Source organism: Corvus moneduloides, chromosome 28 (assembly GCF_009650955.1).
Source record: "Corvus moneduloides isolate bCorMon1 chromosome 28, bCorMon1.pri, whole genome shotgun sequence".
NCBI classification, from domain to species: Eukaryota; Metazoa; Chordata; class Aves; order Passeriformes; family Corvidae; genus Corvus; species Corvus moneduloides.
The window spans coordinates 4,037,102-4,168,952 of record NC_045503.1 but is presented as its reverse complement, the minus strand read 5'-3'; the positions used below and the strand labels follow the sequence as shown (position 1 = coordinate 4,168,952).

Sequence of the window (131,851 nt, the reverse complement as noted above, 5' to 3'; positions counted from 1 at the left end):
TACCTTGCTGGATGTCTCCATCACCTGCATTTGCTCCTAAATGCAAATTGCTTTTAACACCTCGGATTTGGATCGACAAAGAGCCATTATTGGCACATCAAAAGGAACGGGATCTCCTCCCCACAACACAAACACCAGGATCATTTCCAGGGACAGCAGGATAATTAGCTCCAGGAAAACATTCTCCAAAAAAAAAAAAAAAAGGTGATTAAATATACAATAGGCTTTGATCTTTTCCATTGAGTGAAAGGCTGAACTTAATTACATCTACTCCAAATACCCCAGCCCCAGTTCCCACACACCCACCAATATTCGGGACAGTTCTTCTGAGCATTCCTGTCTTTGGCAGACAAAGTTCCTGACACGATGCTGGTCACCAGCTGCTCGATTGTGTCCACAACTTTCCTGTCAGCTCGTTGTGGGGCTGCGGGGAGAAATAAAAACCAGTCAAACCCACTCGTTGTTTTATTCTCATCAGCAGAGTGACAAGATACAAGATGCTGTAATTTTTATTTTTTCACAGGTTGATATTTGCAATTTTTCAAGGTATTAAGAGGCAACAGAATCCCAGGAGAGCTGGGGTGGGAAGGGGCATCTGGAGATCCCAAATCCAACTGGTGGGGTTGGGATGTCCCCAAAGGAGGCTCCAGGTTCCCTCCCTGGGCAGCTGCTCCAGAGCTCTGCCACTTCCATGGAAAGAAATTCTTCCTCATGGGGAGGTGGAACTCGTTGTGCTTTAGTTTGTGGCCATTACCCCTTGTCCTGTCACTGGGAAGAGCCTGGCACCATCCTCTGGACACTCTTTGGGGATATTTGTATGGATTTTGGGATCCCCTCTCAGCCTACCCTTCTCCAGGCCCAGCCCCACAGTCTCTCCTCAAGCTCCAGACCCCAAATAATTTCTGGAGCCTCTCCTGGTCTTCCTGGAACAGTGGAGCCCAGAATTGGGCACTCCAGAGGGAGCAGAGGGGCAGGATCCCCTCCCTGACCTGCTGGAAATGCTCTTCCCAAGGCACCCACACTTTTCCAGTGCATCCTTCCCAAACTAAAATAAATTAAGGAAAACTCTAAACTTTAACTGAGATTCTGCACCTGTTCATTATTATTAAAAACACCACGGTTTAAAAAAATCATTTTTGGCTCTCCTAGGTAAGTGAAATCATCCTTAAAAAGGCAATTTCTTCATGGAGCAAAAGGATTTTGTGGAAAATCCGTTTATTTGAACGCTGCTCCAAAGGGCTGAGTGACAAATTTTCAACCATTCGGTGTCAGCACTGCAAGGCCTCCCTGAGAAAGGATCTGAAGCTCAGGAAAAACCAGGATGAGCAGGAATGTTTTAGGCAGGAAGAATCACTGGCATAACCCAGGGATGGGGTATGAACATCTCCAGAGGAATGCACCTGGATCTGATTAAAGTGGTGATGGTGACATCTCCAGATTTGCATATATGCAAATATTCACTGTAGTAAAGGCAGTTCCAGGTTGGTCCTGGCCTCCCTACCTTGAGGTGGTGAAACCGGGATGAAAATCCTGGATTTAAGGTCTAAACAGGTGCCAGAAAGGGGAGGAAGGACATGATTTCACCACAAAAATGCCAACAGAGAGCATTCACTCCCTGCCCCAGCCCTGATTTGGGATTTACCTGGAATTCCCAGAGTCAGGAATTCCTGACCTGATGAAACCATAAAAATCAAACACATCCTGCAAAGCATCTCCCAGCAGCGCCCTCCCTTTTTTACCTTTGGTGTCAGGGGAGGGTGCTTTGAGCTGCTCCGTGGATTCTGGCTCTGGTTTTTTCATCTGGATCGGGTATCCGCTCTTCTCCAACCAAGCCTTCAAGTTCTCAATGTACTCCCTCCCAAACAGCGTCGAATCATCAAAATTTGGGAATAATGTCGGTGCTGGAGCCATCTCCTGGAGCCCCACAGCCTCCAGGATTTTCTCCTGCCTGAAAACAGAGGCCAGAGCAAAGGTCTGCCCCAGCAGGGCCAGGGATTTACGACAGAGGGACACAGTGGTCTCGAAAGCATTGGCCATTTCTCTGGGATTGCCAAACCCATTGGTTTTAATGCTCAGCTCATAGGCATTGCAGGCCATCAGCAGCGGGGTGACCCCCTTGAGGAGGCGGTCCTGGAGCCTCATGATGTATTTATCAAAAGGTTTGATGATCTCAAAGAAACAATTCTTGGTTTTCACCGCCCCCTTGTCCAGCAGCATGTTCAAGAACTCGTTGTCCACCTTGGGGGTTTTCAGGGCGGCGTGCTGTAAACTCTTGATGGTGAAGAAACAATAATCTCTGTGCTCTGGCCTCAGGGAGCACTTGAAGGAGGCCAACATTTTGGCACAGGTCTCAGTCTCCAGCTCGAAGAGGGCCCCGAAGAGCCGCGAGAACTCGGCGTCGTTTTTGATGGCGTGGAACCCGGCCCACTTGATGATTTCGATGCCGAAGGTGGAAAAAATGTCAGATTTATCCACCAGGTCAAAATTGAGGTTCCTGAACACGTGGGCAGGCTTCGGCAGCCTCAGGATGGGTCTCTGGGCTGCCAGAGGGCGTGGGGGCAGCTTGGGGTTGGGGCGCTGCTGGAGGGGCACCGGCCTCTGGCTGGGGTGTTCAGCAGCTTCCAGAGGCTGATCCAGCGGTTTGGGATCGAGGCCTGGCTGTGGCTTTTTCATGTTCCACTTCTTGAGGGGAGCTTTGATGTCTCCTTTGAACACTTTTGCCTTCACCACCCCCCTGGTGAGGCGCTTGCCCCTCAGGATCCTCCCCCTGCCCACGCCTCCCCTCCGCAGCGGGGGCCGGAATTCGCTGTCCGGCGCCCCGAACTCCACCTCGTATTCCTGGTTCTCCACGCTGCCATATTCCTCTTCCATGAGCCCTGGCGACCTGAAATCCCCTAAAATATCCGAGGAGCTAAAATCAGGTTCGTGTGGCCCGCTGGCTTCCCAGGAATCCGAGGGGCCGTAGTCCTGCTCGTGAGGTGCCAGGCCCCCATAGTCCCTCTCCCGCCCATATTCCCGGTTTTGGTGTCCATACTCCCGGTTGTGGGGAGCAGGGTGCCCATATTCCCTGGTTTGGGCAGCTGCACGCCCGTATTCCCGGTTTTGGGAAGCGGGACGCCCATAATCCCGGCCGAATTCCCGCTCCCGGGGCGTGGGGCGGCCGAATTGTTCGTGGAAATAATTTTCCTTGCGGAGCAGAGGGCTGGCGGGTCTGTAGGAAGGGCCAGGATAGTCTTCCCTGGGATAATCTTCCCTGGGATCCTCGCTCCAGTCCTCGTGCTGGGAGTTGTCGTGAGGGAACCTCCCGTCGTCGTGGAAGCTCTGGTTGTAGCGGGGCCGGGGCAGCGGCCTGGAGTGAGCTGGGGAAAATAAAACCAGGAAGAATTTAGGGGTTGAAAAGAGTCAAAATACCGAAATTTCTGAAGGAAATCCACATATCTAACTTCAGGATATTCCCATATTCCAATCCCTACAGAGACTGAGGAGAGCAAGTTCTCCTCTAAACCCCAGTTTGTCTTTGCTCATCACTTTCTCAGATTTTCATCTTCTACTGGGGTTCCTCAGACATAAAACCCATCAAAACCCTGAACTTTCAGTTTCCCAGAATTAAAACTGTCAAAGACCTCCAAGATCATCAACTCCAAGCTTTGACCAATCCCCACCTTGTCACCCAAACCAGATTTCCCAGGAGGAATCTCACAGTTGGACAGAAGCTCCTATCTCCTGCAAACTCAACCACAATTATCTAATTATTGCAGGAAATTCTAGGATTTCTCATTATCCAAGATCCCCGTTCCTCAATCCCAGAAGTTCGATTCCAAAAGTAAAGAATACTTGAAAAAAAATTGAAGTATTTAATATAAATTATTTCTCCAGGGCTTATACAAGTCTAAAAACAACAAATTTCATTTTAAAGCTCTCCTATGAATGCCCATCCCTGTGAATGTGATCCAAGTGTTTTGCTGGACATTTTATATCTCAAATTTAGGAGGTAAAATAAATTTGGGGATCACGTTTTGTGTTATGTTCATGAGGTCAATGTCCTGCTTTGAGCTATTTCTCCTAAAATAACACCAAACACAAAGACCCAAAGGCTTCCAGTGCACTCCTACGTTTATTTAACTTATCAGCCATCAACAGAATTCCATCCTGCAGCAACGTCCCTGGAGACCTCGCTGAAATTGGACCCACTCTCTGATGCTGCCTGAACAGAATTCCTTTGTCTGAATTTCCATTTTTTTCCCCCCCGCCTTAGAATTTGCACGGTGTCAGTCCTGCCCAGCTGTTCGCCTCTTCCATAAAAATGGATGTGGAAAAACACCAGCACAAGGCAAATAAATGGCAGGCGATGGAAGGCTGCTCCCGGAACAGCCGGCACATCCCCCGGCGCGTCCGTCATCCCGCTCTTCCCTACCTTTGAAATGATGGATGGTGTCCCCCGCGGCATCGCTCCGCTCCATGCGGTACCGTTTAACTTTGTCCTGCACCACGGCCTCGAACGTCTCCCGGGTGATCCTCCGAGAGGCCATTTTCCCCCTGGAGCCGCCCCGCACAACGCGGCCGCCGCCCGGGGCACGGCCTGGCGCGGGCCCGGGGTCCCGCGGGGCGCCGAGCTCCCGCCGCGGCCTGAGGGGAGGCGCAGCCTGAGGGGAGCCTCACGGTTCCCCGCCGCCCCCCGCGCAGCGCCGGGAGGAGGAGCGGAGCCGGAGCCGGAGCCGGAGCCGGAGCGGAGCCCGAGCCCGCCCCGCCCTCACCGAGGCGGCCCCGCCCGCCCCGGCCCCGCCGCCGCCGCCGCTGCCGCCGCCTCCCGCCACACCGGGACCTCCCAGCGGCCCGCGCGGGGTGCCGCCGGCCCCGCCCCCTCCGCCGGTAGCCACGCCCCTCCCGCCGGCCCCGGGACTCCCGGAGACCGCTGCTGGTCACGCCCCCTTCTAGGCCGCGCCCCCGAGCCGGTCTAACCGCGCCCCCGCCCTCACACCGGCCGCGCCCCCTCGGCCATTCCACCCCGCCCTCAAACCGCGGTTGGCCGCGCCCCCGGACAGGCGGATCCCGCCCCCTCCCGCCGCGCCTGCGCCGCGCGGAGCCGCCTCATCCGCTGCAGGCGGGCGGTGGTGGCGCGGCGCTGCGGGCTCGGGGCGGTGCTAACGGTGCGGGCGCGCTGCCGGTAAGTGGAACGGGAGCGAGGGGAGCGGCCCGCGGCCTCCCGCTCCAGGGGCGGGGCGCTGGGGCAGCGCGGGCGCGCCTCGACGCGCTCCGCACACTGCGCGTGCGTGGGGGCGGCCGGGCGTGGGGTGTTGCGCATGCGCGCTGCGCCGCCCCGCGCTCTTTTTCGCTCGCCGTGAGGGCGAACGGCGTGAGATTAGGCAGCGGCGCATGCGCGGAGCGGGCGGGGCCTGCGTACGGCGGCCGAGTGGGGCCGTCCCGCCCTCGCCTTTTGTCCGGCGGGGGCGGCCGGCGGGAGCCCAGGTGGGTTGTGAGGGGAAGCGCGGCCGCGGGTGCGCCCCGGAGCTACCTCAGCACTGCCGCCTTCCTTCAGGGTCTTCTCCGCGTCGCTGGGAGCAGCGGGGTGGGATCCTGCAGGCTTGCGGGGCCTGCTGAGGGGGTGTGGGATGCGCCGGGGCCCGGGAGGAGCGGGGTAGGGGCGGGCTGAAGGGCCGGGACCGTGACCGGGCACGGTGCCCTCTGTGCCGCAGCGAGAGCCGTGTCACGGTAACAAATCCCGAAACCCCATCAAAATCCTGGAATGCTGCTGAAATATGTCCTTATCTCTCTTAATTGCCATATTTTTCCCTTTAAATAAAAATCCGGCCATGCGTCTGTATATTTTTCGCTTAGAGTTCTGAGCTTTTGTTTTGAGGAAGAAGAACCCTCTTGCTTTGTTTCTGGTTGGCATTAGAAGGTTTTGCAGTAAAATTAGCTGCGGCCTCTCTCGACAGCAGGACACGGAGGTGCTTTCATCCCTTCCCAGGAAAATGGGGTCCAAACAGATCGCCCAAGAAACGTTTGATGATGCAGTGCAGGAGAACATCACCGAGTTTGAGATGGATCCAGAGGAGGCTGTGAGAGAAGCTGTGCAGCAGTTTGAGTCCCAAGGTATTGTACATGCAGCTGCTTTTGCAGCTCGGGTTGTTACAGGCTGAGGTTCTACAAATCCGAAGGTTTAAGAGAAAGCTGTAGGCAAAGATGGATCATCCAGCATTGGAAAGGAGCCTTTGTGAAGTGGAACAGAGGCACCATTAATGCTGACCTGGTTTTGTGGATTAATTATGACTGGAAAACTGCTTAGAGGGAAACTGGAGGGTGAAATTTGGTCAGTGAAATGAAATTCTTTCTTTTTTCCCCTCAACTGACACCTAGCTTTGTTCCAGGATGAATTTGACCTTACAGTCAGAATTTAACATCTCAGCATCTTTACAACAAGTTCATCTTTGTTCTCCGTGAACTTGGCAGATTTTCCCTAGAGGTGGAACTAATACTGTTTATTTGACTCTAGTTATCTTGGAACCAATATTAATCTTTGTTTTATTTCCCGTTTTAGGTGTGGACCTGAGCAATATTGTGAAAGCTGTGCGACCTCCTGCCTCTGAGAACGGGCAGAGGCAAAAGCATCAAATCCTGCTGGTAGGAGCACAAATTGATGATGTCTCCTAAGGATCAGGGTTATATAATAATATAAGTACTAGGCCAACTTCTGCCTCTGCCCCATTTCTCTGGGAGCTCTTCAGGCAGTTAATCCCATCTATTCTTCAAACTGGGAACGAGATAAAAATTCCAAGAGCTTCTTGCACTTTTCAGGGGAGGATCTGTGTAAGTGAGGTGGGGGTCAGGCTCTGCTCCAGGGACAGGACAACAGGGAACGGCCTCAAGCTGTGCCAGGGGAGGCTCAGGTGGGACATCAGGAGGAATTTCCTCATGGAAAGAGTGGTCAGGCATTGGAAGGGGCTGCCTGGGGAGGTTTGGAGGTGTGCAAGGAATAATGACAGGATGTGGCTCTGGGCTGGTGACAAAGTGGGCAATCAGTTCCCCTATCCCACATCGCTCCAAGCCCCATCCAACCTGGCCTTGGACACTTCTGGGGCTGGAATGTGCTGGTGGGACCCAATTCACCTGCTGCTGGTCAGACTGGTGCCCAGTGGAGGTGTGACAGTGGTGGCAGAGGGAAGTCCCTGTCCTTCCAAGGGTTCTGTGCACAAAGCCCAAATGCTGCTCTTTAAGACAACCATTGCTCCCATAACATCAAACTGATTTAAACTTAAAACTATCACTAAAAATAAACAAGTTGCTCTTCTTCCTGCACAGTTCAGGTGCAGAACTAACCCTTGGTGTCTCCCTCAGACCCTGGATGCCCTGGGGAGCACCGTGGCCGAGTCGGACGTGGCGGAGCTGCCCGAGCAGCTCTCGGCCTTCGCGGCGCAGTGCAAGGAGCAGCTGGCGTTCCGCTACCTGGCCGGCCAGAACGGGGCCTACCCCGTGGTGTTCTCTGCCTGCCAGCTGGCTTCAGGAGACAGGGATTTACTGCTCCAAGCCTTCTCCACCCTGTCTGCCTTGCTGGATGGGCAGCCAGACCTGCTGGACGCCGCCGGGCAGGAGCTGCTGCTGCAGACCCTGCGGGAGCAGCGGGAGGACGCAGAGATGACGCTGGCGGGGATCCGCTGTGTCCGGCACGCCTGCCTCAAACACGAGCAGAACAGGCAGGACTTTGTCAAGGGTGGGATCCTCCCTCTCCTCACTGGAGCCATTATCCAGCACGGGAACAGCGCTGACGTGGTCAGAACGGCGGCCTCGGCCCTCAGGATCATGACCTTTGACGATGACATCCGTGTGCCCTTTGGTCACGCCCACGACCATGCCAAGATGATCGTTTTGGAAAACGATGGGTTGAGAGTCCTCATTGAAGCTGCAAAAGGTAAAATTAGCCCCGGGGCTGTTGATCCTAATCGGGAATCACCCAGGATTTCCTCCTTTACTGTCTTGGGAATCAGCTGTGATTTCTTCTTTCGCTGTCTAACTTGAAGCTCCTCAGAGGTGATTCAGGAATTTGTCACTGAAACGGGGTTTAATTCTGTTGATGAAATGTGCCCTGAGAGAGCCAAAAAGTGCCACTGGTGCTGCTGATAACCTCTGGAGCAGTCAAATGTCAGAGCTGTTTGTTGCTGTATTTAGGAAGTATTTTACAGGTTTAGGGGCAGTTACCTCTGCTGAGGTGCTTCTTGCCAAGAAGACACGTTCTGGCTCTGCCTAGAAACAGGTGTCATCTCTTGTTTTAATGTAAAATGTTAAATATATTGTTTAAATTAAACAAATTAATTCTGCAGGACCCTCCCTGCCTGTAGTTACTCCATCCCTCCTCTCTCCTCTGCAGCGTTCATGGATAACTCCGGGGTTCTCAGTGAGCTCTGTGCCACCCTCTCTCGCCTCTCAGTCAGGAATGAATTCTGCCAAGAAATTGTGGACCTTGGGGGCTTAAATTTTATGGTGACTCTCCTGGCTGACTGTATGGATCACCCGGTGAGCAATGGGAAGTGCTTTGGGAATGGGTTGGAGGGAACATCTCATTCTAAGGAATGAGGTTCATTTTAGTGAGTGAGCCGTAGCCTGTGCAATATTTTAGGTGCAATTAGGGTTGGAACCCCTCTGGTACCCATTTACAGCCATATATATGGAATTAACTGCTCTGCAGGTAAGATCTGTGAGCTCATAGTTAAGTTACTCCTGTGTCTTCCACCCTCCAAGAGCAGAACTCTGCCTGCTCCCAGAAAAGCTGAATGCTTGGTTTTCCACCATTCCAACTAGAAGAGATCCAGGAGGATTTAGATGCTCGAGTCCCAGAGGTTGATGTTTGATTCTTTGATCTTCACTGATGGCTTGGCAAGAAATTTTCAAGGTCCCTTATGTGGCAAGAAAGTGACTGAGGGTAGAGTTACTCCTTGTAACTGATAATTACCACAACCATTGGCATGGAGTTGCTGGGGGATGTTCTGGTTGGCTTTCCAAAGTCTCAGACTCTCTCTGCTGTTTTTTGCCCTGTTTTTTCTCCATGGAGCAGGACGTGGTGAAGCAGGTGCTCAGTGCCATCCGTGCCGTGGCCGGGAACGACGACGTCAAAGACGCCATCGTGGATGCCGGGGGCACCGACCTCATCGTGCTGGCCATCAGCCACCACCTGGGCAACCCTCAGGTACCACCCTCCAGGGGCTTGGGAATTCCCTCTGGGATGGGGATGGAGCTCAGCTTGAGCTGCAGGATGTGTGTTTGCAGCTGAGCAACGTATAAACCTTGAATACTCAGTTGTAGAGAGCATGCCTGGCAAATACTTGTGTGAATTTAAAGGTTTTTACACCGTATATTGTTTTATTTTTTCTCATTCCTGAATCACAGCTAGTGGAGACGGTGTTCTACACCTCTGGCATGCAAAACACAGACTCATGAAGGTTGGAAATACCTCTAAGATCATTATTCCAACCCTCCCTTTGGCTTACTTGCCAGAGCAGCAGGATGCCGCAGTGGGAGAAACTTCAAAACAATAAAAGTAAATCAAAAACTCCCAGAAAAGGAAACAAACCTCAGTTCTAGTTTCCTTCAAGCCACGTTTCCAGGCAGTGAGCGTGCTCCCCTCTGTGTTGCAGATCTGTGAGCAGGGCTGTGCAGCCCTGTGCATGTTGGCCCTGCGCAAGCCCGAGAACTGCAGCGTCATCATGGAGGGCGGTGGGGCCTTGGCAGCCCTGCAGGCCATGAAGGCTCACCCACAAGAGGTGGCTGTCCAGGTACGTCCCTCACAGCACTTGGAGAGTCAGTCAGGACTGCTCTTGGCTCTCTTACCTGTTTCTGTGGGATTTTTCCCTTTACTCATCAAATTCCAACAGGTTTTGAGGGTGTTGGGAAGGCAGTGACTCAATGCAGCCCCCCTGCATTTGTCACCCTGATCTGCTCAGAGCAAAACTTAATTTAGGTTTCACATCCATCTGGCTGCGGGTTCCTAAAGCTGTGGAATGCCACACTCCTCTTCCAGGCATTCCTTTTCCTCCTGGGAAGAGCAGAATGGGGATGGGCTCCTTCCAACCCAGCCTGTGCCATCTTTCTCCAGGATCAAATAAACCACCTGCATGGCAAGAAGTTTGCCCCTGGTTTCTCCTGCAGGTTTCAGCAGGTTCTGTGTTCGCTTTTCTGCTTTCCAGAGTACTAAAATACCCTAGAAAATATTTTCTGAAGGAGTAGTTTTGAGTTAAGTGCCTGGAACAGCATAGGAGGGGTGGGAAGGTGGGGCTGCTGCACTGGAGAATTCTCTCTTAGCGTTACTTAAAAATGAATTGATATTGGCTGATGTTGGATATTTGTACAGAGATTCAACACAAACTTCAACAGGGAATAACATCCATGGATTTTATTCTTCCAGGGAACAGTTTGTTGCTCTCTGCAACATCTCACATTTGCGTTTCTCAAGAAATACTCTTTAGCTGGAGTCAGATCTGCTTTGTGCGTGCCACAATCTCCCATGGCTGTGTTTCCCTGTGGACCCCACTGACCCCTGTGCTTGCCCTGTGTCCCCAGAAACAGGCCTGCATGCTGATCCGCAACCTGGTGTCCCGGAGCCGGGACTTTTCCCAGCCCATCCTGGAGATGGGAGCCGAGAACCTGATCACGGAGGCTCGCGCGGCACACAGGGACTGCGACGACGTGGCCAGGGCTGCCCTCAGGGACCTGGGCTGCAAAGTGGAGCTGCGGGAGCTGTGGACGGGCCAGAAGGGGAGCCTGGCTCAGTGAATCCTCATTCCACCGAGCAGGGAAGCTCCAAGGCGTCTCTGTCCCTGAAGTCTTGTGGGAAAAGCGACGGGCATGGATCGTTCGGCGCCGACGCCCAGCTGGAGTATCCAAAGCAAATGCCTGGCTTGGGAGGCTGCAGGGAACTTTTTTCTTGGGAGCTACGGCTGAAATGGCTTTCTGCATTCACAGGCTGCAAAATCAACTCTGTGTAGTGATCATTCCCTGGATCATCTAATGCCTGAAGATGATCTGCTCCCCGCTGTCACCCCTCGTGTGCAGGACAGGGCTGTTCCCGCTGCTCTGATCCCCGCGGTGACAGCAGGAGTGGCTCTTTCCTGCCCAGAGTTTGGCACCGTGGCTGCTGGTTTCCATTTGTCCCTCTGCCCATGGAGCTGGTCACGGGCTGGATGAGGAGGAATCCCAGCATTTGTGAATGTGCTCTGTTCTGTTCCCTTGTTCTTTTACTGCTGACCCTACTCTGTGTTGCTGCTTTGTTTGGGATTTTTTCCGCCAGCGTAACGTTTTAAACAAAAAAATGCAAAGTAAGGATTTGGGATAATACGGCCCAAAGGAACCATTGGCATCCAGGAGGAAAGTTCATGTTCTCCCTCAGTGAGAGGAGCAGGGCAGGGACTGGGAGTGGGGGTGGGAATTCTAAAGTGGGGCCAAGCTGGCAGTGGTTCCATGCAGCGGGAAGCACTGGGAAGCCCAGGCTTTGTCACCTCTTAGCACTTCCCTGGATCCAGGAATGCTTTATTTGTAGTGAAGAGGCCAAGAACCTCATGGACTGAGGCAAAACTGTGGACTTGTGGGCAAAGCAGGCCCCGGAAGGGCTCTGAAGTCTCAGCTGAAGGTTTTTGCTGGGCCATGTTACCAGCCCTGCTCTGGTGCTGAGCATTCCTCCTGCGCTGCTGCCGCCGCTGTTTTTTGTGAGTGGATGTTTTTAATGTGATATTCTCTGTAGAAATGGTGACCTTATAAAACATACAAACGTTCCAGGGGTGCTCGGCTCTTTGTGGAGCCTTTCTGTGGCAGGAAAAGCAAGGTGCTGGAAATGCCTCAGTGCTGAGTTTGTGAGTAAAAACCTGCAGCCCTGCTGCTGTGTGCCAGCAGATTGCAAAGGTCAGTGTGTTCTTCAAAGCTTCCTACCCCCGTGGGGGAGGAGAGGCTGCCTGGCTCCTCTCTGCCTGCAGGGGGAAGAGCTGGAGGGGTTTGTGCACTGCTCTGACCCCTGGCTGGGTGAAAGGGCCTCGTTCCTTCACGGCAAAGTGGACGAGAGCTGATGAAGAGATGCAGAGCTCCTACATTTTGGGGAGAACCTGATTGCTGGGGGCAGCGTGTTTGGTGCAGCCTGTGGCTCCCAGGCTTGGCCTTTCTGGGGAGTTTGGGATGGGGGAAAAGCAGCCCCAAATCTGGGGGAGAATCAAACAGAGGGCTCCCCGCGGGATTTAATTTCCTTCCCCTTTTACCAAGAGTTGCTGGAGCTGAGCTCCCGCCTCCAGCCCTGAGGGGCCGCGGGGACCGGGCAGAGCCGCAGCCTGGAGGACAGCGGGGGCGTGCTGGACAGCGGAGCCGGGCGGAATCTCTGGGCGCTCCCGGTTCGGGATCCCCGGGCAGCCCCGGCCGCTCCCCGCCCCTGCACCGAGCGCTCCGCCCCGCGCCGCTGCGAAGCTCCGCCCCTCTCTCTTGCCCCGCCCCTTGCCGATTCCGATTGGTCGTCTCCGCCGTCAATCCTAACCGCGCAGCCAATCTCCGCGCGCGGTCCTGCCCCCGCCGTGCCGATTGGCCGCGCCCCGGGACGGGCCCCGCCTCCCGCGGCGCAGCGGGGGCGGCCTGGCGGCGGCGGACGCGGCCGGGGCGGACGCGGAGCGGAGCCGGTGAGTGCGCGGCACCGACCCGGACCGGCCCCGCCGCGGGCGCTGACGCGGCTCCATCGCCGTGGCGAGGCCCGGGCGGCGTTGCGTCGCTGTGGCGGCGTGAGGCGCCAGGTGACATTGCCGCGGCCTCCCGTGGGGTCACCCCGTGCCGGCCCGGCCCGGTCCGCGGGGCTCTGACGCGGCCGCCCGCGTGTCGCGGTCGGTCCGGTTAGCCCGGGAGTTCGGTGCAGCGGCGGGACCCGCCGGGGGCCTGGCTGAGCTGCGGGGGAGCGGCGCCGGCCTTGGCCGCGCTCGCCGCGGGCTGCGGCACCGCGCGGGAGGCCCGGCCCGCACTGCCCGGGCTGGGTGCGGGAGGCTGCGGGCTGCGCTCCCTGCCTGCGCTGCCTTCTTCCCTGTCTGCTCTGCCTTCCCTGTCTGCTTTCCTTACCTGTTTTCCCTGTTTCCTTGTGTTCGCTGCCTGTTTTCCCTGCCTTTCCAGCCCCTGTTTACCCCACTTTTCCTGCCTGCCCTGCTCGCACCTTGCCACCCCCCTCTGACCCTACCCTGCCACCTTTCCAGCCTGTCCCACTGCCCCCTTTCCTGCCCTGCCAACCCCGGTGTCTCCCGGTGGCTGTGCCGGGCGCGTCAGGCTCCTGCTCCCTTCCCGATCCAAATGTGCGGCTCCTAACGCGAGATGTGATTTTTGTCTTGTTTGTTCCAATCGGTGAGAAGCTGAAAATAAGGCAGAGTGGTGTTTTTGTGCTGAGGGACAGATCCCAGGGGGCACAGAAGGTGTTGAACACAGATCTCTCTGTGTCTCCTGCCTCTCCCACCTCAGCAGAAGCAAAAACTTGCAGAGCAGGGGTGAACTCCCTGCTTTGCCCTCAAAGGTGGGAATGGAAGGAGCCTCTTGGCTTGGCTTTGAGTTATAATGTGAAAAGACAGATGGAAACTGCTGGAAATGCCTGTGCAGGGTCAATAAAGGCTGTTCCACCTTCCCTGCCGTGTGTGAACATGGAACTGGCTGTTCCAGCCGAGCAGTCGGTGCTGCTGACCTTAAACCTGGGCTCCCCTCGAGGCTGGAGGCGTCAGGGTTGTGTTTGTGTGTGTTGATGGTGTTTTTTCCCTGCTGGCTGATGATTTGGAGTGGGTTTGGAAGCTGCTGTCGCTTTGCTTTGGGTTCTCCTGCATCACATTTAGTGCTGTGTGTGGAGGTTTGGCTGCTCTTCCTGTGTTTTTCTGTGGTTTAGGTGGATTTTGGAGTGTTTTGGAAACATCCTGGGTTTTAAGCGACTCCAGGTTGGAGCAGAGGAGAAAAAACAGCTGAGAAAGGAGAGGCTGCAGTGAGGGTTGGTTTAATCACACCAACAACTTGTGGGTGAAGGAATTTAAAAATAATTGTGGCACTGAGTGGGTGAAACACCAGGGCTGGATTCCAGGCCCCTCTGAGCATCTTTACAGAGCTCTGGATACTCAACGTTTATTTTTGTGTCCCCCTGCAAGTCCAAATGATTGTTTAGGACCACAGATGCTGAGGAAAGGGGGCGACTGGGGCTGTCCTGGGTGTTGGATTTTGGCAGGAGTCCTCTGGCCCCGGTGGCTGCTCCAGACAAGGGAATTTGGGCCCTTGGCAACCCCGGGAGCTGCAAGAATTTCACTTTGCTTGACCTGCAGCCTCTGCCCTGCCTTGCACAGGTTCCAGGTGTGTTTGGTGTGTCAAACTTGCCTTCAGGAGGTTGCTGAAAACTCAAACCACAGCCCTGAGTGTGTGATGGGCTTGGTACAGGTCAGACAGGTTTGCTATTAGGAAAAAAAAAAAACCTCAAGAACCAGGAATAATTTGGTTTTGAGTCACTTTGCTGCTACTTGGAGGAAGATTCATTTGGGTTTGTCCCTTTTCTGTGTGAAAATGATACCAATTCTTCACTCTGCAGTGCTGCCTGGGTTTTCCAGGGGATGCAGAAGGATTCCTGGTGAAGGAAATCCTTGGGAAAGGATGTTCTGTTTAGCCTTGAGTGGAAAGGTGAACTGCAATGCAAACAACTCCCTCAAGGTCGCCAAATAAATGAGGCTTGGAGGAGTTCTGTGCTTTAGTTGTGCTTTAAATCCACTTCTCCTTGTTGCTGCACAGTCAGAGATGAAGCTCTGGGTGCTGTGTTGGTGCTGTAAGGCCTGGCTTACCAGCAAATAATCAAATTTAGTGGAAATCTGCAGCATTCTGGCCAAGCAGAGGCGATGGTTAACTGTGAACCCTACCAAAATGAATGCAGAGGGAGCAGTGGGGTGGGCAAGGCTCCAGGCAGGGTGGAAAGCATTTCCCTGAGGAAATGGCACTTCCTTGGCACACTTGTGGCTCGTTCTGCTTCACCATGGAAGGTTTGAATTCTTCCTTTTCCTTTTTTTCTTTTGTTTTTAGAGGCAATTTAAACTGCTGGGGGTGGGGGGGTGGAGGTTTAGAGCAGTTATTGTAATTACTCATTATGTGCTGAAGTAGTTCCTGGCAAAGTTGTATTGACTGAGGGCTGCTTCTATTCCAGATAATCCCATGGAAAAAAAAAAATAAAAAATCCCTCTGTGCTGGGATTTGTCTCTTTGGGGACCTCCTGTGTGGCTTTGGTGACATCCAGGCCAGTGCATGCAGGACCTGCTGATGGGGAAAGCATGAGTTTAGAATATTTTATTGCCATTTCTTAGGATATTTCCTCGGAGAAACAACTTTTGAGCTCGTGGAGGGGTTTTGGGGTTGCTTTTCCTTCTGAAGGACGGGAATTGTTCCCTGGTGCGTGGAGAGGCCCCTGCTCGAGGAGCTGTGCCCTCCCTGAGATAAAGCTGCTTTCTGTCTTGCAGATAAGAGCTGGTCTTCGGTTTGTGGCCGTGGCCAACACAGCTGAGGTGTTCCCAGCAAAGCAGCTGAAGAATGGAGCTCTGTTTTCCCTTGCCAAGATTCCCTCTGTTCCTTCCCAGCTCCCTCCAGCGCACTTGGAATAATCAGCTGCCTCTGGGAGCTGAGCTGTGGGCTTTAACCATTTCCCAGTGGCCCTAATTCAGGGCAGAGCCTCTAAAACCACGCCAGAAGTTGGGATTTTTAGCCTCAGTTTTATTGGGGGGCCTGAGTTCCATCAGGGAGGGAGGCAGGAACAGCTTTTATTTGTATTCGACAGCAAAGGGAGCACATAAAAAACTTAAACTCTTCCAGATATTGTAATTTAGGGATTCTTTTAGGCAATGATTCCTTCAAATAGTCCTAACACTTCCTGGCCAGGCCTTGGAGGGAGAAAGAGCCCTGGACTGTTCCCAGCTCATGCTTTGGGGTGGGATTTGTGCGCAGCGAGGTGGAAGTGACTGGGGAGAGCTGGGGCCGCAGGGTTGATTTTTAACAGCCTAATCAAACTGGAAGGCAGAGAGGGACCTCAAGGGGAGAGTTCATCCCGTTCTGAGCATTCCAGCCCTTTTTTTCCCCGTGATTTCCAGTGATTTTCCGGGCTGCTTTTGCTCCGAGGCTGCAGTGATCGCAGCTCTTAGCACATCTCCCCCTCTGTCAGCCTCGAGTGCTCAGCTGAGCAATGATTGAAGGGAACCGAACAGGAGCAACTTCCCCGGCTGCTGGGGCACCTCAGCCTGTCCGGGAGAGGGGTGAAAATTCCTGCAGGAGCTTCCCTGGGTTTTGTTCCTTCCTAATTTCATCCCGTGCTTTCATCAGCGCCGTTAATGGCATCATAAAGGCAAAGGAGGGAGGAGAACTGAGGGGAGCTGGTGAGTGTGAGTGGAGCTGTAAAAGGGATTTTACCCGAGTTAAATTGGAATTGTGGCTTCATCCACATCTGTGTCAGTGGAATTTTCTTGTTGTAATTCCCAGTTACGGAATTAAAAAGTCCTTTACGTTTCTCTCTCCATCTCTTCTCTCCTCAGACTAAATTCCTTCTGTTCATCTTTGAATACACTGAATTTTGTGGGCGTCAAGTCCCAGCTTTGCCATTCCCTGTCTGGGCCGTTCCTGTGCTCCTCCAAACTATTTTTCATAATTCCTGCTGGGGTTGTCCAGGGAAAAAAGCAAATATTTCTCAGCAAATAGGGGCTGTTTGCTTTGCAGCTTGTCTGTCCCTGCTGGGGGCAGGAGAATGGGAATTCTTTCAGAACTCCCAGGGGTTTGGGACAGGTCTGAATTCCACAGAACATCCCTGATTCCTGAAAAACATGATTTTTTCAGGTGGGAAAAGACCTTTAGGATCAAGTCCATGTCACCAAGTGCCACATCCCCACTGCTGTTAAATCCCTCCAGGAATGGGGACTCCACCACTGCCCTGCCAACCTTTTCCATGAAGAAATTTTCCCTAAAATCCAACCTAAACCTCCCCTGGCACAAGCTGAGGCTGTTCCCTCTTGTCCTGTCCCCTGTGGCCTGGGAGCAGGGCCCGACCCCCACCTGGCTCCAGCCTCCTTTCCTGGAATCCTGGAATGGTTTGGGTTGGAAAGGCCTTAAAAATCCTCCAATTCTGCCCTTTCCCCCACATTTTGGATCTCTTCTTCCTGCTGGAATTTGCTGATGATCTGCCCTGGGAAAGCAGAGCTGGCAAAATACAGAAAAGAGGAATTGCAGGCAGGTTGTGAAGCCAAACTTTTCCATTAAAATTTAATTTGGAATTATAGAATTGCTGGATAATCCCCCAAACCTTCAGCATCATTTTGAGTTCTTTTAATTTTGCTTTGTTTTTAATTACTCCCATCCCAATTTGTGTTTATTTCTTATTTGAGATGCTGCTCCCTGGAACTCATTGGCCCTTCTGCTGAACAATTAATGATTTTAATTAATTTCAGCTATGCCAGAGAAGGAGCTTCCCTATTTTCCCATCTTGGGGAATAATCTTTAATCCGTGGCCGAGTTCCACGTTACTCATCAACCCTTAACTCCCAAACTCGCCTTTTCCAGCGATTTTCCCTCTTTATTCCTCAGGGAATGCTTTGCTCTGCAACCCTGAGGAGTTCAGGATCCAGATGTGTGACAGGGACTTGTGTAACTCCTATAAAAATAACCCAGGAGTGGGTTAGGAAAAAAACACATTTAATCCCCAGCTTGGTTTTGGGTTTGGGTTTTTTTTCTGGCTTTGTAAACACAAGGAATGACCGTGTGGGGAGAGATCCAAAATACAGGGATTTAACACAAATATCCAGCTGTTCCTCGTGGCTTTTACTGGGTTACTTAATAAGCGAGTCAGGTTGATGGAGATGCAAAATAATGGCTGGTTTTTAATGGCCAAACTGGAAATTTGTGCTAAATTTTAAGATAATCTTTGTTGTCTGTGGCTCCAGTGTGAATTATTGGTCAAAATAACCCCCTGACATCAGAATCCAGCCCGAGTCCAAAATAAAATCCAGCTTTGAGGCGAGCAAAGGGGAATATAAATAATAAATAAATGCTATTTTTACATTTGAGCCTCAGCGTGTTCAGGGCAGATTTGATGTGTAAAACTGAGGATATAAACAGGTGTTTGTAGGCTCAGGGCAGTGGCCACTAAAAATAAAAAAGGGATGTGTCTGGGTAGGATAAAAGGGAATATTGTGGAGTAAATGAATCTCATCTTTATGCAGAAATAAGTCCAGCCTTAATAAAATCACTTTAATTTGACAAATTTCCTTCCAGGCTTCTCTTTCTCAATAGTCTTTCAAAATTATATTTTGAAAGAAAGTTGCATTTTGCATTGCCAAGCCCTTTAGCACAATTTCTATTTTTGGGGGGGAAGGAGGGTTATTTTTGGCAGAGATAAATCTGATATTGTGACCTACATTCCTTTATTCCAGGCAGGGGAGGGATAATATCTCCACCTGTGATTTCCTTCATGCTTTGACTGAAAGGGAATTTTACAATGCATTTTTCCAGGCCTGTGAGATAAGGGGGAATGAGAAGGGAAGGAAATGACTGCAGGTAGTAATTAGAAATAATTAACTGTGTTCTTCAAGTGCAAAATAATTATGGATCATCTCTGCTCTTGATCCTTGTGGGAGTTTCTGTTCGCTTGCTCTGACGTGAGGGAACTTTTCTGGTGGTGCTGTTCAGGTCATGTCAGGTGTTCTGTCCCATGAAAACCTGGAGTTATCCCTCCCTGAGTTTCCAAAACACCCTCAGGAGTTGGGAATCCGTGGATTTGTGTCTTCCCAAAGCTCTGGGAAGTGAGGAGAAGTTTTGGGGTGACTGAATTGGGGCCTTGAGGGCCTGAAGGGGGCAACAAAAAAGATGGAGAGAGGCGATTTCCAAGGGCCTGGAGTGCCAGGACAAGGGGGGATGGCTTCAAACTGACACAGGGCAGGGATAGGTGGGATACTGGGAAGGAATTTGGGATGGAATTCCCAGAGAAGCTGTGGCCTCCCCATCCCTGGAAGTGCCCAAGGCCGGGTTGGAGCAACCTGAGGATGGTGGAAGGTGTGGGGTGGGATGAGATGATCCTAAAAGTTCTTCCCAACCCAAACCATCCCAGAATTCTGTGATGATTAAAGATCCCCAGGTGTGTTTGTCCCCCTCTGGAGCGAGGATGAGGCTCCTCCATCCCAAATTGGTCACGCCCGAGTTCAGCCAAGGCTGAGCCGTCTCCGCTTTGTGTTCAAAATCTGCTGCAAGCCAGGCCTGGGAAATGAGGGCTGGCACTAATTTATGAGGGGAAAAAAAATAGGTCAGCAAGTCTGAAAGGTGCTGACAGGCATAAAGTACCTGAGATTGTTAAAAAAAGGGGGGAAAAGAGGCTGGGAATGAGGCTTTTTTTTCCAAGTAAAGCGAAATGTTGTACCCAAGGTTTCACAGGCATCAGAGGGAGCAGGAGGGAAGGAACTGCTGGAGGCAAGAGCTGCCCGAATTCAGGAATTCTCTTTTCCTAAGGGCACGTTCCTTGAGAGGAACCTTCCAAAATGGGGCTGTTGGAGCAGCTTTGTGGCTTGGAAAAGCGATTTCTGTCGTTGCACAGCCCCTTTGTGAGCAGCTCCAGGGCCACCTCCCGGTGCCACCTCGGGGTTTTCACGGCAGCGATTCCAGTTCTGAATCTTCCAGGCTGAAAAAGCTGCAGCATAAAAGGCTCAAAAAAGTGAATTATTCTGTTTAAGTAGAATTATTCCTTCATCCACATGCTGCAGCCAAGGTCAGGCTGACCTTTCGTCTCGTGGGGTGGGTTTGGGACATCTCAGAGCAGGAAAAACCTGTGCAAGCCACCCCCTTCCACCACTCTGGGAGGAAAGGGAGTCCTGAAACCACCAGATCAAATCCCAGAATGGCCTTTGTGGCACGTGTGAGGCACTGGATCCCTCTCTTCCCAAAAATAACTTCCACTTGCTCATGGCAGGCTTCGGGGACTCGCTCCTGGGACTATTTTTTCCCCCTTTTCCAGAGGGTTTTAAATTTTCACCTTCCTTCTCCAGTATCTCGTTGCTCAGCAGTCCCAAGGAGCCATCAAAATTCTCTTTGGGAAAGGGCAAGGCAGGATCTGCTGCTTTTCCCTGGAAATTACGGATATTTTGGTGTTTTATTGCAGCTGAGTTCCTTGTGGGGTGAGAAGCGTGGATATGAATGGTACAGTTTTTATCTGGCACCAAAGTACCTCCCCCCTCCCCCCAAAAAAATACATTTACTCCTTAAAGGAAGGAAATGGCACCAGGATCCTGGAAATGCCCCTTTTCTGGGAATTGGGAGAGGGTTTTCCTACTGAAAATGGCCCCCTCCCTGTGCTTTATCACCTGGATATTTCCACCTTTTGACACTTTTTCCTTTGGTTTTGGGTTCCATTTAGGAGCTGTAGCTCTTCTGCCCCCGTGGAAGCGTGACTGGTATGGGTAATGGTGTGAGAGAAGGTCCAGTGGAATTCCAGAGGGATGTGGAGCCCGTCACGGCCCGAATTCCGGCAGAGGTGAGAGCAGGAGCTGGGCTGGGAATCCAAAGCAGCTCCAGGGAGGGAATTCTGCTCCGCTCAGGTGAGATCCCACCTGGAATTCTGCATCCAGAAGGATGTGAAGCTGTTGGAGCGAGTCCAGAGGAAGGCACCAGGATGCTCAGAGGGATGGAGCAGCTCTGCTGTGGGGAAAGCCTGGGAAAATCGGGATTGTCCAGCCTGGAAAAGCTCCAGGGTGACCTAATTGTGACCTTGCAGTGCCTGAAGGAGCCACGAGAAACGTGGAGAGAGACTTTGGACAAGGGATGGAGGGACAGGACACAGGGAATGGATTCAAACTGGCAGAGGGGGCAGGGTTGGATGGGATATTGGGAAGGGATTCCTCCCTGTGAGGGTGTGGAGGGGCTGGGATGGAATTCCCAGAGAAGCCGTGGCTGCCTCATCCCCTGGAAGTGTCCCAGGCCAGGTTGGAGCAACCTGGGATGGTGGAAGGTGTCCCTGCCCATGGAATGGGATGAGTTTTAAGTCCTTCCAACCCAAACCAGTCTGGGATTTGAGCTCTGGACCCCTAAAAGCCGCAGTGCTTGTGTAATCCATGGAATGTGCCCCTCTGAGCGGATCCAAGCATTCCCATCCCCTTGGGAAGAGGTTGGGCATTCCCAGCTGACAGGCAGGGCGCTTCTGTGCCCAGGGTTAAGTGGCAGAGCTGCACCAGGGCCACCAATCCATGTTTCCCTGCTCCCAGGCTCGTTGGAATCTCTGGAAAAGGAGGTGATGCCGAACCTTGCTCTGGTTTCGCCTAAATCTGGGGCTGAAGTTCACCTTTGCTTGGCTGCCCTTGCACCAAGGCACAGCTTGGGAGGGGGAATTGAGCTGATCCAGGGGTTTTGGCCATAAACATTAACTTTGGAGTTGGGAAACCACCTGAAAACAAGGGAAATGTTAACTCCTCTTGTCCACAAAGTGTCAAAAGTTCACACATCAAGCCTGGACTTGTCCTCACTCCAGAACCTCCACGGGGTTGGATTTTGTGGCATTTATTTGCTCTCTGTGGGAGAAAAATGCTGATTTTGTAAATCTGAGCTGTGGCAGGAATGCCAAGAATAAAATCCCTCCCATTTCACCCATCAGAGGGGGAAAACTGCCTGGTTTTATCCTCAGGAGCTTGGAAATGATGTGGGAATAGGGCTTGGGTGCTTCTCTTCCAGAAACTTCCCTTCTGTCCGTGGGGAGGGAGAAAAAAGAGAAATAATAGGGAGAAAACAGCACATGCATGAGGCATTCTTGGAATTTTTCCTCGTGATCCAAGCGGGAATTCACTGTGCTAGAAACCTAGTGAAACATTTTAACCCAAATCCTGGCCACGGGGTGAAAGCTGCAGCAAAGGTGAACTATTATTCCTTGTGGGGTTGCCTTTGTCCCACTTATCCCATGCTTTTTCCAGGATAACCAGGAGAAGAAGAAAGTGCTGAACTCCCTGATGTCTGGGGCTCTGGCTGGGGCTGTGGCTAAAACTGCAGTGGCTCCTCTGGACAGGACAAAAATCATGTTCCAAGGTGAGTCCCGTGGGCTTTTCCCGAATTGTTTTTACTTTGAGCTTCTGATCTGCTCATCCAGCTCATTTTCCAGGAGTGTGAGGAGATGTGGAGACACTGAGAAGAGAGAATTGGGCTGTGGGAGTTCCCTGCTGAAGGCTGGATGCCCAAATTGTGTCAACTCTCCCCAAAATCGGGAGGCAAAAGGCACTGGAGCTGCTGCCTCCCTGGGTGTGTGTCCTCTGGAACCCCTAAATTATTGCAGAAAAGGAAATTCCTCTGACTGGAATAGAGAATTTCCATGTGTTTAGCAGGATTTGGGGATTTTGGGATCTTTTGCAGTGCAGGGACTGTCAGCTCCACCAGTTATCCCAAAGGGAGCAGCACAGGCCTTTAATTCATTGGACGTTGGGGAAAGCCAAGAATTTTAAATCTGGTGACGTCCTGGATTAACTGAATGGGGCTCCATCTAATCCCTGGCTGACATTTAATTTAGAATTGATTTTCACTCACGTGATTTTCATTCCGGGCAGAGCAAGGAGCTCTGGAATTGCTGGGATATGGATCAGGGAGCCAAATAAATCCTGCGCTGGGATTGCCACTTGGACCAGAATTTTTGGGTTTTCCCACCAAAAACACAAACCCAGGTTCATCTCAGGCTGGAAATATCAGGAGCAAGGATGAGAGGGAAGCCACAGAGTTGGGGTGAGCCAGCAGCTGACCGAGGGAATCGCCTGGAGTTTGGACAGGCCACATTCCTAAAAATCCCTGTTTGCTTTGGCCCATCCAAGTGGCTGGAAAGGATGGGATTAAAATGTTCCAATTGGAGCAATTTCTTGGGATCTGATGGATTTTTTGGGTTCTTGCTGTCTTAAAGGGTTTTATTCCCTGTCTTGTGAAGAAGGAAAGCACCTCTGGATCATCAAAGTGATCCCTTGAATTAAAAACTGGGGAATGGGGCTTGGAGCAGCCTGAGATAGTGGAAAATATCCATGGCAGAGGGATGGAACTGGATGAGTTTTCCCAACCCAAACCATCCCACAATAAATTTTGCTGTGGCAGAGGGAGAAAACCTTTTAAAGGAATAAAACCACCTCAATAACCAGCGGCAGTGGTTTTATTCCTTAAAAAAAAAAAAAAAATCCAAATAAAAGTGTTGAGTTGCACAGAGGAGCAGCAGTGGGGAAAATGGATTTGCATGGGATTGTTGGATACACTCGAGAGGCTCCCAGGTCTCAGATGAGCGAGGAGGAAGCTGCAGCAGCCCCTTAATTGGAGCCACATTTCATTAGAGGTTTCCAGGCAGGGTTTTCCTTTCCCTGCTGCAAAGCAGAGCTGCCAAACAAATCCTGCTTCCCGAGGCCTCGTGGATTCCACGGATAAGGAGGTGCTGTCACTTTGGATAGATGCAAGGGAAGGAAAAAAACAGGGAGTTCATTTGAGTTTTGCTCGGATGGAGCTGCTCTTGCGTGGAGCTTCGCCTGCTCCTCGCTGGATTCTGGAATTAGGCTGGGATCTGGGCATGGAAATGCTCTGAAAAATAAGTGAACGGTGCAGTTTTGATGTTTTTCCTTAATTAAATTTTTTTTTTATTTATTCATTTATTCCACACAAACTGAATTTTCCTAACAGGCAGTGGGGAAAAAAAATGGGCTTTTGTGCTAAATTATGGGAGCATTTACCAGTGGAAAGTGTTTATAATAAAGAATCTCTGTTTCCTCTTGCATTCATTCTTTTCCTTCTATTTTTATCCCTTCAGCCAAAACACCTGTGTAGTTTATTTAGGGATTCATGGATCAAATATTTATTTTTACGTCTTGCAAGCCCTAATGTTCTTTTTTTTTTTTTCTTTTTAGTGTCTTCAAAAAGATTTTCTGCCAAGGTGAGGTGATGTCTGTCTGCTGTTGCCCTGAAGTGTTTGATTAATCTTTTGTTGGCCTTTATTTCACTTTTTTGGGGATTTATCAGCAGCATTCTGTGAAGACACAGAGGGAAAGACTGGGAATGGTGTTGTTAATTATAGGATTAATTAGGACAGTGGTTATTGGGGGGGTTCAAACTCCAGGTTGTACCTGTGACATGACAAGAAATGTGACATCACTCAGGGCTTTGGTTTTTAGGACCTTTCCTGGTGATTTTGGGACCATTTCTAGTGCTTGTTTTCTTCTCCCAACCACACAGGAGTCATTCCAGCCTTTACAGGGAATTAAATCTGGGAGCTGATCCCTCTCTTGGCTTTCTGAGTGGTTTTTCCCCGTGAATTCCAGCTTTTCCCCATGTGCCATGCCCATGTGTGTGCAATCTAAATGTTCCTGCCCAGCCCTGAGGAGATGAATTTGGGTTTGGGAAGGGGTTTTGTGCAAACTGTGCCTTCCCTCAGAGGGAAAACAAGGCAGGCTGGGATCTAAACCTTCTCCCTGCCTTTGGCTTTAACATGGATGCGATGGAGCCTCCCCAGAGGATCCGGGATTGCCACATCAGCTCCCTGGGAACGGGGGACTGGGAGAGGTTAAGCTGTGGGGTCACCTCCTTCCCCTGCATTCCCGTTATCCCTGTGTCCCTGCCTGACCCTTGCCCTGTTCCCCGCAGGAAGCTCACGGGCTGATTTATCCCTGCAGGAAGCGTACAGGCTGATTTATCACACCTACCTCAACGAGGGCTTCTGGAGCCTCTGGAGAGGGAATTCTGCCACCATGGTCCGGGTGATCCCCTACGCCGCCATCCAGTTCTGCGCCCACGAGGAGTACAAGCAGATCCTGGGGAATTACTACGGATTCCAGGGAAAGTAAGAGGCGGCAGGGCTCGGGATGCTGCTGGGATCCTTGGATCCTGGAGGGTGGAGCAGAGGCTGGAGGGGGGAAGCTCTGAGGGGGAGGCTCCAAGATGGAAGCTGTGAGGGGAAGCTGTGAGGTGGAAGCTCCAAGATGGAAGCTGTGAGGGGAAGCTGTGAGGTGAAAGCTCCAAGATGAAAGCTGTGAGGGGAAGCTCTGAGGTGGAAGCTGTGAGGGGAAGCTGTGAGATGGAAGCTCCACGGGGAAGCTCTGAGGTGAAAGCTCCAAGATGGAAGCTGTGAGGGGGAAGCTCTGAGGTGGAAGCTCTGAGGTGGAAGCTCCAAGATGGAAGCTGTGAGGGGGAAGCTCCAAGATGGAAGCTGTGAGGGGGAAGCTCCAAGATGGAAGCTGTGAGGTGGAAGCTCCAAGATGGAAGCTGTGAGGGGAAGCTGTGAGGGGAAGCTGTGAGGTGGAAGCTGTGAGGTGGAAGCTGTGAGGTGGAAGCTCGAGGGGGAAGCTCTGAGGTGGAAGCTCTGAGGTGAAAGCTCCAAGATGGAAGCTGTGAGGGGGAAGCTGTGAGGGGGAAGCTGTGAGGGGGAAGCTGTGAGGTGGAAGCTCCAAGATGGAAGCTGTGAGGGGAAGCTCCACGGGGAAGCTGTGAGATGGAGGCTCCACGGGGAAGCTTTGAGGGGGAAGCTTTGAGGTGGAAGCTTTGAGGTGGAAGCTTTGAGGTGGAAGCTGTGAGGGGAAGCTCCGAGGGGGAAGCTCTGATGGGGAAGCTTCAAGATGGAAGCTCCAAGGTGGAAGCTCTGGGGGGGCAGCTCCGAGTGCCAGCCCCTCTTGGGATGGGGTTTTAGGGGCCAAGGGAAGGGCAGATTTTGTGAGGACACAACCCTGTTGTGTCCAGGCGTGAGCAAGAAGTGGCCTGGATGTGGAACGAGCAATTCCCAGCACCAGCAATGGACAGGCAAAACAAAGAGCAGGAGAAGCAGCAGGCTCCAGCCTTGCCCGGAGCCTCTTCTCCCCATGGATTTTCCCTGTGGGATGGCTGGGAAAGCCCAGCAGGCAGGGCAGGGAGTGGGGAGCAGGCAGGGCAGGGAGTGGGGAGCAGGCAGAGCAGAGCCATTCCCAGCAGCCGGGTGGGATTTGCAGCTGCAGGTGACGTTTGGTCTCTTCCCTCACTTCAGGGCGCTGACGCCTTTCCCTCGCTTCATTGCCGGCTCCCTGGCTGGCACCACGGCTGCCATGGTCACCTACCCCCTGGACATGGTCCGTGCCCGCATGGCTGTCACACCCAAGGAGATGTAAGTGCCTCATGCACAACTTTTTTAGGGTTTTAATAAGGTCACGTGGCTTTATTCCCATTTTCTGGGTCACTTCTTGCTGGGAGCCTTTGGTGGAATAAAGCCCTGGGGTCTGAGCAGTGATTCAGTGAGCAGAGGCGTGAATGTGGGAGGAGATGGATACTGGGAGACCAGTTTAGGAGGCCAGCTGGATCCGGGAAGATCCAAGAGACAGCACAGGAGGGCTGTGGGAGAGCTGCTCCCTCGGGTGAAATCCCCTCTGAGCTGCCTGATGAGCTCAGAGCCGAATTAATTAACAGTTAATCCATCAGGAAGCCCTGCTGGGAATATCCCAGCCGCTCACCAGCGCAGGTCTGCTTTCCCCGTTGTCCCCACGCCAGGTACAGCAGCATTGTCCACGTCTTCATCCGGATATCCCGGGAGGAGGGGCTGAAAACCTTGTACAGGGGCTTCACACCGACCATCCTGGGGGTCATCCCCTACGCCGGCCTCAGCTTCTTCACCTACGAGACGCTGAAGAAAGTCCACGCAGGTAAATCGGGGCAAATGCTGCAGGTTTTGGGGCCAGCTCCAGGGGTTTGGATGGAGGGGTCAGAGTGCTTTTCCTTGGGAAAAGCAACGCTCTGGAGTCTGTCCAGCTCTGGATGATGAGCAGGGAAAGCTACAGGAAGGCTGTGCCTGTCCTGTGGAGGAACAAGGTGGGATTCCCAGGTGGAGAAGGAGTTGGTCCATGCACCAGGTTGGGAGCAAAACCCCGGGAGCTGTACCTGTGATGTGTCAGTAAATGGGACATCTTTCAGGGCTTTGTTTCTGGGGACCTTTTCTAGTGATTTTGGGGACCATTTCTAGTGATTTGGGGACCATATCTAGTGATTTTGGGACATTTCCTTGTGATTTGGGGGCCTTTTCTAGTGATTTTGGGGACCTTTTCTAGTGATTTTGGGGACCTTTTCTAGTGATTTGGGGACCTTCAGTGATTTTGGGATATTTCCTTGTGATTTGGGGACCGTTTCTAACGATTTTACTTGGGAGTGCAACCTGGGGAGCAAAGCTTGGGCAGCAAAACCTCAGGAATAAAACTCAGGCAACAAAACCTCGCGAGCTCCAACTCGGGCAGCGCAACCTGTGGAACAAAACTTCCGGCTCTACACCCGCTCACCCTTAATTACGTGTTAATTCCAAGGAGTTCCCACCTCTGTGCCCCTCTCTGTCCCCCAGAGCACAGCGGGAAGGCGCAGCCCTCGCCCCCGGAGCGGCTGCTGTTCGGGGCGTGCGCCGGCCTCATCGGGCAGTCGGCCTCGTACCCGCTGGACGTGGTGCGGCGCCGCATGCAGACGGCCGGCGTGCTGGGCCACACCTACAGCTCCATCCTGCTCACCATGCAGGAGATCGTCAGGGAGGAGGGACTCATCAGGGGCCTGTACAAAGGGCTCAGCATGAACTGGGTCAAGGGCCCCATCGCCGTGGGGATCAGCTTCACCACCTTCGACCTGACACAGATCCTGCTCCGGAAACTGCAGCACGGCCCCGGCCTGGAGAGGTAGTGGCTTCATCCCCACATGTAGAAAGAGCAATTAATTCCCTGGCCTCTCACGTGCTCCTGCAGCTGAGAACTCGCCCATCTTGTTGGGTTTGGTGGGTTTTTTTTCCTGTTGTTCCTGGATTTTTTTTTTTTTTTCCCCCCTTTCTAATTTGGAAGCCTTGACCTGAAGCTAACTGTTCCCTAAGCAAAAATTCCCGATCCTGCAGAGCTGAGTCCTCCAAAGCAGCTGCCTCACCCTTCTGATGGACTCTGCCCCCAGGAGTGGAGCCTCCCCACCCCACCTGTGCTGCTCCTGGCTCCTCACCTGGCTCTCGGCGGGCAGATGGAAGCGGTGGATGGTGACAGAGGGGGCTCGGAGCTGCTGGCAGTGAACCCCTGGATCTGGGAAGTGGCAGTTCTGTAGCTCCGTGGGGTAGCTGGAGGCAGTCTGCCAAGTGCAATATTCCAGTGTAGTCTGTAGGGAATTCCAGATTCCTCTGGCCTGTGAAGGCAGGGCAGGGCAGGCCCAGGACACTGCGCTTGTTCCGAAAGCTGAATGTTCTCTCTGGCTGGGAATGCTGCCTTTTTTTTCCATTTATTTTCTCATTTTTGTGTTGAGCTGCGTCACTGTCCCTCGTTCGTGGTGTCCCTCTGAGATTACCAAAGACTGGAGGCAGCAGGGGAGGGGAGTCCTGAGCCCTTTATAAACGAAATTCTCCTGCGTGTGTTGTCAGTGTCGCCGAGCAAGGGCTGTGCCTGGATTCCCAACCTGGCTCTGCCCCAGCTACGTTTGTGTTTTCCTTCTGTGCTGTCCTACCCTGGAGAGGCAGCGTTTTCCAGGGGTGGTGTGGATGCACTGAGGAAGGAGGTGTTACAGCCTTCACATCCCATTTGTTTTATTCAGTATTATCGCTGCTCTATGCACCGTGTGAGAACAAATCCTGCTGCAGCCTGGGCTGTCCCAAAAACCAGCTGTCCCTGGGAGCTGATCCCAGCTCCTGGCCCTGCTCCTGGACATCCTGGTTGTCCTTTTTGGTACCTGCTGTGTAGGTTGTGTCACCTCTGTTCGTTAACTCATCCCCTCAGCTTTTTAATCCCTAAAATTCCTCTTGGGATTTAACCCTTCCTTGGGCACCATGGCATTGACCCTACTGTGCCAATCACTTCCAGCTGGAATTTGACAACGAGAAGAACCTCTTGGTGTTTCTGTTTCAGATCAGTTTTCAGGGAAATGGATATTTTTGGCGGGGGGGGTTGGGGATGATCCATCCCTGTGTTAAATTTGGAGTGCAGAGCAGACTTCTGACTCCTCTGATGATCACATGACACAAACCAAGGTGAAAAATCCCTTTCCCAGAGAGTCCATAATGTATAAAAAGATAAAAAGATTTAATTTAAATCCTGTCCTTTCCTGGTTGTTTCATATTTTGGCTGTTGTAGCCGGATGGGATTAATGGGAATGGAGGGAATTGCACAAGGGGTAGGAGCAGCTTTCTCCTTTCTTTTGTCTTTGCACTCGTTCTTTGGAGCACAAACCTGCTCCTGATGCCAAATATTTCCTTAGGAATCAATCCCAGGGAATGTGGGAATGGCACAGAGCCAGCACTGAAGTGTTGACACACAAATTATTCCCAGAGCTGGGATGGGGCAGCCTGGAACTGGGATTAACCTCGGGAATTCTGCCCCCGAGCCCAGCAGGGGTGGTTTCCACTGGGACACACTCCCTGATTTACCTGGGAATTAAAGATCTGTGGGGTTTGGGAAGGTGATGGCCATGAATTCTGTGGGGGTTTTTTGGCTGCTGGAAAAGGCTCAGCTCTGCTTTCCCTTTGTTCAGCCCCGTGCGAGAGCCCTGATTTCTTTCTCCAATGGAGAAGCCGATTATCCTGCTCTTGTCCTGATCCAGAGGAATTCCCTGGCAGTTCCAGGAGCGCCAGCAGGTCCTGTGTGTTCACCCTGCCATTCCCACCTTGCCAGGCTAAGAGAAGTTGTTCCCTAATTAGCAGCTGCACCTGATTTAAATTCAGTGGAGTTTCAGCCAATTTTCCCCCAAGTTTTGCAGGCTGGGTGTTTGTGCAGAGGCAGATCTTTGAATTCAGCCTGTGATGGTTTTGGTGCTTTTGTTTCTCAGAGTGTGTTGCTGCTTTGGGTTGGTTGAAAAAGCTTTTTTTTCCCCTTTTTTTCTTTTTTTTTTTCCTTCTGATTTGAATGTAGAAAAGGGGAAATGGAGTGTTCCCTTCCCTTCTCTCCTTCCCCCCATGGATTCAGACACGTTCCAGATCTTTTTCTGAGGTGTGCTGGCCAGGAAGAGCTCTGAGAAAGGAAACAAAACAGGAACGTTCTCCTTTTTTTTCCTTCCCTGCAATTCCCTCATTTTGCATTTTATTCCTCTCTAATTTGATTTCCCACTCACCTTCCTCACAGATCCTTAACGCATCACCACCAAATTTGTGCTTTTTCTTTTCTTTTCCTCTCCCTCCCCCTGCTTCTTCCTGCACCTTGAGCCCCGCACTGGCACTTCGAGAAAACCAGGTCCAAAAAAAACGCACCCAAAATGTCAAAATTGCAGCTTTTTAGCGACACCCAAACAGCCCAAACCACGTTTTCCCCTCACAGCCTGGATGCTCCAGGAATTTCAGGCACCATGGGATGGTTTGAGGAAGTTTCCTGAGCTCCTTGTCTGGTTTGGCATCTTCACTTTGTACCTTGTAGGGGTTGATTCCTCCCTCTTTTCTTTCTCCCTCTTTTCTTTCTCCCTCTTTTCTCCCCAAAAATGCCATGAGCTGCAGGGTGTCCCAGCACTGGTCACTGCCTGTGTGGTCTATGCATTTATTAATTAGCACAAACACTGTTGATTGCCTTTTTGTGTCCTCACCATCGATGCGTGTGCGTGTGTCGATTTTGACGGCTTTTCTTGGATCTGGAGTTCTATTTTATTGCAGTGAAGACACTTTGTTATATAATGTTTATATATTTTAAGATTTGTGCCAAGAGAGGATGTATATTTAATAAAAAATATGATTGACTTTGCGGCTCGCCACGGGTGGCTCCTGTTCTGAGGCCTGGAACACCCTGGGGGGGATTTTTGAGGGGTTTTTGAAGGTTTGTGAGGAAATTTTTGAGGGGTTTTGAGGGTTATTTTGGGGGTTGTGAGGGGTTTTTTGGGTGGTTATGAGGTGTTTTTTGAGGGGTTATGAGCTGATTTTTGAGGGGGTTTTTGAGGGGTTGTGAGGGGTTTTTTGAGGGGTTATGAGCTGATTTTTGGAGGGGGTTTTTGAGGGGTTGTGAGGGGTTTTTTGAGGGGTTGTGAGGAGATTTTTGGAGGGGATTTTGAGGGTTTTTTGGGGGGTTATGAGGGGTTTTTTTGGGGGGTTGTGAGGGGGTTTTTTGGGGGCTTAGGGGTTTTTTTGAGGGTTTTGAGCGGGTTTTTTTGGTGGTTATGAGGAGTTTCTTAGGGCATTGTGCCCTCTTGACCATACCAATCTCCTGTCCTGCGGCTCAGGGCTTTGCTGGGAAGTCGGGAGAATCCCAAAGGAAGGGAAGGAACTCTGGGGACGGTTCCAGGGCTGAGCTGTCCCTGTCCCTGTCCCCAGCCTGGGTGTGCGGTGGCAGCAGGTGGCACTGTCGGCTTAGGCACGGCCTGGTGCCTTCCCCCAGCTTGGGGACCCCCGGTTTTGGGGGGATTCCAGCCGCATTCCAGGCGCGGGGTGGGGGTGACAGGGAGGTCACAGCAGGGACAGGTCCCAAAGTCACCTCCCTGCATCCCATGGCTGTTCCCGGTTGTATCCGGAGGGAAATCAAGACCCGGAGGCTCAGACTTGGTTTAAACCTGGCTGGAATCCTGGGGCAGAACTGGTCCCTGTCCCTGTTCCCTGGACCAGGTCAGCCTGCTGGATGAGGGAATTCCCTGGGTTTGGGAATTGCTTTTGGTCCAAAATTCCTTCTGCTCCAAGCAGGAACAGCTCCGGGGGATCTCACTTGGGATGGAAGCGGAGTGGGAAAGGATTCCTTGCTTCCCTCCCTGCCAGGGACGAAGGAAAAGCTCCAGGGACACCCTTGGGTTCTTCCAAGGGACCAGATCCCACCAGGATCTGGAGCAACAAAACCTCTCGGTCCCCCTCTCCCAGCCCGCCCCATCCTCGGCAGAAAACCGAACTCCAGAGTGAAAACCATCCCGGAAAACGGGCTGGGAATGGTTCCCTCGCTGCCTGCGGCGGTGTCTGCCGCTGCCGGCTGCTCGATCTGTCATTGTCCCCGCCGGGGAGGGTCACCCGTCTGGGCAGCTCCCCGGGGAGGCTCCGTCTGCGTGTCTGACTCCGGCCTTAGCAACCGGCCCGCCGCCCCCGGCGGCCTCCTCCGGGAAAATCAGATAAATGAGCCATCAAGGCGGCGGGACCGGCTCTTAATGGGATGGCCCCGGCTGCTGGGACGGGTCCCTCCGCATCCCAATCCTGCGGGAATCGCTCCCTCCCGCCGCCTTCCCGCCCTTCTCTCGCGGCAGCACCGCTGGACCCGGGCTGAGCTTTGGAGTCCCCCGTCACAAAATGGGAATTTCTCCCCCCCCTCCTTTTTTTTTTTTTCCGCAAATGTCCACGGCGAGGATTCCCGGGAAGCAGCAGCAGCAGCAGCAGGAGGAGGAGGCTGGATTAGCCCAGTTAACCCCGGGCCCAGGGCTCCTGCCTCCTCCCGGCCCTCGGCGAGAGGGAATTAAGACCATTACAAGGCTATCAAATAGGATCAGAGCCCCTCTCCCTTTCTCCGAGCAGCCCAGACCTGCTAATCCTGTTTCATGCACCCACCACGTGGAACAGCTCGGCTCAGAGGGACGAGGGGCCCCGTCCCCGTCCCCCCCCGCAGCCACCGCCGGTGTCACCAGCCCCGGGGTGACCCCAGGGACAGGCACCAGTGAGGTGAGCTGAGGTCTCCTCTTCCTCCAGGGTGATGCTTAAAGCAGCTGCTCGGGGGGAGGGGGCTTTGGGGACACCGAGTGCAGCTTTTGGGTGACAAGGACTCTGGTGTCACTTCTTTATTGTGAAGCAGCCACCCTCGGGGCTGCTGGGCCTGAGGAGTCACACGGAGCACGGGTGGGGTGAAGCCCAGGTGCAGAGACCCTACAAAAACCCCCTCAGCCTCAGCTGAGAACACCCCGAAGTCTGTGCTGGCGAGTCCAGGTGCCACTGCCGGATGTCCCCACCGTGTCCCCAGCGCACCAGGAGCTGCTGCCCTCCAGGAAAAAGCAGCACTGGAGTGTCCCCATGAGGGGCTGGAAGGACAAGAGCAGGCACAGTGGTGACAGACCCGGCCACAAAAACCAGCCTGGTGGCACCAATGTCCCCACGAGTGTCCTCAAAGCGGGACAACCAGCTGAGGCAGCAGCGAGGGACCAGCAGCCGGGCTCTGACCAGCACATCCCAGTCCCTCCCAGTCAGGACGCTGCCAGGTACTGGTGGAAGTAGAGGCCGAAAAGGCTGGTGACCACCTGGCAGGCGGCCACCCACCAGGTGAGGAAGGAGAAGAGTCCTCGGAAGAAGGGGGGGGTGAAGATGCAGCCCAGGACCCCCGAGATCTCCTGCACCACCGCGTGCACGTCCTCGCCGGCGTCACCCTCGGGGCGTGGCGGGGCCACCGGCGCTGCCGGGGACATGGGGGGGGACTCGGGGTACAGCCCCCAGGAGTGGTGACCTGTGGGACAGAGGGGACAGGTCTGGGGGGTCTCTGTGCCCCAGCCCTGCTGGTGGCAGAGTCCCATGGAACAGAATCATGGAACAGAACCATGGAATGTCCTGAGCTGGAGGGGACCCAAAGGGTCATGGAATGCAGCTCCTGGCCCTGCACAGACACCCCAACAATCCCACCCTGTCCCTGAGGGTGTTGTCCCCATGCTCCTGGAGCTCTGGCAGCCTCGGAGCTGTGCCCATTCCTTGGGCAGTGCCCAGCACCCTCTGGGGGAAGAACCTTTCCCTGCTCTCCATCCCAAATCCCTGACACAGCTCTAGCTGCTCCCTGGACCCTGTCCCTGCTCCCAGAGATCGGAGCTGCCCCTCGAGAGGAGCTGCAGGCATCTCTGAGTCCGTGACAGGTGGGGACAATTTGGGTGCTGGTGGCTTCCCGGTGACCTCCAGGCTCATCCTGCCCTTCCCAAACCCCCCCAAATTGCCGACCCCCTTCCTCACCCAGTGTTTTCAGCAGCAGGACGCAGTGCAGGGTGAGGATGATGGGCCCCAGGTACTGCAGGCTCACCACAGACACGTAGCAGTAGATCCTAGTGATCTGTGGGAATTCCAGGAATGCTCAGCAGGAGCCCTGCAGGATGGGGGGAGCCACGCCCCGATCCCAGCCCCAATCCCGACCTTCTGCTGGATCTCCAGCGCCGGGATGCGCCCGGCTTCCTTCCTCATCCGCTGCACCCAGCGCTCGGCCAGCCCCAGGTAGGCCTGGAGGTGGTGGCGTGTCCCCAGTAGGCGCAGCAGGGACAGCACCACGATGGCCCAGAGCCGGGCAGTGTCGAAGGAGGAGTCGGAAAGGCTGGGACAGAGCAGGGGCTGGGACAGGGCTGGGGGACAGGAACCCCCCCTGCTCCAGAGGGGACACGGGGGACAGGGGGAGTGGGGAGTGTGGGGGTCATTGGGGGGGTTATTAGGGGACATTGGGGGGGCATTGAGTGCCACAGGGGTCACTGAAGGTCATGGAGGGTCACAGGGGTCATTGGGGGGGTCATTACAAGGGGATGTGGGGGGTCATTGGGGGTTATTGTGGGGACATTGTCACAGGGGTTACTGGGGAGGACACAGGGGGTCACAGGGGGTCACTGGGGGATGGGAGACCCCGTGCCCCAGTGTCCCCCCAGATGTCCCACTCACATCTGCACCGTCCGCTTGCCCAGCGGGGCCTGGAGCAGGAAATCCCGGGAGAGGGGTCTGACCCACATCACCACCACCAGCACGGGCGCCACGAACCCCACGTGCAGCAGGACCCTGCGGGGGGACCATCAGAGACCTCACAGCCCCCGCTGCCCCTTTCCCTCCCACCCCAAACCTCCCCCACAGCCGGGGGGTCCCCGCTGTCCCCCAGTGGCACCCAACTGGGTCAGGGGCTTGTCCGCTGCCATCCTGAGGGCGTCCAGGTGGGTCTGGGCCAGGCGCAGCCCCGGGAAGGTCAGGAGGGCTCCCAGGAAGGAGCACAGGGCCACCAGCCCCAGCTTGAAGCCCAGCTTAGCCAGGGGCAGCCTGTGGACACAGAGGAGGGACAGTGGGGGATGGTTCCCACCCCAAACTTCCCAAAAACCTCCCCAAAAAGGGGTTTTTCCCCCCATTTCCCTCCCTGCCCAGTTGCCAACTCACGTCCACTCCCAGCCCCGTGGCTTCAGGATGGTCTCCAGGTTATGGGTGACTCCGGCCAGCCCTGCGGGGAGTGACTGCTGTGAGTGGGGAGTGACCAATGAGGGGAGTGACCTCTGGAAGTGGGGAGTGACCCCTGGGAGTGGGGGGTGACCAATGAGGGGAATGACCCCTGGGAGTGCAGAATGACCCCTGGGAGTGGGGGGTGACCAATGAGGGGAATGACCCCTGGGAGTGCAGAATGACCCCTGGGAGTGGGGACTGACCCATGAGTGGGCAATGACCCCTGGGAGTGGGGACTGACCCCTGGGAGTAGGGGGTGACCAATGAGTAGGGAGTGACCCCCATGATTGGGTCACCTCCCTGCTCCCTGTCTCCGTCCCTGTCACCCACCAGCCTCGAGGCCGAACTCCAGGTAGTCTTCACGGACCACCAGGGCCACCATGGCGAGGAGGAGGAAGAAGAAGGCGAAGGTGAGGCACACGGAGCGCTCCCCGCCCTCCTCCGAGCGGAAATAATGCCGCATCACCATGAAGAAAACCTTGCTGGGGTTTGGGGGAGGCTGTCAAGGAAATTTGGGACACACCAGGGGACACCCCAACCCCGGTGAGGCCCCTAAACATCTCCACCATGAAGCCACCACCAGCTCCTCTTCGGGACACCTTCAGAACTCGTCATAAATAATCCATAAAATTCAGTTTTATGCCTCAGCGCGGAAGAAAAATAAGGGGGGGGGGGTTCCCTCTTCGGCCTGGCCCCCTGAAAATCAGGATACACGGAGAAGACGATGGTCAGCAGGCACCAGAGCACGCCGAGGTTGGTCTCCCTGGCGGGGCTGACCAGGCAGAAGTAGCCCTCGCTGAAGACGTACACGGCGCCGGCGTAGACGGCGAAATCCACGAACCACTGGTACTCCAGGAAATAGCGCAGCACTGGGGGGGCGTGGGGACACGTCACCGCCCTGGGGACACCACCTGGGTGGCGTCCTGGGGGAACAGGGCATTACCCAGAGCGTCCACGGCGGTGATGGGGCTGGTGTCCAGCTGGAGGTTGATGTCCCGGGGCACGGACAGGGGTTTGTCCTCCATCATCCCATTCATCTTCCTGCGGTGAAAACCAGAGCTGGCTTGTCCCTTGTGTCACCCCGTGGTGGGGTGACACCCCTGGTGCACCCCTCAGCACTCTGGGGTGACTCCCACTGTCCCCAACCTCAAATATTTCCCACTCCCAGCCCCTCCCACCCCCCGGGACCGCGGGGGTGACCCAGGCTGACCTGTCCCTCTTGCTCTTGGGGCGCTGCTTCCCGGCCAGGGCACAGAGCTCCTCGTCCGAGGGGTGCTTGTAGCGGTACAGGCTGCGGGGAGAGGGGGGTCAGAGGTGCTGGGGGTCCCCGAGCCCTGCTGGGGACAGGGACAGAGCCGTACCTGCCATTGCAGAGCAGCCAGCGGGCAAAGGAGCAGTGCGGGGCCATCTTCTGCATAAGGCTGGCGGCCAGCAGAGTGACCACCACCTGCACCCCCATCACCGCCTGTGTGTGGACATCGCGGGGTCACCCCAGGGCCCGGGGATGGGGGGCATGGGGACTGTTCCCAGCCCTGCCCCTGCTGGGGATCCCCTGGGTGAGGACACCCCGGATGCGAATCCCCCGGGCAGGGACCCTCCGGCCGGGCACAGCCCCGGGCAGTGACCCCCTGGCCATGGTCACCGTGGGATCCCCGGGCAGGGACCCCCAAGGTTGGCACTTCCCGGACAGCAACCTCCCGACCATGCGCACCCCAGAGACGCCCCGGGATGGGACCCCCGGGCAGTGACCCCTCGGCCATGGTCACCACGGGACCCCCCGGCCGTGCCGAACTCTGGGACCCTCCGGGCTGGGACCCCCTAGACCCGCACCCCCCGGGCAGCCTGGACATGCACCCCCCGCTCAGAGCCCTCTCCGGGGCCGGCCCCTCGCATCCCCCCGGTCAGAACCCCCCGGTGAGAAGCCCCCGGCCCGGCCCGGCCCCGGCCCGCGCCCACCATGCCGGGGGTCAGCGCAAAGGCGGCCGCAGGAAGCCCGCCCGCGGCCACGCCCCCGAGGCCACGCCCCGTCCAGACAACCAATCCGCGTCCGCTTTCGCTTTGATTGGCAGCTAATTGACCAATGGAGAGCGGGATGCGGGCGGGGGGGCGGGCTCTGCGCGGCGCGCGGTTCCGCGGGCGCGGCCTCCCGGGAGCGTCTGGGCGCGGGTTCGAGTCCCGGCTGCGCCCTGCACGGGATATCGATCTCGATGATATCGATAATAAATCATATCTGCGTGTCTTCCCTTCGTGGGCTGACCCCGGAGAAACGCCAGGGACCCACCAAAGCAGCTCCAGCACTCCCCCTCCTCAGCTGACCCACACAGACAAACCAGACCCGACTCGAGGAAATTAATTTAATTTATTACCAATCAAAGCAGAGCAGGAAAATGCGGAATGAAGCGAAATCTTAAAACCAGCTTCCCCCCCACCCCTCCCTTCTTCCGGAGCTTAACTTCATTCCCAAATTCTCTCATTCCTTTCCCTCAGTGGCACAAGGGGACAGGGAATGGGGTCAGTCCATGGTGCTGTCCCTGCTGCCCCTTCCTGCTCACGCTCCTGCCCTGCTCCAGGACAGGCTCCTCTCTCCACAGAGCCCAGATTCTGCCACCAACCCGTGTCCCCAGGTGCCACATCACGGATCTTTTCTGTGCCTCCATTGCTGGTGACACCACGGGACCAGCTGCACCCACCCCACCCGCCGCGTCCTTCTCCTCGTGTTTTCCTTGGGGGATAAATGGGATAAATGGGATCGTTTCCTGGCTTTATCCCGCTGTTCTGCCCGGCCGAGCCCTGGTTCAGCGCCCACCACGATGCCACATCCCAGTGCCAGGCCCCAAATCCTGGCGCCAGGCCCCAAATCCCGGTGCCACCACCCACATCCTGGTGCCAGGACCCAAATCCCGGTGCCAGCACCGACATCCCGCCGGGATCTGCGAGCATTCCAGCCGATCCCGGGGTCCCCGCGGGCGCCGCTGGGTGCCCCTGGTCCAGGCGGGCGCGCTGTTCCCGAGGGGTTGCCATGGATATCGATCTCCCTGGCGACGGGATGCGCTTCCCACTAGATGTCGCTTCCGCCCGTGCCCGGAGCATCCCCCGAGGCCTTGGGGTACCCGGCTTTGGTGGAGCGGCACCCCAGAACACCTCCCCGCGCACCCCCGGGGCAGCCCCCGGTGTGCCCCCCACACCAGGAGCGAGCAGCCCCTCGGCCGATGGCATGCGACACCAAAAATCCCCCAAATTCCCCCAAAATGACCCAGTCCTGGCTGCCAGAGTCCAGGGAAGCAGCCTGCTCCATCACCTTCGCTGTCTCCATGCCCTGGGCCGCCCAAAATCCCCGCGGGACCCCCAGTTTTTGCACCGGGGCTGCCCAAAGCGGCACCTCGGCCCCTCTTGGAACGAATGCGGAGCCCCAGGACCCTCTCAGCCCCCACAGCGCCGCTTTCAGCTCGGCTGGGCCACAAAAAAAGAAAAAAAACCCGAGGGAAAGGTGGAAGAAGATGGATGCTCGGAGCACCCCCAGCCCCGCCGGCCTCCCCCGGGGGACACAAAAGCCGCTTTGAGGGCTGATTTTACACCGCTCCCAATTAGCATCAGCAAAGGGAGCGGCCGCCGCGGGACACCGCGGCCAAATTCACGGGGTCCGCATTCCCCACCCCGCTCGCGGCGTCCCCAAATGTCCCCAAAACGGGACATTTCCTCCCAGGTGACTTCGCAACCACCGAGCCGCGGCCCATCCTGGCATAACCCAGCTCATCCTGGGGACACCGCGAGGCGCTCAGGGGACTTCCCACCTCCACCTCCCTTTCGGCGGCCGTTTCTTCTCTCCCCACCGCCCCAAAAACATAAAATAAAAGTTTCCCGTGGCGCACAAAGGCGGCGGCCGGGCATTGTCCCGGAGCTGCATCGCATTACCCGGGGCCGGCGGAGAAATCACTCGTATTTCACGCTCCATTGAGCAGCTGCCTGTATATATTTTCTGTGTTGCACTTTTAGCATGACAAAAGGAGAGGGCCTGTGAACTCCTTGCTCTTCAGACCTCTCCGACTTGTCCCCCGAGCGGAGCCCCCCTCGGTTAGCATAACAAACTGCCACGCTTCCCCTCCGACGTGCTCGCCTTTCCCTCCCGGACCTTTTTAATTTTATTTATTGATTGATTCCTTGATTTATTTATTTATTTTCCCCTTGCTAATTTAATGTAGAGCTCAATATTTGGGCGGCGGCGGCGGCGGCGAGCGTGTGGTGGGAGGGATTGGGAGGTTGGGAATTTCGGGATGTCCTTCCCGAGGTTTGTCCCGGCTCATCGCTGATCCCTGGAAAGGTTTGGTGGGATTTTAGAGCTGTCACCCTGTGGAGAGGACAGAGCTGGAGTCACCGAACTTTGCTGTGCTCCATCCCCAGCTGCTGCTGGAGCTCTGGGTTTGCCTTGAAATCCGGGTAAAAGACGGAAAAAACCGGGAATTTTGAAGCTGGAATGAGGCTTGCAACCAGCAGGACCAGTTGGAGCTGGAGCAACCTGGCCTTGTCCCCCAGCCTGTCCCACCTGTCCCCATCAGGGTCACCCCAGGGAGTCGGGAAAGAGGGATCAGAGCCAGTTCCCAGGTCCTGGGTGGAAATGAGGAGAGGAAAAGGGAGCGAGGGTGAGGGGGAACATCCCTGTCCCCACAGGGAATTGGACAGGAATTGTCCCCTCTGGGCTGCCGGGACCCCTCACCTCCCTCTGCAGGGAAGGAGAGGGCTGGGAGAGGAAAACCCAATTTTTTGGGGGGAAGGAAACACCCCCTGGACACGGAGTTTTGCAGGGATTGGGGGATCCTGCAGGGAAAAGGGACAAAATTCCACTCAAACACCAGGCTGGGACAGGCTGGGAGCTTCCAACACTTTTAATGCACTGGAATTTTTTCCCTTCCCCTCGTCCTCCCGGTGCCTTGGGCTTGGCGGCACCGGCTCCGTGTCCTTGCGGCGTCCTGGGATGTCCCCTCGCTGTCACCTGGCCCAGAGGCTTGGGGGACACTCAGGTGGGACCTTCTGGCTTGGGAGCTGCTTTTTTTGGGAGAGGAGGGATCAATCCCTTACCCTGGGGTGGGAATTCCACGGCTCCAGCCCAGCCTTGCCTTTTGTCCGGCCTTTCTCGGTCACCTGGACCCCCACGACGTCCACTCTTGTCACCTGTGAATGGGACAAACTGGTGTGAGCCCAGCGCCAGCCCAGTGAGAACCAGGGATGAGGAGGTGACGGTGTCCCCACCATCCCAAATCCCTTCCCAAATCATTCCCTCTGTCCCCACAGCCCCCGCGGGGCACTTGGGGACATTCCAGCAAAGGGACAGGCGGGAATTTGGCATCAGCGTGCGTTTAAGGGGCTGGTGACACCTTGGGACACCTGGAAGGAGGGCAGGTGACAATTCCACTTCCCACCCCATTCCCAGGAATTCCTCACCACGCGCCGTCCTCTGGGCGGGGTCTCTTGGGGACAGGGTGACCTCGGGGACAGGCGGTGGCACCTCTTCCCTCGTGTCCTTGTCACTGTGGGTGGCTCGAGGGGGTCCCAATGTCCTGGCCAGGGGGTGTGGTCAGCCAAGGGCCTGGGCAGTGTCCTGTGGATGGACAGGGATGGACGGGGAGGGACGGGGATGGACGGGGATGGATGGGGATGGACGGGGATGGACGGGGAGGGACAGAGAGGGACGGGGATGGACAGAGATGGACGGGGATGGACAGGGATGGACGGGGATGGACGGGGATGGACAGAGAGGGACGGGGATGGATGGGGATGGACAGGGATGGACGGGGAGGGACGGGGATGGACGGGGATGGACAGAGAGGGACGGGGATGGACAGGGAGGGACGGGGATGGACGGGGATGGACGGGGATGGACGGGGATGGACGGGGAGGGACGGGGAGGGACAGGGAGGGACGGGGATGGATGGGGATGGACAGGGATGGACGGGGAGGGACGGGGATGGATGGGGATGGACAGGGATGGACGGGGAGGGACGGGGATGGATGGGGATGGACGGGGATGGACAGGGATGGACGGGGATGGACAGGGATGGACGGGGATGGACAGGGAGGGACGGGGATGGACAGGGATGGACGGGGATGGACAGGGAGGGACGGGGATGGATGGGGATGGACGGGGATGGACGGGGAGGGACGGGGATGGACAGAGAGGGACGGGGATGGACAGGGGATGGACCGGCGATGGACAGGGATGGACGGGGAGGGACGGGGATGGATGGGGATGGACGGGGATGGACGGGGATGGACAGAGAGGGACGGGGATGGACAGGGATGGACGGGGATGGACGGGGATGGACAGGGAGGGACGGGGATGGACAGGGAGGGACGGGGATGGACGGGGATGGACGGGGATGGACGGGGAGGGACAGGGAGGGACGGGGATGGACGGGGATGGACAGAGAGGGACGGGGATGGACGGGGATGGACAGGGATGGACGGGGATGGACAGGGATGGACAGGGAGGGACGGGGATGGACAGGGAGGGACGGGGATGGACGGGGATGGACGGGGAGGGACGGGGATGGACGGGGATGGACGGGGAGGGACGGGGATGGACGGGGATGGACGGGGATGGACGGGGATGGATGGGGATGGACGGGGATGGACGGGGATGGACAGGGATGGACGGGGATGGACAGAGATGGACAGGGAGGGATGGGGATGGACAGGGATGGACGGGGATGGACGGGGATGGACAGGGATGGACGGGGATGGACAGAGAGGGACGGGGATGGACGGGGATGGACAGGGATGGACGGGGATGGACGGGGATGGACGGGGATGGACAGAGAGGGACGGGGATGGACGGGGATGGACAGGGATGGACGGGGATGGACAGGGAGGGACGGGGATGGACAGGGATGGACGGGGATGGACAGGGATGGACGGGGATGGACAGAGAGGGACGGGGATGGACAGGGATGGACAGGGATGGACACATCCAGTGTCACTTGCTGTCCCCAGGAATGTCCCTGCTCCCAATTCCCATCTCCCGCGTTATCCCACGTTATTCCATCCTCTCCTCACACAGCCCTGCATTGCCTGAGCCCAAATTCCCTCTCTAATTAATTGCTTGGGATAATTAATTGGGGTGGCCCTGTGCTCCCCCTGCACGTTCAGCCCCTGGCGTTGTTTATGGGGTGCAGCATCCCAGAAATCCCTGGAAATGCCTCTCCCTGCTGGCTCTCCCAGCCCTGATTCCCAGGATCTTTGGAATTCTGGTCCACGTGAAGTTCCCGACCCCCTCCAGCCCCAAGGATGGCCCCAGGGATTCCCAGGAATTCCCTGAATCCACCCACGCAGGGATGGTGGGAGTGTGTCCAATGCTCCAGTGGGAATATTGCTCTTGGAAAAGTTCTTTATCCCGGGATTTTGCCACAGCCTGGCCGGCCTCTCCCTCCAGGATGCTCCAAAGGGGATGGGAATCCTGCCAGAGGTGTTCCCTCTCAATCCCGACTTTTCCCACTTCAATTCCAGGTCAAACCCCATTCCCGGATCTCCCTCGCCCTTTCCTGGCACTGACAGTCCCAAAGGAGCCTCGTCCCAGGGATTCGGATGTCCTGGATCCCCCTTTCCAGAGGCTTTATGGGATCGGGGGGCCCACGGGGGCTGCCCAGAATTCCCGGGGTTTTGGGGTCACTGTGGGGTTCACTCTGTCCCCACGAACCCAAAGGAATCTCCCTGGGCTGCATCCCAACAGGAACGGGAAGAGCCGGATCTGCTTAATCTGGGATCTATTTCAGGGCCATTTTCACGAATAAACCAAGGAATTTCGGGCAGGAAAACCCGGATTTCTCATTTCTGGGAATGCTCCATTTTCCCCTTGTGGAATAACCGAGGCTCGAGGTTTTTTGGGGCAAAACCAACGCAAAAAAACAAAACAAAACAAACAAACAAAAAAAACCACAAAAACAAAAACCAAAAAAACCAGCGTTTTCCAAGGCACAACGAGAGCCACTGGAATCTTCTCCCTGCTCCCCAAGACACCCCTTGGGAAAAATCATGGATTCAAACCTGGATTTGGGGCTCAACTCCGCACTTCCAGGAGGGAATAATCCCAGGAAATGTGGCTGTAAGGGGGGCAATCGGGGTTCCCGGGAGTCTCCACTCCCTCCCCCCCTCGCCAGGCTGGGAACAGCTTGAGTGTCCAGGCGGGAATTCATTTAAATAAATTTCCATAGGGATTAATTTCACCTCTTCCCAGCAGCGTGTGGGAGCTGAGCCTGGACTGGGGGAGATGGGAAAACGAGGAAGGTGGGGGGCTCCATCCTCCCCCCCCCTCCATCCCTCCTTCCCAGCTTCGGGAATGTTTGGAGCCCATCCCGAGCCTCCCAAAATCCCTGTTCCCAAGGTTAGCAATCCAAACCCCACAAAAATTCCCGAACTTTCCAAGCAGTGATCCGACAATCGCCCAAAAAACACCACTAAGGGGAGAAATTTGGGATGCGCGAATTGGGGAATCGACGGGATTTTCCATGATGGAAAACCCATGGATGCGCCCACCTCGCCCAGGTTTTCCCTGTGGATGTTTGACCTGCGCCAAAAATCCACGTTTTGCTTTTCAGCACTCCCTGGGCACAAAAAGAGAGATTTTGGGAAGGATTCTCCATCCCCATGGATCAGCTCTGGCACAGACAGAGGGGGGACACAGCGATGTCCCCGAATTCTGCTCACCCCCAGCCCTGCCATCCCATTTCCAGCAAAACAGGAATATCCAGGCTGGGGAAAAACCCCTCTTGGAGCAGCCCCACGATCCCACGACTCGGAAATCCCAGGAACTGCCGAGGCCACGAGGTTTTCCAGCTTTTCCAGCCCTCCCCAGGCCTCCCTTGGAACGGAGGAAAAATTATAATCCCCCCTATTAAACGGCACAAGAGCATTGAAATGACGGATTCGGGGTTTTTTTTCCCCCATTCTGTTCGGGATTTGGGATTCAAAGAGTGAGCTGGGATTCAAATTCCCGGGGTAAAAAAATCCGGGATAGGGAACACTTGGAAACAAGCGGAGCAACAGATTTTTTATGGCAAAGTCGGGAGATTTGAGGGCTCCTTCAGGGCTGCGAGGATTCGCTTCCACTGCAGCAAAAAAAAAAAAAAAAAGAAGGAATTTCCTTTATTTTCCTGGAGAGGTGGAGATGGGAAAACCCAGCACCACCCACCCACACAAAAAAAAAAAAAAAAAAACCAAACCAAAACAAAACAAAAAACGAAGCCGATTTGGGGTGGAAAACGGGAAATTGGGGTGGAAAAACGGGGATTCGGGGTGGTTTCTGCCGGGAATGTCTCCGTGGAGGGGCTGTCCCTGATCCTGCCACGGTTCTCGTGTGGAATTTTATCCACTGAGGACGAGAAAAAGGAGAATTGAACCCAATTCTCGGACAACGCCAAGCGGGGCGCAGAAATTCTGGGATTTCAAAATTTATTTGTTTTTTGAACTAAAAAAATATCCTTTCCGTTGGGATTTTCTGCGGGAATCCTGATTTTTGAGCATTCAGGCGCATTCCCAGCCCCCAGCGCTGTCCCAGTGCCCTGCGCCTCCTTTCCTGGTGTCTGGTAAACCTTGGAAAAGTGGGGAAAAACAGGAAAAGCGGCTCATTTGCATAAATTTGGAGCCCTTTAAAACCTTTGGAGCTCCCGAGCTGGGCTTGCAGGGATGGGGAGGAGCATTTTTTGGTGGGGATATCCCAAAAAATCATCTCCTCTTTTCCAGGAGAAGCTCTGCCGGCTGCTCACCTGTTCCCAGGTCAAGCCGGGCTGCGAGGCTCAGGATGGCCTCAAAACATTCCCCAAAAAACCCCAAAACTGGAGCTGGATTCTCCTGGAAGATTCTCCCGGAGGTTCCCGGCTCTTTGCCATGGAAACCGAGCGTTGCCAAGGGATGGAGAGCCCGAAAATTCCAAGTTTTTGGGGCAGCAGCGTTGAACCCCAAGCTCCGGTTTTCCATCCGCGTGGAAAAACCGCTGGAATGGGGGGATCCGGGCGCGGGGTGCGGAGGTTTGGGGTGGGCACACAGCAGAGCCCACCACGCCTTAATCTGAATTTATTTGGCATTAAACAGACCCCAAAAAGCTCTTCCGGAGCCAACCCCCGTGCCTCAGTTTCCCCTCCCAGGCGGAGCTTTCTTAAATTTTCCGTGCTTGAGGAAAAGGGGTTTTGATGAGGAAAAAGGGGGAAAAACCCAGGCAGGAGCCACCTCTGACCTTGACCCCCGCCCGTCCCGGCTCCCCGCGGCAGCTGGGCCGGAGCTCAATGGGCGCTTTGTCCCCTCCCGCCGGCCCCGGGCGGCCCCGTCGCTCCCAATAATATTTATGGAGCCGGCAGTCACCTTGTCCCCTGCTCCCTGCATCTCAATCACCGCCGGCCTGCGAGATCCAGCGGGATTTACGGCCGCTTTTTAGTCCTGTGGGGTGGGAGAGGATTTTTTTTTTTCCCCTCATCCCGGTTTTTTTTTTTCTTTTTTTTTTTTTTTCCGAAAAAAAATAAAAAAGCGCGATTTAAAAGCAAACAGGTGGAGGGGTTTTCCCGCTTTTGCCAAGTTTTCCAAAGCCTCTCTGCTCCCAAAGCATGGGAAAGGTGGTGAAAAGGCGGCGCTGATTTGTTTTAATTCTGTTTCTTCTGTTTCTCGCCGGCCAATTCCTTTTAGAACCTCGAAATCCTGAATCTCCGGCAGGGAATATTTAAAAATCCTTCTCCCAGAGGTGGCCGCAGCCCCAACACCCCCAAAAATGGGGTATTTGGGGTCTGCCCTGAACCCATGGAAGTCCCCGGGAAGCTCCTCAGCATTCCCTGCTCCGAAGGAGATGATTTGGGCATATTTGGGAAGGGCTCAGCCAGGGAAAAACTCAATATTTGGGGAAGAAAGAGGAGGATCAGCGCAGGCTCATGGCGTGGAAACGACCCCGATTTGCTGGGATTTGGAAAATCCTAAAAAAAGGCAAATTTTCCTTGAATAAGGGCAAGAAGGGCTTGGAGGGGAGTGAATCCAAGTTCCTGCCGAGTTATTCCAAACTCTCCCAAAAAAAGGAGTTGCGGATCTCTGTGGGTGGGAAATGGGGCCAATGTGGGATCTTTCGGGGCTCCAGCCGCACAGAAATTCCCGCATGGATATAAGGGTCGGGAATTCTTTGTGCGGATCAGATGCCGAGCGATGGGGAATTGCCAAGGATCGGATCCTTCCCCGCTTCCCGGAGGGAAAATCCAGCCCGGAAAGGATCCAATGGCTCTTCCAACAGCCGGGCAGGATCTTCAGGGACACCGAATCCCCCTCCAAGGCGTGGGATTTCTCCCCAGGGGCATTTGCTGCCCCATCCTGGAGAAATGTGGGATTTTGGGGCTGTTTTCCTGGATTTTGGGAGATGCCTCAATGATCCAAACCGCTCCTTTCCCACCTTTTCCATCATTTCCTGACGAATCCCCTGGTTTTTGTGCTGGTTTGGTGCTTCCTGCTGTTCATGGAGCTGGGAGGGGACTGGGAATGGATTCTGGGATGTCCCCAAACCTCCCTGCCTGGAAAATCCTCTTTTTTTTGAGCTGTCCCAGAGCTGTGGAATTCCGGCATTTTCCTCGGGGCTGGGTGGGAATTGCTTCTCCTGACCCCAAACACCACACGGGGGAGAGGAGGAGGAGGAAGAGGAGGAGGAAGGATGGAAGCAGAGCCGCGATTCCCACCCGTCCCGAGCTCCTTGAGCTGATCCACCCGGGAACAGCTCCAAGCTCGGTCCCCACCTCACCGGGGCACCCCAAGGGAAGCAGCTCCCACCGACCCACAGCCGCTCCCAGCCTTTTTCCAAGAGGAAAACACTGGATTTTCCTCCTCCTGCTGGGCTGCACGCAGGTCGGAAGGTGCTTGGGGCATCCCGAGGCGGGGGCTGGTCCCGAAAATCTCCCGCAGCTCCCGCCGGCTCCTTCCCGGTGCCCTTCCCGGTGCCCTTTCCGCAGGGCCCCTCCCGGGAAATGCTGCCTGACACCGGCCCCGGAGCGCTGGCAGCCGCCGATGGATCCGGAGTGTCACCTCCCGCCACCGCCCGCCTTTCCCAGGGATCCGAGGGGATAAGGCACCCCTGGAAAAGGCGGGGGAGGACGGCGAGGGGCCGGGAGGCAAAAATAAAGGGATTTTTGGGAAGCCGAAGCTCCCTTTACGGAGGGTTTGTGTTGTTGTCCACGCAGGACAGGGACAGCGGGATGGGATGAGGATGGTTCTGGAAGAACCTTGGATAAATCCGGGTGGGAAATGCGGATTTAAGCCCAGGATCGAGATGCGGGAAGGAGCTCGGGGCTCACCTCGAGCCGTGCGACGCCCAAGCTGCCACCAGCAAGCCACAACCCAGCTTGGAAAACGGATTGGAAAAGGGCATCGGGATGGGGTGAGACCCTCGCCAACCTCCCAAAAGACCCTCGGGAAGGACCGGGACCGGCTCAACCCTCCCGGGAGCGATCTCCCGGTGGGCGACGGAGGGTGGCTGGAACGAGCCTCATCTCCAGCTTGCTGAGCTCGGCATAATTGTTGGGAAAAGCGCTGCGCACATGCTGAGCTCCATAATTATCAGCCTTGTCTGCCAGGCTCGCCCTGCCCCCAGCACCTCGGCACACTTGATTATGATTATGGTGGCTAATTTTGTCTGGTGCATCTCGGGCATATGGGCCCCCACCTGCTCTGAATATGCAAACGCCGCTGATTTGCTCCTCGGGGCCGGGGGGCAGGCGGGGAGGGGGGGAACCTGAACAAAGAAACCCCACAAAGAAGCGCCGGAGCTGCCCCAATGCCCGCGGCCCGGATGGAGCATCCATGGGGCGGCCGGGATTGGGAGAGCTCGGCCCTAAAACCAAGCGTGCCAAACTTGCCCGCTTTCCCCTCCGTTCCCACATCCCTCCAGGAGCGCCCTTGTGCTGTTCGGGGAGGGAACGGGCTCCTGAAGGGCTGGGGAAGGGCGGCCGAGGTGGGCTCGCGTCTGCCCTGTCAGGGGGGCTTTGCCATGCTCCCGGATAATTGGACAGGCAGCCGGACTGACAGGGATCCAGATGGATGCGGGGATGGATGCCACGAGGATCTGGTGACAGATAAATAGGCAGATGCTAATGGGCAGCGCAAACAACGGCTCAGACTCCTGCTAATTCCCACTGTAATTTTTAAGCTCTCGCCATCCTCCCCCCTCCTTTCCTCCCCCCTCTTTCCCGTCTCTCCCCCAATCCCGAGCGCTTCCCGGCGCATCGCTTGGATTTATTTTATTATTTTATTCTTATTATTTTTTTATCCATAGAAATCATTCAGAGGCCGCGCTGAGGTGGCATCACGGGGGGCTCGGGGAGTGAAACCCTTGGGGTCACCCTGGGACCAGCTCGGCCTTCTCCATCCCTTCCTTCCTTCCTCCATCCCTCCCTTCCTCCTCTCCTCTCCTCTCCTCTCCTCTCCTCTCCTCTCCTCTCCTCTCCTCTCCTCTCCTCTCCTCTCCTCTCCTCTCCTCTCCTCTCCTCTCCTCTCCTCTCCTCTCCTCTCCTCTCCTCTCCTCTCCTCTCCTCTCCTCTCCTCTCCTCTCCTCTCCTCTCCTCTCCTCTCCTCTCCTCTCCTCTCCTCTCCTCTCCTCTCCTCTCCTCTCCTCTCCTCTCCTCTCCTCTCCTCTCCTCTCCTCCCTTGTTTCCTCCCTTCCTCCCTTCCTTCCTTCCTTCCTTCCTTCCTTCCTTCCTTCCTTCCTTCCTTCCTTCCTTCCTTCCTTCCTTCCTTCCTTCCTTCCTTCCTTCCTTCCTTCCTTCCTTCCTTCCTTCCTTCCTTCCTTCCTTCCTTCCTTCCTTCCTTCCTTCCTTCCTTCCTTCCTTCCTTCCTTCCTTCCTTCCTTCCTTCCTTCCTTCCTTCCTTCCTTCCTTCCTTCCTTCCTTCCTTCCTTCCTTCCTTCCTTCCTTCCTTCCTTCCTTCCTTCCTTCCTTCCTTCCTTCCTTCCTTCCTTCCTTCCTTCCTTCCTTCCTTCCTTCCTTCCTTCCTTCCTTCCTTCCTTCCTTCCTTCCTTCCTTCCTTCCTTCCTTCCTTCCTTCCTTCCTTCCTTCCTTCCTTCCTTCCTTCCTTCCTTCCTTCCTTCCTTCCTTCCTTCCTTCCTTCCTTCCTTCCTCCCTCCCTCCCTCCCTCCCTCCCTCCCTCCCTCCCTCCCTCCCTCCCTCCCTCCCTTTATTTTTCAATGAAACAAAACAAAAATTAAAATACAAAATATAAAAATTTTTTCCCATTTTTTTCCCCTTTTTCTTTTGCCCCCCTCCCCAGCTACGGAAGGAAATTGTGAATGGAAGGGAGGAGGCCGGGCTGGATTCGAGCCGCGGCCGAGGCGAGACAAAAGGAAAAAAAAAGCATCCTCGCCTTGTTTTCCTTTGCCGCGGGGAATCCACGTGGCGGCCGCGGGAAGGCGGGGAAAGGGGGAAAAAAAAAAGAAAAGAAAAAGAAAAAGTGGGAAGAGGAGAGAGAAATCCTGCCTGGAAAAGCTTTGCCGGAGATTTACAGCCCTGCCCTTCCCTCCGTGGCCACCTGCCCGCCGTGGGTGCTGCCCACCTGCAGGGCGTGGGTGGAAAACAGGGATACAGGGATGCTCAGGGATGCTCAGGGAATTCTTTGGGATGCCAAATAATCGACTTTTGCCCCTTTTCTCCACGTTTTTTTAGGATTTCTCCTCTGTTTTTCTCTCCCTCTCCGGTTTATTTCCTCTCCCTCTCTGCGGATCCTCCTCCTCTTTCTCCCCCTTTTCCTTCTCCTGCTCCTTTTCCTTCCCCCCGCTGGATTTCCCCTCCCTGGCACCGGGAATTTGGGTGGCATTTCCCAATCCTGCTTCAGGCTGAGCTGGGAATTCCAGCCCGGGAGATGCCACCGGCGTCCTGAATGTCAGGATGAGGCAAAACCCGGGAATTCATCCCGAAAATCACCCGGATTTGAGGATCAAAATCCCTGCTCCCACACACTGCCCACAGAGGAGCCAGGATTAAAAAAATCCCAATTCTCCTTGATTTCCACCCAAACTGGTGCCAAAGGGAAGCTCCGTGGCCGTCATCGTGTCCTATGTAGGTCAGAGTCAGGAATCCGGGATTCCAGCTGGGATTAAACCCCGGGAGCCTCTTCCCAGCGCCGGATAAAGAAATATATTCCATATAAAAAGAAATATCCACGCCTCACCACCATAAATCTATATAATAAACAGCCCATAAATTGATATATTGATACATTTTATATAAATATACAAATATATAAATATACAAATATATAAATATATAAATATATAAATATATGAATATACAAATAGATTTGTAATTATGATTTCAGCCTATTTCTTGTTGCAGGTGGATTTTAGAGTTTCCCTGGAATTTATCCCCTTGCAAATATCCTCAATTTTAAACAAAGCAATCCCAACAACTCTCCCAGAAAACACCCGGGGGCTTTTCTGCCGAGCTCCTGCAGGGTATTCCCAAATTTCCTTCGTTTGTTTTATGAGGCGAGTGGGGAAAAAAGGGAAATGTTTTCCTGATAAATATAGATGTCTATAAAATATCCCAATGAGATTTATTTTGCCCTGTGCAGATCCCTTTTTTTTCCAGGGGTTTTTGAGGCTCTGCACATCCCCAGGCTCAGGTGGATAAATCCCAGGTTTGGGTGAGCGGATGGACACTGAAGAAATGTGGGAATGGGAAAAGCTTTAATTCCCAGTTTAAAAAATAATAATAAAATACTTTTTTGGACGTAGAATCTCCTTCAATCCTCAATTCTTTCCCTTCCCATCCCACAGCACCTCAGCAGAAATCCCAAAAGGAGTTTCCCCCATCCCTGCCCATCCAAGGGCAGCACCAGGCCGGGGGGGAAAAAAAGGGAATATTGGGAATTTGAGGATCAGAGAGGCTCAAAACACGACTTTTTTGGGGGAGGGAATTAATTTTGGATCCGTTTCCTGCTTTCGATTTGGATGGAGATCCCCGATTCTCCTTTTGGGGTGGCGGCTGTGATCGCTGCGGATGCTTTTGTGAGGGGGGGATGGAGGGGCACGGCCACAAGCGTTGGCCAAGGATGGAAACAGTGGGAAAAGGGCCGGGAAAAGGGCTGGGATGGCACTGCCAGCCCCGGGAATTTAATTAGGATTCAGGAGCAGCTCTTTTGGGGGCAAAGAGCCGAGGGCAAAGAGGGGGAAAAGGAGGGAAGGGGGAGAGAGGGGGTGAGGAGAAAGCCCGGGAGAAAAAAGGGAACCTCGTGATGAGCACCCGGCTGGGGAGGGGGGGGTGTGGGGGTCGGGGGGGGGAGGGGTTGATGGCTTAATTACCATATTCAAATCTAATTAATTCCTCTTTGCATAAAAAGGCCACGGCCCGGGCGTGGGACCAGCCTTGCAGATGGCGTCTCATGCTCAGCACCATTTTGGGGCCGCCGGCCATCTTAGAGCCAGGAGGAGGAGGAGGAGGAGGAGGAAAAGGAGGAAAAGGAGGATGAGGATGAGGATGAGGAGGATGAGGATGAGGAGGATGAGGATGAGGGTGGCTCTGCCCACGGTGGCACCGAGCAGCTGCTGGGGGCACCCAGCGGGCACCACCCGGCCCCATGGAGGCCTTGGAGGTTTTCAAAGCAGGGAGTGAGGGGGAAAAAGTGGGAAAGGTTCAGGATTTGGGGCTTTCGAGGCCTCTCAGGCTCACTTGGGGATCCCAAATCCGGCCCCATCACTGGAATGAAGGGGAATATGTGGGAAAGGTTCAGGATTTGGGGGTTTCGAGGCCTCTCAAGCTCACTTGGGGATCCCAAATCCGGCCCCATCACAGGAATGAAGGGAAAAAAGTGGGAAAGGTTCAGGATTTGGGGCTTTCGAGGCCTCTCAGCCTGGATTGGGGGTCCCAAATCTGGCTCCAGCGTGGCCGTGGTGGGGTCTGGAGGAAGGAGAGGGGGATTGAAAGCAGGGAATGAAGGGGAAAATGTGGGAAAGGTTCAGGATTTGGGCGTTTCGAGGCCTCTCAGCCTGGTTGGGGATCCCAAATCCGGCCCCATCACGGGAATGAAGGGGAAAAAGTGGGAAAGGTTCAGGATTTGGGGCTTTCGAGGTCTCTCAGGCTCAGCTGGGGATCCCAAATCCAGCCCCATCAAGGCCTTGGAGGAAGAGGAGGAGGATTGAGAGCAGGGAATGAAGGGGGAAAATGTAGGAAAGGATTTGGGGGTTTTGAGGGCTCTCAGCGTCGATTGAGTCTCCCAAATCCAGCCCCATGGTGGCCTTGGAGGAAGGAGAGGAGGTTTTAAGAGCAGGGAATGAGGTGAAAATGTGGGAAATGTGGGGATTTGGGGGTTTTGAGGCCTCTCAGGCTCAGCTGGGGCTCCCAAATCTGGCTCCATCACGGCCCTGGTGGGGCCTGGAGGAAGAAGGGGTTTGAAAGAAAAGAATGAAGAGAAAAATGCGGGAAATGTTCAGAATTTGGGGGTTTTGAGGCCTCTCAACCTGAACTGGGGCTCCCAAATCCGGCCTCACCCTGATGGGACAGAGCTGATCCCGGTCCCGAGGGTGGATGAGGGGATTGGTGTCCCCCAGGAACATTCCAGCCCCATCTCCCAGGGGTGACCCCGCATCTCCACCGGGAAAATCCAACCTCCACCAGCAGACACCCAACCCCCTCCTGCATTTGGGGTGGGGGGAAAACAATTGGGATCGTATCCCTCACCCCCTCGCTGCGCATTTGGGATGAAGCAAATCCCTGCTGGAAAATGCACCCGGGAGAGCAGCGCCGGCTGCCAGGCTCACCCCGGGAAAGGTGGAAGTTATTTTTCCTAATGTTTTGGACAGCTTGGCTGTCACGTGGAAAAAAAAACTTGGAGGAGGGAGGACCGCAGGGGATGTGGATTTTCTCCCTTGACTGATTCCCAAGGATGGGATGAGCTGCGGCTGCTGCTGCTGCTGCAGGGTTCTGCTTGTCCCCACCCCCTTCCCTGTTCCAAGAGAAGGCTGGGATGAAGCTGGAACCCCAAAACAGCTCCCAGGAGCAGCTGGAAGTAGTGAAATCCCAGGAAAAGCGGGTTTGGATGGAGCAGCACGGAGGGGTGGGGGATGCACGTGCAGGTGGGGGGGAAACGAGAGGAAATTCCCTTTTAAAGGATTAAAGGATGGGTTTGGGTCATGGGGGGAAGATTTTGGGGTGTCAGTTAAAAGGGAAAGGGGGGGAAAAATCGATTATTTGGCATCCCAAATAGGCCAGTTTTCCACCAGCTCCGGGAGGGGCTGGAATCTGAACATTTCCAAAGAGGAGTATAAATAAAATGGGGATCAAATGGAGATTTCCCCTCAAAACAAGGGGAAAAGAACCAGGATGGGGTGAGCTGCTCCCTGATCCCCCCAAATCCCTGCTGGAGAGAGCGCAGGGGAAAATTCCACATGGAAAAGCCAGTTCTGGGCCTGCAGGGAAGGAGAGAAAAGCAAGGAAAATCCCAAACTTACCCCATCCAGGAGAGGGGAGTGAAGGGGCATCGAGGATCCTTGGGAAAGCGAAGCCGACATCCCGATTATCCCACAGGGATGGATCGGACCAGCCTGGCCCCTACAAACCCAGGAAAATCCTTTTCCCAGCTCCCAGGGGCAGGAAACTCCAGTCCATGGCAGCTCCTGGGGCTGCTGCATCCGTGGATTTCCAGGGTGAGGGCGCTGCGGGATGCGGGGTCTTCCCAAGGCTCTGGATCTTCCGTCCCATCCCTGTTCCCGGTGAGGGATGGGGCTGGATCGGGGTGGTCAGGGTGAGGTGGGGGTTCTGCTCTGCAAAAAAAATGGAATGAGGGGTTCTGTCAGCTCCAGGAGCACAGTGGTCACTACAAACCCTCGTGGATCAGCTCCAAACCCCATTGATCAACCCCAAACCTTCACTGATCACTCCGAACTCTCACTGGTCACCTCCAAACCTTCATGGATCATCTCCAAAACCACATTGATCACTCCAAATCTTCATTTATCGCCTCCAAACCCTCATTGATCAGCTCCAAACCCTCACAGATCACCCCGAACCCTCACAGATCACCCCAAACATTCATTGATCACCTCCAAACCTTCAAGGATCAACTCCAAATTCTCATCGGTCACTCCCAAACCCTCACAGATCAACTCCAAACCACACCGATCACCCCAAACCCTCACCGATCACCCCAAACCACGCCAATCCCAGGCCCCAGTTTGGGGCCAGTTTCTGTTTGACCCCTTCAGTGGGATCTGGAGAGGCTCCAGCAGCTCCATCACCCCACGGATCCCACATCCCACATTTTGCAGCCGGGATGACCCTGGCAGGGAGAGGATCCAGGAGCCGGTGGGGAGGGAAATCCCTCCATGCTGAACGATGGGGACAAACCTCAGCCATGTCCCCTGTCCCCAGCACCCACTGCCAGCACGGAGCCACCCCAAATCAGCCTTTTTATCCCCCAAAACCACAGCAGGGGGAGGCGACAGCTCCAACCCTCACTGACCACAGCACCCCCGTTCACCCCAAAACATTCCCAACGGGAACAGAGACCCCCAAACTGCCCGGATTCGGGGTGGTGGGGGGGACAAACACCCCGAGGGGACGCTGGGGGGGCTCAGCCACAATGGGGCCATTGAGGGGCCGCGCCGGGGGTCCGGCCCTCGCTGCCCAGACACAATAGGGGCGGCCACTCGTGCGCGTTGTGCGGCCGCCCCCGGCCCCTCCTCTGCGGCCCCCCTCGGATAATGGAGCCGCTTTGTGTGCTTGGCCGGCCAAGGACTTTGTGGCCGGCAAAGAGCCGGGGTTTGTCCGGCAGGACAGAGCCCAGCAAGGGCCGGGGAGGAGCGGTCAGGGCAGCGGGCAGGGCCTGGGCTGGCATTGGCCTTGCTCGGCCCCGCGCGGCCAGCGGCGATCCCAGGGTTGGGAATGGGGTTTTGGCAGCCTCGCTGGGAGGTTGGAGCGGAGCAGCCACTGCTGGTGCCAGGCCTCAAAGCTCGTCCTTGCTCCTGGGGAGTGTCCTGGGGAATATCCCGCTGAGAATGTCACTGAACGCCGCAAATCTGTGGTGGCAGAGGGTCCTGTCCCCCTCCTGGCTCTGTCCCTTCTGGTCCCCTCCTGGTGCTGTGTCCTTCCTGACTGTCCCTATCCTGGCCCTGTCCCCATCCCGGCCCTGTCCTCCTCCTGGCCCTGTCCCCATCCTGGCCCTGTCCCCCAGCCCCTCCTGGCCCTGTTCCCCTTCTGGCCCTGTCCCCATCCTGGCCCTGTCCCCCTCCTGTCCCTGTCCCCCAGCCCCTCCTGTCCCTGTCCCCATCCCGGCCCTGTCCTCCTCCTGTCCCTGACCCCATCCTGGCCCTGTCCCCCAGCCCCTCCCGGCCCTGTCCCACTCCTGTCCCTGTCCCCCAGCCCCTCCTGTCCCTGACCCCATCCCGGCCCTGTCCCCATCCCGGCCCTGTTCCCATCCCGGCCCTGTCCCCATCCTGGCTCTGTCCCTCAGCCCCTCCTGGCCCTGTCCCTCTCCTGTCCCTGTCCCCCAGCCCCTCTCGTCCCTGTCCCCCTCCTGTCCCTGTCCCCATCCTGTCCCTGTCCCCCTCCTGTCCCTGTCCCCCAGCCCCTCCTGTCCCTGTCCCCATCCCGGCCCTGTCCTCCTCCTGTCCCTGACCCCATCCTGGCCCTGTCCCCCAGCCCCTCCCGGCCCTGTCCCACTCCTGTCCCTGTCCCCCAGCCCCTCCTGTCCCTGTCCCCATCCCGGCCCTGTCCCCATCCTGGCCCTGTCCCTCAGCCCCTCCCGGCCCTGTTCCCTTCCTTGCTCTGTCCCCATCCCGGCCCTGTCCCCATCCCGGCCCTGTCCCCATCCCGGCCCTGTCCCTCTCCTGTCCCTGTCCCCCAGCCCCTCCCGTCCCTGTCCCCCTCCTGTCTCTGTCCTCATCCTGGCCCTGTCCCCCTCCTGTCTCTGTCCCCCTCCTGTCTCTGTCCCCCAGCCCCTCCAATCCCCCCCAGCCCCATTCCTGAGGGAATGGGATCAGCAGAACCTACAGGAGATTAATTCCCGGCTGCCTGGCTCGTGCTGTCCCGGCGTGCGGGGAGGCGGTCGGGATAATCCCCGACTTTGGCAGAGCCAGAGCCGCAAAGACCGGGATTAGTAAGAACCAGGCTTTAATTTCAGCAGGTCCCTTTTCCTGCAGCATTCCCAATCCCACATCAGGAGCTCTCTGCAGCTTGATGGCCACGGCTGCTGCTCCAGGAATTGGGAAAACCAGCCCTGGAATCATCCAGCTGGGAAAACCACCAAATTCCAGCCCAGCCGAGCATCCAGGGATGGGTGGGTACACACGTGATTCCATGGGAGCGAGCACAGGGTCCCTGTGGCAGCAAATCCTGAGCAAAATGGAGCCAGAAATTGGGATTATTCCCCAAAAACCTATTCTGGGAATTGCACGTTTATCCTGGAGTTTGGGACAGGGGTTTAAATTGATGAAATTTGGGGTTTTGGACTCAAGGCCAACTTGCACCTGGGATTCGGGGATTCTGAGATTCTGGGATATTTAAGGAAAACACGGAATTCTGCTTCCCCAGATTTTAACCTGGCAAACAGGTTCTGACAGGGCCGTGCTCACTGCCGGGCACTCGAGGGACATCTGCCAGCCCAGACCCTTCCCGAGGGGTCAAGGCCGGGTTGGAACTTCGGGAAAAACCCAAATCCCATCGCACGGCGAGGAGATTCATCCCAGCCCTGCTCCATCAGCATGCGGGGATTCCCACCCACACCCCGCACAACGAGGGACATTCTGAGGTGAGCCTGTAGGTGACCCCTCAGGAGCACATCCCTCTTTTCCACAACGCTTCCCTGCCGCTTTTTAGGGCCCTGTAGGATGAGCCCCTGCAGCGGGTTCCACCCCCGACCCCACATCCCGGGCGGCTCCCGGGCGAAGCGGAGGGGATGATTAGGGTGGCCTGCGGAGTAATTATCTCATTGGGCAACTAATACCCTTTCAGCCGGAGCGGGGTGGGGAAGTATTGTTCGGGCTTAGGGATTACATCAACCCGCCGGAGCAGACAATGTGCTCCCCCTGGGAAGAGGCAGCTCAGCCCCAGGGGGAGAGGAGGGAGGCAGCGGCCGGAGCTGTCTCAATTAGCGACTGTCCCGCCGAGGAACAGGGTGGCGGGGGCTCCTCGGGGCTCCTGGGGGGACGTTCAGCATCCTTAACCCTTCCAGGGGACTTCTCCCCCGCGCTCAGCCCTGCGGGGACAGCGAGATGCCAGCAGGGCTGGATGTGTCCCCTCCTCCCCTCCGTGGCGGGGAAAGCAAAGCCCGGCCTTGTTTTCTCCTTTTTCTGCCTTTTTTTCCTTCCTGACAGCCCAATGCCAGCCCCTTCCATCCTCCCCGCACGGCAGCAGCGCCTCGGCCGCGTTGTCCTCGCGTCCTTGTCCCCAAAGCCAAAAAAGCAGCGCGGGGGAAGGATGACAACAACCCCACAGCCAGCACTGGGGACACGGCAGCTCCTCAGCATCCCCTGTGGCCCCAGCAGGGTCTGGGGGCAGTTTTGGTTGGGTCCGTGGTCACTGAGGCGTGAGGCCACCGCGCCAGGTTAGCGGCGGAGCGAGGGGCCGGCTCCACCTGGCCCTCGCCATCCGTGGGGTGATTAAACACGGGGCTCCCAGCTGCCATACATTTTTAAATAAATGAATAATACATAGCGGGGTGATAAATAAATAACGGCCGTACATTTGAACTTAGCCTCTGAGAAAATCCTTTTAGTTCAAAAGGACCGGGGCGCTCGGAAAGGGGAGCCCATGCATTTTGAATGGGCTGCCATCAAGTGTCAGGGCTTGGCAAGGGAGACGAGGGGGGCAGGGAGAGAGCAAGAGAAGGAGGGAAAGAGGAACCCGGCCCCGACACAGCTCGGGGAGGAGCGGGATGAGGGTCCCCGAGCTGTGGTTTTGGTGGGGACTGGCAGCGGTGGCACTGAGAGGTTGTGAGCGCTGAATCGTCGTGGAGGAGGAGGAGGAGGATGGGGAGGCTGAGAGAGGGACTTGGATCCCTCCAAGCCAAGGAGCACCCGGTTGGCAGAGGTTCCTCGGCCCCAGAAAGAGGTGGGGGGCCCTGGAAGGTGGCCCCGGACAAATCCAAGGGGATTAAGGTGTGAGGGAAGGGGTGAAACTCCCGGAAAGCTGAGCCAGGACGGAGTGGACGGAGAGGGGAGGGGACATCCAGGCAGAGGCAGGTGGGAGATGGAGGTGAGGAACCCATTTTTTGGGGAACCCAGTGCCAGAGGAGCTGGAGAGGGGATTAGGATTGGCTCCGAGGCTGCCCCAAATCCCTGCATGGGGTGGTTGGTGTCAGACACCTGCCCTGGCACATGTCACCGGTGCCATGCAGAGCCGTGACACGGATGTCCCTGCCGTGAACCCACAAACCCTGACCGTCCTCATGGATTTCCAGGCCGTGAACCCACAAACCCTGACCGTCCCCACGCATTTCGGGGCCATCCCCCGCACAACACGTGTCCCTCAGACATGCCACACCTGTCCTGGCCGTGCCCAGGTGTGTCCTAGCCACGTCCCAACCAGCCACGTCCACATCCCGGCTCCTCCCAGCGATGCCCACACCTATCCCAGGCTGGGATCCTGCTGGGATTCGCTCTCTCACCCTTCCCAAACCCCGGCAGCCACGGAAGGAACTTTAATTCCTTGGGCAAACCGCGGCCGCTGGCTCGCCCGGCTAAGTGGGTATTGATTTATTAGGCTGTAATTTAGGGCAGAACGTTTTAAAATGAACTCACACACCAAGCCCAGGCACGAGAATAAACAAGAGCTGATTTATTTGCCGCTTGCCCAGCGGCAGATGCCAGCGAGGGGGCATGGGGTGAGCCCTGGAACGGGGGATTGGGAAGGGAGCAGCTCTCTCACCCTCTGTGGGGGCTGCAGGGTGTCCCTGAACCCCCACACCAGCAGCAACCACCCCCAGAGCCCCCCCAGGGCTGGGTGGAGGGGATGGGGACGGTGGCAGCAAGGGCAGGGTCGGGCCATCACATGTGCCCTGTGTTGGTGGCATTGGGACCGGTGAGACCCCACTTGGAGCACCAAAACCACCCCAAAACGCCTCCTTTGGGATCTGAACCTTTCCCAGTACTGGGGTGCAGGGCACTGGGAGGGTGGCAGCAAGGCCATCACATGTGCCCTGTGTTGGTGGCATTGGGACCGGTGAGACCTCACCAGCAGCACCAAAACCACCCCAAAACTCCTCATTTGGGGTCTGAACCCCTCCCCAGAGCTGGGCTGCAGGGGATGGTGACACCAAGGGCAGGCTCTGGCTATCACACGTGCCTTGTGTTCCCATCACATTGGCACCACTGAGACGCTGCCGGCAGCCCCCAAACCCACCCCAAAACTCCCCATTTAGGGTCAGAAAACCACAAACCAGGCAGGGCCGAACCCACCCTCCCCTCGCCACCAGCAAAACCCCCCAACCCCACCCTCCCACCGCATCGATCAGCCACGCTCCAAGGATGCCCACAGCCGGCACGGGGGCAGGGGGGGGAATTTCCATCCTCTCCCCCCAGCCCAGCATCCCCCACCCTCCTCCACCAGCTGAGTCCCGGGTGTCAGACCCCCGCCAGGTCCCATCTGCGGGGCCCGGCGCATTCCTGCGAGCCGGCCCCGGCGCAGCAGCTGCCGGCCACAACCGCGATCATCGCCGCCGCCGGGGCTCGGGCAACTCGTCTTGACCTTGTCGGTCAGGTGTTGGGAGGGCCGAGGGGGAGGGACGGCCAATCAAAAAAAAAAAAAAAAAAAAGCCCACCCAAAAAAAAAAAAAACCCAAAAAAACAAAACCCCACCCCAAACCCACTCCCCTGGGTGCCGCCAGCCGTCGCCGGGGCGCACGGGGAGGGTTTAATGCAGCGGGGACCATAATGGGGCCGGCTGGGGGAGCGAGGGCGAGGAGAAATTAGTGTCAGTGTGTGTGTGTGCCTTAAACAAACCTGCGCCGGGGTGACGTGAATGAGGGCACAGCCTGTGTCTGTATTAGCGATGGGATCTGACCTCGCTGGGAGGGCTCCTTCCCTCGCTCCGCTCCTCTGGGCGTGGGAAAAAGGCCTGGGCTCTTTTCACAGCTGTTCTCGCTGCTGCACTGAGCTAATGGAGGGGCTGCCCGGCTCCCCTCCCTCCTCTCCTCCCCTCCCTTCTCCCCCCCAACCCCGGCTGCCTTTTCAGGCCTTGAGCGCAGAGAGGAAAAAAAAAAAAAAAAAAAACCAACAACAAAAAAAACCCACCCTTTTCACAGTCCCTTAAAAACACACCTCATTGTTCGCGCCGGGCTCGCATTGAAATGCCACTCGCACCCCGAGCAGCGGCTCCGGCCCGGCTGCACACGCGTGTGCAAGGCCGGGGGTGCACGCGTGTGGCCCCTCCGGGCTTTGGGAAGTGCAGGTGCTGTGGGGTTTTTAGCCCTAAAGTGCGTTCTGGGCGCAATGGGGAGTTTGGCGGTGCTGCTGCTGCGGGTTTGGGCTCCCCCCGTGTCCAAAATGTTTCGTTTTGAGGTTAAAAATGGGGTTTGAAAAGGAGCAGTGCCCGGTGTTGGTTTGAAAACTCAGAGGAGAGGGGATGCAGGGCTGGTGGCCCTAACCCCCGTCCAGGACACAACCTTGGGGACCCCAAAAACCCCCATCCTTTACTGCAGGGCACACCCCAGCTGTGGGGACCCCAAAAACACCCGTCATTCCACACTGCAGCTATGGGGATCCCAAAAATCCCTGTAATTCCACACTGCAGCTATGGGGACCCCAAAAATCCCTGTAATTCCACACTGCAGCTATGGCGACCCCAAAAACCCCTGTCACTCCACACTGCAGCTATGGGGACCCCAAAAACCCCTGTAATTCCACACTGCAGCCATGGGGACCCCAAAAACACCCATCATTCCACACCACAGCCATAGAGACCCCAAAAAACCCCCATCCTCCACTCCACTCCACACCCCGGCTATGGGGACCCCAAAAAGCTCCCTCACTCCACCCCACTCCACACCGCAGCCATGGGGACCCCAAAAACCCCCGTCCCTCCACCCCACTCCACACCGCAGCCCTCCTCATGTTCCACACGCAGCATTTGATGCTCCAGGAGCAGATATTCCACATCAAATCCCTGCCTGGCACACGACGCGAAGGAATTCCCGAGGGACGGGGCATCACACCTCGATCCCCCCTACCCTCGACCCCATAGGTTGCCCCAAAACCTTCTCCAAGCCGTGTAGAAACCCAAGATTTCTGGAAAACAACAACCAGCAGCGCCAGGATCAGCCCTCGCCTGGCTTCCCAGGGAATTAGGGCAGAGAAACTCCGGGCTCAGCCTCGCGGGGCCGACAGAGCCGAGGGGTGGCGGCGCAGCCCCGTTATTCCCATTCCCATTCCCAACATCTTCCCTTGTTTGCCAAGGCCCGGCCCCAGAGCTCGTGCTTTTCATTAAAAATAAATAAATACATTCCTGGTGGCGGCGAGGAAGCCTCGCAAACGCCATCCCCGAAGGCTCCGCCAGCAGAACCCTCCGGTATTTTCTTCTTTTTTTATTTTTCTGAAGCGCTCGGGGTTTTGTTTTTTACGCCTCTCCCCTCGGTGGGGACGAGCGGTGAGGACGGCGGGACGGACACACGGACATCCTCGGGTGCTTTTCCCCGCTGACCTTTCCCCGCTGCTCTGATCAGATCCTTTCTGACAAAAGCGGGGCCGCCGCACACCTTCCGCGGGGACATCGCCACGAGCGAGTCCCTGTCACCGGCGATTAGGGCGAGAAGGTCTCCGCCGCCACCGCGCTCTTTCCGCATGAGCACCGGCGCTGGTGCCAGGCAGGGGGGTGCCCCCGGCCCCCCCAGTGCCCTGCGCTCGCCCCCCGTTTCCCAAGGATGGGAGAGGCGCGGATGAGCCCCGGCTCCGAGCCCCGACAAGGGACGGGACGTGCGTGACCTACATTCGGGGCTGCGGGCGGGCGATGCCAGGCCTGGTGTGCCCAAGGCTCCTCCGGCTCCCTGAGGGGTTTTCCTGGGAGGATTCCTGGTGTGGGGAAGGTGAAGGGATGCTCCATCCATGCATCCTTTGGCTTGGATTTGGATTTGCGGGAGAGCCACCCCAAAGCCACGTCGGGAGTGTCACCGAAGCCCGGATCGTGTCCCCACCCCAGGCCAAGCTCCTGCTCCGATATTCCCATCACCCTGAGTGTTCCCAGCGGCTTCCTCAACATCCAGGCCCTGCTCCCTGTCCAAGCACCCACCTGCTTCCCGATATTCCCATTTTCCCGGCCGGTTTGGACTTCCCCGCCTGGCACAGCCCTGGAGTTTCCATAGAAACATGAAGATATTAAACTGTAAATAATAATTTCTCCATTTAAAAATAAATAAATAAATAAAATAGGGAGAGAACGCACGGCTCCAGCGTGTGGGGCTGGTGGGTTGGGAATAAATATGCTAGGAACAGATCCTAACATCCTTGGGAATAGATCCTGGCATTCTGGAAGCAGATCCCGATGTCCTGGGCATCTGTCCTTGCACTTGGGGTCTCATTTCACCCAGGTCCCATCCCTCCAGCACTGCCAGAGAGTTTCCCACCTCTCCCTCCTCCTCCTCCTCCTCCTCTTCCTCCTCCTCCTTCTCCCCTTCCAGCCCCTGATTTATCCAGGCTGGGATCTCCATCCATAAAAATTAGCAGCTAAAGAGCCGGCCCGGGGTAAATAACCGGGAGCTTCTCCGACACGGACCTGATGGGAAGGAATTCTGATTTCTAAGCGGCCTAAACTTAAACCCATCCCTGCATTTTCCATTCCCTCCACCCCGGGGAAATGGTTTTGTCTGGGGTTTCCACCCTTCGTGGGACTTTAAGTGGGACTTTCGATCAGAAATGACTTTTATTTTCCTCCCTCGGCGCCATCAGGTTGGAAAATCATCGGTTTGGGGTGGGAAATGTCAGGGCTGGAGGATGGCACAGGCAGCTCCTCGCCCGGGGATGGGGAGATTTGGGATTTAAGGTCGAAATCAGGTGCCAAGACCTTTGGGAATGATGCCAGTGGGCTGGGCAGCTCCAAACTCAATTCCCACCACTCATTCCCAATTAAAACCTGGATGTTGTCCTGCTGGGGTGGGAGGAACGGTTATTTTTGGGGGTTTTGGCTGATCCCCACCACGAGACCGGGTTGGAGCTGCCCCTGGCTCCTCTCACCACCCCAAATCCCGGCAGCCCACGGCTCCTTTTATCCCAACAGCAATCCCGAGGCTGGATCCAACACCATCCCAGCATCCCGAAAACGGAGCCATCATGAACTATTCCAATCCACACGGGATTTTGAGAGCATCCCATTGCCCCCTCCTCGCTCTGCTGTGCCCATTTTGGGATGCTCATCCCAGGTCCTCTCCCAGTGCTGGGAATCAGGGATGGAGATTCCCAGATTGTCCCAAATCCATCACCAGCCCAGGCCTGGAGATTCCCAGCTCATCCCAAATCCATCGGCAGCCCAGGGATGTAAACCAGGACTGGAGATTCCCGGCTCATCCCAAATCCATCGGCAGCCCAGGGATGTAAACCAGGACTGGAGATTCCCAGCTCATTCCTGACCCATCAACAACGCAGCACTGGAGATTCCCGGCTCATTCCCAATCCATCGGCAGCCCAGGGCTGGGAACCACCCCCCTGCCCCAAAAGTAGCCGTGCAGGGCACCCCCAAGATTATCCCTGCGGAACATCCCCCGAGAACAAGATTGCAGCTTAGGGCCTAATGGAAAAGAGGAGAGAGATGGGATTAAAAGGGAAATAATGACAATTCCTTTAGCCAGGCCGGGGAAATGAGACGGGGATTAACGGCCTCGCTTTTCCAGCAAACCCCAAATCCCGCCGGGCGGTCCTGGATCCAGCCGGGGTGGCCGGAGAAGCGGAGCTGAGCCACGCCGAGGGCGACGTTGGCAGTGCCACCCCTGGAGGGACCCGGCTGTCCCAAAGAGGATCCATCCCTCCTGTCCCTGCACACAAACACCACAAACCCACAGCGATTTCCACCCCCCCCCCCCAATATTTTGCTTTTTGCGGGGAGAAATTCGGGATTATTCCGCCAGGGGAATAAAACACTGGAAATTAAAAAACTTCGCTGGCAAAAACGGCACCAAGGCCTGGAATAAACCTGAAAGGCTCCTTTTCTCTCGCCTTGGGTTGCACACCCTGCAATTGGCTGCTTCCCTGGAATAGATTCCGTTGCTATGAGACCAAGTTTGCTTTTAACGAACCCCAGAAAATTAATGGCATTCAGCAGATAAGTCCTTAAAGTGGAACCTATTTTAAGAAATTCCTGCTAAATGGTTTACAAGTAGTCAGGAGGGAGGAGAAGGATTCTGGAGCGCGGCGGAGCCTGCGCCGATCCCCCCCTGCCCCCCGCCGGTCCCAGCTGGGATATGGGGGGGGCGTGGTGGGGTTTTTTGGGATTGGGGGTGGGAGAGGTGAAGGCAGGATGGGTTCCCAGCCGTGCTGGGTGCTGGGCGTCCCTCCTGGTGTGGCACAGCCACCTCTGGGCACCCCCCTGGCTGTCCCCAGCTGTCCCCACCATCCAGAGGCTCCTTCCAGCTTCAGAAACTCGGGAATTCTCTGCCCAAACCCTGCCCAAACTCACACAGGGAGCCATGGGATCCAGGGCTGGGTCGGGTCTGGGGATGGGAGAAGGGATGGGAGCGGGTGGAGCATGGAAAAGCTGCTCCGACAGCATCCCAACATCCTTTGGAGCAGCGCAGGGAAGAGCTGAGGAGCCAGGGAAGGTTTTCCCTGCCCGTCCAGCCCCTCAGGGTGGCATCAGCCCGTGGACAGGGCACATTTCCCTTGGGGTCAGGGTCTCCACGGAGGACACAATCCGGGGTGTCTCCGGACGCCTCGGCAGCTCCGTGTCTGCACCACCACGGCCAAAGCACCAGCATTCCCAGCCTCAATCCATGTGGAATATCTCCTTGCGGCCCAGGGCGGACAGGGAACCGCTTCCTCTTCATCCCACACCACATTTTGGGGTGCCCAGGGGGCTGTCCCTGCTTTATGCCATGCCAGGTCCTCCCTGTCCAGGGAAAGGCCCCAAATTGGGTGAGCCCAGGGTGTCCTGGGGGGGCAGGATCAGTGCCAGGGATCCCAGGGATCCCAGGGATCCAGGACAGGGAATCTGCTCCTCTCCTACCTGAACCTGTTGATTGGCCCCCAAATCCCTCCTCTGCTGCAGCCTCCAGGTGGAAGAGGAGACACAATCCCGCAGGGAAAGCAGGGAGAGGAGGATGGAGAGAGGGACTGGGGCCTTGAGCTTTTTCATTCCTCCCCTTCCCGTTTCTCAGCTCCAGCCTGGGAATTGCTGCTCCAAAGACCCCACAGTGAGGGGGGAGTGAAGCTGCCCTGGTGCCACCGCCCTGCCCCGGCTGCCCTCACGCTGTTCCTGCACCCCAACGGGTGGTCCTGATCCTAAAATGTTCTCAGCACAGGGATTTCTCTGTGGATCATCCCCACTTCCCTCTCCCCAATGTCCGAGAGGGCACTGAGGGCCCTCCCTCAAGGCTGCACCCCAAAACACCACCTGGAAACACCTTCCTGGGATTCCCAGGAATCACTGGGCACGGATCCACCTTTGGGGTCACCACTTCGAGCCTTCCCTTATCCCAGCACCATCCAGAGCCCCCACAGCGCAGCCCAGGCTCAGCCCTCGCTCTGGACACTCTCCCTGGAGATGGAGAGGAGCTGAAGGGAAGGAGAGAGCAGGATCCCAAATCCACGGGGGATCCTGGAGGGATCTGTGTGAGGCTGAGCCCGGAGCACCCTCAGATGCTCCCAAATCCCTCTCTCGGAAGAACAAAGCTGCGATCTCTCCGCAGATGCAGAGGAAGCGACAAGCGGCGATGATTTATTTCCCTTCCCCGGCAGATAAATCGGCCTCGGGAACGGGGTTTGTGCTAAATTACAATTTGCATGCGGTAATATATTTAAGCAACTTTCCTTGCACTTCGTTATAAACAGCGTTTCTCAGGGGGTTATTTCGGAGCTGGCCTCGTTTCATTTATCTCCGGCGCGAGGCAGCGTTAATTGTCGGGGTGGAAATTAAAACCACAGCGGCAAAAAAAGAAAAAAAAAAAAAAAAAGAAGAAAAATTAATAAAATAAAAGCGCCGGGGTTGGTGGTTGGAAGAGAAATCATCCCCCAAGCACAGGCACCAGCTCTGGGCCTCGGTAAAAAATGATGAAAGGCAAAATTCCCGCTCCGTTTGGCTTGCCAGCGCTGTCCCCTGGCGAAGGCAGCGGGGCCGGTGGCTCGGGGAGCCCGGTGGGCAGCGAGCCCCTCTCTCCCGGAGGATAGCGAGAAGGTTTTTACATTCGGTTCTCTAGCTTTATGATATCACATACACTCATACAGCTAGATAACCAAAGAGAAAAACCCACCCAGGTCTCGACCAAACGGGGCCTCGGCCGCTGCCGCGCGCCCGGGGGACACCGGAGCCCCCGCGGTGGCCGCGAGTTTTGTCCCCTCAGCGCCAAAAACGATGGAAGCCCCAAGGTGGGCGAGCAGGGATCGGCTCCGGTGCCTTGGAATGCGACACAACGACCCCCGGTGCCCAGCCCAGAGCCCCAAGGCCACGTCGCACCCCCCAAAAGGAGCCGGACCCTAAAGCGGGCTCGGCACCCGCGCAGTCCACGCGGCCTGGGGGATGTCGCCGGGCAGGGTGTCCCCCCCAGGGTCCAGCCCCGGAGACAGGCCCAGGGAGCTGCGTCCTTGCCAGCCCCAAATTCACCCCCAGACCCAGCCCGGAGCCCACTCCCGCTTGATAATTACTGGAAATTACTGGCACGGAACTGCTGAGTCAGGAAAGTGGTTGGGCAAGGGACGGGCCCAGCCGAAAGGGCCCCCCCGGGGGTTCCCACCGCGCCCCCGCGCCGTGCCCCTCTTCCTCCCCTTCCTCCCGCATCTGCTCCTGGCAGCCGGGCCCTGCAAACCCGGCAGGGATCCCGCACCTCCTGCGGGTCCGGGCCGTGAATTTCCCTGGGGGGGTCACCCTGAAGTCCCCGGGATGGCCCGGTCCCCACCGGGACTCTGCGCCCCGGCCGGGAGGCTCCGGACAGCGGCCCCGGACAGCGGCCCCGGACAGCGGCGGGGGCTGTTCCCAGGGAGATCCGGCTGCTCGGAGGGAAACTCGGCGGAGCGGCTGCTCCAGTGCCCAACGGGAGCCGGGGAGAGGACGAGAGACTCCCGAAGGGGTCCCGGGGAGGGCTCCCGGAGCGGGGGGTACCTGCTCATCCCGCTGGGGCCGCTGCTGCCCGCGGTCGCCGTCACCTCCGGGTCGCCGCATCCTTCCCAGGCTGGTGGGGAGCGCAGGAGGCTCAGCCCGGGGATGGGGATGGACATCCCCGCCCGGTGCCGGTGCCGCTGCCTGTCCCTCTCCCGCTGCCCGGCGCCTCCGGGACCTGCCTCTAAAGTTGAGGCAGAGTCGGCGGCGCAGGGCTGGCTGGAGGGCGGGGGAGGGCGGGAGGAGGGACGGGGCGGCCGGCGGGGACAAAGCCCGAGTGGCGGGGCTGGGACAGCCCGGGCGTGGGGCCGGGGCAGGGGTCACCCCCCCGGGGGGGGCAGCGCCATTCGCCACGGCCGCCGCTGTCCCCGGGGGCCGCTCCGTCTGCTCGGCCCGGGCCCACCCCCCGGTCGCAGCCTCCCGCCGCAGCCGGCCCGCCCCGTCGGGGAGGCGGCGGTGCCCCGGGGGTAACCCCGCTCGGGCAGGGCGCTGCCGGAGCCGCCCACCCGGGCCGAGGCTGGGGTTAAAGCCCCCGTGCCCGGGGAGGAGGAGCGGCCGCGGGGGTGGGGGGCGGCCGGGCTGGTCCCTCCCGTCGGGGCTGCGCTCACGGGCGCCGCTGCAAAGGGGAAATTGGGAAGATGCTCAAGAGTCAAGCGCGGCTCGAACCACCCCTTATCCCGGGTCTAACGGGGTCCCCCGACGGGCCCGGCCTCGGCTGTGCCTCCCGACCGGGGAGAGACCCCCCTGGCCCGGGACAAAGCGCGGCCGCGGCTCGGAGGGGCGGCGGGGCAGAGCCCGGGGCGCGGGGCCGAGGTCCGGCTCCACGTCCCCCCCGTGCGGCCACCCGGGGCCGGTCCCCGCCGGCACTGCCCGGTGCGGGGGCCCCGCTCCGCTCTCCCGGGGCAGCACCGGGGGGACAGCGGCCTTTCCTGGGCACCCACCCGCCGCCTCACCGGGAGCGCACCGGGGGGGTACAGCCGTGGGTTCGAACCACGCAGGGGTGCCCGGGCACACCGGAGCCCCCGCAGCGCTCATCTCACCCCCGGTGCGCGGCTCACACCGATGGCCACACTCGCCCCGATGTCCGGACGGCTCCGCACACGCACCCGGGCGCACCCACAGCCACGCAGGACCCCCGAATGTCCCCCCTGGTTGTTCCCAGTCTCCTCATGCCCCCGGTACCCCGGCCTGGCCCTGGCCTGGCGGGCTCCGCAGCCCTCCCGGAGCCGCCGCATCGCACCTCGCTCCGGTGAAACGGCGGAAAACGAAACCAACAGGCGGCCCTGGCACAGCCCCGGCCGCGGCCCCGGGCACAGCGGCGGCCCGGTGCCCCGGCCATGGGCAGAGCCGGGCCGGCCCCGCTTCCTGCGGGCACCGGGAGCAGCGGGTCGGGGTGGGCGGCGGGGCCCGGCTCCCGCTCCCGGCGCTCCGATTTCGGGAAGGAGGCACAGATCCGAGCTGGCCGCCTCTGCCCACACCCGCCCTTTTACATATCCTCACCTATAGAGAGAGAACATACAGAATATACGGAATATCCGCGCTGGAAGGCACGGCGGCGCCTGCGGAGATGCCAACCCGCCAGCACCGGGGGCTCCCCGGGAGCAGCGGGGCTCTCTGCCCCGCACCGGGCATCCCCAGGGCTGGCAGCCCTTGGTTGGAGCCCCCCAAACTGCCAGCGGCGGCCGTAGCATCGCGGGGAGCGAGCGGAGCCTCCTCCCGCCGCCACCGGGCACCGGGGACCGGGCACCGGCCCCGCCGCTCTCCGTGGTGCTGAACGGCGGCCGCGCCGCGCCCCGGGGCCGTGCGGGGTCGTGCCTCCTCCGGCCTTCTCTCACCGAGCTGCCGCTAATTGATTATTATTATTACGGCTATTAATTATTATCGTTACCGTCCCAGCGGCTCCGGTGCTCCGCGGCACTGCCGAGCCCGGAGAGCGGGGAGATGGTGCCAGCGCGGCCACCGGCTGCCAAATTACCGGATCGTCCTCCAGCACAGCCCCGGTGCTGCTGCCCGCCATCCTCCCCATGCCCCGAACCACGCGTGGGCCGAGCCGCCGCCGTTACCTCCGAACCCGGGCTCCGAAATTCCTCCCTGCCCGGCCCCGGGCGGCCGCGGCGGCCCCGGCGGGCTCGGCCCTGCTGCCGCCCACACCGCCAGGGCACCGCCGGTGCCGGCCCCGCTCCGCCGTCCCCGTGGGTCCCGCTGACCACGGCTCTGGCCCGGCTGGCCCGGCCGCGGTGTTTGCCCGAAGGGTAAAACCCCAACAACGAGCGCGGCCCCGCAGCTCCGCCGAGGGAACGAAGGAGACCGCCGGAGCTTCGCCGCCGCCTCGGGAGCCCGCTCCGGCCCGGGCCCGGCTCCAGGAGGGGCCGCTTCGGGCACGGGGGGGCGGCTTGCAGCATCCCCGCCGGTTCCGCTCCCACCGCCCAGGGGCCCGGTGACACCGCGCAGGGCCCTGGCGGGCCGCGGCGGCCCGGTTCGCCCCCGCCGATCGCCGGTGCCCGCTGCCCACGGCTCGCCGTCCCCGAGAGGCGCGGGGGGAGCTTGGCATCGCCGACACGGGGGAGCCGGCCGCCCCACGCGTGTCCGCGGCGGGGGCTGCACGGGGCCCGCCCGGGCCCGTTCCTCCCGGCACTTACCGACTCGTCGCCCGCCTGTACCCATCGCCCCGGCGGCTGCGGGCGCTGGAACGGCCCCGGCGCCTCTGGTCTCCCCTTTTCCCCTCGCCTACACCCCCGTGTGCATCAAATACCTTCACTACAGCAGCCATGTTGGGCTCCGGTGCGAGCACGGCGCTCGCCGCAGGAACCGGCGGCCGCCTCGGCGGGAGGCAGCGCGGCGGGGCTCGGCGCGGGGTCCCCGCTTCTCCCCGGAGCCCCGGAGCCCGAGCAGCCCGGCCGGCCGCGGAGCCCCGTCCCACCGCACCGAGCGATGCCGCCGGGGCCCGCTCCCCGGGAAGTTGCCACCGTTCCCGGTAACGCCACCAACTGCGGGTCCCGCACCTGCCCCGCATCTCTCCGGTGCTACCGGCCGCGTCCCGGGGCTGCCGCTGGGGAAGAGGTGGGGGAGAGCCGCGGTTACCTCCGCCTCGCCCGCTGTCCGGTGCCCGCGACGCCGCTCGGCCGAGCCCACCTGGGGAGGGAAAGAGAGAAGATGCGTCAGGAGGAGCCGCCGCCATCGCTCCAACTTGGAGCAACTTTCCCGGCGAGGCCGGCGGCGGGGGCGGGGGGTGGGCGGCGCTGGAGCCCCTGCCCGGCCAGCCGGGGCCGGTCCCGCCGGCGAGCAGGGCGTGGAGTGCCCCACAGCCGGTTCCGTCCACGCGCGGGGTGGGGACACCTGCCCGGAGCCCAGGGCCACGCCGGGACACGGCCTCTGCTGCCGGGGACACCCTCGATTTGGGGCAGCCCCACACCTGGTGCCTGTCCATCTGTCCGGCTGTCTGTCCGTCTGTACCAGCTCCCCCCTGCCGTGGGCACCGCAGCCTCCCTGGGCACCGCAGCCTCGCACCGGGCAGCCCCCGCCGCTCCCCGGGCACCGGAGCCGCTCTCCCGCCCGGCCCGGCTCCCCTCGAAAGTGCATTTTTCTGCTGTTTATTTCCCTCCCCTCTTTTTCTCCCACCGAGATTTTTTCCCCGGTCTTTTTCCTTTCCTTTTCCCGCCCCAGTTTCTTTTTTTTCCCCTCTAATTTACTCCCCCCCCCCCCCCCCCCTCGTTTGACTCCAACGTCGCTGGGAATTATTTGCATTTAAAACACAACGACTCGTTTCCCTCCACGTCGCTTCGCAGCTCGATTCAACCAGCACGGCAGAGGCGGGGGAGCGATCCCAAGGAAAAGGGGTCCCCAAACCCCAGCCAAATTCCCCCGAATTCCTGCCCAGCTGAAAATATCGATGTGGGGGGAAACTAAAGATTTAACAGATTTTCTTAATTTTATTCTCGCAGCCGCTGTCACCCAAAGGTGTTGCGGCAACAAAGAGCGGGATGGCATTTGACGCTCGTATTTTTGGCCTGCTCCCGTGCAAAAATATTCCCCGAAAGCCCCGAACGCTTTGCGAAAGATTGATGTGCCTCAAAACCACCACATCCTGCCCTGCAAAGTGCTCCCGAGGAAAATCTGATTTTCCATTTATCCCCCCGCCGCTGCTGATCCCGCCGGAGAACGCACACGCGCGGCGCCCGCCGAAACTGCGAGCGAGGAGAGGGACTGGGAATCCAACAACTATTCCCAGTCCAAACTGGGAGCCGAACGGTTTTCCCCCGTCCCCGCGCACGGCAGAGATTTCCCAGCTCGGGGAACAACGGCGTGGAATTCCCCGCCGTGCCCGCTCGGGCAGAGCCGGGCACAGCAGCACCCCCCCAGTTACTTTTTTTTTTTGAAGGGGGAAAATAGCAATAAACCAAGAGAATTAATTATTTTTTCTTCCTTTCCCCAGAAATGCCCAATTCAGCCCCGGCCTTTTGCTTGGGGATTTTATTTTTCCCCCCTTGGATTCTTTTTTTGGTTTTTTTCTTGGTTTTTTCTTTTTCTTTCTTTTTTTTTTTTTTTTTTTACAACCTCGCACCAACGCAGAGCTGGGAGGGGACGGCAGGGGATGCCCACACAACACCCCAACCCCACACAACATCCCCCACGCCCCTTTCTCCCTGCTCTCCTTTTTTTTTTTTTTTTTTTTTTTAAACCCCAAATCCTTCCCCCGCGAAATAAAAAATAGCTGCACACACCGAAACTTCGCTCCGGCAGCCCCTTACCTCGGGCACCGGGCAGGGCAGGGCAGTCGGTCCGACCGGCCCCGGGGCTATAAACCCCGGGGGTGGCTTTTGTGAGTTTGCCGGAGTTTCCCCGGGCTGTCCCCTTTTGTGTCCCATTGCCATCTAGAGGCCCCGATTAATTAATTTCACACCGAAGCTCGGGAGAAAATTTTCCCACAAAACAAGTGACCGAGGAGATGTGAAACTCCAAAGAAAAGGAGTCAACATCAAGTTCAACAGCATGCGGGGAAAGGCCTATTTCCATCACAATCGCGTCTGAGCGGGGGCCGGGCGGGGGGCGGCGGGCGGCGGCCCCCGCGCCCCCTCCGCGCGTTCCCAGGCTCCGAACAATCGCTCTCTGTTTGCCTCGCACATGCCGGCGTTTGGGCACGGAGGCTGCCTTGGGATAACAGGAATAATGAGGGGAGGGGGGTTCGGGGGGAGAGCGGGGCGCTGGGAGAGTGCTGGAGGGGTGGGAAAGGGCGGCGGGGCGGGGGGAGCGCAGCCGAGCGCACCTGGGCGCTGCCCGGTACCGACCTGTTGAGCCCCGGCCGGCGGCACCCGCTGGAGTTTGCGGGAAGAGCCGCGATGGGCGACACGGACAAGCCGGGCTCGACGGGGCCGGGAGGGGGACCCCAAAGCCGCGAGGGGACAGTGCCGAGCCCCGGAGCGGCGTGGGGACACTTTTCCCTAAGTTTGGTGTCGCCCCTTGTCTCCCTGCCGGCGCCGGCCACGCGTTTTCCCACAGCCCCGGGGGAACGGGGGGTGCCTGTCCCGGGGGAACGGGGGGTGCGGGCCCCGGGGGAGCGGGGGGCCGGGGCCCGGGGTGGCCGAGGCGGTGGTGGACGTGTCCTGCAACCCAAGCAGCTCGGCTCCGCCGGGCATTGTCCCCACGGAGCCCGTGGCCATTGTTCCCGGCGCTGCGGGAGCCGGAGGGAGGGCAGCTTTCCACGCCTCGTCCCCCCCCCCCCCGCCATCTCACCCCCACCCCGACACTCACACCGGGGCTGCCGGGACCCTAATCCGGGATGGGGGGTGGGGAGGGGGAGGGAGGGCAAAGAACACCCCACCCACCCCCCGAAAAAAAATAAAAAATATCAGGCGAGGGAAGGGGAGGCGCGGGGTCCCCCCTCGCAGACTTCCTCCAAGTTGGGAGAAGCGGGAGGGGGAGCGGCGCGGCCGCCGGTGCCCGCCCAGCCCTGCCCCTCCGGCACCGGCAGCACCGGCGGCTGCCCCGGCGGGCGCGGGGAGTTCAGTGCGGGGCAGGGAGAGGGGAGGATAAAAACGGCGGTGAAAAAAAGGGGAGCGGGGGGGTGGGGGTGGGATTATTTACCTCCCTCCGCACCTCTGCGTCCATTAATGACTTAGCGGCAGCGGGAGCCGGGAGCCGCCGGGACACCGGCAGCCTCCGGGGCGTGGGGCTGGGGGAGAACCGGCCCCGGCAGCGGGCAGGACGCGGAGCCCGGGGCCATCCAGGCGCTGCGGAGCCGGGGCTGCGGCTCCCGGAGAGCACCGGCCGGGCTGTGGGAAGCGGAGCCCCCCGCGATCACGTTGCCTTTACGTGGGGTTAAACAGGGAACGTCTGCCCGGGGCTTGAACGCCGCGAACCCCCCGAGCGCACCGGGCAGCCCCGGCCCGCCGCCACCGGGGCCTCGGGATGGGGCGGGTATGGGAGGGGGGGAGGATTCCGCCCAAACATCCATTTTGTCCCTTTTGGAAATGGAGATGGGAGAGAGGAGGGAAAAATGCGTCTTTTTTTTTTTTTTTTTTTTTTCTTTTTTTTTTTTCTTTTTTTTTTTCCCCTTGCTTTCTCCATATTTTACTACGTAAGGAATGACGTCCTCGCGTCAGGAGCGGGATAGGTTAGCCCGGAGCTTGGAGAGGGACGGGGGGGGGAAAACCAGGCTGGGGGGAGCGCGGGGGCGGCTCTGGCAGCAGAACCTAAAAATAACGAGGATTTTATTATTTGGAAAAAAAAAAAAAAGATATAATAATAATAATAACAATAATAATAATAATAACGGTAAGCCCGGTGACCCCGCCGATGCGGCCCTGCAAGGGCAGCCGGTGGCACCGGCCACTCCGGGGACCCCACCTCGCCTTCCCTCGGGATTTGGGGCGCCCCATGGGGTGCAGAGGGAGGGTTGGGGGGGCTCTCCTGTCCTTTCCCCCCCGCCCGGGGCTGCGGCAGGGGCTGGGGAAGGCGCTCGCCGTTCCCCGGCCGTTGCGGGATGATTGCGTGGAAATGAAGCAGAAATTGGCGATTTTTTATTTAATTCAACCCCAAATCCCCCGCTGCTCCTCGGGTTAACAACTCCGAGCCCCCGGGAAGCGGCCGGGAATGGATTCCCACCTCCCCCCCCTCCTCCGGGCGCACCGGGAATTTGGGAGCGCTAAAAAATCGGGGGCTTCGCGCAACGCCTGGGGGGGTTTGCACCCCAAATTCGGCCCCGGCGAGGGGGGGACACCCAGGGACACCCAGCTCCCCGCAGACTCTGAGCCACCGAGCGGGGCCGGGGAGGGCCGGGCCTGGCTGCAGCCCCTGGAGCCTCCGGGATGCGCGGCCGCTGCCGCCGAACCGGGACCGCGCCGGTGCCGCTGCCGGTGCCGCCCCGGGGCCCTCCCAAGCCCTGCCCGCCCCGGGGACGGACAGCCCCCGGCCCGGTGCTGCCAGGGAGGCCTCGAGCTCCGCGCTCTCCCCTAATGAGCTCCGTTTATGCATTTCCTCATTAACGAATATTTCTCGCGGCCGAGCTGGGGGGCACCGGGACGCGCGGCCCCGGCCACCCGCCGCCCGTCCCGTCCAAGCGGGGCTTCCCGGGGGCTCGGCCGGTCCCTGCCAGCCCCGGGAGAAGCAGGAGGCAGGGCCTGTGCGTCGGGCACCCCAAATCTTACTGCCAGCCTCGGAATTACCGTGCCCGGCGCTGGGGTGCGACCCCCGCCCTCGGTGGCCGTGAGACCCCCGGGTTGCCGAGGGGCTTCCCCCGGTAAAAGGCGTTCGGGCCGGGCCCGGCTCCTCCAGCCGCCCGGTACCGGCGGGCCCGCTGCCCCCCACCCCCGACGGCGCGGATTTAGGGGAGTGGGTGGCGTATTTTGGCTCCCTGATGGAGTTTTGATCAAAAATTCATTAACAGGCGCTGGGCGCAGCGCCATGAATATTTCAGGGCTTTCGCTAAACAACAAAGTGGGTGTTTGGGGGAGGATGCACCGGGGGGAGGCAGCCCCCGGTGCCCGTTTCGGCCCCGCTTTGAGGCGGCGGGGACGCCAGGAGGGACCGGTCACCTCCGTTCCGTCGGGACCGCGGAGGCGACCGCTGGTCCGCAGCCCCGGGGCTCTTTGCGGCCCCGTTATAAGGGCGTGAAACGGCCCCGGTGACTCGGAGACCGGTCCCTGTTGGAGCGGGCGGCCCTGCGGGGACACGCAGCTCCCGGCCCCGGGGCCACCGCCGCAGCCCGGAGTGTGCCCGGCCCTGTCCGCGGTCACGCGCGGCCGTGGGGCTCCGAGGGACCGCACCGGCCCCGGGTGCCGCAGAGCGGGAGAGGGGTGGGGACAGCGGGGGGACCCCACGGCCACCCGGGATGTCCCCTCGGAAGGGGGACATCACCGCCCCAAGGGATCCGGGGACACGGGCTGCTCCCCCACAGCTCTGGGCAGGGAATAATCCCCCCAACACCGCCCCATGGCAGCGAGGGAACACCCCGACGGAAAGGTCCCCGGCCCCCAAATTGGGGTGCGGAGCCCCCCAGCACATCCCGCCCGCAGCACAGGGGGAGGCGCCGGCTCCGAGCAGAGACAAAGCCCCGGCGGCTCCGCTGGAGCCCAGCACCCCCCGGAGCAGCGCAGCCCCCGGGCTGGGCCTGCAGGTAACTGGGCTTTACTGGAGCACCTCCCGGGCCAGCTGGGAAGGGGACACGGAGCGCCAGAGGTGGCCACGGTGGGCCGTGGTGGGAGACACAGCAGCTCTGTCGCCTCCCAGTGTCACCCCGAGCACCCCGAGGCAGCTGGGGGGCCCTGGGTGCCACCTTCGGGGCAGTGCCATGGGGCACGCCGCCCTCTCCCCCGCGCTGGGGACACCCGGCAGGAAGGCAGGGGACAGAGGGACAGAGGGGCCTCTCTGCGGGACCAAAGCGGGGCTTGGGGACACCCCAGGGCACCTCCCGAGCCCAGTTTGGGACGTGTCGCAATGGGCGTTACTGGACCTGCAGGCAGGGGTCGGATGCGCGGCTCCAGCAGCTCCCGGCGCTCCCGCCGCTGCCCTCCGGGTCCCGCCGGCCGTTCCCGTGTCCCGGTGCTGGGATGCGACGAATCCCCCCCCGCCACCACCACCCCACCCCGGCAGCCCCCAGCCCCTCCCCGGGGCTCACCTCGCCCTGACATTTCCTGGCGCTCCTTCCATGCCAGCGGGTTGCCATAGCAAATCTAAATCTTACAAACAAAACGAGGGGAGAAAAGCCTGATTAGCATATATTCAAATGAGCCATGCAATAATGCAAACCATAAATCATGCAGTCATTGCTATTCAATCAGTGTCTCTTACCCCAGCCCCCACTCCTTGCACCCGGTGTCTCGCCTCCTCTTGCCAGGCAGAAACCCTTTCCCGGTTCCAAAGGCGGCCCTGGAGGGGACCTGCCACCCTTTTGGGGGGGTGGCCCTGGGCCCAGCCCGGCTCCGGGGCTCGGCACAGCCCCTAATCCCGCCTGGTATTTATGGCGCTCTATTAAACGGGGCAAACTCTTCCCAGGATTAATCTCCCGCCCAGGTTTTAATCTCGGGGCTCGTAATGCCCCCCCCCCCCCCGCCTCCGAGGGAAGGGGCCCAGCTCAGCGCTGGAGGGTGTGGGGGGACCCCTAGCCCTGCCTGATCCCGACCTGGGGATGCCCAGGTGGTGCTGGGGGGGACCCAAAGCCCCCAAAAATGTCCCTGTGGGGTGATGGTGCTGCAGGACCTTGGTGCCCACTCCTTGGTCACCTCCCAGCAGCGTGGCTGTGGCTGTGGCCATACCCAGCATGCCACAGGCCCCAGGGGATGCACCCCAAAAAGCAGCAGAACCCCCAGGCCCAGCCCAGCCCTGAGCTAAAACAGGCTCAGCTCAGCTGGGCCAGGCCCACCCCCTGTAACCCCCGCCTCGCCCCCCAAATCCCCATTTTAAGGGGTTTTTCCTTCTCCCACCTGCTCTGACACCCCCTAAGAGGCTTTTTGGGGTCACTGAGGAGTGGGAGCAGCACGGCTGAGCCCCAACGACCTGACCAGAGTGGGGGTAACCCGGCTGTCACCCACCCTGAGAGGTGGCTCTGAGCCTGGGGGACACGGGGGGCACAGCGACGCTGAGAGCAAGGGCGTGTGGGCATGTGCCACCTCTCCCTTTGGCGACGTCAATGCGGCGCCACCCCAAACTGGGCTGCCTGACCCCAAGAAGCTCACACCAGACACCCCGAGACCCCCAGCTCTTTATTGGTGAGAAGATAATAAATAGAAAAGAGTCCCTGGCTGGGGGAGCGGCACCCCCCACCCCGCCTGTCCCCTGTCCCCTGTGCCCTGTGCCCCTCCCGCGTCCCCCTGGGCTCGGAATTGGGCCGGTGGCTGCAGGGCTGGAGCCGCTGCCGGTGCTCTCAGTCCTGCTGCCACCGCGTGGCACTTCCCAGCCACTCCCGCTCGCCGGGGACACGCTGCTGGCGCGGGGACAGGCGCAAGGACGGGGATGGCCGGTGTCCAACACCACCGGACAGGACACCGGGACGGCGCTGGGCTCCTGGCCTCGCAGGGGGTGGCGGGCAGAGCTGAAAGGAGGGGACTTGGTGGCATTTGGGGGCTCCAGGGAGGGGGGGTCTCGAGGAGCTGCAGCCCCAGGGTTGGGCGACAGTGACCCTGCAGGGAGCCCGGTGTCACCGCTGGTCGCCACCACCGCACTGCCACGGGCACGGGGGGCTTCCCGAGGGTCTGAGGGTGGGGAAGAAGCGGGGGGGCTGCTCCCCCAAGCTGGGTTTTCCCCCTCCCTGCACCCCGGCGGCCTCGCTATCTCTGCCAAACGTCCACGGGCTGTCCCCGCCGCGCGGGGACAGGGACCCTCTGCTCGTCCGGCAGTGGCCGCGGTGGCCCCAGCGCGTAGGGAGGGTAGCCCTTGGCGAGGTCATCCCGGGGCTGGAGGTCTCCGGGGGCTCGGGAGGCTTCGCTGAGGGACGCCAGGCTGGTCAGGGAGGGCTGGGGGGTGCACGGGGGACAGCCCAGCCCCGGCGACACCCGCTCCGACTTGATGCTGATGGCCTGGTGCTGCGGGGACGCGCCGGGGGCAGGCGCGGGCTCCTCCGCGGGGACGATCCGGCTGCTGGCCCTGCGGCGAGAGGGGACGGGGATGAGGGCGTCTCCCTGTATCCCCTGCCAGGTATCCCCTTTCCCACCTAGAGAGGCTGAGACCACCCCCAAATTCCTGTCCTGGACTGGTTCTGGCCCAGTCGGGCACTGGGCCGGTGCCCGCATGGCTGCTGGGAGCCTGGAGTGTGACTGGGGGGGGGGACATGGGGACAAGATCCGTGGGGGAATCCCGCTGGAAATAAGCTCTGGAGAGGCTTTGGGGTGACCCCCAAGACCACCCTGGTGGGTGGGGGGCTGCCCCTCGGTGCCTGCAGTGCCCACGGCTGGGAGGTGACACCCGTGGGTGCGGCGGAATGGGCTCATCCCTGCCCTGTCCCCCCTGTGCCCCCCGTCCTTACCCCAGCGCTGCCATATCCCGCGGGTGCTGCCACGCCGGGGGCTGCAGGAAGCCGGGGGGCGGCGGGACCTCGCCAGCCCCAAAATCTGCGGGGTGGGAGGACAACAGTGAGCAGGGGAGGGTCACAAATGTGGGGACAGCGCTGTCCCAAAGCTGAGCGACCGCGACTCACCTGCTTGGGCCGGGCTGAGGAAGGGGAAGCCGGCGAGGCCGTGGCTCGGAAGGCCGGAGCTGCCCGGGCTGAGCACGGGGCTGAGGGTCTGCAGGGCAGGGTACAGCGGCCGCTGCGGGAAATGGGGTGACCCCAATAGGTTTTGTGCCCCAAAGCCTCGGGCGACCCCTCCGCACCACTCCCTGTGCCCCCCAGCAAAGCCCCGGAGGAAGGGGCAGATCGGAGCAGAGGGATTTGGGGAGGGGACACCCGTGTGGCCGTGGGGACAGCTGACTCACCACTGCGCTGCCGCCGCTCCGGCCACTCGCCAGGCTGCCCTGGGCCTCGCCACGCCGGCCCTCGGCCCCCAGGAACAGCGGTGGTGGCGTCTTGGTGGCCAAGGCGCGGCTCAGGCTGGCGGCAGGGAACAGGGGGTAGCTGAGACCTGGGGGACAGAGGGACAGGAGGATGCACGGATGATCCTCGGGGGATCCCCGTGGCGGTGGCCGCGGTGGCCGCAGTGGCCCCGGGGCCGTGGGCAGCCATGTGTGCCTGCACGGTGCCGCGCTCCGGCAAAGCCACTTCCTCCATGGGCCACCTGGGCTGTGGCCACGGGCTGTGACAAGAGGCGACACACGAAGGCAGTGGCTGGATCCAGCAGGCTGCAAACCCCCCTGGCCGGACCCTGCTGAGGGGAGCAGCAGCTGCCCATGGAGCGGCCGGAACCTCCCGTGGGAATGTCCAGCGTGCCCGTGTCCCCATCCAAGCATTTGGGATGCTGCCTGTCCCCATCCTGCGCCACCTCCCACCCCCCTGGGTCAAGCCCCAGGTTTTGTGGGGTTTGCCGCTGCTTTTCTGTCACCCTGCCACCGCCCCGTCCCAGCGGGCAGGATGAGCCCCCCATGCCGAGCTGTGCCACACGGGAGGGACCTGCGGGCACAGGGTGAGGGGACAGCTGGGTGCCGGCTGCTGGCAGGGCACAGGAAGCAGCTGGAGGGAGGTTGGGGCCGGTGTTTCCACAGCTGCGGCACCGCTCCTGCCCACGCAGCCGCCCCGGCCCCGTTCCCGGTAAGTCCCCGGGAGAGGAGCTTTGCATGCGGGGCCTGGCAGGGCCTGGCTGGGAAAATCCCCACGGGGCCGTGGGGTTTGGGTGCTCGTGGTGGGGAGGGGGTGGCCATGGTGGGGATGGGGTGGCCATGGAAGGGGCAGGGTGCCCGTGTTGGGTATGGGGTGCCCGTGTTGGGAATGGGGTGTCCATGGTGGGAACGGGGTGTCCATGGCAGGAATGGGGTGTCCAGGGTGGTGTTGGGGTGTCCACGGCAGGGATGGAATTTCCGTGTTGGGAATGGGGTGTCCACGGCAGGGTCGGGGTGTCCAGGGTCATGATGGGGTGCCCACGGTGGGGACAGGACACCCATGGCAGGGCCCTTCTCCCCTGCACCCACCCCCTCACAGTGTGCCTGGCTGATGGCCCCGAGCCTACCTGGGGGCAGTGGCCCTGGGGACCGTCCCGGTGGCTTCGAGGCAGCCGGTTTGAAGGCAGGAGAGCGGCCCTGGCCCTGCGGGGAGCTGCTGGCGCTGCCCAGGGAGGTGTCGGTGGCCGGAGGGGAGCTGCCATAGGCTGCCTCAGGCAGTGGCACCGGGCTCTGCGGGGACACACAGGGGTCAGGGACAGGGACCCACGGGACCTTTGGGGACCCTCGGGGCACTGCAGAGAGAGGCAAAGGTCGAGGGAGGGAATGGGGACCTGCAGAGTGGAGCAGAAGTCAGGGACAGGGAAGGGACAGGGACCCTTGGGGACTCCTGGGGACTCCTGGGGACCCCTGGGGTTCTGCAGAGCAAAGCAGAGGTCAGGGACAGGGAGGGGATAGGAACCCCTGGGGACACTTGGGGCTCTGCAGGACAAACCAGAAATCAAGGACAAGGAGTGGACAGGGACCCTCAGGACCCTTCAGGACAAACCAGAGCTCAAGGAGGGGCTGGGGACTCTGGGGACCCTGCAGGACAAACCAGAAACCAAGGGCAGGGATGGGACGGGACCCTCAGGGACCCTCAAGACCTTGCAGGGCAAATCAGAGATCAAGGACAGGGAGGAAATGGGGACAGGGACCCTGAGGACCTTGCAGGGCAAATGAGATGTCAAGGGAGGGGACAAGGACCCTTGGGGACCCTCGGGACCCTTCAGAACAAAGCAGAAATCAAAGCCAGGGATGGGACAGGACCCTCGGAGACCCTCACCCCCACCAGCGACTCACATAAAACCTGGGCCGTGCCAGCGCCAGATCCACTCCATCCCCGAGCCTTCTCCCCCTGTCCCCGGGCGGCTCCGGGCCCTCCTCCAGCTCCAGCTCGTGGCTCTCCAGCCCCAGCCCTTTGCGCTTCAGCGTCTGCGGGGAGGCCACAATGAGCGGGTCCCTGTGGCCACCCCGGGGCCCCGGGGGCCGCCCCCGGCCGCTACCTCGAGGATGTCGGAGTTGGTGCGGCTCTCGTGGGGCTCGCTGTACTCGGTGTACTTGAGCAGCACCTTGTCCATGTCGGTGCTGGCGTACTGGAAGAGGCGGTTGGTGCTGTTGAAGATGATCAGGGCGATCTCGCAGTCGCACAGCACGCTCAGCTCGTACGCCTTCTTCATCAGCCCGAATTTCCGCTTGGTGAAGGTCACCTGCCCCATAAAACAGCCCGGATTCTCCTAAAAACGCTCCCAACGGGGTGGTGGCGGCAGCAGGGCGGCTTTGCCTCCCATCACCCCGGTCCCCACCTCAGCCCCACCTTGGCTCTGAGTGGCTCCTACCTGCCGGTTCCGCTGATCCAAAATCCGGCTGATCTGGATTTTTTTCCGGCCCATTTTTGCCTCCTCTGCTGGGTTTGGGGCTGGAAGAGAGCGAGAAACCCCTGAGCCCCACAGCCCTCGGGGCTGTCCCCAGCGCCGCCAAAAATAAGTTTGGCTGCCCCAAAAAAAATCAGTTTTCAGAGGAAGTTCGGTCATTTCTTCTTCCGCAAAGATGGTGGCCAAGCGGAAAATGGGGGAAAAATGGGAAATTCTGCTGGGTTAGAGGGGAAAAAATCCCCTTGGCCCTGCCCAGCAGCCCAAATCCATCACCCCCACGGCAGCCCCAAGCACCTTTGGGTGTTGGCTGGGAAGCGGCGGTGCCGTGATCCCAAATCCTTCAGCGGGAGTTTGGGATCAGAGTTTTCATCCCAAACCCAAGGGGCCGCTCCGAGGCTGCTCCTGAAGCTGCTCACGGCGGCTCCGTGGGATGCGGAGGGCGTTTAAAAGGGGGCCGGGCTGGCGGCGGGGAGGGTCCCTCGAACAAAAGGGTTGGCTTTAGGTTCAAATTTGGGTTTTTTTTTTTTTAATCTTTTTTTTTTTTTTTTTTTTTCAACCTCCACCAGACTAAATTTGACCTCCACCGCTCGCAGGCCAGGAAGTGGCTGCACGAGGAGACAGCAAAGTGAAACCACCCACCCACTCCTGCGGCCACGTGAGCCAGCCCTGGGCAGGGATACGGGGCTGGCGACCCCCCGTGCCACCCTGGCTGTGGGGTGCCAGCACCCTCCGAGCCTGTCACAGCGTTGGGACACCCCGCTGCTGTCACACCCCCCCAATTCTTGCTCCTCTGCCACCCCCACCCAGCAAGAGCCACCCCAAAATCCCTCCGGGACACCCCGGTGCCACCAACGGAACCGCGGGTGGCTCCCAACGGGACCCTCGCGCCCATCCCGGTTTGGGGGTGGCTCTGTCCCTGCTGTCCCCAAACCCCAAGCCCGGGGCGAGAGCGGAGCTGGGAAGGCAGCGGGGCGGCAGCTCCGTGTCGGGGACGATTTCGGGACCCCCCAGTTGGGCCAGCAGCCCCCCCCCTTCCTCCCAGTGCCAGGCTGGATGCCAGGGGTGCAGTTGGGGACCCTCCGGTTCCCCGATGCCCCCGGCGTCCCGCTTCCCCCTCTCGAGCACGTTGCCATTTTACCATCGTGCTCGGCCGCTATTTTTAGCTGATCAAAACTAATTTTAATTTATGGAAGGAAATTGCGCTGCCGTTCCCACGGCCCCGCTGCCACCCTGCGTCCCCGGGCCCACGCACGACCCCCCCCGTGCCCCCCTCCCGAGGTCCAGGGGGGTGCCCAGACCACCCTGGCCCCGCCGGAAAGGGCCGAGAATTCCCTGGTGGAAAGGCGGAGGTTTTCCCATTCCCAACCATCCCTGGGGTGTTTTCCTCGCTCCTCCCGGCTCCGACACCTGCGGCGTTCCTTGAGGACATCCAGAGGGTCCCCACTCCACAGTGTTTCATGTGGGGGTGGCAATTTGGGGCTGATCCTTGGGTTTGGACCCGTTTGGGGCCGGGGGTGCTCGCCCGGCTGTGACCCCCCTGTGTCCTGGCACAGCCTCATCCCGGCAGGAATTTTTGAGGCTCCAGAGTGTTGGGAATGGATGGAGGGATGGAGAGATGGCTGCATGGAGGGATGGATGGATCCATGGAGGGATGGATGGATGGATCCATGGATGGATCCATGGATGGAGGAAACCTCCACCTGCAGCAGGGACATGAAATAATTCCAAGGATTTGCCTGGGCACAATCCACCTCAGCTCCTTGGATGCTCAGTGCCCCGCAGGGCAATGCTGAGCGGGTCCTGGAAGGTTCCAGCACCCACGGAATGACGCTGAGAAGGTCCTGGAAGGCGCAAACACCCACAGGGTGATGCTGAGAGGATCCTGGAAGGTGTGGGAGGGAGTCCAGAGGAAGCAGAGCCACAGCCCCATCGATCCAGGGCATCCAGGGACCCTCTGGGTCGGGACTCTCGGCACCGGGAGAAGCGGCCGAGGCCTCGCGCAGCCGCCGGGGCCGTTCCATCAGCGGCTGCTCCTCACGGCTCTGCCCGTCCCGGGAGCCCCGGGGGCACGGCCGGGTGAGATGTCCCCGGGAACGCGGCGCTCGGTGTCACCTCGGCCACCTCAGCGCGTCCCCGGAACCCCCCGGGCAGGTGTGAAGGGCTGGGAGGGGAGCGGGGATTTTCCCATCGGGATTTTCATCGGGATAAGGTGAGCGAGGGCACAACGGGGCGGCTCCGCCCGGCATCGTCACCTCCAGCCAGGTGGCACCTCCAGGGCAGGATGGAACCTGATTCCAGGGAGGGCTCATGGGAGGGGAGAAGCCCTGGAGGGACCCCAGAGCCCCTCCTGGCCTTGTCCCCGCCACGGGGACGCGCTAAATATCCCCAGAGCACCGGCATTCCAAGAAATCCCGACGCTCTGGAGCTCTCCAAACCTTCCAGACAGGAGATTCCCCCCTGTCCCCTGTCCGGGAGAGGCTCCGGCGCTCCTGGCACCCGTCCGGCTCCGCTGCCTCCCACGGGTGCTTATCTTTAGCCCGGGCTCGCACGCACCGGGATCGGAATCGCTCCCACCTCATCCCAACCATTCCCGCTGGGATCCAGCGCGGTCTCCCGGCGAGCCCCGGGCTGGGATCGGGTTTATAATGAACCCCCCGGATCCTCTGCGCCTTTAGGGGGCATTTGCACGGCGCCAGGGGGATGCAGATTCCCTTCTCCAGCTCCTGACTGGGGACACCAAACGGATCCCTGGAGAGCCGCGTGGTTTTCCGTGAGCCCGTGCGGGATTCCCGGCACCACGACGGGGCCTCCCAGCACTGCCTTCAACACCTTTACAGCCCTGGATGATCCCAGAAGCGTTAAATCCACCGGATTCATCCTAAAATCCAAGCAGGTGGGGTATTGTGGGAAAAGCTGCTCCAGGGTCCGAGCGCTCCCCTAAAACACCCCCAGGTTTGGGTCCCTGAGCTCCCCAGCGATTTATCCTCCCACGGGACACAGAAAGTGAGGGGGAAAAGCTGTTTTCACCAAATTCTGGGGGGGTTGTTGCGAATCTGAGAGCTGGGGGTGATTGGGCAGGAGCAGGAGGGGAGTGGTTATCGAGGACCCGCATTTGGCAGCTCCCAAAAAGCGTTTTGTTGGAGGAAAACAACGATTAAAGCGGGAGAAAGAGTTTCCATCCCATCCCCTACAGGGAGGGAGGGGAAAATCTGAGCCACGAGCAGCGAAATCCCACAGGAGGGCGGGGATGATGCAGGGACCGGCAGGAAAACGGGGATTGAAATGGGGATTTAAGGCCCGACGCACCGGGATGGACACGGAGCGCTGGGACCAGAGGGACACATCCAGCCCCGGGCGTGGCCCGGGATCCCGGCGATCCCCAGGGAATGGCTGAGCTGGTGTGAGCAGCATCCCGAGCCCCGGCACGGGGAAAAGTCAAAGTTGAGCGTGGAGTTTCTGCCGGGCCCTTCTGCTTTTTATAGGTTGTTTAAACAAGCGACCAGTACAAACCAGCGCGGGGCTGGCAGCGCTGGGTGGGGACTGGGAAGGCAGGAGGAGCCAGCTGGGAAGTAGGGGAAAGGTGGGGATGGGATGCTGAGGGATTTTTGGGACCACCACGACCTCCAAAAAGCCCTGTCTCCCACCTCCCAAACATCACCCAGCCACCCCAAAGCCCCTAAGGGGGATTATAATTAATTTATCCGTGCCCTGGGACAATCCAGAGCCACATCCAGGCTCGGGGTGACACTGCCACCCTCCAACCCCACTGTCACCTCGCTCGGGGGTGACACAGAGCGAAAGTCCCAGGCGCTGCCACGGCCCGGTGCCGATGGGTGGAGGCTTTTCGGTTCCAAAATGAGTGTGTGGAAGGAGGAAGGATTGAAAGGGCCCCCAAAAACGAGGTGGCTCGTGGCCCTCGGGAGGATGAACGGACACGGGGACCCCCCCTCCATGCCCAGAGAGCGTTTGTGGCTCGGTGGATGCCACGTCCATGGGAAGGAACGCCCAATTCCCATGGGATTGGGCTGCCCCACGCCACAGTTGGGAATTAATTTGGGAAGCGACGCTCGGTTGGTGCTGGAGGCTTTGCTGGGTGCACTCAGGGCTGATCTCAGCCTGGCCCCGTGGCTTTAGGGCTGCCTGGCTCACGGGCCTGGTTTGCTCCTGACAATCCTGCTGGGATTCTCGGGAAGACGAGGGAAATTGGAGGGTCTCAAATGCACCAATTCCCCCCCAAATCCTTCTGGGTCTCCCCACAGCAGCGTGCCAGGATTTCCATCCCTCTCACTGCTGGGATGACCCAGCAGGATCCCTGGCCCCTTGCACCAAAGTTTCCCAAAGTTTCCCAAACCCGCTTTTTTTCCCCAGATATCATCAGTGCTCTGGGCATGGAGGTGACCGGGAACATTTCACACCCTAAAAGAAACCTGAGACCTGCACCCCTCTCCCGAATCCCCCCTCCTTCCTGACCCCCAGATCTCCCCACGCGTCACCCTGACGTGACCAGCTGGAAGACGGGGACATGGAAAAGGGCCAGGATCGGGATGTCCGGATGGGTCACCCACGGTCCCTTTCCCAACCGGTGCCCGATGCCCCGAGGGATGCCCGTAGAGGTGAGGTCGCCTGGGGGCACAGCCCATGGTCCCATCCCTGCTTTCCGCTCATCCCGAGCTTCCAGGTTAATTCATTCCCTGTGAAACCCAAGAGCCGGCAGCGCTGGGAGAGTTTCTCTCATCAGAAGAAGAAAAACCCTGAGGATGGGGACAGGGACAGGGACACGCTGGGAACGGGTTGTGGTGGGCAGCAGGATCTGGCAGAGGATCCACCTCGCTCTCCATAGGTGACGGGGGGACCCAGGTGGACTGGGACACCCTGGAGGTGCCACCACCCTGGAGGTGCCACCATCCTGGAGGTGCCACCACCCTGGAGGTGCCACCATCCTGGAGATGCCGCTGTCTGGAGCCGTGGCCGTGTCCCATCCCCACCTGGGAGTGGGAAGGAACCGGGCTGCCACCAGCACATGCCAGGAACAGCCAGGCCGCCGTGACACCCCAGCAAAGTGCCAGCGCCATCGGGGCTGCCCGGGCGCGGTGTCACCGCTGTCACTACAACCACGTCCAGCCAACAGCCCGGCCGTGCCGTGCCTCAGTTTCCCCCCGCGCCGTGAGCTCAGCCCCAACCCCCAAAGGCCCCGGTGGGCCCAGGGGTGGCGGGGAGGTGGCGGCGGGGCCGGGGCAGGGCGGCTGCCACCCAGGCTGCACTTTTGGGTTAAACCCGGGCGTTCCTCCCTGCGCAGACACGAGTAAAAATAACCGCCCCGAGCGCGGCGCAAACCACAGGCTTTTTATAGCCCGCCATCCCGAGACGGCGGGGCGGGGGCCGGGGCTCCGCCGTGCCCAGACCAGCCCGCCGGGCGCCGGCCCGGCCGCACCGGCCCCTCCCCGGGCCGGCCCCGCTCCCCCTGCCCGTGCGCCCCGACGGCGCGGCCGCCGGCATGCGGAGGGAGCCCGGTCGGAGTAGAACGGGGAGCGGTGCTGTCATGTGCCATTGTCATCCCCCCTGCTCGGCCCCGGTCACGCCGGAGCGCGGCCGCGTCGCGGGGCGCCCGGGACCCCCCGTGCCCGCCGCGGGACACGCACCTGGACAGCGGCGCTTCCTCCTCGGCAGCTCCGCGCCCGCTCGGCCGCGGGTGCCCGGCGCTGCAGCGGAGCCGGGGCGGCCCCGGTGCTGATCCCGGTGCTGATCCCGGTGCTGATCCCGGTGTCGATCCCGGTCCCGGGGTCGGTCCCGTTCGTGTCCCCGGAGCGCGCGCGGCCGCCGCCTGCCCGAGCAGCGCCGGTGATATTTGCATAACCCCGCCCACCCCGCCGGAAGATTTGCATAGAGCAGCCGGGCTGTCCTGCCATTGGCTAACGGTGAGGATTGGTTTGCATAGACACGCCCCCGGCGGGGAGAGGGGCGGGGCGAAGGCGAAGGGGGCGTGGTCAGGGAGATCGGGGGGCTGCGGAGAGGGGGAGCCTGGGGAATTTTGGGGGGTGGGATTGGGGGGATTCCGGGGGAATATGGGGGGAATTGGGATGGGGGTGACGCTGGGGGGGTCTGGGGGGTGGATGGGATTTGGCAGGGAAGGGCGTGGATGAGTTTGTGGGAATGTGGGAGGCTGGAATGGGGGTGAGGCTGGGGGGCCCGGGGAAATTGGGGTGGGGGATTTAGAAGGGGAGGACGTGGATGAGTTTGTGGGAATGTGGGGATCTGGAATAGGGGTGAGGCTGGGGAGATTGGGGGGCTGGGATAGGGGATTTGGAAGGGGAGGACATGGTGGGTTTGTGGGAATTTGGGGCACTGGGGCGGGGTGAAGTTTGGGGGGTCCCAGGGGACGTTGTGCCCTCACTGCGGGGTTCAGGCCGGGCTGGGATGGAGGTTTTGGGGCGCAGTTTCAGGAGCAGGCTCTGGGTTTGGCTCATGGCATATCCCCAGGGTCCCCCATTGTGGTTTCAGGGGACTCCCCAGCACCGCCAGCCCCATCAGCCACAGGGTTTGGGGGTGTCACTCCCCTGGTCCCCAATATCACCGAGGGCTCAACAAAACCACGGTGAAAGAAACCTCCTCAGCTCCAAAACCCTCCTTCTTTTCATTTCTTTTTTATATTTTTATAAAGGCAGTGACTGCCCTGGGGGGTGGGGGGGAGTGGGGCACCCCCTCCTCCTGTCGCAGCCTGTCCCCGTGTCACCACCGAGCCACGCCGCAGGGAGGCTGTGGGACAGCCCTGGGGACAAACCCCAACACCTCCGTGTCACCCTCCCGGCCCTGGCAGCACCCGGCACATTCGGTGCTGTGAGTCCCTGTCCCTGTCCCCAATGCCAGCCCCGGGAAGGTGACAGGAACCTGAGGACGAGGAGCAGGGAGCAGAGGATGTCGCTGGCTCTGCGTCCCGTGGCTCAAAGGCTGTGAAGACGCCCCAAAATTACTTTGTAGGGCAAAAGGGGGCAGATGCTGCTGGTGACAGAGCCTGGGGCTGGGGGGAGGGAATAGCGGAGCTGGAAGTCGGCGTTCCCGGCTGGAAGGTGCAGAGGAGCCAGGCTGAGAAGTTGGGCTCTGATCCCAAACCTGATCCCAAAATCAGCCCAGGGCAGGCACTGCCCAACCCACACCCCCCCTCGTGTCCTCTGCCCTGACGGGGACAAAGCCGTGGTGGAGCCACAGGGATGACCAGGACACCGGGTGGGTGCCATGGGGGGGATCCTGACCCCTCCAGCGCCTCGGGAAGCTGCAGGGCTCCCCGGGATCCCAAAGGGAACCCCCGTGTTTAGGGCAGCAATTCCCAACTTGGGACCCAATTCCCAAGTTCCCACTCCAGCTGGCGGGCAGCAGGTGGGAAAAACGGGATATCAGGGAAATCAGGGCCCACTCAGCCCCACAGCAGGGACATCTTTGCACCCTGGCCATCCCGGGGGGTCCAGTCCTGCTCCCAGTCCCAGGAAGATTGGGAAAAGGGACTGGGAAAATGAGGAATTTCTGGATGAGGCTTTCAGGCCGCGCTGGCGTTAAGGACGCAACGTCTTCCTTAGAGCTGCTTTTAAAGCTCATGATTTATAGAGTGCTATTAGCAGAGTGTTAATTAGCCGCGCTCGTAATCTTAATTGATCCTGAAGAGGGGGTGGGAGGGAGAGCAGAAGCGCCAGGGCTTCGGTAGAGCCACGTCCCGGCAGAGCCTGAGGTGACACATCCAGGTGTCCCAGCCTGCCCTAGGACAGAGTTTGGGGACACACGGGGTGGCTCCTTGCCCAGGGCTGTGGGACATCCCTGCCCTGCCCCGTCCTTCCTTCACCTCGGACTTCCCAGGGCTCGGCCCCGCTCACAGCCACTCCCAGCCCTGCCAGGCAAAGCCATTTTGGGGCACAGGGACCCCCCGGTCCCCCCGGGTCAGGGGGTGCCCAGGCTGGGCTGTGCCCGGCTGCTTCTTCCCAGCTCCGGGGTGGCAGCTTGAAAGCTTTGAGCTCCCTCTTGAGGCTCTTGCTGCCCCAAAATCCTGGGAATTTGGGGAGCCTGAGGTGCTGGATGCCCTGGGATGAGAGCTGCACCCCAAGTGACAGCGGTGGAGGACACGGCTGAGCCCCGTCACTTTCCAGGACACGGGAAAGGGACGGAGATGCCGTCACCGGGAGCTGGTTTGGGGACTTTGGGCCAAGTGCCAGTGACTGCCATCCCCCCCCTTCCCCCTCCGCAGCCAAAAATGCTGGAAACGAGCCTGGAGCCAAACTCCTGCTGCTGCCAAGGCCAACACGCCAAGATTTCAAAATAGCCCCGTGTCCCGCGCGGCTCCGGCCGGAGCCGAGGGTGCCAGCGGGAACCACCCACGCGGGCCGGGCCGGGAAGGGACAGGAGAGGACGGGAAGGGACAGAAAGGGACAGAAAGGGCACTGCTCCTCCAGCAGACGGAAAGGTCAGTCCCATCCGGATCCCACAGCCAGGCCTGGGCACGGCCCCAGCATGGAGGAGGCTGCGTGGCACCCGCTGTCCTGGCACTGCTGGCGCGGTGCCCAGGGCGGGCACGGAAAGGCCAGACCCCAGTGTCCCCTTGTGCCGTCCCCAGGGGGAATTCCCGTGCCAGGGGCTGCTCCCTTGCTCTTTCCCGAGGTGACAGGTGAGCTGTGGGGTGAATTTTCCGGAGTTAATGCTGCTTGAAACCTCCACGATTCCCAGGGGAAGCCGCTGGCGGGGCAGACCCCAGAGGAAAAGGCGATTCCGCTTCCCAGGATATTTATAAGACATGGGAAACTCGTGGGGGTCCCAAGGGCCTGGTCGAGGGTCCTTTCTCAGCCTGGCCGGACTGGGAACGTTCCGGGCGCTCCCTCCGGGGTTGGAGGGGACAATCCCGGCGCAGGTGGAGGCCAAAGGCGCCTGTCCCTGGGGATTCGGGATTAGGGAATCGCGGCGGCCTCTTCCCACCAGCCTGGGCTTACATCGGGGAGGTCAATCCCGGGGTTTTCCCAGCAGCAGGAAAAGCAGGGCTGGGAATGGGGAGAGCGGGGAGAGCGGCCCAGTGTCCGTCTGTCCCTCTGCCCGCCCGTCCTCCTCGGTCCCCACCCCCTCCCACCGCCCCGAGGAGGCTCCCGGGGCCCCACCGGGGGCGGGCACGGGGCGGAGCCGGCCCGGGGGACCGGGGAGGTCCCGGCCCGGAGGCAGGACCGGCCCATCCCGGCGGGCAGCAGCGCGGGAACGCAGGCGGACACCGGCGAACGGAGGCGCTCCCGGCCCGGTGCCGCTTCCCGGTGCCAGTTCCCGGTTCCCATTCCACGTCCGAGTTCCCGCAGCGGCAGCACCGAGGAGTCGGGGAGCGCACGCACCTTCGGCACCCCCGCGGTGCCCGGTTCCCCCCGGTTCTCCCCGGTTCTCCCCGGCTCCCGGTGCCGGTCCCGCCATGCCCTCCGCGTACCCGCGGCGAGCCCTGACGGTGCTGCTGCTCTTCGGCACCTTGTCCGCTGCCATGGCCCTGCTCTCCTCCAGCCTCATCTTCCAGCTGCCGTCGGGCCGCGCCAGTCCCGCCGGAGGTGCCGGTGCCGGTGGCGGCCGCGGGGCGCTCCCGGAGCCGGTGGCCGCCGCTGTGCTGCCGGTGTCGGCCGTGCTGGCCGCGCTCTGCCTGGTGCTCAACGTGAGCTGCCTCCTGCTCTGCCTCCTCCACGGCTACTTCAGCACCGAGCTGTGCCGGGGGCAGCCCGGGCCCGACCGGTGAGAGCCGCGGGGCGACCGGGGCAACCGGGGCTGGAGGGGCCGGGGGGGCTCGGGAGAGGCGGGGATGCTCGGAGGGGTCCGGGGGATGGACAGGAGGGAAGGGGCTGGAGGATGCGGAGGGATCGGGGAATGAGGGGTGCGGGGTGGCAGCGGGATTGTCACAGGACACCGGGACAGGGTCCCCTGGGCATGGGGAGCTGCCAACCCCTCCTGCGCCCCAAAATCCGCGTGAGGATTTGCCGGGCCCCCCAAAAAAGAGGGGTTGTGGGGAGCAAACGGTGGGAAATTCCCTAAATTCCCCTCCGTGGTGCTTTCCATGAACCCCAAGGCTGGAATTGTGCCCTTTAATTTGGGCTGAGCTTAGCGGCTGCACGGACTGGGAGCAGCGAGTTTAGACCGGGCTGCACAATCCAGGTGATTTCATTTCCCGGATTTCAGATTCCCACCGCGTTTTGGGGGGGTTACAAGAGCTCCTGGCGTCACCCCAGCCCCCAGGGACGGCCCAGGACCCCCCCAAAATGTTGTCGCTGAGGTCACTGCTGCGGTGACCGCCGGGGCCACCAGCACAGCACCAAAATGACCCCAGGGCTGGGCTCATTAATCACGGCCACGTGTTGATTTAATCATTACCGGCACTTTTACACCTGCACTGTTATTCCCGAAATAATTCCTCTCTTTTTTTCATGGATCTGGAATGGGCTAGGGGCTCCTCGCCCAGCTCCTGGGTTAAAATTAAAACCAGCTCGTGAATAACCAGATTTTAAAGTATTTTTGGGGACAACTGGATATTGTGGAGGACCCTCAGCGTGGCTCACGCAATTTTTGGGACCGTTTTGACTTCAGTCAAAACTCATTTCAAGGGAATGACGATGTTGCAACAGCTTTTTGTCCCTAATTAGAGAATCCAATCAGTCCCTGGGCTGGAGAAATTCCAGCAGCGCCTCCTCAGCCTCTTCCAACGCTTCATTAACGGAGGAGAGCAAAAATATTTCTCCAAAACACAAAAACTCCCACAACGAACTCGGCTTTTTGTGGGAGCCGATTTTCCGCTGGGAAATTAACGACAAAAAACTCCCCCCCGAGTCGTGGATTTTCCTGGGATCCCGGCTTGGATTCGGGCTCCGTTTGGGAGCTGTGAGGTCCGAATTTTGGGAATTCCGGGGGCCAAAGGGGAGCAGCGGGATGCGAGGTCACAGGTGGGGACAAGGGACGTGCCAGCCCCTGCTCCAAGGGAGCGACATTCCCAAGGAATTCCCATCGCCGCAGGGAAGGCTCTTCCCCCCCCCCCCCCAAAAAAAAAAAAATCTGAATTTAAGGCGGATTTCTGTGTGCGGGTGACACGAGGCTTCGGGAATTCCTTTCCCTGGGATTCGCCAGCAGATCCCTCAATCCGTGCCCCAGTTTCCCCAGGTGCGACTTGAGAGTTCCGCTCACATTTGGGAGGAAAAGCGGGATTTTTGGGCCACGGGGCCACGGCCAGGAGGTGCTGGCGATGTCCCCGTGCCGTGGCGGCATTAAGGGAGCCGCTCACGTCGCGGGGACCTTTCCCACGTTGGCGCTGTCACCCCGAATTAGCTCAGGCCGCGCTCCCCGCTCCAAACAAATCCCAACGCTCCCGCTAATCCCTCCCGGCTCAGGTAATTAGGGAAGAAAGCGGCCGCTCTTCCCTCTTGGAGCTGGGAGCGGATCCAGCGGCTCCCGGCGGGACACGGGGACAGCGGAGGGGACCCGGGCAGAGCATCCTCGGATGTGGAATTCCCTCCTTGGCTCTGGAATTCTCTCCTCGGATGCGGGATTCACCTCCCTGGGTGTGGAATTCGTCCTCTGGATGTGGGATTCACCCCTTGGATCGGAATTCCCTCCTTGGATGTGGGATTCTCCCCTCGGATGCTCCGTGGAGCGACACGAGGGGTCCCACAGGACGGTTGCGCTCCCTTTCATCCTTTCCAAACAATTCCCTGGGATTTTTGGACGTGGCCAGCAGGGATCGGGTTTTTAAGGGACAATTCCCTGGGATTTTTGGACGTGGCCAAGCAGGATCGGGTTTTTAAGGGACAATTCCCCGGGATTTTTGGAGGTGGCCAAGCAGGATCGGGTTTTTAAGGGACAATTCCCCGGGATTTTTGGAGGTGGCCAAGCAGGATCGGGTTTTTTAAGGGACAATTCCCCGGGATTTTTGGAGGTGGCCAAGCAGGATCGGGTTTTTAAGGGACAATTCCCTGGGATTTTTGGACGTGGCCAAGCAGGATCGGGTTTTTAAGGGACAATTCCCCGGGATTTTTGGAGGTGGCCAAGCAGGATCGGGTTTTTAAGGGACAATTCCCTGGGATTTTTGGACGTGGCCAAGCAGGATCGGGTTTTTAAGGGACAATTCCCTGGGATTTTTGGACGTGGCCAAGCAGGATCGGGTTTTTAAGGGACAATTCCCCGGGATTTTTGGAGGTGGCCAAGCAGGATCGGGTTTTTTAAGGGACAATTCCCTGGGATTTTTGGACGTGGCCAAGCAGGATCGGGTTTTTAAGGGACAATTCCCCGGGATTTTTGGACGTGGCCAAGCAGGATCGGGTTTTTAAGGGACAATTCCCCGGGATTTTTGGAGGTGGCCAAGCAGGATCGGGTTTTTAAGGGACAATTCCCTGGGATTTTTGGACGTGGCCAAGCAGGATCGGGTTTTTAAGGGACAATTCCCTGGGATTTTTGGACGTGGCCAAGCAGGATCGGGTTTTTAAGGGACAATTCCCTGGGATTTTTTGGACGTGGCCAAGCAGGATCGGGTTTTTAAGGGACAATTCCCTGGGATTTTTGGACGTGGCCAAGCAGGATCGGGTTTTTAAGGGACAATTCCCTGGGATTTTTGGACGTGGCCAAGCAGGATCGGGTTTTTAAGGGACAATTCCCTGGGATTTTTGGACGTGGCCAAGCAGGATCGGGTTTTTAAGGGACAATTCCCTGGGATTTTTGGAGGTGGCCAAGCAGGATCGGGTTTTTAAGGGACAATTCCCCGGGATTTTTGGACGTGGCCAAGCAGGATCGGGTTTTTAAGGGACAATTCCCTGGGATTTTTGGACGTGGCCAAGCAGGATCGGGTTTTTAAGGGACAATTCCCCGGGATTTTTGGAGGTGGCCAAGCGGGATCTGGTTTTTATGGAGCTGTTTGGGGTATCCCAGCTCCCGCCAGCATCTCGGGTTTCCCTGGCACCGCCTGCCCAAACCCCCCATCCCGCTCTCCCGACAAGCACAGAACCCTCTGCTCACTCCAAACGCAGCGAGGACGGAATTTTCCAGCTCCTTTTGGCTCTGGAGGTGCCCGAGAAGCGCCGGCAGCGGGAGCAGGGATTGGGGCTGGGGTGAGACAAAGGCTCTGCTGGGAAGGCTGAGATCTTCTCACGAGTTTTAAGCGCAGCTCAAGCACCGAGTCCCGCCCAGACAAAAGGGCTGAAACCGGAGCTGGGCACAGAAATCCAACCCCGAGGGTGAGGAGAGAACCCGGCCCGGCTTTGTCCCTTTTTTGTCCCCCAGGCTTTGCTGAACTCGAGCAAATCACCTGCAAAAGTTTTGTCTCTCCTCAACCCATCCCCACTCGGCCTTGGAAGCACGGGCAGGCGGGAAAAATGGGAATTTTCAAGCGATTTCCCAATTTTCTGTAAGAAGAAGAGCCTGGGGAACCCCAAACTCAGGACTTGGGGGGTGACTTGGCCCTGAACTCTTCTCAGTTTTGAGTTCCTCAGCTCCAGCGTTTTTCCCTGGGCTCGGAGCAGGACCAGGATCCTTCCCAGAGCTGTTTTCCCTGCGAGGAGCCTGCCCAGAGGCTCTGTTTTCCTCGTTTTCCCTCTTTTCCAGGGCAGACTGTTTCCTCCTGGACAGCTGCAGTGTCCGGCACGCGGCCATCGGCCTCTTCTGCTGCGGGGTCTGCCTCTACCTCACAGGCAAGTGTCCCACCAGTATTCCCAGTACTCCCAGTCCAGCCCCGGACTGGTTTCTGCCCCATCACCTGGTGGGGCTTTGCCAGCTCGTTCCCACATCGTGAACTTCCCATTCCAGGGGCCCAAAGCTGGAATTTTGTAGGGGCTGGAGGGGGTCCAGAGATGGGAATGGAGCTGGAGAATTCCCGAGGGAGCTGGGAAGGGGCTGGAGAATTCCCGAGGGAGCTGGGAAGGGGCTCAGCCTGGAGCAAAGCGGGATCAGGGGGGACATTCCCAATCTCCACCAGTCCCTGCCAGGAGGGCACAGCCGGGGAGGGGATCCCAGGGGACACCAGGACAGGAGGGAACGGCCCCAAGCTGTTCCCATCAGCGGGAATTTCCTCCTGGAAAGGCCTTGGAACTGCCCAGGGAGGAATCCCCACCCCTGGAGGCGTCCAAGGAACGTGGCGTGGGCGACCAGGTGGGGATCGGCCACACCTTGGACTCGGAGCTCTTTTCCAACCTCAGCAATTCCATGGATTTACAAATCCATCCGTTTTTAGTCCCGGCTCCTGAGGCCGTCCCTGTGCTCTGCCCCCTCTCCCAGCTCTGGCCCTTTTCATGCTGCTGCTGTTCGAGCCGGAGGCCGCCATCGCCAGCGCCTGCATCCTGGCCTCTGGAATCCTCGTCCTGCTCATCACCGTGCTCCACGCCCTGCTCCGCGCTTCCCAAATTTCCCAGCGGAGCCGCTCGGAGCCTTCCCAAGCCCTGTACGAGAACGACTCAGCCCCGCACGGGGACAGCTCCGGCAGCGACCTCAACAACAAGAACGCGGCTCCTCCCCGGCCCCGCCCTGAAATCCACCGGGAATTCTCCTTCCCACCTTTCCTGGAGCGCAAATCCCAGCTGGGCTCGGCCTCCAGCAGCAACCTGAGCTCGGCGGGCAGCCCCGGTAAGGAATTCCAGCAGGAATTCCAGCAGGAATGTCGCGACTTGTCGCGCACGCACCGGACGCTGTCGGTGGAGTCGGGGCTGCTCCAGGGGCAGGGAAAACCTTGGAATGTCATCACGCAGGAGATGAGGAATGTGATGTCCCGCAAGCCCACGGGCAAGGACTCCACGCTCGTGTGATGGAAAATTGGGATTTTCCCGGCAGCTTCCCGGGATTTGCAGCTCGGGGCAGAGCCGCCCCGGAGTTGTTGCTTTTTCCACGATTTTGGGATTTTTTTTTTTTTCCTGGATAAACTCCTTTATCCCCAGCCAAATTCCCTGATCCATCCAGGACCATCCCAGCTGCGGGAAAGGACGTGGAAAACGTGGATGAGAAGCAGGAATTGGAATTCCCACGAGCAGAACTCCTTCATTCCTTTTCCAGCTGATCCCAGCTGATTTCCTTGGATGTTGTCCCTCCCTTCTCCTTCCTCCCTGCTCCATCCTCAGCCTGACCATGGGATGGGAGGGCTTTGGGGTGGCCAAGAATGGGGTTGAGGTGGCCAAGAACAGATTTGGGGTGGTTTAAAGTGGGTTTGGGGTGGCCAAGAGCAGTTTTGGGGTGGGAAAAATGAGGTTTGGGGTGGCAAGGGGGTGTTTGGGGTAGCAAAGGGTGGATTTAGGGTGGCCAAGAGCAGGTCTGGGGTAGCCAAGAAGGTGGGTTTGGGGTGGCCAAGAACAATTTTCGGGTGGCAGAGGAGGGGTTGAGGTGGTGGGAAGGGGTTTGGGGCGGCAGAGAGGGGAAATGGGGTGGCCAAGAGCGGGTTTGGGGTGGCAGAGGGGTGGGTTTAGGGTGGGAAAAAGCAGATTTGGGGCAGCAGGTGAGTTTGGGGTGGCAGGGATGGGGTTTGGGGTGGCCAAAAGTGGGGTTGGGGCTACCAAGGGCAGGTTTGGGGTGGCCAAGGGCAGGTTTGGGGTGGCCAAGGGCAGGTTTAGGGTGGCCAAGGGCAGTTTTGGGGTGGCCAAGGGCGGCTTTGGGGTGGCCAAGAACAGATTTAGGGTGGCCAAGGGCAGGTTTGGGGTGGCCAAGGGCAGGTTTAGGGTGGCCAAGGGCAGGTTTGAGGTGGCCAAGGGCAGTTTTGGGGTGGCCAAGGGCGGCTTTGGGGTGGCACTGCTATCATCCCAAAAGCCACCTGGCATCCCAAGACCAACTCCCCTAGAATTTGAGTTCAGCAATGCTCCGTTCCCTCCATCCTTGGAAAATCCTCCTGGAAAATCCTGGATCCAGGAGGGATCCACACCAAAGCTCTGCCTCTTCCCAGTGACCTCCAAAACCAGGGGGGGGATGAAGAAAATCCTTTTTTTTTGTAGGATTTTAAGGACCAGGACAATTCCTTTTCTCCCTTGACAGCCTCCAATTCCACATTATTTTGCTCCATGCCCTTGGAAACAGCGGGATAAAAACAATTCCAAGCTCCCCCGGCGACAGGAGAAAGTTTGAAACCTTTAAAAGGAATTTTCTTGTCGGTTTTTTTTGGGCTGTTTTTTTTTGTTGTTGTTTGTTTCTTTTCCCTTTTTTATTCTTCTCCTCATTAAAACCAAAATCCAGCAATTCCTTGGCAGCCACGGGAAAAGTTCTCCTTGGAGAATTCCTCCTCAACAAAAGCTTGGAGCGTGCCCACATTCCAGCTTTTACACAAAATTCCCAAAGCAAGACCTCAGTGGGGGGGGGGGGGGGGGGGTGTTTTGGTGGCTAAGAGGTAGGAAAAAAAAACCTGGGAAGGACAAACACAAACCCACCCCGTTTTTCCATGGAAAAGGGACAAAAGAGGTCCCAAAAAGCAGGGATTTGGGATTTGCCAGCTCCTTTTTCCTGGGAATTCAGGGGCCTCTCTACCTGTGCAGCCCCATAGGTTGGGCAGGGGGGGTTTTCCACTCCTTCCCGAGGCTGGAAAAGGATCAGGATGGAAAAATCAGGAAGTGCCTGGAGGATTCTTGGCTTGGGGGGTGGCGGTGCTGTGGAAAAAGAGAGAGAAAGTCACACCCAGAGGCCTGGAAATGTGGAAAATTTGGGATTTCCTTAAAAAATCCCCCTCTCCTGCTGGCTCCTGGGATAAGGGGCTTTCCCTGGGGTGTCACAGGTACTTCTGTATCCCAAAAAATTCCCCCAAAAATCCCCCTAAAAATTAAAAAAAAAAAATTCCCCCCTCCCACCAAAAAAAAAAATCCCAAAAAACGAAAAAAAAAATTCCCAAAAAATGAAAAAAAATCCCCAAAAATGAAAAAAAAAATCCTGAAAAATATGAAAAAAACTTCCCAAAAAAGAAAAAATATTCCCCAAAAAAGAAAAAAAATTCCCAAAAAATGAAAAAAAAAATTCCCAAAAAATGAAAAAAATTCCAAAAAAAGAAAAAAACTTCCCAAAAAAAGAAAAAAAAAGAAAAAAACTTCCCAAAACATGAAAAAAATTCCCAAAAAATGAAAAAAAATCCCAAAAAATGAAAAAAAAATCCTGAAAAAAATGAAAAAAACTTCCCAAAAAAAGAAAAAATATTCCCCAAAAAAGAAAAAAAAATTCCCAAAAAATGAAAAAAAAATTCCCCAAAAATGCTCAGGATGTGACTCTGCCATGGAAAACACCAGGAATGTTCTGGATGCTCCACAGAGATAAAGGATCCCTGCTTGCTGGGCTGGTTTCTGCTGGGATTTGGGAATTTTCTCCCCTTCCCCAGCCAGATTCCGACACCTCAGGAGAGGCAAATCCAGCCAGGATCTGCTCCAGGATCTGTTAGGAGCTGCCAAGCAGGAATTCAATCCTGCTGCCACTGATTCCTAAGGAATTCTGCCCGGAAAATCAGGATCCAAGCAGCCTCTTCCCAATCCTTACATCCCCACATTCCCAACCCCTTCGGATCCAACAAAACCCCCGCCTTCCACACAACCAACCCTCCCTAAAAATTCCATTTTTTCCCACTTTTCCCTCGGCAAAGGACGCCGTTTGCTGCCCAAAAATGGGGGGAAAAAGCAGGGAATGCTGTCCTAAATAATTCTGGAATTGTTCTCCCGGGATTTTGCCGGATACCTGCGGCCCTGGGCGGCGTTGAGCTGCTCCTTCATGGCTATGGAATGTTTGAGGAGGCTGTCGATGCTCTTGAAGTACACACCGCTGTCAGTCATGTTCTTGATGGCGCTGGAAAAGCGGGAAAAGCGGGAAAAGCGGGAGGAGGACGGAGCTGGAATTCCCGAATTTTCATCCCTTCCCCTCTAATCCCAGCAAATCTCAAGTTTTCGGTGGTTTCCACTGTGGGAAGTTGGGAAAAACCCGCTTTGGAAGCCCTGAAATTGCTGCTAAGAGTTCCCAAATCCCAGCTCTTCCCGTCCTCGTTGCCTGGATGCTGCTCCAGAATTCCAGGAGTTCCCAATCCAATACCTGCAGGCGTATTCCACGGTGTAAATGGCTCCCTGGCTCTGCTCCTCCCAGCTCTGCATGTCCGACTGGGAAAAAAACCACATGGATTAGGCAGCATCTTCCCAAAAAAAAAGCTCTTCCCAAAAAAAAAAAGGCAGCTGCTCCTCCCTGGGAATTCCCGGATCCTGGGAGGCACCCTGGGGTCCTTGGAATAAAGATTTATTGTGTGTGTGACTCCTTCAGGGGAAAAGTTTGGCTATTTTGGGAATTGCTGGGAAAATTCCAGGGACAATTCCCGTTGTTTTGAGGTGGTTCAGTCCAGGAGCCACCAACGGAGCCTCCGGATATTCCGGAGTCGCATCCAACCGGGATTGGCCCGGCAGGAAGTTGGGATCTCCATTCCTCAGGAGTTCAGCCCTAAAAAACCAGGGAGAAGTTCCTTTCCCAGCACTCCGAGCTCTGTTTTCCTTGGATTTGCCACTCGTTTCCCAGCTGGGATTGTCCCAGTGCTCCGGAATGCTCCGGAATTCCAGAGGCTGATCCCTGCCTTTCCCAGCTGGGAAAGGAGCCCTGCAAAGCTCACACTGCATCCAGAAGTTCTGGAATTTGGATGGAGCTTGGAATTCATCCCAAATCCTTCCTGCTGCTCCAGGAATGCGGAGTTTGGAAGGATAAAAGGAACAAATCCCTACAGACCTGGCTTGGAGAAATTCCCTGCAGGAGAGGCTCCATGATCCCGGGATTTGCAGCCCCTCAGAGCCTGCGCTGATCCCAGAATCCAGCCTGGGAACTGGGAAGGAATTGTTCCCTGGGAGGAGAAGGGAAGCTCCAGGAAAATCTTGGAGCTGCTTCCAGAGGCTGAAGGGGCTCCAGGAGAGCTGGAGAGGGATTTGGGATGAGGGCTGGAATTCCAGGACACAGGGAATGGGTTTAAAACTGGCAAAGAGGAATTTGGGCGGGATCTTGGGAAGGAATTCCTGTCTGGGAGCGTGGGGAGGGAATGGGATGGAATTCCCAGAGAAGCTGCGGCTGCTCCATCCTTGGAAGTGCCCCAGGCCAGGCTGGAGAAGAGAAGGCTCCAGGAAAACCCTGGAGCTGCTTCCAGAGCCTAAAGGGGCTCCAGGAGAGCTGGAGAGGGATTTGGGATAAGGAATTCCAGGACACAGGGAATGGATTCAAACTGGAAAAGAGGAATTTGGGCGGGATCTTGGGAAGGAATTCCCTGGCTCTGAGCAGAACGGGCTGGAATCCCCAGAGAAGCTGCGGCCTCCCCACCCCACTGGGAGCACCCTGGGATCATGGAAGGCGTGGAGGGTGGGGCGGGATGATCCCACAGCTGCCGCCATCCCGGGATTCCGAGGCTGGAAAAGCGGGAATCTGACTGACCTTGTGCTGGGCCAGCTCCGGGAGGGATCTGCGGACGTGCTCCTGCAGCCGGAACAGAGCCACCGAGGGCTCGTTGGCCAGCACGTACAGGCTCTCCGTGAACTTGTCCGTGACTGCCGGGAAAAGCCGGGAATTAGCGGGAAATCGGGATGCACAGGGAGGAAGGGGTGGGAAATCCCCATCCCGGGGATGTTTCCAGCAGCGAAAGTGTGAGAGTTTGGGAGATTGAAGTGGTGAGGGGGGGTGGTGGGGATCCAAGGAAATGCATGGAGATGTGTCCAGAGAAATCCATGGAAATCCAGAGAAATCCAGAGTATCTCCATGGAAATCCACAGAAATATCTCCAGAGAAACCCACGGAAATCTCTGCATGGAAATCCCGAGAAATCCAGAGTATCGCCATGGAAATCCATAGAAATAGCTCCATGGAGATCCATGGGAATCCACAGAAAACCATGGAAGTATCTCCAGAGAGATCCATGGAAATCCATGGAAATCTCTGCATGGGAATCCCGAGAAACCCTGAGAAATCCAGAGTATCTCCATGGAAATCCATAGAAATATCTCCACGGAAATCCACGGGAATCCACAGAAATCCATGGAAGTATCTCCACAGAAACCCATGGAAATCCATGGGAATATCTCCACAGAAACCCACGGAAATCCATGGAAGGATCTCCACAGAAACCCGCGGAAATCCATGGGATTCTCTCCACAGAAATCCACGGAAATCCACGGAAATATCTCCGTGGAGATCCATGGGAATCCACAGAAATCCATGGGAATATCTCCACAGAAATCCATGGGATGCTCTCCACAGAAATCCACGGAAATCCACGGAAATATCTCCGTGGAGATCCACGGGAATCCACAGAAATCCATGGAAATCTCTCCACAGAAACCCACGGAAATCCATGGAAGTATCTCCAGAGAAACCCACGGAAATCCATGGAATTCTCTCCACAGAAATCCACGGAAATCCACGGAAATATCTCCGTGGAGATCCATGGGAATCCACAGAAATCCATGGGAATCTCTCCACAGAAACCCGCGGAAACCCATGGGAATATCTCCACAGAAACCCGCGGAAACCCATGGGAGTATCTCCACAGAAAGTCATAGAAATCCACGAAAAGATCTCCACGGAAATCCATGGAAATATCTCCTGTCGCGACATGCAGCGTCTCGCCGCGACCGGGCAAATCGCCCCCGCGGAGGCTCGCCGAGCCCCTCCCGGTCCCTTCCCGGGCCGCGGCCGCCGCTCCCGGTCCCTCCCGGGCCACTCCCGATCCCTTCCCGATCCCCTCCCGGTCCCCCCCGATCCCCCCCCGGTCTCCTCCCGGTCCCACCTTTCTTCACCTTCAGCTGCATCTCCGGTTCCTCCATCCCGCCCGCCGCCGCTTCCGCCGGCGCCGCCTCCCCGAGGCCGCCCCTCACGGAAACCCGCGCAGCGAGCACACGCACGGCCAGAAACGCGGCCGCGCTGCTGCCGTTCCGCTTCAGCGCCACAACGGCGATCCCCCCTCAAACCGAGCACCCCCCGGGCCGTGTCCCCCCTCCGCCAAGTCCCCACTGTCACCCGCGGGGACACTCGGTGGCTCCCGGTTTGGCCGTGCCCGGCTCGGGCCGCCGCGCCGCCGCTGCCCTCAGAGGGCTCTGGGGGTGTCGCAGCGCCGCGGTCGCGGCCTTTGCCGGGCTGTGACAGCCGGGGGTCCCCCTCGGACACCCCCCTTCACCGCGACGCGTCCCCAGGGTGTCCCCAGGGTGTCCCCAAGGCCAGGGGGGTCCCGCCCGCTGCCCCACGGCCACGCCGGGCCCGTCCCTCGCGTCGCTTTAAGGCCGCCCTCAGCGGGGAGGTGGCCCCGGGCCGCCCCGGCCCCACCGGGCCCCGCGGCCGCAGGAACGGGAAACGCCGCGGTGAGACCGGGAACGGGATCGGGATCGGGGAGTGGGATCGGGAACGGGGAGTGGAGGCAGCGGTGAGGGGCTGGGGAGAAGGAGGGAGGGGGTCCCGGGGGTCCCTCCGGCCTGGGCCGAGCGCGGAGGAGCTCCGGGAGCGGGGGTTTGGAGTGTGGGAAGTGCCGGGAATAGGGATGGGAACGGGGAGGGGAGCCCAGGAATAGGGATAGGGATGGAAAGGGCAAGGGAACAGGAACAGGGAGGGAAAGGGGAGCCCAGGAATAGGGAGGGAAGGGAGATCCCAGGAATAGGGATGGAAAGGGGAGCCCAGGAATAGGGATAGGGATGGAAAGAGCAAGGGGACCCCAGGAACAGGAAGGGAGAAGGGATCCCAGGAATAAGGATGAGGAGAATAAGAGGGACCCCAGGAATAGGATGGGAATGGCGAGAGGGTCCCCAAGAACAGGGAGGGATGGGGAACCCCAGGAAGAGGGATAGGGACAGAAGGGGGGATCGCAGGAACAGGGATGAGGAGAATAAGGGGGACCCCAAACCCTACTGCAGTTTGGGGGTCACAAGCGCTCGGGCTCTGTCCCACATGTCCCTGTTTTTCCCCCTTTTCCCAACCCATCCTTGTGCCGGGAAGGTGAAGGAGCAGGCGGAGGTGTCGGGAAGCCCCCCTTGGAGCACGGGACCCCCCGGAATTGGGTGGAAAAAGGGCGAAAGCAGGGAAAAGGCAGCGGAGGAGCTGGCGGCCACCGGGGACACGGGGGACAGCGGGGTCCCCTCGGCGTGTCCCCAGCAGGATCGGGACGTGGCACTCCCGGAATGCGGGGACGGTGAGTCTGGGAATGCTGGGGGACCAACCGGATCCGGGATCCTCCTGGAAAGCGGCATCTGGCTGGGTCTCACGTGGAATATCCTGAGCTGGAAGGGACCCACCGGGATCATCCAGCCCGGGACACCCCAAAATCCCCCCCACGGGTGATCCCGACCTTCCTGGATTGCAGGTGGAGCCGAGACCCTGCGGAATTCCTCGGCTGCTTCCATGGATTCCCAGAGCAGCAGCGAGCCCCCGGCTCTGGATGGTGAGTGGGGCACAGAGGGAGAAATCCCCGGGATCTCTCATCCCAAAAAAAAAAACCTGGGAAAGAGCCTCAAACTGCTGCCGTAACGTGGCAAATCCCATTCCGATCCCAATCCCAAACCTTGGTGCTGACTCCTCCTGCCAGCCCTGAGAGGTCGCTGCAGCTCCACGCTGGAATTGGAGATGGGAATCTCATTTTCCCTGGATTTTTCCCACTTAAACTGTGGATCAGAGGCTGGAAAGACTTTGGGATTCCCAAGTGGAGCCCGTCAAGGATGGGAAATATGAGGATGAGCCTGGATTATGGGGATTTATGGCGTTAATGCCACATTCCTGCTGGAATTCTGATGGATCCGGTCCCTCCTGGGCTGGTTCCTCTCCCTGCTCAGTTTCCAGGTTTATTTTAGGATGGGAATAATCCCTGGTTTTGTAGGAGTTGAGTTTTGGACAAGGAACAGCTCTGGGTAAGGGCTGAGCTCTGTCCTGTGCACAGAGAATAAATACAGGGGAAAAACCCGAAATCAATAGGGAATAAATAGAAAATAAACCCCTAAATAATTGGGAATAACTCCAAATTTAATGAGAGAATAAACCCGAAATTAATAGAGAATAAATAAATATAAAATAACCCCAAAATTAATAGAGAATAAACCCCAAATAATAGAGAATAAATAAATATAAAATAACCCCAAAATTAATAGAGAATAAACCCAAAATTAATACAGATTAACCCCAAAATTAATAGAGAATAAACCCCAAATTAATAGAGAATAAATAGAGAATAAAACCTGAAATTAAGAGAGAATAAACCCAAAATTAAGAGAATAAATGCAAAATTAATCGAGAAAAAATCTGAAATTAATGGAGAATAAATAAACAGAGAACAAACCCAAAATTAATAGAGAATAAACCCGAATTAATACAGATTAACCCCAAAATTAATAGAGAATAAACCCAAAATTAATAGATAATAGAGAATAAAACCTGAAATTAATAGAGAGTAAACCCAAAATTAAGAGAATTAAACCCAAAATAAATAGAGAATAAATAAATAGAGAATAAACCCGAAATTAATAGAGAATAAACCCTGAAATTAATAAAGCCCAAATTAATAGCGAATAAACAGAGAATAAACCCTGAAATTTACAGAGAATAAACCCAAAATTTATAGAGAATAAATCCCAAATTAATAGAGAATAATCAGAGAATAAACCCCAAATAAATAGACAATAAACCCTGAAATTTATAAAGAATAAACCCCAAATTAATAAAGAATAAACAGAGAATAAACCCTGAAATTTATAAAGAATAAACCCCAAAATAATAGAGAATAAACCTTGAAATTTTTAAAGAATAAACCCCAAATTAATAGAGAATAAACTCCAAATTTATAGAGAATAAACCCTGAAATTTATAAAGAATAAACCCCAAATTAATAGAGAATAAACCCCAAATTAATAGAGAATAAACCCTGACATTTATAAAGAACAACCCCCAAAATCAACAGTGAAAACCCCCAAACTTAAGAGAATAAACCCGCAATAAATAAAGACTAAACACCTAAACCCAGAAGAAACCCCAAATGAGCAGGACAGGACCCCAAATGAGCAGGAAATGACCCCAAAGGAGCAGGACAGGACCCCAAAGGAGCAGGACAGGACCCCAAAGGAGCAGGAAATGACCCCAAATGAGCAGGACAGGACCCCAAATGAGCAGGAAATGACCCCAAAGGAGCAGGACAGGACCCCAAAGGAGCAGGGAATGACCCCAAATGAGCAGGAAATGACCCCAAAGCAGCAGGAAATGACCCCAAACGAGCAGGACAGGACCCCAAATGAGCAGGAAATGACCCCAAAGCAGCAGGACAGGACCCCAAAGGAGGAGGACAGGACCCCAAAGCAGCAGGAAATGACCCCAAAGGAGCAGGAAATGACCCCAAAGGAGCAGGACAGGACCCCAAAGGAGGAGGACAGGACCCCAAAGCAGCAGGAAATGACCCCAAAGGAGCAGGGAACGACCCCAAAGGAGCAGGGAATGACCCCAAACGAGCAGGAAACGACCCCAAAACAGCAGGAAACGACCCCAAAGGAGCAGGGAATGACCCCAAAGGAGCAGGGAATGACCCCAAAGGAGCAGGACAGGACCCCAAAGGAGCAGGAAACGACCCCAAACGAGCAGGAAACGACCCCAAAGCAGCAGGAAATGACCCCAAACGAGCAGGACAGGGCCCCAAATGAGCAGGAAATGACCCCAAAGGAGCAGGACAGGACCCCAAACGAGCAGGAAACGACCCCAAAGGAGCAGGGAATGACCCCAAAGCAGCAGGAAATGACCCCAAAGGAGCAGGAAACGACCCCAAAGCAGCAGGAAATGACCCCAAAGGAGCAGGGAATCCCAAAACAACGCCGGGAATAAAGCCATCACCTCCTCCTGGCAGCTTTCCCCCTGAAGCACTCCAACACCCTGACCAACAGACAGCGAGGCAACGAGGTCTCCGCGCTGCCGGCCACGCTGGACAGTGAGTGCCACCCGTGTCCCCACGGGGCTGCAGGGGACATGGGGGCAGCAGGGGAGGGGCTGGGCCCACCCTGAGCTTTGGGGGTACCCCCCAACCCCCCCAAATTTGCAGGGAATTGGGGTTTTTTCCCTGATGGATTCCGTCTCTCCCAGCGCTGTCCATCCACCAGCTCGCTGCCCAAGGGGAGCTCATCCAGCTGAAGGAACACCTGAGGAAAGGTTGGTGTCTCTTTGGCCCTGCCAGGACCTTTCTGGTGACCTCAAACCCTCAGCTTGGTTTTTATTCAGCTGTAAAACCACTGGAATTTCGGGGTTGGTTTGGTTTTTTGGGTTTTTTTTGGAGGTTTTTCCAATTTTGGAGATTGGAAAAAGCCTCAAAACAATCACGAATTCCAACCATCCACCAGCTGATGGAGGCGGTTTTGCAGCCCTTACTGGTTTTACTGGGAGCACAGCGGGGTTCAGCCTGGCTGTTTTCACCTCTCCCAGGTGAGAATTTGGTGAACAAACCTGACGAGAGAGGCTTCACCCCCCTGATCTGGGCCGCAGCTTTCGGGGAAATCGAGACCGTCCGGCACCTCCTGGAATGGGTGAGGCCGTGGGACACTTCCCATCTGCAGCTCCAGGAGTTTCCAAAGTGTCCAGCAGCATCCTGGGACCTCCCTTTTCCATCCTGGGACCTCCCTTTTCCATCCTGGGACCTCCCTTTTCCATCGTGGGACCTCCCTTTTCCATCCTGGGACCTCCCTTTTCCATCCTGGGATCTCCCTTTTCCATCGTGGGACCTCCCTTTTTCATCCTGGGACCTCCCTTTTTCATCCTGGGATCTCCCTCTGTCATCCATCTGTTTTTAATCCTGGGATCTCCCTTTTCCATCCTGGGATCTCCCTTTTCCATCCTGGGATCTCCCTCTGTCATCCTGGGATCTCCCTCTGTCATCCATCTGTCTTTCATCCTGGGATCTGTCTTTCATCCTGGGATCTGTCTTTCATCCTGGGATCTCCCTCTTTTATTCTGGGATTTCACTTTCAAATCCTGGCTCTCCCTCTGTCTTTAATCCTGGGATCTCCCTTTGGTTTTAATCCTGGGATCTCCCTTTATTATCCTGACATCTGTCTTTCATCCTGGGAATCTCCTTTTTTTCCCTGGAATCTCCCTCTTTTTTCCCTGGAAATCTCCCTATTTTTTTCCTAGAATCTCCCTCTTTTTTCCCTGGGATCTCCCTCTTTTTTCCCTGGGATCTCCCTCTTTTTTTCCCTGGGAATCTCCTGGGATCTCCCTCTTTTTTCCCCTGGGATCTCCCTCTTTTTTCCCTGGGATCTCCCTCTTTTTTCCCCTGGGAATCTCCCTCTTGTCTTGAATCCTGGGATCTCCCTCTTCAATCCCAGAGGATGCTGCTCCCTCCCTGTGGCACTTGTGGCGTCGGGGAGCGGGCATCAGCCCCTCCAGCATTCCAGAGGGAGCTCATTCCCACTTCCCACGTGTATCCGAGGGTTGGGAGGCACTCCCAGCTCAAACCCAGCAGGAAAACTGCAACACACGACCGGAGACCCCAAAATAAATGGGGGCAGATCCATAAAGGATTCCATGAAATCCAGGAGGGGTCAGTGGCTGGCAGGGCTGGGAGAACAGGGAGATCTTTGATGGAAATCAGTCAAAAAACAAAAGGGATTCAGAGGGGGGGAAAAGGGATGAGGAACAGGATCCGTCAGCACTGGAAGGGAGGTTCTGAAGCCTCACCTGAGATATTGGATGAGGATTTAAATATTCCCAGTAAGGATTTTACTCCGGAGAGGGAACTGGGAATGCAGGGGCGGTGTCAGCCCGTGGGAAGGGAAGGTGGCTGCAGGCGATGTCACCTCGCTGTCCTCACCCCTGCTGTCCCCACCCCTGCTGTCCCCAGGGCGCCGATCCCCACGCGCTGGCCAAGGAGCGGGAGAGCGCCCTGGCCCTGGCCAGCATGGGCGGCTACACCGACATCGTCACCATGCTGCTGGACAGGGACGTGGACATCAACACCTACGACTGGGTGAGTGCCACCAGCACGGCCAGGGGACACCGGGGACACCGGGAGAAACCTCCCCAGTGCCACCAGCACGGCCAGGGGACACCGGGGACACCGGGAGAAACCTCCCCAGTGCCACCAGCACGGCCAGGGGACACCGGGGACACCGGGAGAAACCTCCCCAGTGCCACCAGCACGGCCAGGGGACACCGGGGACACCGGGAGAAACCTCCCCAGTGCCACCAGCACGGCCAGGGGACACCGGGGACACCGGGAGAAAACCTCCCCAGTGCCACCAGCACGGCCAGGGGACACCGGGGACACCGGGAGAAACCTCCCCAGTGCCACCAGCACGGCCAGGGGACACCGGGGACACCGGGAGAAACCTCCCCAGTGCCACCAGCACGGCCAGGGGACACCGGGGACACCGGGAGAAACCTCCCCAGTGCCACCAGCACGGCCAGGGGACACCAGGGACACCAGGAGAAACCTCCCCAGTGCCACCAGCATGGCCAGGGGACACCGGGAGAAACCTCCCCAGTGCCACCAGCATGGCCAGGGGACACCGGGAGAAACCTCCCCAGTGCCACCAGCATGGCCGGGGGACACCGGGAGAAACCTCCCCAGTGCCACCAGCATGGCCAGGGGACACCGGGAGAAACCTCCCCAGTGCCACCAGCACGGCCAGGGGACACCGGGGACACCGGGAGAAACCTCCCCAGTGCCACCAGCACGGCCAGGGGACACGGGGAGAAACCTCCCCAGTGCCACCAGCATGGCCGGGGGACACGGGGAGAAACCTCCCCAGTGCCACCAGCATGGCCGGGGGACACCGGGAGAAACCTCCCCAGTGCCACCAGCATGGCCGGGGGACACCGGGAGAAACCTCCCCAGTGCCACCAGCACGGCCAGGGGACACCGGGAGAAACCTCCCCAGTGCCACCAGCACGGCCAGGGGACATCAGCCCAGACTTGGGAGAGGCTGGAAGGAGGTCCCAGTGGGACCCAGTCTAGGACTGGGAGAGACTGGAAGGGGATCCCAGTGAGTCCCGGCCTGGAACTGGGCGAGGGTGGAAGGGGAATCCCAGTGAGTCCCAGACTGGAGCTGGCAGGGGATGAAAAGGGCTCCCAGTGAGTCCCAGACTGGAGCTGGCAGGGGGTGAAAAGGGCTCCCAGTGAGTCCCAGAAGGGCTGGGAAGGGGATCCCATTGAGATCCACACTGGAGCTGGGAGAGAGGCTGGAAGGGGGATCCCAGCCCGGAACTGGGATGCTGCAAGGGGGATCCCAGCAGGTCAGGAACCTCCCGAGGGAGAACAGGGAGAGGCAGGAGCTGTGTGAGCTCGGGAATGACTTTTCCCTCCCCTTCCCCACCCCACAGAACGGGGGCACCCCCCTGCTCTACGCCGTGCGCGGGAACCACGTCAAGTGCGTGGAGACCCTCCTGGGTAAGGCAACGCCTGCTCCTGCTGCTTCCAGCTCCTGGAATCGCTGCTTCCCTGCCTTGGGAAGAGAGCCTGGCTGCCTCGGAGCAGCTTTTGGGGTGGCTTTTCCCTGGGCAGCCCCTCTCCCTTTCCTGACCCGCAGCTCGTGGCGCTGACCTGACGGAGGAGGCGGATTCGGGATACACCCCCATGGACCTGGCGGTGGCCTTGGGACACAAGAAAGGCAAGTGTCCCCTTCCTGGGGAGCTTCCAGGGAATTCCCAGCTCCCAGCCCTGCTCGGGGCTTCCTTGGACCTCCCAACACCACAGCTGTGCCAGGCAGAGGCTTCAGTCCAGGGAAATCCCGGGCTCTGCTTCCCAACTGGAGCTGGGATAAGGCTGGGATGGGGGAGGTGGGGACAGGCTTCTGGAAAACAGGGATTTTCCCTCTGAAAATGGGGATATTCCCTCAGAAAACAGAGGCTTTCCCTCAGAAAATGGAATTTTCCCTTGGAGAACAGGGGCTTTCCCTCCGAAAACCCTCCGAAAACAGATTTTCCCTCAGAAAACAGTGACCAGATCCTTCCCAGAGCAGCTTCCCTGGATTCCCCTCCCCTCCCTCCCTCAGTCCAACAGGTGATCGAGAACCACATCCTGAAGCTGTTCCAGAACAAGAAGAAGAAGAAGTGAGGCGGCTCCAGCTCTTCCCAGGATCACCATGGCCTCATCCCAGCCTGGAGCAGGCCCTGGCACGATGCTCCAGGCACGGAGGAATCCGGGAATTTCTGCCCTCCATGGATCCAGGCCTCTCCTGGAGCTGGCACGGCCGCAGTGCCTCAAATCCAGGGACACTCATTCCTCAGGGCAGCAGCGCTCCAGCCCCGCCCGGGCTCGGCTGCTCCGTGTTTTCCATTGGAAGGAAACTCTAATTGGAATTAAACTCGGAAGCAGCCCCATCTGCTGTCTCAGCCCATCCCAGCTCCCATCCCAATCCCAGTTTTTGGGCAGAATTCCCCCTCAGCATCCTGGAATTGCTCCATTCGGAAAGGGAAGCTCCCATAAAGCTGCCAAGCCTTCCCTGCACGCAGCCAGGAGGAAAAATCCCGGCAGCTGGGAATGTGTCACTGCTCAGGGGTGGCCACCAAGGTGACAGCACAAGGAGGGGACGCTTCTCTGCCCTGAAGCCAAACCCCCGGAGGGCTCATTCCCAGAGAGCCAATTCCAAAGGAGCAGCCGGGAAAGAGCAGGAATATCTTTAATTGATCCCATTGCACCCCTGTGTCCCACCACAGCCTCCCGTGTCCTTCACCAGCGTCACCCCAGGGGACAGGGATCCCTCTCAGGGGGGTCTGCAGAGCCCCCAAAGTGGGCACAGCCCCCCAGTGTCCCCCCCTAGAGCCTCTCCCCCAGCACCCCCAGGTGATAAACCACGATCCTCCCGAAGAAATCCGTGCTGCTCCCAAAGGTGATCCTCAGCTTATCCAGCACCGTCTCCTCCACCTGGAATCTGTGCCGCTCCCAGTGAAGGAAGAACGCAGGGATTGGGATGCCAGACCCGCCCTGAGGGGGTGAGGGGTGGGGGGGTCACACCCCCAGCTCTGCTGAGCAGCTCCCACAGCAGCAAAATTCCAAAATAAAAAAATCCCCGAATTCCAGCCCCCCATCATCATCATCATCCTGGGAAAGGATATTTGCAGGGCATGGCTGTCCTGGGGGTACAGCTCGGATATTTTCACCAGTTCCTCACCAGTCCTGCAGCCTGGGGAGGGCGAGGGCGAGCCTCAGGTGCTGCAGGAGCCTCCAAAAATCTTCCCTGGCTCCCAGCAGCACCCAGAGCATCCCAGCTCCTCTTTATTCCCCTCCAGGAGCCTCCAAAAATCTTCCCTGGCTCCCAGAGCACCCCAGCTCCTTCTTATTCCCCTCCAAGGGCTGTCCCAAAATCTTCCCCGATTCCTAGCAGCACCCAGAGCATCCCAGCTCCTCTTTATTCCCCTCCAAGGGCTGTCCCAAAATCTTCCCAGGCTCCCAGCAGCACCCAGAGCACCCCAGCTCCTCTTTATTCCCTTCCAGGGGCTGTCCCTAAATTTTCCCAGGCTCCCAGCAGCACCCAGAGCACCCCAGCTCCTCTTTATTCCCCTCCAAGGGCTGTCCCAAAATCTTCCCCAATTCCTAGCAGCACCCAGAGCATCCCAGCTCCTCTTTATTCCCCCACGGAGCTGCTCCAGGTGTTCCCAAACCCCTCCTGGGCTTTGGGAATTGCTGATGAACCCCTCTGAGCCTCCCTCTCACAGCTACAGGGTGCAGGTGTGGGTAAACTGAGGCAGGGCCCCTCTAATTCCAGCAATCCTCACCTTCCAGCGTGCACAGCCGGCTGGAAAATCCCCCCTGGAACTGGATGTGGAGCTGCGAGACCTTGACGGGCTGGGGGAAATCCAGGGTGACCCACTGGGACGTGCCCTGGGTGGGGACAGCAGTGTCACAGGGGGCACGGAGTGGGGAAGGGGGGGCTCGCAGCTCCCGTGTCCCCGCACCTGGTCCGAGTTCCAGCAGGTCTCCTCGCTGCCATCGAACAGGTGCTGCTTCCCAAACTGCTTCACGTCCCGGTTCAGCACGGAGCTCACCCTGCGGGGAACACGTGCCACCAGCCCCGGGGGGACATCAGAGCCTGGCAGGGCCAGGGGACAGCGGGGCACGGGCGCCAGGAGGGGCCGGGACTCACCGCGTGGCCGTGCGGGCACAGACCAGGGGCTCCGCGGGCATCGCTGCCTGCGGAGAGAGCGCTCAGGGAGGGGCACGGACGGGGACACGCGAAACAGCGCTGGGGACACCCGAAACAGCGCTGGGGACACCCGAAACAGCGCTGGGGACACGCGAAACAGCGCTGGGGACACGCGAAACAGCGCTGGGTACACCCGAAACAGCGCTGGGGACACCCAAAACAGCGCTGGGGACACCCGAAACAGCGCTGGGGACACCCGAAACAGTGCTGGGGACACCTGGGCAGGAATGGGGACACCCAAAACAGCCCTGGGGACACCTGGGCAGGAATGGGGACACCCAAACCAGCCCTGGGGACACCTGGGCAGGAATGGGGACACCCAAAACAGCGCTGGGGACACCTGGGCAGGAACGGGGACACCCAAAACAGCGCTGGGGACACCTGGGCAGGAACGGGGACACCCAAAACAGCGCTGGGGACACCTGGGCAGGAACGGGGACACCCAAAACAGCGCTGGGGACACCTGGGCAGGAACGGGGACACCTGGACAGCTCTGGGGACACCCAAAAGAGCCCTGGGGACACCTGGGCAGCCCTGGGGACACCCAAAACAGCGCTGGGGACACCTGGGCAGGAACGGGGACACCCAAAACAGCGCTGGGGACACCTGGGCAGGAACGGGGACACCTGGGCAGCCCTGGGGACACCCAAACCAGCCCTGGGGACACCTGGGCAGGAATGGGGACACCCAAACCAGCCCTGGCAACACCCAAAACAGCCCTGGGTACACCTGAACAGGAACGGGGACACCTGGACAGCTCTGGGGACACCCAAAAGAGCCCTGGGGACACCTGGACAGCTCTGGGGACACCCAAAACAGCGCTGGGGACACCTGGGCAGGAACGGGGACACCCAAAACAGCGCTGGGGACACCTGGGCAGGAATGGAGACCCTTGGATCGTACTGGGGACCCCCCGAGCAGCACCGGGGACCCCCGGCCAGCAATGGGGTTCCCCGAGAAGCACTGGGGACACCCCTGGGGACACCCGGACAGCACCGGCGACCTCCGGCAGCACCGGCTCCCCCCGGGGGCTGCTCCCCGGTCCCCTCCCCGTCCCACCGCGATCCCGCCGGGCCGCCCCGCACTCACCGCCCGCCGCAGGAAGAGGCGGAGCTCTCGCCCCGCTCCCGGTGTCCGGTACCGCCCCCGGCTCCGCGGGGACGCCGGCACGGGAGCTCCGTGTCCCCCCCGCGCCACCCGGGACCCCTCCGTGCCCCCCACCCCCGGCCCAGCCCCGCCGCCCCCCTCCCACCGTGTTCGCCGCCCTGCAAACGCCTCGCCCTCGCTCCCGGTCCCCGCTCCCGGTCCCCGCTCCCGGTCCCCGCGTGTCCTTGGGAAGGGGGTATTCCCCCCTCTGCCGGTGCTGGGGGGACCCGCGCGGGGGGCGCGGGGGGCGCGGGGACCCTCCCGGAGCAGCTCTGCAGGCGGCACTGGCGGAGCGGGGCTGGCACCGGCGAGAGGGAGGAGGAGAGGGAGAGGGAGTGCGGGGTGGGAGGGATTCCTGAATCCCTGAATTCCTGCATCCCTGAATCCCCGCACATCCCTGAATCCCCGAAGCTCTGCATCCCTGCATCTCTGAAACCCTGCACATCCCTGAATTCCTGAATCTCGGCACCCCTGAAACCCTGCACATCCCTGAAACCCTGAAACCCTGGCTATCCCAGAATCCCTGAAACCCTGAATTCCCGCATCCCTGAATCACTGAAATCCTGCACATCTCTGCATCCCTGAATCCCTGCATATTCCTGCAGCCCTGAATCCCAGAAACCCTGCATGTCCCTGCATCCCTGAATTCCTGAATCTCTGCATCCCTGGAACCCTGCATATCCCTGAATCCCTGAAACCCTGCATATCCCTGCATCCCTGCATCCCTGAATTCCTGAATCCCCGCATCCCTGTATCCCAGAAACCCTGCATATCCCTGCATCCCTAAAATCCTGTATATACCTGCATCCCTGCACATCCCTGCAGCCCTGCATATACCCGAATCCTTGCATATCCCTGAATCTCCCTGAATCCCTGCTCATCCCTGCATCCCTGATTTCCTGCAAATCCCTACACATCCCTGCAAATCCCTGCAAATCCCTGCATCCCTGAATCCCTGCAGATCCCAGGATCCTTACACGGCCCAGCAATGCTGCTCATCTCTGCATCCCTGCACCTCCCTGCATCCCTGCTCATCCCTGCATCCCTGCTCATCCCTGCTCATCCCTGCACCTCCCTGCATCCCTGCTCATCCCTGCATCCCTGCTCATCCCTGCTCATCCCTGCACCTCCCTGCATCCCTGCTCATCCCTGCATCCCTGCTCATCCCTGCTCATCCCTGCACCTCCCTGCATCCCTGCTCATCCCTGCATCCCTGCTCATCCCTGCTCATCCCTGCACCTCCCTGCATCCCTGCTCATCCCTGCATCTCTACTCATCCCTACATCCCCACTCATCCCTGCTCATCCCAGCACCCCTTCCCACCCCAGCATCCCTGCTCATCCCAGCCCCCGGCTCCGCAGCCCCGCAGAGCTCCCGGTGCCGGGTGAGTCACGGCGGCCGCGCCGAGGCCGCCTCAGCTCAGTCACCGGCAAAAATAAACCCGGCGAGAGCTGCGAAGCCGCCGCCCCCTCCCCGTCCCCATCCCCGTCCCCCTCCCCGCCCCGGGGCTCGGCCCCGGCTGGGGACACACATGTCACACATGTCACACGCGTGTGAGCACACACCCGCGGGGACACGCGACACACGCGTGACCGGCTCTGCCTTCCTCCTCCTTCTCCTCCTCCTTCTCTCCCTCCCTCCTCTCCTTCCCCCGTCGAGTTTCGCCTGAGAAATTGGGTCAAAAACCGCAGGAGCCTCATTTGCCCCTGGGCTAATTGCTCGTCTGGGGACAGAGCTGCCACTTCTGCCACCGCCGTGCGCGTCACCTCCCGCACGCACCTGCGGGCACGGTCCCCGCTCATCATCCCAGTGCCCCCCGACCCCTGCAGCCCTGGAGAACCGGGAGGATCCCAGTGCCCCCCGACCCCTGCAGCCCTGGAGAACCGGGAGGATCCCAGTGCCCCCCGACCCCTGCAAGCCCGGGGAACCGGGAGGATCCCAGTGCCCCCCGATCCCTGCAAGCCCGGGGAACCGGGAGGATCCCAGTGCCCCCCGACCCCTGCAGCCCTGGAGACCCGGGAGGATCCCAGTGCCCCCCGATCCCTGCAAGCCCGGGGAACCGGGAGGATCCCAGTGACCCTTGACCCTGCAGGCCCAGGGAACAGGAAAGCAGCGCCTCAGCCCCGGAACCTTCGGCCTCGGTACCTTCCTCGCTGTCGAGGAACGCGGCGCTGCCGCCGCCGGGGCCGGGCCGTGCCAGGAGCGGCTCTGGCGGCGGCTCCCGGCTGCCGTCCAGCCCGGCGCTCCGCCGCGCCCCGGGGAGGCCTTTCCATCGGATCCAGGAGCTGATGGCGAGGCTGGTGCCAAAGCCAGCGCGGGCACGGCTCCAGACCCCCCGCTCGCACCGGGGCCCGCGATGCAGGAAGCGGGCGCCCGGTGCCTTTTGTGCGGCGGGTGGCGGCGTGTGGGCTCCGCCGAGCATCCCCGGCCGGCGCTTCCAAAGAAAGAGCGGGTGTTGTGCCCTTCACCATTAATTACTTGTGCCAATTGATTTCCACTTCCGCGTAAAGCCCCGGGGATCGCCGGGGGCTGCGGAATTCAGCGCGCAGCGGCACAGGGCTCTGCCTGTTCTCCGTGCCTTTATTATTTATCAAAATCCCCCCGAGCGAGCGGGACGGGGGTGCCGCGGGGCTTCGGGAAGGGTTTGGCCCAGCCAGATGTGGTTTGTAATTCACGCTAAGTGAGGATGTGGTGGCATCTCGGCGCTGGGAAGGAGCAGGGCAGGGTGGCCGTGGGTAAATAGGGGTGGGTAAATGATATAATTGTCATTAATTTATTATAACGCTGCTTTTAAGCCACAAGCCGGCCTGTAGTCCCCAGAGCTGAGAGCACCGGGCTTTGCCGCGGTGTCCCCAACAGTGTCCTCACACCGTGAGTGCCTGACACGTGTCACAGCGGTGTGAGCAGGTGTGAGGGGGCCATGCGCCGTTAATGAGCTTGGCTTTGCGGACGGGAGATGCTGCTCAGTGTCCCCGCACGGGACAATTAGCACCCTGGCTAATGAGCCAGCGCGGCATCCTGCCAGCCTCGCTGCTGATTATTGCCGGAGTCAGAGCGGGGCTGGCCGCGCCCGGTGTCCCCGGTGTCGCCTGCTCCCCCAAAACCACCCACAGGGGTGAGCTGATGGCATCGCCACCGCGGGCATCGCCAAGGAGGCACCCGTGTCCCCTCCTGTGTCCCCTCCCGTGTCCCCTCCCGTGTCCCCGCCCGTGTCCCGTGTCCCAGGTGCGGGGTGGCCGCTGCCCGAGGGCGAAGGAGCGGGTCCGGCTGCCGGGAGGGGGAAGGGAAGGAGGCAGTTGCCATGGAAACCGCAAATAAAATCAATGCACGCTGCCGGTGGGTTCGGAGGGAAGTTGGGCCTGGCCAGGGCAGCATCGCCCATCCCTGGGGGGCACCGCAGCCCCCGGGCCGGCCCCGTCTGTGCCCTCCCTGCCGTGCCCAGCTCTCGGCGGGATGAGGGCACAGGGGCAGCACCGAAGTGGTGCCATCGTTCTGCGCCCCCCCTCCCGTCCTCTCCCCATCCCTGGCTGAGCTGTCCTGCCCAACTCCAGCTCGGCAGCTCCGCCAGGACAGGCAGAGCCGCCGGTTCTCCGCAGCCACGGATCCTCCTGTCCGTCCGTCCTCCCGTCCGTCCGTCTGTCCGCCTGTCCCCGTGCCAGTGCCCCGAGCGCTGGCCCCAGCTGCGGTGGCAGAGGCCTCGCTAATGAGCTGCAGTCCTGATGAATGTGGCAGCTCTCCTGGAACGGGCTTCATTCGCCGCCGGCGGACCTGAGCGGAATAACAAGCGGCTCCGTGGGGCGCGGGACGGGGTCCCCCCGAGCACCCCGCGGCCGTGCGGAGACACCGGGCCGCGTTCCCGGGGAGCTGCGGGACCCCTCGCTGCCCACGGAGGCTCCGGGGCACCCCGGAGTCACGGTGCCACCACCCCAAACTGGAGCAGCTCGGGAGGCTCCCGGCCCCGCCACCCGCCCAAATTGGCTCTGTCCTGTGGGGGACGGGGGTGGCCACCACAGAACCAAGCCCAGCGCTGTCCCCACGCCGCGGGCTGGCCATGTCACCCCTCTATTGTCACGGCAGCAAGACCTGGCTGAGACCTACCAAACTCATGTCACCAGGCTCCTGGCCCCTCCGCTGTCCCCTGGGGTGGTTGGGGACAAACCAGGGCGGTGCTGGAGCAGCGGGGACCCCCCCAGCCCCAGGCCGGAGCCGCAGTGGTGTCCCCGCGGGCGGTGCCGCGTCCCTGCCCCTCGCAGCGGGAGCCCCTCGGCGTTGTCACCGCACCCCAACCGCCCGCGGCCGCTCGCCGTGTCCCTGTCACAACAAAGGAAAACATCTCTGGATGGAAACTGCAGGAGGGTCGTCACGGCAACACTGCTGCAGGATTTCACCAGAATCCCGGCGTTCGGGCTCAAAAAGACGCGCAGTCCCCGCTCCCCCGCGCGGAGGCCGCCGCGGATCCTGCCGGGGCTGAGGCCCGGCGAGTGGGACCGAGGGATGGAGTCACCCCAACCGCGCTGGCCCGGGGCCACCCGGTGGGGCCGCGGCCGTGGGGACACGGTGACAGCAGGTTCTGCCTCGCGGGAGCAGCTCGGGGCTCCCCAGGCGATGCCGCTGGATGTGGGGCTGGGGGTGTGGCGGGGACCCCACCCGGGGCGAGGATGGGGACATTGGGACACGGCTCCGGGCCAGCGCTGGCGCTGCCACCCGAGTGAGGCTCGGCCTTGGCAGGATGTTGGGCTCAGAGGGCGATGAGACCCAATGAAGTCACCTCCCAGCTGGAGGGAGGGCACTGGGACGCCAAACTGGTGCCAGTGGAGGAGCTGGTTCCCAGCGCGTCCCTGGGCACGGAGCAGCTGCCGGAGAGGGGGGAGAGGTGTCCGTGGCACCCCGGTCCCCGAGCCGCGCTGGCGGGTGGCTGCTGTGACATTCACCGCCACTTGAGAGCTCCGCTCAGTCGCTGCCAGCACCCTCCGTGCCACACAAAAGGCCGGGGACACATCCACGCCGGGGGTCGGTGTCCCCTGGGAGGTGGCCCGGGGTCCCGCCTTTGAGTCCCCGGGGCTCCTTCGAGGGTCGGGGTCAGGCTGGGAGCAGCTGTGGTGGAGATTTTTGGGGTGTGGGAGCTGGGAGCTGCTGGGGACACCCGACATTCCCACTGGGAAGCAGGCATGAGCCCTTCTGATCCCTGATCCATGCACGCTGCGGGATTTCCGGGTGAAATTTGGGGAGATGAAGAGCAGGAGGAAGGGTTTGGGCAGCGGGGGGAGGACCCAGCTGTGGTGGGGGGCAGCGGGGACATCCAGAGGGTGCCCAGGTGAGGATTTTGAGGTCGGCCCCATCCCATGGACCACTCCTGGACCATCCTCTCCTAGCAGGAGCAGCACCCTCCTTCCAAAAACCCCCACAAACCACCCCGGGCCAGCAGGACGGGAGATCTGTAGGGGCGGCTGGATCCGCCGAGAGCGGGAAGAAGCCGGGATATCAAATCCCCTGGGACCCTGTCCCTAAAGGCAAACCCCACGGGGACAGTGACCCCTGTCCCTGTCCCCCACGCTTGGGCACCTCCATGGGGCCGGGCCCGCCAGCTGCAGCCACATAAAGAAGGGGAACAGAGGAGCTCTGTGCGCCGGCAACGCCGGGATTGTGCCGGAGCAGGGGGGGCTCACAAAAGGCAGGAAACGCCACGAAAAGTCTGGCACAATGGAGTCGGAAATGAGAACTTTGCTCTCGGGTTTCCACGGATCCATCCTATGGGCGAAATAGGGAGGGGGGATCTCTCCTTTTGGTGCCAAGCCGTGGGAGACAGGCTGGCATTCTTCAGTCACCGGCGGGAAGGTGACACCCCCCCTCCCCCCCAAAAAAACCGCCCCCCAATAGCTCAGTGATGGTTTTTTTCCCCCGTTTTGGGGGTCGTTCCTGGTAGCGCGGCTCTTTGGAGAGTCTTACCCGGTTTTGGGGGGTTGTTGGGGCTTTTTGAAATCTTTATCCATCCACAGCATCCTCCACCCCCCCCCCTGCACCCCATTCCGGCCCCTTATAGGGTGTGGAGGGGCTGGAGGGTGCTGCTGGCTGCGCCCTGTATGGCTTAGAGAGAATTTTGGGGTGTGGAGGGGCTGGGAGACGCTCCCCTCGTTGGAAACACCCCCAGAAAAATCCTGCAGGGTCCCCCCCCCCTCTTCCTGCCTCCATTACCCCCCCACATCCTCGTAGGGACCCCACCCCCATAACAGCCCCCCCTAGTCCAGGGACCCCCCCAATCTCTCCCCGAGCCCTCTTAGAGACCCCCCCCTCATTACAGAGACCCCCCCCAGCCCCTTCCACACCGAGTGGGGTTCAAGAGGCGGCCCCGCTGGATGAGGAGGGGGCGGCCCCGGTTTTGGGGGGTGGGGGGGGTTGGCCCGGGTGTGGGGGGGTGGCGCATGCGCGGCCGCCCCTCGCCCTGCGCCGGGCAGCGCGGAGCGGGCGCGGGTTCTCCGCCGCTGCGGGCAGGTGCGGGCGGGCGGCACCGGCGGCACCGGCGGGGGGGGGGGGGGGGCCGCGCCCGCCGCCAGCCGCGATTGGCCCGGCCCGGCCCGGCTCGGCCCCCTCCGGGGGGGGCCCGGCCCGCTGCCCCCCTCTCCGAGCCCCGCTTTTAAGCCCCCGGTGCCGGCGAGGGTGCTCGGCTCTACCGGCGGCGATGAGTCCCGGCGCGCCCTGAGCACGGACCAGGTACGTGTGGTACCGGCACCGGCACCGGCACCGCCCCCACTGCGGGGACGGCCGTGGGGATGGGGACACCGGCACCGGCACCGCTACGGCGGGAGCGGGACGGATCCGCGCTGGGGGCTCGGTGGGTGCGGGGCCCGGTGGCGGGGATGGGGACGGTGACACCGACACCGGTACCGGTACCGGCAGCGGCAGCGCTACGGCGGGAGAGGGCTGGATCCGGGCTGGGGACGCGGCGGGGCTGCGGGGGCTGCAGGAATGCGGGGCCGGGTGGCGGGGATGGGGACGGTGACACCGGCACCGGCACTGCTGCGGGGACGGCGGTGGGGGCGGTGACACCGGCGGCGACACCGGCGCCACCACGGCAGGAGCGGGATGGAGCCAGGCTGGGGAATGCGGGGGTGGGGGGGCCGCGGGTCCCGGCGGCGGTGGCGGGGATGGGGATGGGGACACCGGCACGGCTGTGGCAGGAGCAGGACGGATCCGGGCTGGGGACGCAGCGGGGATGAGGGGGACGCTCGGTGTGGGAGAGGGACACTGCGGGTACCGGGGGGGACAGCGGTGAGGGATGGTGGCCCTGGCGTGGGGGAGACGCTGGGGACACGGAGGGGACAGTGAGCTGTCACGGCTGGCGGTGCTGGGATCGGGGACCATGGGGCTGGAGGGGACACTGCGGGGATCAGGGGCACTGGGACAGCTGGACAATGGGGGCGTGGCCACTGGCTTTGTGGGGACGCGAGGACAGGGGGACACCGTGAGGACCGGGCTCTCAGGGGCTGGGGACACTGAGAGGGGCTGGGCAACACTGGGGACAGTGGGGCAGGCAGGGCCACCATGCCCTGAGCACCCCAGGAGCTGGCAGCGAGACAGAGGGCAGGCAGAGGTGGCGAGGGGTGGCAGGACAGCTGTGGGTGCCACCGGTGCCACACCCCCCCCCCCCCCGTGGTGCCACAGCCGGGTGCGCCTGGGCCACCCGGTTCCTTGCTGGTGACACTGGTGGCTCCCTGGTGAGTCGGGAGCCGGGAATTTCCCTATCCCGAGGTGGCCCTGGCTGCCAGGGCGCTGGCAGAGTGCTGGGCACTCAGTGCCATGGCCAGGATGTCCCCAGCACGCGGACACGGTGTGGAGAAGACAGGATGGATGGATGGATGGATGGATGGAGGGATGGATGGATGGACGGACAGACGGACGGACGGATGGATGGATGGATGGACGGACAGACGGACGGATGGATGGATGGATGGACGAACGGATGGATGGATGGATGGACGGACAGACGGACGGATGGATGGATGGATGGACGAACGGATGGATGGATGGAGGGATGGACGGATGGATGTGGGTGGGGATAGCGCGAGGCGCTCGGCAACCCCAAAACCGGTGGGACAACGGTGCCAGCGGCCTGGATCCGTGCCAGGCCCTGCGGCCCGGGGGTCTCCTCCCGGGTTTGGGCACCGGGCGCGGTGCCGGGAGTCACTCCCAGCGTGTGGCCGAGCCCGCGGCAGGGCTGGCGATGGAGCCGAGGGCTCAGAGCGATGCTGCGCCGGCTTCGGGGCTCCCGCGGCGCTTTGGGCTTTGCAGGGGAGAGGCAGAAAGCGGGGCAAAAAGAATCAATAAATAAAAAAAAAAAAATTCGATTAAAAAAAATAAAAGAGGAGCAAATTCTAAAATAAAGGCTGCAGACTGTCTGCCTAATAAAAATCGCACCCGGCAAAGGGCCCATATTGGACGGGATCACAGCTTCCCGAGGTGCTAATTTATTCCGGCAGGCTGGGGGGAGCGGGGAGCATCACGTTGCCTGTGAGATGTGACGGCAGCGAGGTTTGCAGAATTCCTTTGTTGTGGGCAGAGAGGAGGGGACGCCGAGCCGGCCCCGCCGCCGGGCTCCTGCCGCGGCCGCGCAGCCCCGGGGGGGCCCCCGGAGGACACCCCCGGTCCCCGCGGGGGCGGCGGGGACACCGCGGCGCTGGGAGGGAGGTGGGTGCTGCGGGGGGGGGGGGTCAGGGCTGCTCGGTGCTGGGGGCGGGGGGTGCAGGAGCAACCCCCGGGGTGGCTGAGGGGGGGGACACGCCGGGAGGGTGGGCACCGGGATGTCGCGTGGCGCGTTGGTGGCACCGCGGACCCGAGCGACCCGCGGGGACAGCAGAGGTCACGGGGACTGCGGGCTGCGTGGGGACAGCCGGTGGCACCCTCAGGGCTGGGGCGTCCCCAAGGTGGGGGCACCAATGTCCGGCTGCGTGCGGGCTGCCCGGGTGGGTGGGCAGTGCCCCCTTCTCTGCTGCCACCCATCCCGTGTCCCCAGCGCTGTCCCAAATGTCCCCTCTGCTCCGTGCGCACCCCGGGATCCGCAGCCGGCCCTGTCCCAGGCTCGGGGCAGGGCGGGGGCAGAGGTGACCCCCAAACTGGCCGGGTGGTCCCGGCGGCCTGTGTGGAATTAAGCTCTGTTTCAGCTCAAGCTAATCACCAGCCCCGGCTTTGCATATTCATGAGCAGGATGAATTATTCATGAGGTGACAGCTAGTGACAGATGTGAAAATGTTCGCCCGGCTTTGGGGGGGTTTGGGGGGGCGTTTTGCACCGGCGTTATTTTAAATTTCTCTCGTCTGCCGTTCCCCCGGTTGCGCTGGGACGCCGAGGGGACAGGGACACGCTCCTTGTCCCCGAGGGGGCCGAGCCACGTGGCCTTGGGGACGTCACGGTGACACCGCCCTGACTGCGGAGAGAAACCCCCGCTGCGAAATTCGGGCCCTGGTGCCCGTGGTGGCCCGGCCACCTCCCTCACCTCGCCACCCCCGTGCCACCCCCCTCGCCTCGCTGCCACCACCGGGCACACACGTGGCCCAGCCCACGGCTGCTTTCCCTGGGAATCCCGGCTGGATCCTGCCCCGGCCATCCCGATCCATCCCTGGGCATCCGGGATGCATCCCGGGCCGATCCCGGTGGCACCGCAGGGTCGGGATGTGGCCGTGCCACCCCGGCGGGGTTGGAGCTGGATTGTGGATCCATGGATGGCGGGGAGGTGGGAACGATTCGCTGCCGATAATTAACGAGGCTGCGGGGGGACATTGCCCGCCCGTGGGGTCCTGGCGAGGGGACACCGCGTGTGGTGGCACCGGCCCCGGCAGGGCTGGCGCTTCCCGTGTCGCTTGTCCTGACCTTGGGAGAAACTTTTGGCTGGCCCAGCACCTTGCCCGGCTGGGCAGCCGGGGGTGCGGTGAGGGGCTGAGGGGATGGAACGGGGCGGGGACGGGAGCAGAGCCATGGGGAATGTGCCCCCTGTGCGTGCCAAGGGCAAGGGTGGCAGCCGGCTGGCCCCAGAGGACAGAGATGTGTCCTGTCGCTGGTGCGGGGGAACTTTGGGGACAGCTGAGCTTTCCCAGGTGCTGCCGGCCTGGCCCTTCCCACCTTTCCTGCTGCGAAAACAAATCCTGCAGGAATGCTGATGTCAGGGAAGGCGACAGCTCAGCCGGAGCCGGGCAGCCCTGTGACCCCAAAACCTGAACCGCGAGCGCCCAGCAGCACCCACTGGGGGGGGGGGGGTCAGGGACCCCCATCCCATCCCATCCCATCCCATCCCATCCCATCCCATCCCATCCCTCAAATCCCAGCTCTGCAGCCTCCTGGGAAGCGGCTGGAAACCCAAAGAGTAACTTTTGTGTTTAACATTTAAATAAATCCCGGCTGTTTGCTCAGCGAGGACCCGGCTCTGAGTAAATACTCCGAGGAGGATTTCTCCTCCTCGCCTTCACGCGGCTCTCCGCGGGCTCTCGCTGCCGCTGTGACACCGGGGATGGGACCCCTCGGTTCGGGACTGGTGGCCGCGAGTTGTCACTGGGTGCTCCACTGGGAGCTCTGCGGGCCGGGGAGGAGGAGGATGGAGAAGGGGAAGATCCCAGGAAGGTGGCAGAGAGCGAGATCCCATCGCTGCTGTTCCCCCCCCCAAATCTCCTTGTTTGCCTTTTGATGGGGAAAGTCACCTGGAAAATCCAGGGGAAAAGGAAATGTGTGGAAAGACCAAAAAATCTTTCAAAAACCGGGAAAACCCAGCAGGATGGTTTGAATCCCTGAGACGTGGGTGAGCACAGCCCGGGCCACCCTTGTTCCCTGGTGCTGGGTGTCCTGGGGGTCCCCATCCCGCACCCAGCAGGTCTCGGGTGGTGCCCGGACCAAGGACACGGCGCTGCTGCTTTGTCCTGGGAGAGCTCCTGAACACCCCAGAAAGCCAAAATTAACATTCCAACGCGAGGAGCTGGAACCTCCCGAGCCCGCCCGTGCCAAGGAATTTTTTTTTCCCCCTGGAGCTCAAAGACCGGGAAAAGTTTGGTGCTGCCGAGGCATTTCCTTCCCGGAGCATCTCCGAGCAGGGATGAACGAGCTGCTGCCAGTGCCGTGGAGCAGCCCCGGCGCTGCTTTGGGGTTTTCCAGCTCCAGGGAGATTAATCGGGGCAAAGGCACATCCCGCTGCCCATTCCTGACCCCGGGAATTTCCCTCCATGGCCAAGGCCAGGTCACACCTCCCTGTCCCCTCCCAGCAGAGCGCCCTGTGGAGCTGCCGCGGTGGGGAAGGGGCTGCCAAGGCTTTCTTCTTGAGAAGGAATCAGATAAAACCCGGTTTTGCATCCCCAAAAAGGCCCTTTGCCCGCGCGGAACACGGGGGGGGTCTCCTTTTTTCTCGCCGTTTCGCTCTTTCTTTCTATTTTCGTCCCATAAAAGCACAGAAGGGACGGAACGAGGCATCAAGGGCTGGAAAATGGAGCAAAAGGGATGGGGGATGAGGCAGAGCCTCGGTTCGGGGCAGCGGGAGGGGCACGGGGGGCTCCTGGTGTCCCCCAAAGGCCGAGTGGTCCCCAAAGCCCTGTCTGGGACGGGGCAGGGATCGGGGAAACCCAGGGAGCAGCAAATTCCAGGATGGATCTGTGAGTAGGGAGGAGCTGGGGTTTGGCTCAAGCTCGTTGGCCACGTGGTGGCACTTCGGGATTTGGGGTTTTGGGGGTGCTGGCTGCGTCCCTGCTGCCTCTGCTCGGCCAGTTTGGCACCCGACGGGTGAGCGACGGTTGTGGTGGGAGCTGGATGCTGGCGGTGGTGGGAATTTGGGGATGGTGGTGGGCACTGGGTGACAGCTGGGTGATGGTTGTGGTGGGAACTGGGTGATGGTTGTGCCAGGTTTTGGTTGTGGTGGGAGCTCAGAGATGGTGGTGGGCGCCGGGTGATGGTTGTGTCCGTTCTGGGTGATGGTGGCGGGCGCTGGGTGGTGCCTGTGCCAGGCGATGGTTGTGTGGGAATCGGGCGATGGTTGTGGTGGGAGCTGGGTGATGGTGGCAGGCGCCACGCCACGGTTATGCCCATGCCAGCTGTGTGACCTCCCCACCTTCCCGCTGATCCCGGCTCCCAGATGTTTTAGGAACCCTCTCAGCCGCCGCAGAGGAGCAGACGGACGGGAGGGAGCTCCGGGCGGCGGCGGAGCCGGGGCTTTGTGCCCCTGGGGGACCGCGGGACCCCCGGGTGTGCCCACCCACCCCCAACACCGCGCCGGGTGCCGCGGGGATGTCACCGCGGGTGGCACCGGTGGCGGGCACACAGAGGGACATCCCAGCTGGATGCTGGTCTCTCATCCCGCCCCCGGGCCGGCAGAGAAATCCAGCTCTCCCTGGGCTAATGGGGCTAATCCCGCTCCTCCCGCGGTGATTTCTGGCCCGAGGGCATCGCGGGGTGGGCGAGCGGTGGCCTGGCAGCGCTGCTGTCGTTGCAGGTCAAGGATGGTCCATGTGATGGGGGATGCCGCCTGCTGGGTCCTGCTCGGGCTCTCCCTCCTCCCCATCGCCGTCCTGGGTAAGTGCTCGGCGGCCGGGGCTAATTAGAGGGCAAACAGCGATAAATAATGAACTCTGGGCCGGAATAAACCGTGATCGGGAATAACAACCCGGGCAGGGCTCGGGCTGCCCGCGGGATTAGTGAGGGAGAAGCCCCCCAGGCGACCGTGCCCCCTCCCTCTCTCCCTCCCTCCCTCCCCGCGTTGGGATCGCTGCAGGCGAGACCTTAAATCCTTAATCCCGCTGGCGGCCCCCTCCCCACGGCCCAGCTGAGCCCCCCGGGGATTTGCCGTGGCTCTGAGCCGTGTCCCCCCCGTCCCCCACGGCGGGGACACCGCAGCATCCGCCGCACCGGGGGCTTTGGGATCGGCCACCCCGGAGCCCTCCCCGTGGCCCCCAGGGAGCCGAGGGCTGGGGGTGCGGTGAGGGTGGCGGAGGAAGGTGCCAGGGAGGGATAAGTGGCTGTCCCCAGTCCCCAGCTGTCCCCTGATCCCACTGGAGGGTCCACGGGGGGTCAGAGACGCGGGGGATTTGCACAGGCTGGGACGGGATTAGTGCGGGACAAGGAGGAGGAGGATGAGGAGGAGGAGGAGGATGAGGAGAAGGAGGAGGAGGAGGAGGAGGAGGATGAGGAGGATGAGGAGGAGGAGGAGGAGGTGGTCACGGTCCTGGCACGCTTGATCCCAGCACGGGGGTGGCTTTTCCGCTGGTGCCACAGGAGTCGGGTGGCGTCTTTGGCGAGGGATCTCCCTCGGCGGGCAGGGACAGGGCGAGCTGGTGTCCCCAGGGAGCCGTGTGGCACCCACGGGTGCAGAGCAGTGCCTACAGCCTGGGGACATCGGGGGGCTGGGCAGCATCCTGGGGGTGCCGTGGACCCCGTCCGAGCTGGGGGTTCAGCCCCAGAGGGGGGCAAGGTCTGTCGGCAGCCGCTGGGTGGGGTGGCCGCGCTTTATCCCAGTTCATTATCCCGCTTCCTGCTCTTCCTGGGGCGCTCAGGGGTGCCCGGAGCGGAGCCCCCCACACCCTGCGATGCCCCCCAGCCCTCCCCGCTGTGCCCAAACTCCCCGTGGCAGCCGAGCCGCTCTCCCCGTAGGCTCCCAGGACGAGGGGAAGGTGATCCACATCACCAGGGTGCAGCACCAGGCGGTGCGGGTGGGGCTGGGGGAGCCCGTGACCCTGCCCTGCCTCTTCCTCCTGCACCCCTCCGCCTCCCTGGGGCCCAACGAGCCCCCGGAGCCGCCGCGCGTCAAATGGAGCAAGGTGCGCTCGGCCACCGGCCAGAGGGAGGACGTGCCCATCCTGGTGGCCAAGGACAACGCGGTGAAGGTGGTGAAAGCCTACGAGGGCCGAGTGTCGCTGCCCGGCTACGCCCGTGACCGCTCCAACGCCACGCTGCAGCTGCGGGCGGCCCGCGCCAGCGACGCGGGGCTCTATCGCTGCGAGGTGGTGGCCGGCATCGACGACGAGCAGGACCTGCTGCCGCTGGAGGTGACGGGTGAGCCGGGCACGGCGGGGGCACGGCGGGGGGCACGCTGGGGGGGTCGCGCAGCCCCTGTGGCCGAGGCAAGGTGGGCGAGTTGGGCACTCAGGGTGAGCTGCGCACCCCGTGTGAGCTGTGCGCTCCCTGCACCCCACAGCACCTCTGCACCCCACAGCACCTCTGCACCCCACGCACCCGGTGCCCCCCATGTGCTCTGTGCCCCCCATGTACCCGACGGCGGCAGCTGTGCCCCCCGTGTGTCCCCCTGCACCCCATGACAGGGGTTCTGCTCCCCATCAGCCCTGCGGACTCTCTGTGAGCTGTGTGAGGCCTAAACCCCGCTCCAGCCCTGCACCCGTGCCAGTCCTGCACCCCGTGCCAACCCTGCACCCCACGGACCCCGTGCCATCCCTGCATCCCACACCAATTCTGCCCCTCCTGCGCCCCATCCCAGCCCTGCCCCCGGTACCATCTCCCCGCTCCTGTGCCCTCCCAGGCGTTGTGTTCCACTACCGGCCCGCGGGCGAGCGCTACGCCCTGACCTTCCCCGCCGCCCGCCGCGCCTGCCGCGACAACTCGGCCGTCATCGCCTCCCCCCAGCACCTCCAGGCCGCCTTCGAGGACGGCTACGACAACTGCGACGCGGGCTGGCTGAGCGACCAGAGCGTGCGGTGAGTGCGCGGGACGGGCCACCCCGCGGGCACCCCCGGGCACCCCCTCCCCGCGGAGCCGAGCGCCCACCGTGCCCCTCCCGCAGGTACCCCATCACCCTGTCCCGGCCCGGCTGCTACGGAGACCGCAACAGCCTCCCCGGCGTGCGCAGCTACGGGCGGAGGGAGCCCGCCGAGCTCTACGACGTCTACTGCTACTCCCGGGAGCTGCGAGGCAAGGAGGGGGTGCCCAGGGCTGTGCCCGGCTGAGAGCAGCCTGGCACATGCCCGGGGATGGCCCTCTGTGGTCACGGTGTGGCTGGGTGCCCAGGGATGTCCCTCCCCGGCCGTGGCCATGGCTGGGTGCCCACGATGTCCCTCCGTGGTCACGGCGTGGCTGGGTGCCCAGGGATGTCCCTTTGTAGCCATGGCATGGCCGGGAGCACAGATAAGTGCCCGGGGATGTCCGTCCGTGGCCGTGGCACGGCTGGGTGCCCAGGGAGGTCCCTCCATGGCCACATCTGCGCCGGGCTGCAGGGTGGGTGCCGGGGCCATGCCAGCGCTCCGTGCCATCCTTGGCACCGTCACCGAGCGTGGCCGCGGCGCTCAGGCCATGGCGACGTCCCAAAAAGCCCCGCTCCACTCCGAGCCACCAGGACCGTCACTTCCTGCCCCCGTGTCCCCAACACCTCCGCTCTCCCGCAGGGACCGTGTTCTACGCCACGGTGCCGGGGCGCTTCAGCTGGCAGGAGGCCCGCAGGCACTGCCGGAGCCGGGGCGCCTCGCTGGCCACCACGGGCCAGCTGTACCTGGCGTGGCGAGAGGGGCTGGACCAGTGTGACCCGGGCTGGCTGGCCGATGGCAGCGTCCGCTACCCCATCCGCCTGCCGCGCAGGAAGTGCGGGGGCGAGGCCTCGGGGGTGCGGACCCTCTACCAGTTCCCAAATCGCACCGGTTTCCCCTCCGCCGCCTCCAAATTCGACGCCTACTGCTACAAAGGTGAGCGGGACCCGCCGAGCTCCGCTCCCAGACCCCCCACCCGCTCCCGTCTTCCCTCGGGGATCAGTGGGCATGGCCGGGAAAATTGCTGCGGATGAATATTTAATTAGGGAATTAATGAGATAAACGAGGAGAGCGGCGCTGGGAGGGAGCCCAGCTCCGGCTGGGTGCGGGGAGGGGGATGCGGTGCCTGGTGCTGACACTCGAGGAGGGCTGCGAGACCCCTCGGGTGCCCTCGGTGCCACCGCTGATGCTCGTGGTGTCCCCGCAGCCGCGGGGCACAGGGACACGGAGGAGCCGGTGCTGCCGGTGCCCCCCACGCCCGACCCGCCGAGCAGCGACAACGTGCTAGTGGAGCACAGCGAGGACCTGGGCACTTCGGGGGACACCCGCGACATCCCCCGCGACCGCTACGACCTCCAGCCGCAGCCGGGGCCCGCGGGGCTGGGCGAGGATGAGGACGAGCAGCTGCGGCCGGCCAGCGGCAGCCCGGTGGCGCAGCGCGGTGACCTCCCGGGGGCTGCCCTGTCGCCGGCACCGGCGGCTCCAGGGCTGGGGACGGGCGGTGGGACATCCCTGCCGCCCACCGCGGCCCCCTCGCTGGCGTGGCCCCACGAGGAGGAGGCTCTCAACGTGGTGGATCAGGCTCCGGAGAGCTCCCGGCGCGATCCTCCGGCACAAGGAGAGCCCGAGGGACCCCCGGCCACCCTCCTGTCACATGCCCAAAGCCCAGCCCTGGAGCACAGCACCGGCTCGTCCTTGGCACCGGCGACCCCCAGCACGGCCCCGGAGACCCCCAGCACCCCCCCGGGCAGCTCCAGCGCCCCGAGGAAGAGCTACCCCGGGCTGAACGGGCGCTACTTCCAGCTCCAGCGGCACAGCCGGGACCCCGCGGTGGCAGCTGGGGACACCACGGTGGCCATTGGGGACCCCACGGTGGCGACTGGGGACCCCACGGTGGCAGCTGAGGACCCAGCGGGGATTGTCACCCAGGCCCCCGTGCTGGCGCTGGAGGTGAAAGGACCCGCAGCCAACGCCGTGGAGCTGTGGAGCCTCCCCCGAGCCGGCACCGAGAGCCCCCGGCGGGAGGGTCCCCACGCGTCCCCCAACGCGCTGGAGGAGGAGCCCAGCCCCGGTAAGTGACACCAGGCACGGCCGGGGGGTCCCAGCGCGGGCTCCGCCGCTCGGGGACCCCATGGCGGTGCCGTCTCTTGCAGAGCTCATGGCCCCGGCCACCGCCCCGGTGTCCCCCTCGCCGCAGGCGCCGGCCCCGAGGGATTCAGGGACCCCCGCAGGGACCCCGCCCGTGCCGTCCCCGTCCCCGTCCGTCCCCGCCACTCCCCGCGACGCTCGGGGCCACCGGGACATCCCCGCGGGTGGGGCTCAGCCCGTCCCCAGCGCCCGCGGGGACTCCCCGCGGCCACCCGCGGATGCCACCGAGGACTTCTCCGGGGACCCTCCCTCCCAGGAGGGCGGTGGCTCGGTGCCCCCGCTGCCCCCGCTGCCCCCGGCCCCGTTGGTGGCCGAGGGTCCCGAGCCGGCCCCGCAGCCCCGCGGGGACGGCGGGGACGGCAGCGGGGCCCCGGGTGACGGCGCGCTGGAGAGGCAGAGGAAGGCGGTGACATTCCTGCAGCCAGAGGGTCCCTCCGAGGGACACGCTGCCACCGCCGGCTACACCGAGGGGGCTTCTCCCGGGCCCCTGGGGCGGTCCAGCGCAGCGGCTCCCCACGGGTCGGCCGAGCCTAGCCAGGAGCAGCCGGAGGGATCCAGGGATGCGGCCGAGCCTAGCCAGGAGCAGCCGGAGGGATCCAGGGATGCGGCCGAGCCTAGCCAGGAGCAGCCGGAGGGATCCAGGGATGCGGCCGAGCCTAGCCAGGAGCAGCCGGAGGGATCCAGGGATGCGGCCGAGCCTAGCCAGGAGCAGCCGGAGGGATCCAGGGATGCGGCCGAGCCTAGCCAGGAGCAGCCGGAGGGATCCAGGGATGCGGCCGAGCCTAGCCAGGAGCAGCCGGAGGGATCCAGGGATGCGGCCGAGCCTAGCCAGGAGCAGCCGGAGGGATCCAGGGATGCGGCCGAGCCTAGCCAGGAGCAGCCGGAGGGATCCAGGGATGCGGCCGAGCCTAGCCAGGAGCAGCCGGAGGGATCCAGGGATGCGGCCGAGCCTAGCCAGGAGCAGCCGGAGGGATCCAGAGATACGGCCGAGCCTAGCCAGGAGCAGCCGGAGGGATCCAGGGATGCGGCCGAGCCTAGCCAGGAGCAGCCGGAGGGATCCAGGGATGCGGCCGAGCCTAGCCAGGAGCAGCCGGAGGGATCCAGGGATGCGGCCGAGCCTAGC

At 59.8% G+C, this 131,851-nt stretch overlaps 12 protein-coding genes and 2 long non-coding RNA genes across 47 annotated transcripts in view; 7 read left to right on the top strand and 7 right to left on the bottom strand.

The window, feature by feature from the left end:
* Positions 1–4,724, bottom strand: part of SUGP2 (SURP and G-patch domain containing 2) — a 13,277-nt gene extending 8,553 nt beyond the window's left edge. For 5 of the 6 annotated variants that reach the window (XM_032092433.1, XM_032092434.1, XM_032092435.1 and 2 more), the window contains exons 1-3: positions 4,415–4,724; positions 1,740–3,359; positions 307–424 (exon numbers count right to left, since the gene is read on the bottom strand). In XM_032092433.1, coding sequence (XP_031948324.1) covers positions 307–424; positions 1,740–3,359; positions 4,415–4,529 — 1,853 coding nt within the window. In that variant the 5' untranslated portion in view covers positions 4,530–4,724. The remainder of the gene's footprint in view (positions 1–306; positions 425–1,739; positions 3,360–4,414) is intronic. The other variant, XM_032092436.1, reaches the window with a different exon arrangement.
* A 328-nt stretch (positions 4,725–5,052) lies between these two features.
* On the top strand, positions 5,053–11,823 carry ARMC6 (armadillo repeat containing 6). 5 transcript variants are annotated; one of them, XM_032092489.1, is made up of 8 exons: positions 5,053–5,164; positions 5,940–6,093; positions 6,539–6,621; positions 7,336–7,906; positions 8,363–8,508; positions 9,047–9,178; positions 9,627–9,764; positions 10,549–11,823. In XM_032092489.1, exons 2-8 carry the CDS (start codon positions 5,973–5,975, stop codon positions 10,759–10,761), a joined length of 1,404 nt encoding a protein of 467 aa, XP_031948380.1. In that variant the 5' UTR covers positions 5,053–5,164; positions 5,940–5,972; the 3' UTR covers positions 10,762–11,823. The 5 variants fall into 5 exon arrangements, with proteins under 5 accessions (XP_031948380.1, XP_031948379.1, XP_031948378.1 ...); XM_032092488.1 differs by having other exon boundaries at positions 5,937–6,093; XM_032092487.1 differs by lacking the exons at positions 5,053–5,164; positions 10,549–11,823 and adding exons at positions 5,363–5,466; positions 10,394–10,542 and having other exon boundaries at positions 5,937–6,093.
* A 765-nt stretch (positions 11,824–12,588) lies between these two features.
* Positions 12,589–30,643, top strand: SLC25A42 (solute carrier family 25 member 42). Of its 3 annotated transcripts, none has more exons than XM_032092523.1 (8): positions 12,589–12,638; positions 20,384–20,500; positions 21,927–22,038; positions 23,874–23,899; positions 24,636–24,802; positions 25,976–26,092; positions 26,473–26,624; positions 27,478–30,643. In XM_032092523.1, exons 2-8 carry the CDS (start codon positions 20,423–20,425, stop codon positions 27,795–27,797), a joined length of 972 nt encoding a protein of 323 aa, XP_031948414.1. In that variant the 5' UTR covers positions 12,589–12,638; positions 20,384–20,422; the 3' UTR covers positions 27,798–30,643. The 3 variants fall into 3 exon arrangements, with proteins under 3 accessions (XP_031948414.1, XP_031948412.1, XP_031948413.1); XM_032092521.1 differs by having other exon boundaries at positions 27,311–27,652; XM_032092522.1 differs by lacking the exon at positions 12,589–12,638 and adding an exon at positions 12,681–12,749 and having other exon boundaries at positions 27,311–27,652.
* A 1,982-nt stretch (positions 30,644–32,625) lies between these two features.
* On the bottom strand, positions 32,626–37,040 carry TMEM161A (transmembrane protein 161A). Its single transcript, XM_032092496.1, has 12 exons — positions 36,971–37,040; positions 36,376–36,479; positions 36,225–36,305; positions 35,958–36,055; positions 35,727–35,883; positions 35,345–35,496; positions 34,955–35,015; positions 34,697–34,840; positions 34,475–34,588; positions 33,965–34,139; positions 33,788–33,884; positions 32,626–33,296 (listed from the first exon to the last, which is right to left on the bottom strand). The coding sequence occupies exons 1-12, from the start codon at positions 36,971–36,973 to the stop codon at positions 33,040–33,042; spliced, it is 1,443 nt and encodes a 480-aa protein (XP_031948387.1). The 5' UTR covers positions 36,974–37,040; the 3' UTR covers positions 32,626–33,039.
* A 1,921-nt stretch (positions 37,041–38,961) lies between these two features.
* Positions 38,962–76,682, bottom strand: LOC116435878 (myosin light chain kinase 3-like). Of its 20 annotated transcripts, XR_004236879.1 has the most exons (8): positions 76,513–76,682; positions 76,340–76,400; positions 70,309–70,359; positions 53,454–53,765; positions 43,049–43,257; positions 40,451–40,607; positions 40,088–40,180; positions 38,962–39,359 (listed from the first exon to the last, which is right to left on the bottom strand). XR_004236879.1 is itself a non-coding variant. In XM_032092531.1 (3 exons), the coding sequence occupies exons 1-2, from the start codon at positions 69,776–69,778 to the stop codon at positions 53,519–53,521; spliced, it is 735 nt and encodes a 244-aa protein (XP_031948422.1). In that variant the 5' UTR covers positions 69,779–69,793; the 3' UTR covers positions 39,867–40,180; positions 53,454–53,518. The 20 variants fall into 20 exon arrangements, 1 of the variants encoding a protein (XP_031948422.1); XR_004236872.1 differs by lacking the exon at positions 43,049–43,257 and having other exon boundaries at positions 53,454–53,760; positions 76,513–76,677; XR_004236866.1 differs by lacking the exon at positions 43,049–43,257 and having other exon boundaries at positions 76,513–76,675.
* Positions 76,683–77,409: 727 nt separating this feature from the next.
* On the bottom strand, positions 77,410–87,568 carry MEF2B (myocyte enhancer factor 2B). Its single transcript, XM_032092501.1, has 9 exons — positions 87,299–87,568; positions 81,624–81,703; positions 81,291–81,494; positions 81,088–81,219; positions 80,316–80,478; positions 79,132–79,277; positions 78,854–78,965; positions 78,683–78,767; positions 77,410–78,303 (listed from the first exon to the last, which is right to left on the bottom strand). The coding sequence occupies exons 2-9, from the start codon at positions 81,675–81,677 to the stop codon at positions 77,988–77,990; spliced, it is 1,212 nt and encodes a 403-aa protein (XP_031948392.1). The 5' UTR covers positions 81,678–81,703; positions 87,299–87,568; the 3' UTR covers positions 77,410–77,987.
* Positions 87,569–90,790: 3,222 nt separating this feature from the next.
* TMEM221 (transmembrane protein 221) lies at positions 90,791–97,018 on the top strand. The gene is made up of 3 exons (XM_032092478.1): positions 90,791–91,388; positions 95,232–95,317; positions 95,901–97,018. The coding sequence occupies exons 1-3, from the start codon at positions 91,081–91,083 to the stop codon at positions 96,422–96,424; spliced, it is 918 nt and encodes a 305-aa protein (XP_031948369.1). The 5' UTR covers positions 90,791–91,080; the 3' UTR covers positions 96,425–97,018.
* On the top strand, positions 91,493–95,187 carry LOC116435900. Its single transcript, XR_004236890.1, has 3 exons — positions 91,493–93,364; positions 93,574–93,833; positions 94,512–95,187. It is a non-coding gene; the product is annotated as an uncharacterized LOC116435900 (long non-coding RNA).
* Positions 97,019–97,181: 163 nt separating the features above from the next.
* On the top strand, positions 97,182–97,997 carry LOC116435899. Its single transcript, XR_004236889.1, has 2 exons — positions 97,182–97,213; positions 97,340–97,997. It is a non-coding gene; the product is annotated as an uncharacterized LOC116435899 (long non-coding RNA).
* Positions 97,604–102,474, bottom strand: BORCS8 (BLOC-1 related complex subunit 8). The gene is made up of 5 exons (XM_032092549.1): positions 102,367–102,474; positions 101,019–101,131; positions 99,654–99,718; positions 99,306–99,413; positions 97,604–98,239 (listed from the first exon to the last, which is right to left on the bottom strand). The coding sequence occupies exons 1-5, from the start codon at positions 102,401–102,403 to the stop codon at positions 98,197–98,199; spliced, it is 366 nt and encodes a 121-aa protein (XP_031948440.1). The 5' UTR covers positions 102,404–102,474; the 3' UTR covers positions 97,604–98,196.
* Positions 102,475–103,514: 1,040 nt separating this feature from the next.
* On the top strand, positions 103,515–110,637 carry RFXANK (regulatory factor X associated ankyrin containing protein). The gene is made up of 9 exons (XM_032092358.1): positions 103,515–103,755; positions 103,927–104,004; positions 106,441–106,521; positions 106,674–106,739; positions 107,010–107,110; positions 108,424–108,549; positions 109,905–109,971; positions 110,111–110,191; positions 110,576–110,637. Exons 1-9 carry the CDS (start codon positions 103,515–103,517, stop codon positions 110,635–110,637), a joined length of 903 nt encoding a protein of 300 aa, XP_031948249.1.
* A 547-nt stretch (positions 110,638–111,184) lies between these two features.
* NR2C2AP (nuclear receptor 2C2 associated protein) lies at positions 111,185–112,791 on the bottom strand. Of its 2 annotated transcripts, none has more exons than XM_032092545.1 (5): positions 112,667–112,791; positions 112,479–112,569; positions 112,299–112,404; positions 111,639–111,706; positions 111,185–111,456 (listed from the first exon to the last, which is right to left on the bottom strand). In XM_032092545.1, the coding sequence occupies exons 1-5, from the start codon at positions 112,705–112,707 to the stop codon at positions 111,340–111,342; spliced, it is 423 nt and encodes a 140-aa protein (XP_031948436.1). In that variant the 5' UTR covers positions 112,708–112,791; the 3' UTR covers positions 111,185–111,339. The 2 variants fall into 2 exon arrangements, with proteins under 2 accessions (XP_031948436.1, XP_031948437.1); XM_032092546.1 differs by having other exon boundaries at positions 112,299–112,368.
* LOC116435791 (collagen alpha-1(I) chain-like) lies at positions 112,729–116,294 on the bottom strand. Its single transcript, XM_032092357.1, has 5 exons — positions 116,018–116,294; positions 115,652–115,703; positions 113,435–114,170; positions 112,804–113,291; positions 112,729–112,765 (listed from the first exon to the last, which is right to left on the bottom strand). The coding sequence occupies exons 1-5, from the start codon at positions 116,292–116,294 to the stop codon at positions 112,729–112,731; spliced, it is 1,590 nt and encodes a 529-aa protein (XP_031948248.1).
* A 4,120-nt stretch (positions 116,295–120,414) lies between these two features.
* Positions 120,415–131,851, top strand: part of NCAN (neurocan) — a 16,009-nt gene continuing 4,572 nt past the window's right edge. Inside the window, exons 1-8 of one of the 3 annotated variants that reach the window (XM_032092419.1) lie at positions 120,415–120,580; positions 126,327–126,406; positions 127,481–127,882; positions 128,364–128,538; positions 128,625–128,752; positions 129,223–129,516; positions 129,788–130,651; positions 130,734–131,851. The exon at positions 130,734–131,851 is cut by the window's right edge and continues 667 nt beyond it. In XM_032092419.1, the coding sequence (XP_031948310.1) occupies positions 126,334–126,406; positions 127,481–127,882; positions 128,364–128,538; positions 128,625–128,752; positions 129,223–129,516; positions 129,788–130,651; positions 130,734–131,851 (3,054 nt within the window). In that variant the 5' untranslated portion in view covers positions 120,415–120,580; positions 126,327–126,333. Of the gene's footprint in view, positions 120,581–122,472; positions 122,555–126,326; positions 126,407–127,480; positions 127,883–128,363; positions 128,539–128,624; positions 128,753–129,222; positions 129,517–129,787; positions 130,652–130,733 lie in introns of those variants that run through there. The other 2 variants (XM_032092421.1, XM_032092420.1) reach the window with 2 other exon arrangements.

Bases quoted from the DNA above. Each gene is read 5' to 3' on its own strand.
- NR2C2AP (XM_032092545.1), bottom strand. From the start codon at position 112,707: ATGCCCGCGGAGCCCCTGGTCTGTGCCCGCACGGCCACGCG. The intron at 112,570-112,666 runs GTGAGTCCCGGC...TGTTCCCCGCAG, and splicing joins TGTGCCCGCACGGCCACGCG to GGTGAGCTCCGTGCTGAACC. The intron at 111,707-112,298 runs GTGAGGATTGCT...CGCCCTCCCCAG, and splicing joins CCGGCTGTGCACGCTGGAAG to GCTGCAGGACTGGTGAGGAA.
- TMEM221 (XM_032092478.1), top strand. From the start codon at position 91,081: ATGCCCTCCGCGTACCCGCGGCGAGCCCTGACGGTGCTGCTGCTCTTC. The intron at 91,389-95,231 runs GTGAGAGCCGCG...CCTCTTTTCCAG, and splicing joins GGGCAGCCCGGGCCCGACCG to GGCAGACTGTTTCCTCCTGG. The intron at 95,318-95,900 runs GCAAGTGTCCCA...CCCCTCTCCCAG, and splicing joins GGTCTGCCTCTACCTCACAG to CTCTGGCCCTTTTCATGCTG.
- BORCS8 (XM_032092549.1), bottom strand. From the start codon at position 102,403: ATGGAGGAACCGGAGATGCAGCTGAAGGTGAAGAAAG. The intron at 99,719-101,018 runs GTCAGTCAGATT...TTTTTTTCCCAG, and splicing joins CGGAGCTGGCCCAGCACAAG to TCGGACATGCAGAGCTGGGA. The intron at 98,240-99,305 runs GTATCCGGCAAA...CTTTTTCCACAG, and splicing joins AACGCCGCCCAGGGCCGCAG to CACCGCCACCCCCCAAGCCA.
- MEF2B (XM_032092501.1), bottom strand. From the start codon at position 81,677: ATGGGCCGGAAAAAAATCCAGATCAGCCGGATTTTGGATCAGCGGAAC. The intron at 80,479-81,087 runs GTGAGTCGCTGG...GTGTCCCCGCAG, and splicing joins TGGCACGGCCCAGGTTTTAT to AGCCCGGTGCCACTGCCTGA. The intron at 78,304-78,682 runs GTAAGGACGGGG...CTCTCGCCGCAG, and splicing joins CGGGATATGGCAGCGCTGGG to GGCCAGCAGCCGGATCGTCC.
- LOC116435878 (XM_032092531.1), bottom strand. From the start codon at position 69,778: ATGCCAAGCTCCCCCCGCGCCTCTCGGGGACGGCGAGCCGTGGGCAGC. The intron at 53,766-69,290 runs GTAACGGCGGCG...TTTTTTTTGCAG, and splicing joins TTCGGAGCCCGGGTTCGGAG to AGCAGAACCCCCACCTCACC.
- RFXANK (XM_032092358.1), top strand. From the start codon at position 103,515: ATGTCCCTGTTTTTCCCCCTTTTCCCAACCCATCCTTGTGCCGGGAAG. The intron at 103,756-103,926 runs GTGAGTCTGGGA...CCTGGATTGCAG, and splicing joins ACTCCCGGAATGCGGGGACG to GTGGAGCCGAGACCCTGCGG. The intron at 104,005-106,440 runs GTGAGTGGGGCA...TCCTCCTGGCAG, and splicing joins CGAGCCCCCGGCTCTGGATG to CTTTCCCCCTGAAGCACTCC.
- ARMC6 (XM_032092485.1), top strand. From the start codon at position 5,374: ATGCGCGGAGCGGGCGGGGCCTGCGTACGGCGGCCGAGTGGGGCCGTC. The intron at 5,467-5,936 runs GTGGGTTGTGAG...CTCTCTCGACAG, and splicing joins GGCGGCCGGCGGGAGCCCAG to CAGGACACGGAGGTGCTTTC. The intron at 9,765-10,548 runs GTACGTCCCTCA...CTGTGTCCCCAG, and splicing joins CACAAGAGGTGGCTGTCCAG to AAACAGGCCTGCATGCTGAT.
- SLC25A42 (XM_032092521.1), top strand. From the start codon at position 20,423: ATGGGTAATGGTGTGAGAGAAGGTCCAGTGGAATTCCAGAGGGATGTG. The intron at 22,039-23,873 runs GTGAGTCCCGTG...TTTTCTTTTTAG, and splicing joins GACAAAAATCATGTTCCAAG to TGTCTTCAAAAAGATTTTCT. The intron at 24,803-25,975 runs GTAAGAGGCGGC...CCCTCACTTCAG, and splicing joins TACTACGGATTCCAGGGAAA to GGCGCTGACGCCTTTCCCTC.
- LOC116435791 (XM_032092357.1), bottom strand. From the start codon at position 116,294: ATGCTCGGCGGAGCCCACACGCCGCCACCCGCCGCACAAAAGGCACCG. The intron at 114,171-115,651 runs GTGCGTGCGGGA...CGCCGGTGCCAG, and splicing joins AGCGGGGACCGTGCCCGCAG to CCCCGCTCCGCCAGTGCCGC. The intron at 113,292-113,434 runs GTGTTGCCAGGG...GTTCCTGCCCAG, and splicing joins TGTACCCAGGGCTGTTTTGG to GTGTCCCCAGCGCTGTTTTG.
- TMEM161A (XM_032092496.1), bottom strand. The intron at 35,884-35,957 runs GTAATGCCCTGT...ACGCCCCCCCAG, and splicing joins CACCGCCGTGGACGCTCTGG to TGCTGCGCTATTTCCTGGAG. The intron at 35,016-35,344 runs GTGGGTGACAGG...CACTCCCCGCAG, and splicing joins GGAGTTCGGCCTCGAGGCTG to GGCTGGCCGGAGTCACCCAT.